This window comes from Cervus elaphus, chromosome 25 (genome assembly GCF_910594005.1).
Source record: "Cervus elaphus chromosome 25, mCerEla1.1, whole genome shotgun sequence".
Lineage (NCBI taxonomy): Eukaryota > Metazoa > Chordata > Mammalia > Artiodactyla > Cervidae > Cervus > Cervus elaphus.
Window position 1 is genome coordinate 26,164,810 of NC_057839.1, and position 110,823 is coordinate 26,275,632.

Sequence of the window (110,823 nt, forward strand, 5' to 3'; positions counted from 1 at the left end):
GTGTTGGGTTGGCCAAAAAGTTCATTTGGGTTTTTCATCCAGTATTGCGGAAAAACAAACATTTTGACCAACCCAATATTAAGTATACTAAACTGGGGGGCTGGAAGCCAGCTAAATTACTAATTAAGTGACTTAATATAATAAATATATATGGAGATCTTACTACATGTCAAGCATAGTACTACAAACTTGAAATTATCTCAATCTTCACAACAATTCTATGAAATCAGCAATATTTTTCCTCTCATCTTATAGATAACGATACAGAGGCCAGAAAGAGATACTTGTCCAAATCAAGTAGTAGAGCCAGGAACTGAACCAAGACAGCCTGACTCTCAGTATCCTATAAATCAAAGGTTAAATCTGATGGTTTCTGGGATCACTTTAGGCATTACAATTTTATCTTTTTGTAATTGACAAAATCATAAAGTCTACGGAACTGTCTATGGAAAAAATGATGCAAAAGGAAAGAAACCTAAGCTTTAAAACAAGATATGCTCTCCAGCTGAATATGTTTTTTTATTTAGTAATTTTTAAAAACTGATTAGTTATTCGTTTATGGCTGTGCTGGCTCTTTGTTGCTGCATGGGCGTTCTCCAGTTGTGATGAGAAGGGGCTAGTCCTTCTGGCAGGGTGCAGTCTTCTTACTGCAGTGGCTTCTCTTATTGCAGAGCAAAGGCGCTTGGGCTTCAGTAGCTGAAGCATGCAGGCTCAGGAGTTGCAGCTTATGGGCTAAGTTGCTCTGAGGTATGTGGAATCTTTCTGGATCATAGATCAAACCCATGTCCCTTGCATTGGCAGTGTTCCTATCCACTGTGCCACCAGGGACGTCCCCATATAGGTCTTAATTTATTTCCCATCTTCCTTAGTCAATGTTCTACTAAGTAGGAAAGTTTAGCAGAAGTAAGGAGGAGAAAGTTTTTTTTTTTTTACCTAGTAAACTATGAGGTACTAAAAAAAATACCATTATAATGTACTATCTAGGACAGGTACATTTTTGCACAAAAATAGCAGTTCTTTAATTTATTCAGCAAATACTTAGTAAACTTATTATACATATAACACCTGACTAATGATGTTATACAATAAAATTCTGGCTCCATGGTTGATTGGATATATACATTTCTCTCTGCTCTATCAGATAACTCCATGAAAATTACGGTAAAGGTAGAGGAAAGCTACAAAGTCACACAAAACAAAACAAATGGGAGAAGAGACAACAAAACACGGCAATAAGAGAGGTCAAAAAGCTTTGGAGTATGAGAAGTGAGTCAAGCGGCAGCGGGATTAAGAAACATGAGAAAGTTGAAACCTAAAAACACCTAAAAAGGCCACCAAGAAGCAAGATTTGTGCCATGAATCTCATAATTTCAGAAGATGAGATACTACGGGGGCACAATCCATCCTCATTATCCATAGATTCATATTTGCAAATTCACCAACTCTCTAAAATTCACTGTGTCCCCAAAATCAGTCCTTGAGCTGTGTCATGGTCATTCACAGACATAAGCAGTGGCAAGAAGCATGCATTCCATGCTGAGGTTGAATAAGTAAAACTGCTCTTGTACTGTACAAACTTTCTTTTCATGATCTGTTCAGTGCCACAGTTTTCGGATTTTTGTGTGCTTTTTGATGGTGATTTTGCCATTTAAAATGGCCCTCAAGCATAGTGCTGAAGAGCTGTCTAGCGGTCCTAAGGAGAAGCTTGTGATGTGCTTGACAGGACATACGTGTGTTAGACAAGCTTTGTTCAGGTGTGAGTTATACTGCTGTTGGCTGTGACTTCAAGGTTGATGCACCAACAATATACATTGAACAGCTGCTCCTGCTGCTGCTGCTGCTAAGGAACTTCAGTCGTGTCCGACTCTGTGCGACCCCATAGACAGCAGCCCACCAGGCTCCCCCGTCCTTGGGATTCTCCAGGCAAGAACACTGGAGTGGGTTGCCATTTCCTTCTCCAGTGCATGAAAGTGAAAAGTGAAAGGGAAGTGGCTCAGTCGTGTCCAACTCTTTGTGACCCCATGGACTGCAGCCTACCAGGCTCCTCTGCCCATGGGATTTTCCAGGCAAGAGTACTGGAGTGGGTTGCCATTGCCTTCTCCAATACATTAAACTAGGTGCCTTTAAATGGAGACACATATACAACAAGGTTATGTGCTGAGTATCTGACACGAATGTCGTGACCAGAGGTTCACAGGAACTGAACCCTGTGTTTCCACGAGGGAGAAGTGTTCAATATTCGCTAACTCAGAGTCCACAGTGCCTTTATAAAACATGATTACCACAAATAACACAGGCAATAGAGAAGATAAATGTCAACTAAAGGAGGAAAGCAACTTGGACTTTTAGGGACCATTGAAGCTATGGCAGGAGTTTACTGATGGGGCTAAAGTCAATCTGAGCATATGACAGAAAGCATGGGACAGAGCACAATAGGAGACAGTGCTGGCTAGAATGGCTAATCAATACACTTGAAGAAAGTAACATTGAGTTTGGAGGAGGAGAGATGAAATCCACGCATTCCAGCCTTTCAACTCAACTCCACAAACATAAGTCAATGTCAGATCTTATGCTTGAGATTGTGGAAACAAAGTTGAGGAAAGCAGAGGTCCCAACTAGTAAAAATTCACAACTTCGGTAGGAAAACAGACTCATAAACAAAGCTGCTGGGTGCTGTGCTGAGCTAAGCCGCTTCTGTCGTGTTTGGCTCTGTGCGACCCTGTGGACTGTAGCCCACCAGGCTCCTCTGTCCATGTGATGCTCCAGGCAAGAATAAACAAGGCACTATAAAACAAAGTGGCAAGTGCTGTTAAAGGTGTGTATAAAGTGCTACAGGAAATGGGAAAGAGGAGCCATTAATTGTGCCCTAAGGGAAATGGATCCCAGAAAGTAAGAGAAATGAACATTTTAGCAGTACATTGAAAGTAAATGGAAAAATTATAAAAATAACATATTTCTGGTAGAGATGTGTAATAGCCTGACATGGCAACTGGCTAAAGCCTTATCGATTCTTATCAATTCTGTTTTTCATTTCTTCAAAAAACAGTTCATGCCTTCATCTATCTTTTCTATTGATTTTTTCTCCAGGGGGGCTCTATTTCATTTCCTGATTGATCTTTACTATTTCCTTCCTTCCACTGACTTCAGGCTTTGTTCTTCTTTTTCTAATTCCTATAGATAGTAGGTCAGGTTGTTTGAGACTTTTCATGTCTCCTGAGGTTGGCCTGCATTGCTATAAGCTTCTCTTCTGGGCCTGTTTTTGCTGTGTCCCATAGATTTTGTGCTTCTCTGGTGACTCAGGCGGTAAAGAATCTGCCTGCAATGCAAGAGACCTGGCTTCGGTCCCTGGGTTGGGAAGATCCCTTCAGAAGGGAATGGTTACCCACTCCAGTATTCTTGCTTGGAGAATTGTAGGGACAGAGGAGCCTGGTGGGCTACAGTCCATGTGGGGCTGCAAAGAGTGGGATGTGACTGAGCGACTAACACTTTCGCTTTCATAGATTTTGGAAAGTTGTATTTTTGTCTTGAGGTATTTTCTGATTTCCTTTTTTATTTCTTTGTTGTCTCACTGGCTTTTTAGTAGCTTATTGTTTACTCTCTATGTGTTTGGTTTTTTCCCCATTTTTCTGAATGTAGTTGTTTTCTAGTTTTATACTATTGTGGTCAGAAAATAATGCTTGATATAGTTTCTATCCTCTTAAATTTGTTGAAACTTGTGGCCTAGCATATGATCTACCCTAGAGAATGTTCTATGTACACTTGAAAAGAATGTGTATTCTGCTGGTTTTGGATGAAATGTCCTATACATATCTATTCAACACAACTGATCTAATGTATCATTTACTACTACTGTTTCCTTATCTTCTGTCTGGATGATCTGCCCACCAGTGTAAATGGGGGTGTTAAAGTCACCTATTATCAATGTCAACTTCTCCCTTTATGTCTGTTAATATTTGCTTTATATATTTAGATGCTCCTATATAAGGTGCACACACGTTAACAGATGTTATATCCTCTTATTGTATTGATCCTTTTATTATTATATAATGGCCTTGTCTTTTGTTACAGTCTTCGTTTTAAAGCCTATTTTGTTTTATATGAATATTGCTACCCCAGTTTTCTTGCTATTTTTATTTTCAGGAAATATTCTTTTCCATCACCTCACTTTCATTCCATGTGTGTCTTTAGCTCTGAAGTGAGTCTCCTGCAAGCACTATATAGAGGGGTCTTATTTTTTATCCAATTAGACACTCTATGTCTTTCGATTGGACCATTTGGTCTATTGACATTTAAATACACTTATTGCCACTTTGTTACTTGTTTTCTGGTTGTTTTTGCAGTTCTTCTGTTTTCTTCTTCCTTTAGACTCTTCTCTCATGGTTTGATTGCTTCAGCGGTATGCTTAAGTCCTTTTCTCTCTAGTTTTTGCGTATCTATTGTAGGTTTTTGATTTGTAGTCACCATGGGGTTCACATATGTTGGCCTGTATCTATTGTTTTAAACTGGTAGTCATTAAGTTCATACACATTCTAAAAGATTTACATTTTTTTACTCCTCTCCCCTGCAGTTTTGTATTTCTGATGTCATATTTTACATCTTCATGTTTATCCCTTAACTGTTTATCATAGTTATGGTTGATTTTAGAATTTTTGTTTTTTAATCTTTACACAAGTTTACTTAAGTCATTGATTCACAATCTTTACTATATATTTGCCTTTACTAATTGGATTTTTCCTTGCCTATAAGCTCTTCTTCTTGCAGCCTTTTCTTTCCACCTATAGAAAATCCTTTAACATTTCTTTTAGGGTTGGTGTAGTATTGATGAATTCTTTTCACTTTTACTTGTCTGAGAAGTTCTTTATTTCTCCTCCAACTCTGAATTATACTCTTGCTGGGCAGATTATCCTAAATTGTAGGTTTTTCCCCTTTCAATACCTTAAATAAACCATGCCACTTCATTTTGGCTTGCAAAGTTTCTGCAGGAGAATCAGCTGATGACCTTATGGGAATTCCCTTTTATATGAGTCTGTTCTTACTGCCTTTAAAATTCTAAATTTTGCTGTTTTAATTATATCTTGGAATGGGTCTGAGTTCATAAATTTTAGGGAACTCACTGTGCCTCTCATACCTAGATATCTGTTTCCTTCTTCAGATTCAGACATTTTTAAGCCACAATTTAATCAAATTACATTTTCAACACATATTTCTCTCTCTTCTTCTGGGACACCTATAATGTGAATATTAGTATACCTGCTGTTTTCCAACAGGTACCCTAAATTGTTCCCTTTTTTTTCTTTTTCCTGTTCTGATTGGGTGATTTCCCTTATGCTGTCTTCCAGATCACTTGTGTTCTTCTGTTTCCTTGTGTGTGTGTGTTTGTTGTTCAGTCGTGCCCGACTCTGTGCAACCCCATGGACTGTAGCCCTCCAGGCTCCTCTGTCTGTGGAATTCTTCAGGCAAGAATACTGGAGTGGGTTGCCATTTCCTTCCCCAGGGATCTTCCCGACCCAGGGATCAAACCTGAGTCTCCTGCACTGCAGGTGGACTCTTCACCACCGGAGCCACCTTTTTCCTGTTCCGAATGCATAATTTCCCTTATTCTGTCTTCTGTATCACTGTGTTCTTCTATATCCTTAGTCTGCTGTTTATTCCTTCAAGTGTGTTTTGCATTTGCTACTGTATTCTCCAGTTCTGACTGGTTCTTTTATTCATTTTCTAGTTCCTTATTAAAATTGTGTTCATCTATTCTTTTCCTTAGTTCAGTTAGCATTCTTATTACTAATGCTCTGGATTCTTTATCTGGTGCTTGGATGCTTGGCATGGACTGAGGCATGCACTGGGGTGGTTGAGGGAAAGCAGACTAAGTTCTAGGCAGCTTCAATCTGCATCCTCTGCCTTGTTTCAGCAGTAAGCAAGCATGTGCATGCTCTTCATGAATGAAGTCTAGGTTCCTAACAGTTGTTAGTTTCACTGATTTTCATACCAACTAAAGGGACTTGTCTTTTCAGGGTCAGACCCCAGGGTTGACACCCAATATATGGTTCAAACCGTTTACTCATCAGGGAGGCTCTCCAAGCCCACATAATCTTGCTCCTCTTCTGTGCTTTCTCCCAGAGGGCAAAGGTCCTGATCTGACCACTTCTCATCCCTTCCTACGCAACTCAGTGTGGATCTTTCTTACAGCCTTAGTTATATGTCTGCCAGTCTCCAGTTTTTCTGTGAGAATTGCTTCACATGTAGATGTATTTTTATGTGTTCATCAGGGGAGGTGAGCTCCACATTCTCCTACTTGGCTTTCTTGCTCTCCATCTGCTAGTACTTTTATTTTTTACTTGGAAGAAAACTGCTCTACAATGTTGTGCTGGTTTCTGCCAAACGACGATGTGAAAAGGTCATAATTACATACACACACACATAAATATATATGGGCTTCCCTGGTGGCTCAGTCGACAAAGAATCTGCCTGCAATGCAGGAGACCACCTGCAACACAGGAAACCCAGGTTCGATCCCTAGGTTGGGAAGACTCCCTGGAGAAGAAAATGGCAACCCATTCCAGTATTCTTGCCTGAAAACTCCCATGGACAGAGGAGCCTGGTGGGCTACAGTCCATGGGGTCCCAAGAGTCAGGCACGACTTAGTGACTAAACCACATACACACACCATACACATACACACACACACACACACACACACACACACACACACACATATTTCCCGCTCTTCCCCCCATCTCACTCTAGGTCATCAGAGCCCCAGGCTGGGCTCTCTGTGCTATATAGTAACTTCTATATGATAGTGTATACATGTCAACACTACTTTCTTAATTCATCCCACTCTTACCTTCCCCATGTCCACAAGTCCATTCTCTAGACCTGTGTCTCCATTCCTTCCCTGCAAATAGGTTCATCAGTGCCTTTTTTCTAGATTCCATGAATTAATAAATGACATTTATTTTTCTCCTTATGAATTCACTCTAATTTCACCCACCTCACTACAACTGACCCAAATTCATTCCTTTTTAGGGCTGAGTATGCTGGTACTTCCTTGATTTTTATCCCAAAGCATCAATTAAATCACAACTGTTATCTGGATGACATCAATTATAAAATACATCCTGATTTCAAAGATATTAAAATGTTGGGAAATGTCTACCCTGGAACAGGTAAGGGTAGTTTGAGGTCCTGAGTACAGATTTCATACATAAGGAGCCCATGTCCCAGCCAAAAAAACACTGATTTTTTTAGGCCGACCATAAGCAATTACAAAGACTTTCCTTGGTGGGCTTCATATCAAAGGTGTCCTCCTCATATCAGATTTAATACAAAATCAACACACAATGCCTTACCATCTCTGAAAGTTGTTGCAGACACGGATTCAGGTCCCCCTGGATGGCGGTGCTGCTAAACACATCTGCATTTCTGGCCCAGGCACCTCTATCTGGAAGTCTTCTTATGGGAAAAAACTAGAAGACAATTTTCTAGACCCTGACTCAGTACTTTTCCATTCCTAGTCTTTCCTTCTTCCTTTTCCCAGCCTCTGGGTCCATAAGTCTGCAGGTGCCTTTTGTTCAGGGCTCCCGAAACAAAGAGACAACCCCCAACATCTGTGCTGATCCGTCCGACCCTCGACAAGTAGGCCATTCCACAGGAAGAAGTGGATCAGAGGAAGCCTTTGAGTTCAGACCTTTGTCTATACAAATGCTGTAAGCGGTTAAAACCTTGACTCACTTTCATTTTGACCTGTTTAATGCAGTACTCCAACACTTGGCAGTTAGCTCTCCAGCTCAGCTGAACTATTCTCACTACTCAAGTCAAGAAGAATGCAGTAAAGCAATTTGAACTCAAAGCACGAGAACAGTCAGAGGTTCTTAAGAAGTCTGTCAGTCAGGATTTCCATGTGTCATTTTTTTTGTGTACTCAAGCACATGTTGAGCAACTGTACTTGTTAAATACTGAGACGACGGAGTTGAGATGGCTAGACATGACATGACATGAGTCAAATGAGAAACAATCCACAACACTGTAGATATATATTTGGATAACAAAATATTTGAGTCTGTATATTTTTGAGATTAATCCTTTGTCTGTTTCTTCATTTGCTATTATTTTCTCCCAATCTGAGGGCTGTCTTTTCACCTTACTTATAGTTTCCTTTGTAGTGCAAAAGCTTTTAAGTTTCATTAGGTCCCATTTGTTTAGTTTTGCTTTTATTTCCAATATTCTGGGAGGTGGGTCATAGAGGATCTTGCTGTGATTTATGTCGGAGAGTGTTTTGCCTATGTTCTCCTCTAGGAGTTTTATAGTTTCTGGTCTTACATTTAGATCTTTAATCCATTTTGAGTTTATTTTTGTGTATGGTGTTAGAAAGTGTTCTAGTTTCATTCTTTTACAAGTGGTTGACCAGTTTTCCCAGCACCACTTGTTAAAGAGGTTGTCTTTTTTCCATCGTATATCCTTGCCTCCTTTGTCAAAGATAAGGTGTCCATAGGTTCGTGGATTTATCTCTGGGCTTTCTATTCTGTTCCATTGATCTATATTTCTGTCTTTGTGCCAGTACCATACTGTCTTGATGACTGTGGCTTTGTAGAATAGTCTGAAGTCAGGCAGGTTGATTTCTCCAGTTCCATTCTTCTTTCTCAAGATTACTTTGGCTATTCGAGGTTTTTTGTATTTCCATACAAATTGTGAAATTCTTTGGTCTAGTTCTGTGAAAAATACCATTGGTAGCTTGATAGGGATTGCATTGAATCTATAGACTGCTTTGGGTAGAATAGCCATTTTGACAATATTGATTCTTCCAATCCATGAACATATCAAAAATATACAAGCAACTCCTGCAGCTCAATTCCAGAAAAACAAATGACCCAATCAAAAAATGGGCCAAAGAACTAAACAGACATTTCTCCAAAGAAGACATACAGATGGCTAACAAACACATGAAAAGATGCTCAACATCACTCATTATTAGAGAAATGCAAATCAAAACCACAATGAGGTACCATTACACACCAGTCAGGATGGCTGCTATCCAAAAGTCTACAAGCAATAAATGCTGGAGAGGGTGTGGAGAAAAGGGAACCCTCTTACACTGTTGGTGGGAATGCAAACTAGTACAGCCGCTATGGAAAACAGTGTGGAGATTTCTTTAAAAACTGGAAATAGAACTGCCATATGACCCAGCAATCCCACTTCTGGGCATACACACTGAGGAAACCAGATCTGAAAGAGACACGTGCACCCCAATGTTCATCGCAGCACTGTTTATAATAGCCAGGACATGGAAGCAACCTAGATGCCCATCAGCAGATGAATGGATAAGGAAGCTGTGGTACATATACACCATGGAATATTACTCAGCCATTAAAGAGAATTCATTTGAACCAGTCCTAATGAGATGGATGAAGCTGGAGCCCATTATACAGAGTGAAGTAAGCCAGAAAGATAAAGAACATTACAGCATACTAACACATATATATGGAATTTAGAAAGGTGTTAACGATAACCCTATATGCAAAACAGAAAAAGAGACACAGAAATACAGAACAGACTTTTGAACTCTGTGGGAGAATGTGAGGGTGGGATATTTCAAAAGAACAGCATGTATACTATCTATAGTGAAACAGATCACCAGCCCAGGTGGGATGCATGAGACAAGTGCTCTGGCCTGGTGCACTGGGAAGACCCAGAGGAATCGGGTGGAGAGGGAGGTGGGAGGGGGGATCCGGATTGGGAATACATGTAAATCCATGGCTGATTCATATCAATGTATGACAAAACCCACTGGAAAGAAAAAAAAAAATATTTGAGTCTATGAGTTCCAGGATGGGAGGAAGCACTGCGAAGTACAGTAACCAAGAAAGACTTTGCAAAAGAATTGTGACTTGAGTAGAGCACTGCACTAGTAAAGTCTGGGTAATTAGTGGGAAAAACATAAGAACATTAATATATAAAACTCCCATTCTCAAAGAATATAGTTCTTTTTTCATGTTTTTTTCAAAAAGCATTTTTTGTTGTTGTTGTTAAATTACATGTGTATGCCTCTGTAACACAACAAAATAGTTTCCTCTGCAGAGCAACATGAAATAGGATGTATGATTATTTTTCAGAATTTGAACCGTAATTGTTTTAACTTCATTTTCCTTTAGTTTCTATTCCCCAAATTCAAACCAATGAACTGCAGAAAAACCAACTTTGAACATTTTCCTCCATAGTTGTTTAGCTAATCCACTATGTGGTGATTAATATGCAATTTGACAGGAGTTGCCAGCCACTTGAGTGGAAAAAGACATCTTCCAAAAATGTATAGCCATTATAGCCTAAATCACTGCATGTATAAATGCTGTATTTAATAATAATAAATGCTATATATAAATGCTATATTTATATATAATATATAATTAAAATATATGCTATATAATATATAAAATAAATAATATATATTTAAAAACATACATATTATATAATGAATATATAAATAAAAATAAATGCTATAATTATATATAATAAGCATACACTAAATGCTTATTAAGAATAATTAAATTTTTGAGACAAAAACTTGGCTTTGGAAGCCTGGCTTCCTCCCAACTATTCAATTAAATTATTTATTAAACCTCACTTTCAACTCTTACCAACTTCAGAATAGGATGACATTATTTTCAAACCACAAATATTTCTTGAGCACTTTCTCAGTTCCAGGCAGAAGTCCCTGCCTTCCTAGAGCTTACAGTCTGAATTTAGTCTAGACTTTAGAATTGCACTGTTGCTAAAAAGAGTCTTAGCCACTAACCACATGTGGCTACTGAGCACTTGAAACACAGCTAGTACAACTGAGAAATTGAATTTTTAAAATTTTATTTTACTTAATCTAAAGCTTGAGACTTGCTTTGGCTACTGGGAAACTTAAGTATATCTTAAACAACTTGAGTATGTGAATCTATATTGGGTATTAAATCACAATTTACTATATTCAGTATAGTTTATAAAATCTAAATACTAAATATTTCCAATGAAAGCTTCCAAATTGAGATATGAGGTAATTATAAAATATATACTGGATTTCAAAGATTCAGTACAAAAATGTAAAATACCTTAATTTTTATACTGATTATATACTGAAATGATATTTGGGATGTATTGATCACATATATCTCTCCCGTACCAGCAAGGCAGCGGTAAAGAATCCACCTGCAAATGCAGGAGACTCAAGAGACGTGGGACTGATCCCTGGGTTAGGAAGACCCCCTGAAGCAGAAAACGGCACCCCACTCCAGTATTCTTGCCTGGAAAATTCCATGGACAGAAGAACCTGGTGGGCTACAGTCCATGGGGTCACAGAGTCAGACACGACTGAACAACTGCGCATACACACAGCAGCTGGAGATGCGCTAGACTGGAGCAGCAAACAGACTTCTGAGCCAGAATATCTGGGTTCAAAGCCCCCCTCTGCCACTTGCTAGCCTCCCTTACAGTTAGATGTGATTAAGTTCTCAACAGTGGAATAGCAAAAGAGATCTATATGCCATTTCTTTGTCTAATTCATAAACATCTTCCTCTTGTCCACCTCTGCCCTCCCCTGGCCCCACTCTTTCCCTTTTCCTGGCTTGATGAAGAGAAGCATAAAGTCCTTGGAAACCATGTACCAAAGATAGTAGAGGCACATGACAGAAGAAGCCTGGAGTCCTAAATAACCATTTGAAAGGCTGCCTACCTTGCAGGAATACCCTCCTTGGACAGTTAGGTGAGCAAAAACCTACCTCCATCTTGTTAAGTCACTGAAGTTCTGGGGATTTCTAAAAAGCAGCTAGTGTCATCCTAGTAGATAAAATCAGTGACTCAAAAGACTAACAATAAACCAGTTCACAACTCTTGGTGTCATCATGAAGCAGTAAGATAACACCCCATCCCTTGATTCCATCTCTTCTCCACCCCCTTACATGACTCCCAGGTGTATTGTTGCCAAGACTGTGATTGGTAGACATGTAAACAGATGAAGAAACAATGAAATAAATGACCAACAGACACATGAAAAGGTGCTCAACATCACTAACCATCAGGTAAACATAAATTAAAACCACAGTAAATGGCTAAAATTTTAAAGCTGGCAATAACAAATAATGGTGAGGATGTGAAGCAAATGGAACAATCTTCCTACAACGCTGGTAGCTATAATAATAATAATTCAACTACTTTGGAAAACTCTTTTGTTGTTACTAAGAAAGCTAAACACATACCTACCCTATGACCCAGCAATTTCACTCCTAGGTACACACCTGTGAGAACTGAGAGCTGTGTTCACCAAAGACTTACAGAATATACTTAGGAGCTTTATTTACAATAGTAAAAAATGGGGAACAACTCAAATGCCCATCAATAAGAAATTAGAAAAACAATTTATAGTATATTCATATGACAGACCACACAATAAAAGAGAACTGATACACACAACATGGAGAAATCTCACCAATACTATGTTGAAAAAAACCAACAAAAAAGAGAGTTTATTATTCCATTTATATAGAGTTCAGGAACAAACATAATTTATGATTATAAAAATCGGAATAGTGGTTACCTCTGGGCAAAAGAGTTGAATGCAAAGGGGCAAAAGAAATGTTACCCATTTTGATTTATGTAATTGTTTTAAGTATATATAAATAAAAATTTAAGCCATACACTAAATGTTTGTGCATTTTAAAATATGTAAATCATATTTCCAATAAAATGATCAAAAAGTTAACTTGCCCCAAAGCACACAAATACAAGATGTTGAGCTCAGGTTCAAACTTAGGTTAATCTTAGTCTTCTGATTTGAGTAGGGTTCACTTTTCCATCCAATCCATTGAGAAATGAGAAAACTACAAGAAGACTGTCGTTACTTAGCTTAAATACGTCAGTAGCATCACTCTTGCTACATAATTTATCCATAGCATCTATATTATGATAAACTGTACTGATTTTTCAACAGTACATGAACCTTGAACTTCCAGATGTTCAAGCTGGATTTAGAAAAGGCAGAGGAACCAGAGATCAAATTGTCAACATCCGTTGGATTATCAAAAAACCAAGAGAGTTTCAGAAAACAACTACTTCTGCTTTACTGACTATGCCAAAGTCTTTGACTGTGTGTACCACAACAAACTATGGAAAATTCTTTAAGAAATAGGAATACCAGACCACCTGACCTACCTCCTGAGAAATCTGTATGCAGGTCAAGAAGCAACATTTAGAACCAGACATGGAACAACAGACTGGTTCCAAATAGGGAAAGGAATATGTCAAGGATGTAGTTTGTCACCCTGCTTATTTAACTTATATGCAGAGTACATCATGCGAAACGCTGGGGTGGATGAAGCACAAGGTGAAATCAAGACTGCCAGGAGAAATATCAATAACCTTAGATATGCAGATGACACCACCCTTATGGCAGAAAGTGAAGAACTAAAGAACCTTTTGATGAAAGTGAAAGAGAAGAGTGGAAAAGTTGGCTTAAAGCTCAACATTCAGAAAACTAAGATCATGGCATCTGGGACCCATCCTTTCACGGCAAATAGATGGGGAAACAATGGAAACAGTGAGACTTTATTTTCTTGAGCTCCAAAATCACTGCAGATGGCAACTGCAGCCATGAAATTAAGACGCTTGCTCCTTGGAAGAAAAGCTTTAATCAACCTAGACAGCATATTAAAAAGCAGAGACGTTACTTTGCCAACGAAAGTCCACCTAGTCAAAGCTATGGTTTTTCTGGTAGTCATGTATGGATGTGAGAGTTGGACCTAAAGAAAGCTGAGTGCCGAAGAAGTGATGCTTTCGAACTGTAGTGTTGGAGAAAGCTCTTGAGAGTCTCCTGGACTGCAAGGAGAGCAAACCAGTCAACCCTAAAGGAAATCAGTCCTGAATATTCATTGGAAGGACAGATGCTGAAGCTGAAACTCCAATACTTTGACCACCTGACTCGAAGAACTGACTCATTTGAAAAGACCCTGATGCCGGTAAAGATAGAAGGCAGGAGGAGAAGGGGATGACAGAGGATGAGATGGCTGGATGAAATCACTGACTCAGTGAACATGAGTTTGATTAAGCTCTGGGAGGCGGTGATGGACATGGAAGCCTGGCATGCTGCAGTCCATGAGGTCACAAAGAGTCAGACACAACTGAGCGACTGAACTGAACTGATTTTGGCACCAAAACATTCTATAGTTCAAATGATGGTTTTAATTTGTAGTACTACAGCAATAACAATTCTGTCTATAGAACTGAAATAAATTATTGAAATCAAACTTTCCATCATCCCATACAACTGGTAACAGGAAGATAATCCACTTGAAGAACAAACATGGTAAGATAAAACTGTCAGAACCCGCCATTTATAACTAGCACAAATATATTAGTTGATTAGCATCTGTAGATTATCATGAAAAATCTCAAGTGGTAGAACATCCTAAGACTGATGAAACAATTAATAGATGAAGATACAGTGAGATGATAAATGGTCAATTAACAAGTGTCACTCATATCCCTGTGATATTTGTAAGCAACTCAAACACTATAGTTGCAAATGTGATCCCTACCTGTTTCTCAGGAAACAACTATTTATTGATCATTGATGTATCAGCTAATTCAGTACAGTATGTTCCCTAATACAAACCTTCAAATTGCTAACTCTGAAGGATGCAAACATGAGTCCCATCAACATCAGGCATGAGTGAAACTGGGGCTTGCCCTCTGTTTCCTATTGCTGACGATCCTTCAGGTCTATCATTTCCCATCTCCTTTCTTTCCCTCCTCCAGTCAGTAACTCTTCTTGCCTGTTCACTCAATGCCAGCTCCTGTATGTTATTTCTGTACTGTACTACTATACTCTTCAAGGCACTGTAAGACTAAAAGTGTTTTAATTTTTTTTAATGTATTATTTGTGTGATAAGTATTATAAACCAATACAGTACAGCCCTGTGTAGCCGATTGTTCTGCTTGGGTACCCAGTTTAACTCTGTTGGATTTACAAGCAAACCAGATTTATGAATGTGCTCTTGGAATAGAATTTCTTTGTATGTAGGGGATTTTTTGTATTAGAATAAAATGAACATTAAAATATAAGGGCACTAGCATATGGCTATGATACTCTGCATTCTTACACAGGGCTGCCTCTTTTAAAAGTATTTTATTGTAACTGCATGCACTGACTGTGTAGCATCTTCACTGGATGCACACTGGATGAAGAAAACTCCAGTTATTGTGTTTCTTTTATGTAAAAGCAGACTGAAGGATAACCAGATCATTGATAGTGCTAGGTACCACCCAAGTCATCGAATAAGGCCAATGTTAAGGCTGCTCCAACTAGTTAATACGAAGCTTCATACCCACCTTGTGATACAGGAGTGTCTCTTCCTACACATAAAAGTTTATGAGTATTTTAAACTGTTTTTGTACCTGTTGCGAATATATCCCTCACATGGTGAACCTCTGCCAAAACCAAGGAGAAAATCAGGTTAAATAGAAACAGCCAAGACTTCGGGACAATAAATTCATATACACAGGAAAGAAAAAATTGGGCTTTGTTCCTGAATGCTGAAAAAGAATTCTACAAAAACACGATTCCAAATCCAGAAAACACTGATAAAGGAAAAAAAAGAAAAGAAAAAAAAAAACCTTTCCCAAGGAATTCTTACATGCAAAATCCCCCACAGAGAAGTAGATTTCAATGCCCTACTGTAATTTGGCAATCTCCTAAATTATAGCAAAACAATTAATGAAGCACTTAAAGGATTAACCTGAATTGCCAGACCCCAAACTCTAGGACAAATCATTTGCTCATTTCAATTTCAAGCATCCTTAGTGTTCCAGCACACTCATCTTATTGTCCTCCCCCCAGAACTCTCTCCTCACAAGAAATTCCTCAGGGAACCACCAACTGTCTCTAAAGCAGGAGTCATTTAATCTTTGGTTCCCTGACCTTTTTGCTGTGTCTATGGATGGATTTTACATAGGTAGATAAACCTAAGCACATGACTAAGCACAGCACAGATAAATCCCCTGAAAATTCAAGTAAAACTTGAGTTGAAAAACCAACGTGATCTAAAGTGATTAGGAACCGAGATTCTAAAGGGAGAACCCAAGGAGTACAGCAGCGCCAGCCCACCACGCAGGCACGCCCCACACTCACTTGGATGCGATCAGCGCCAAGTTCTCAGCGGCAGGGACGCCCTCCTATCTGCTTATCCCTGTCGCTGGGATCCCAGGAAGCCAACCTCCAGCTCCGCCCCAGGGGGAAGTTTCCCGCCGCCCCCACGCCCTCAGTAGCTGTCGTTCCCGGCAGCGGGCAGAGCAAAGCACTGCCCTGCTTCGGGAAAGGGCAGGACCACCAGCACAGAGCTGCCTCGGTGACCAAGCCGGGGTGCAGGCAAAGCTGCTTCCCAGCGCCAGCTGCTTCAAGGTGACCACAGCCACACACGCTGTCTGATCGCTCACATCTGTCTGACCCCGAGGCTGAGCTCTCTGCTGGTCGGATAGTAAAAGAGCACTTTTCCTCCCACTAGCATCGTGGGACATAATACGAGTCCATTCTGGGCTTTTCCTAAGGAGGTACTAGGTTCCTGGTTCTGCGTGGGGCATGGCGGGGAAATCTAAAGCCCACACCGAACGTTAAGCGCCGACTACAGCATCATGCACACTGGCGTGTGGCTGAAATTTTTAACATGGCCATTTTAAACATAGTTTAAAATCTATAATGAGCACACAAAACAAAATCAAAAGCTCTCTTCTCCCCAGTTAAGGGACCAATAAAGAGACTATAGGAACAGCACAAAATGTAAAGCCAGGGGTGTAAAGGAGGTTAAAGTGTAAAGAAGGGGTGAACTTCTGTCCAATGCTGCTGCCCTATGTTATCAATGCTGAAAACTTAAATCATAAAATAATCACTACTCTACCCAAGACCCTAACGGACAGATGGGTTGGATGGGTCATGTACCCAGTATGAAATCAGGACCACTCTTCATCTTTCCTCTCTACTAACATCACCATTATTCCCAAATCTTCATTTGTACACCTGATGCCTGACATTCTACATTTTGAGCTTCTTTACTTTGGGCCAGAACCTTTGACTCTGCAAAGTTTTAAAATGCAAAGAATTCAAGGGAAGAAAATCTAAGCTTTATTATTCACATCTTAACCTATGCCTTTTCAGGTGGCGCTCGGGGTTAACAATCCACCTCTCAATGCAAGAGACTGGAAAGACACAGATTCAATTCCAGTTGGGAAGATCCCCAGAGTAGGAAATGGCAACCCACTCCAGTATTCTTGCCCGAAAAATTACCTGGACAGAAGAGCCTGACAGGCTATACAGTCCATGGCGATGCAGAGAGTTGGACACTACTGACAAAAGTGACTAGGCACTCACCTGAGAGGAGGCCTCAATAAACAGATAGAGGAGGAGAGGTCACTAGACCCTAGTGGTTGGCAGGAAAGGCACAAAAACGAACAGATTACTGAATTTGCCTAAAGCCAGCATTCTATATACCATAACAAAAGATTTCTGATATCAAGCAGCAGGAAAACAAATGCATAATTTAAAAAAAAAGATTTCTCAGGTTAAATTTCAGGGATTAAACAAGCATTAGTGAAGTAGAAAATTCACTATTAAGCAACACTTGGAAAAACAAAATTAGATAGCTATTGAAAATAAAATATAATTGCTAAGAAAATATATAAGAAGACTTAAAGATAGTATTCTACCAGAACATAAGCAAAAAGATGAAAAAACATGAAAGACAGAAGACTTAGAGATGAATTGGTAGTTCTAGCATCTGATTGGAGAAGGCAATGGCAACCCACTCCAGTACTCTTGCCTGGAAAATCCCATGGACGGAGGAGCCTGGTAGGCTACAGTCCATGGGGTCGCGAAGAGTCCGACAGGACTAAGCGACTTCACTTTCATGCACTGCAGCAGGAAATGGCAACATGCTCCAGTATTCTTGCCTGGAGAATCCCAGGGACGGGAGCCTGGTGGGCTGCCGTCTATGGGGTCGCACAGAGTCGAACACGACTGATGTGACTTAGCAGCAACAGCAGCAGCATCTGATTAATATCAACAGGAGTTCCATAAAGAACAAAAAAAATCTAGGAAAAATTATCAAAGAAATACAACACACTCCCAGAGTCAGAAAAGTATGATCTGCAAAGCACACCAAATACTCTAGAATTGAAAGGTCCACTCATTATTAAATTTAAGAACATTAACATCTTTGGGAATCTAGCTTCCAGACACTAACTTTGAACACAGAAAATATTATGATGAAAAGCACATATTTCTTCTCCCAAAAAGAGAAAGACAATAGAAACAGGTAAGCAAACTGCTCTAAGAGTTTATTCAAAATTAAAGTAAATTGGTCTGTGAAATATTTATAGTAATTGTCCCTAGAAACACAGAGGTGACAAAACTGGATAAATAGTAAAGGAAAGATAATCACACTATGTTAACTGGCCCATGCAGAGAACAAATTATATAATGTAAACCCTATTGATTTTCAGTTTTAGAACCAACTTGTAGATATAACAGGAGAGCTTTGTTACAGAATGCAGATGTTAACTTTGGAAATGTAAATGTACAGTTCACAGATGTTGCAGTGTAAAAACAGAAGTAGGGTGTCTTTATCATCTCACAAAGTATACTTCTAAGTAAAGTTACCAATTTTTTTCTTCTTTTCTCTTTTTATCTACTATAAGATGATGGATGCTAACTAAACTTATTGCAGTAATCATTTCACAACACAGTATAAGCAAAACCATATGCTATATGCCCTAACTTACACAGTGGTATATATTAACTGCATCTCAATAAAATTGGAAGAAAGCTACCAAAAAGTTACCAAAGTTACCAAAAAGTTACCAAAGTTACCAAAAGTTACCAAAGTTACCAGAGAAGGGAGAATGAGGTGAGTGGTCTTTACCATGCACAGTCAGTAAACTGTGGGATATGGAATAGCAATTTAGAAAGGGAGAGGGAGCAAGATATTGCTCTATTATAATCCTTCTATAGAATTTTATTTTCTAGTCATATTTGTATCTGTTACTTTGATATTTTTTAAAGAAAATTTTCAAATCTATACTCAGAAATAAGGAAAGTAAATGAAACTTGGATATTTATAGTTGGTTTGTTATGATGGTAGGATTATGTGTGACTTTCTCTTTACATTTGTTTCAGTAAAGCTCTGATGGTAAATTAGATAAATCAAGCATGACTCAAGATAGTTTTAAGGCAATCAGGCTATGACCAAGAAGCTATTTGAGGAAATAAAAACAGAAATGACCTATAAATTCTCTTTGTAAACAAAACTGGAAGAGACAATTAAGACACACAGACAAAACAACTAACGGTGTGAACACTTTCATTTAGCCTTTCCCAGAAGTGAGATTTACAGTATTAAGTTAAATATATCCTGTTTATTAGTTTGCTTGCAGGATCTTAGTTCCCCCAATCAGGGATCAAACCCAGGTCCTTGGCAGTGAAAGCACGGAATCCTAACCACTGAATTCCCAGGGAATTTCTGTCGCATATTCTTTTTAACTAAACTTCTCATTTTGAGTTGTCTGTTCTATGTGTATTTGTCTAATGGTATTCCTACAGACCCACATATATAAATAACTATACACTGATAATCCACTGTAGTCATAGTGATATTTTTCCTTTTCTGTTTACCGTTTTTATATAAGCAACTAATTCTGTTGTGATCAAATCTATTCATTGTTTCCTTCATGATTTCTGTCCTCTGAGCTTAATGTCAACTCTCATTCCCAAGTCAAAGGTTTAATATTTAACTGTATTTTTTAGTAGTTGTAATTTTTACATGTCACACAGGGCTGATTTTTAATACGGCATGGGGGTAGGCATCTAGTTACCCCAGAAGAATCTGCTGAATGTTCCATTCCTCTTTTAACTTGTGATGCCTCATTTACTAACCAAAATTCCTATAACAAGACAATCATGTTCAAGAAATGCTGCTTTGGATATTTTAAGTGAACAACAACATACACTTGAAACGTTATTTTTGTCCCCCTGTATTTATGTCTCACTTGTTTTATGTTAATATTTTGGTTCATTTATTTAATGATTTAGTAAGAAATTCTTACAATCTAGACACAGAAAGTTTTTTTTTGCCCTTCTTCCCCCTTTTTTAAAATTATTCTTAATTTGAGACTAATTACAACATTGTGGTGGTTTTTGCCATACATTCACATGAATCAGCCATGCATGTACATGTGTTCCCCATCCTGACCCTCCCTCCCACCTCCCTCCCCATCCCATCCCTCAGGGTCATCCCAGTGCACCAGCCCTGAGCACCCTGTCTCATGCATCAAACCTGGACTGGCGATCAATTTCACATATGATAATATACATGTTTCAATGCTACTCTCTCAAATCATCCCACCCTTGCCTTCTCCCACAGAGTCCAAAAGTCTGTTCTGTACATCTGTGTCTCTCTTCCTGTCTCGCATATAAGGTCATCGTTATCATCTTTCTAAATTCCATATATATGCGTTAATATACTGTATTGGTGTTTTTCTTTCTGGCTTACTTCACTCTGTATAATAGGCTCCAGTTTCATCCACCTCATTAGAACTGATTCAAATGCATTCTTTTTAATAGCTGAGTAATATTCCACTGTGTATATGTACCACAGCTTTCTTATCCACTCATCTGCCGATGGACATCTAGGTTGCTTCCGTGTCCTGGCTATTGTAAACAGTGCTGCGATGAACATTGGGGTACATGTAGACACAGTAAGTTTAAGATACGTAATGGTAAGTGAAAAAGTTTTCACCCTCAATATTAAAATATCAAAAAATTAATTATGGCAAGAGTGAACAACACTGTTTCTGTTGATATAGTTTGAGCTCAAAGAATGATTTTCATTACTGCATCTGTGTATTTATGTATATTATACATATTCAATTTATATAAGACTTTTCACTTCATTGGTTTCACAAGACTCAAAATTTCAAAATACAAGAGTTGAGAACCATAATCTGTAACAAGAAAAATTAAAAGGGCGGCTGGAAAACTTAGGGGGGAAAGAGTTTCATCCTTTATTTTTAAGAAGTCTGTATATTAAAAATACAAACAGTTGTATCATTGAGTACAGAGTTCACGTTGCAAACATTCAACCATGTTCATCGCATATCTGATGATATAAAATCAAAATTGCTTTTAAAAGCTTGTCTTTCACTGTTTCTATCATGAAAATCATGTCATTACATTTCAGTGACACACTATTGTTTCAAGGCTCCTTTTAAGCAAAAATAGAACCCAATAATTTTTAACCAAAAGTGTATCCTATAATCCTGTTTGCTCTAGGATCAATAAACACTATACTAAGACATGGCATTTAGACATGAAATATGTCTAAAACCCTTGAAGAATACAATAGAAATAGGTAAGACATTTAGAATGCTTTAATCTTTCTGGTTAACACCATTTGCATTAGTAACTGCAACGTTGTAACTTTTAGCATTTCACGTTAACTAGTCAGTAGGATTTTTTTTTTTTTAGGGTGGGAGTACAAACAGAAGGATAGGAGATGCAAGGTTTCATACTTCTGTTTAAAAAAATCAAAAATCAAAACTACTTTCTTCTCTGCATCAAAACTGTACCACAAATTTGCAGGTTGTTTTCGTTTTAATCCCATGACTCATCATCTACTGGATTAGGAGCTTGTGATGAAGAAAAGCTCTTGCCACGGTAATTCTTAAAAAAGAAAGAAAGAAACAAACATTTAATTTTATGTAGTGTTAAAGTTATACTACCTAGACTGATAGCAAGGACTCAAGCTTTCTACCGTTTCTTCCCCAAACAAAAAATTTCATTCTCACTGAATCCAATTCATTTGAAAAAAGTTCCATATCAATCTAGGAAGTTTAAATTGCAGAGTATTTCAAGAAAAAATGTAAGCCAATAGTTTTGGCAAACGGAAAAACAAAGCTCTTCACTTTAATGAATAAGCATAAATACTTAATGACTAGTATGCCCATTATTTCTGTATAAAAACTATGTTGCCTAGACTGACACAATAGAAAAGATATGTAACCACACTGCTATTATTTTATCATAATTAATAATGTGGTCAGAATTCAAAAAATAAAGAATTACTACGAAAATCTCAGAAGATCCTAAATTAGAATTTAAAATGGGAAAGGAAGGTGTTTGAGCATAAATCTTAAATTCCTCCCCTTTAAGACCAAAACTATATATGTATATACAATTTTTAGAGAAACATTAATCTTCTACACATGAAAATAATGGCTTAAGTTGTTGTTACAGTTACTTCACAATATTAAGCACAACATTTACAAAGAGTAAATAACTAAAAGCCAATTTCTAAATTTTCCCCCTCAACTAACCTTTCTAGTATCAACTGATGCAAACACATTTCCTCTTGTACTACCACTGAAGCCAGGACCATATGTACTAAAGGCAATTTCTTCTAACCAGGCAGGAACATCTTGTTGAGCCTTAAAAAAAAATTAACTTCATAAACAACATGCATAAAGTCTCAAAAGATTCACATGTTTACTTTTCCTTCGAAAAAGCAATAGAGTTCCAGAAAAACATCTTCTGCTTTATTGACTACACCAAAGACTTTGTGTGGATCACAACAAACTGTGGAAAATTCTTAAAGAGATGGGAATACCAGCCCACCTGACCTGCCTCCTGAGAAATCTGTATGCAGGTCAAGAAGCAACAGTTAGAACTGAATATGGAACAACAGACTGGTTCCAAATAGGAAAAGAAGTATGTCAAGGCTGTATATCATCACCCTGCTTATTTAACTTATATGCAGAGTACATCATGAGAAACACTGGGCTGGATGAAGCACAAGGTAGAATCAAGATTGCCCAGAGAAATATCAATAACCTCAGACATGCAGATGACACCACCCTTACAGCAGGAAGCAAAGAAGAAATAAAGAGCCTCTTGATGAAAGTGAAGAGGAGAGTGAAAAAGTTGGCTTAAAGCTCAACATTCAGAAAACTAAGATCATGGCATCCGGTCCCATCAATTCATGGCAAACAGAGGGGAAACAATGGAAACAGTGAGAGACTTTATTTTTTGGGCTCCAAAATCACTGCAGATGGTGACTACAGCCATGAAATTAAAAGATGCTTGCTCCTTCGAAGAAAAGCTATGACCAACCTAGACAGCATATTAAAAAGCAGAGACATTACTTTGCCAACAAGGGTCTGTCTAGTCAAAGCTATGGTTTCTTCAGTAGTCATGTAAGGATATGAGAGTTGGACTTTAATGAAAACTGAGTGCCGAAGAATTGATGCTTTTGAACTGTGCTGTTGAAGCAGACTCTTGAGAGTCTCTTGGACTGCAAGGAGATAAAACCAGTCAACCCTGAAGGAAATCAGTCCTGGGTGTTCATTGGAAGGACAGATGCTGAAGCTGAAGCTCCAATACTTTGGCCACCTGATGTGAAGAACTGACTCATTGGAAAAGACCCTGATGCTGGCAAAGATTGGAAGGCAGGAGGAGAAGGGTATGACAGAGGATGAGATGGTTGGATGGCATCACCACCTCGATGGACATGAGTCTGAGTAAGCTCTGGGAGGTGGTGATGGACAAGGAAGCCTGGCATACTGCAGTCCATGGAGTCGCAAAGAGTCAGACATGACTGAGCAACTGAACTGAAAATCCATACATATAAAATGTCCACTTTCAATGACAAGGTAAGAACACTATCCATTCAGTTTTAAAAATTAAAAACTTACATCTGATAGCACTTTCACTAGAGGCTGTGCTAAATGGCTATCTGATTCCAGATCAAAAAAGGAAATAGCTCTGCCAGTATTTCCACAACGACCAGTACGCCCAATTCGATGAACATATTCATCAATGGTAGAAGGAAGATCAAAATTAATAACATGCTGAACATTTTCAATATCCAGCCCTCGTGCAGCTACTGAAGTAGCAACAAGAACGGGGCACTTTCCACAGCGGAAATCTCCAAGAGCTTGCTCTCTTTCTCTCTGTTCACGATCACTTGAAAGAAAACAAAGCATGTATTAGAACAGTCCTTAACAAAATTATTAAAGAGAACCATTAAAGTTCAATGGATAGATTTTTTTTTAATAACAGTAAAAAAAAACAGCAACATTTAACATTAATGTCTACTTCTTACATACAAAGTATTATACTCATTTAAGTCATCATTTAATTTTCATAGTAACACTTTGAGGTTAGGACGATTAACCCCATTTGCAGATGAAGTAAGGTGACAGCTAATACCTACAGCCAAAATATAGACTCAAATATGACAAACATCAAATCTTACCCACTAATAAACTCTTTCTAGTTTTGACAAAAGATAAACAACTACTTGATCAAATGATTTCTCAAAAATTACTCATTAAAGTATAATCTCTGAATTCTACATATTCACTGATTAATATTTTAGATCTCCTAGTAAAGTGCCAATGAAATTGTGTTAATATGACATTTTTGAGGACTCCAATGAAAAAAATATCAAGCACTGAATAGATTTAGCTGAATAACCTAGATCTAAGGATCAGAGAGACTTAAGTGAGATCGCTTGACAATCATGATGAGGAACTTAAGATACTTTTAACTCACCCATCCCTGCCACTTGGTTCTTATAAAAACTTAAAAGATGAATAATAATAGTTAGATCTTGAGATTCTAATTCCAGGATTTTTTACTAGTTAAATATACCAACATTTCTTAACAAATGACAAATAGAAGTTACCTCCTTACTAGGAAATCATAATAACCTACTCACCCATGAATACTTGTTGTTGATATTTTTTCTTGACAAAGAAAAGTGGCAATAAAATCTGCTTTTTTCTTAGTTTCAACAAAGACCATAGTTCTTTCATCACCTACAAGACAATGAAACATTCAAATTACAAAATCAGGAAAAGAAAAAAATGCACAGGGTGAGTAGGAAACTGTCTTATCCACCACTATATTCCCAGCACCTAAACTCAGGCCTGATAGGTAAGAGCAATTCAAATATTTCCTGAGTAGATGAATGTCAAAGATAGAGAGACAAGGATTTTTTTCTACTTTATGACTAAAAAAAAAAAAAACAAGAAAAACAACCACTTGCCCTTTGCCTTCATAGGCCAACCAATAAGTAGAGACTTCAGTTCAGTTCAGTTCAGTCGCTCAGTCATGTCCGACTCTTTGCAACCCCATGAACCGCAGCATGCCAGGCCTCCCTGTCCATCATCAACTCCCGGAGTTTACTCAAACTCATGCCCATCGAGTCGGTGATGCCATCCAGCCATCTCATCCTCTGTCGTCCCCTTCTCCTCCTGCCTCCAAGCCCTCCCAGCAACAGGGCTTTTCCAATGAGTCAACTCTTTACATGACATGGCCAAGGACTGGGGTTTCAGCTTCAGCATCAGCCCTTCCAATGAACACCCAGGACTGATCTCCTTTAGGAATAGACTGGTTGGATCTCCTTGCAGTCCAAAGGACTCTCAAGAGTCTTCTCCAACACCACAGTTCAAAAGCATCATTTATCGGAGCTCAGCTTTCTTCACAGTCCAACTCTCACATCCATACATGACCACTGGAAAAACCATAGCCTTGACCAGATGGACCTTTGTTGGCAAAGTAATGGCTCTGCTTTTTAATATGCTATCAAGGTTGGTCATAACTTTCCTTTCAAGGAGTAAGCATCTTTTAATTTCATGGCTGCAGTCACCATCCGCAGTGATTTTGGAGCCCAAAAAAATAAAGTCTGACACTATTTTCACTGTCTCCCCATCTATTTCCCATGAGGTGATGGGACCAGATGCCATGATCTTAGTTTTCTGAATGTTAAGCTTTAAGCCAATTTTTCACTCTCCTCTTTCACTTTCATCAAGAGGCTTTTCAGTTCCTCTTCACTCTCTGCCATAAGGGTGGTGTCATCTGCATATCTGAGGTTATTGATATTTCTCCCAGAAATCTTGATTCCAGCTTGTGCTTCTTCCAGCCCAGCGTTTCTCAAGATGTACTCTGCATATAAGTTAAATAAGCAGGGTGCCAGTATACAGTCATGACATACTCCTTTTCCTATTTGGAACCAGTCTGTTATTCCATGTCCAGTTCTAACTGTTGCTTCCTGACCTGCATACAGGTTTTTCAAGAGGCAGGTCAGGTGGTCTGGTATTCCCCTCTCTTTCAGAATTTTCCATAGTTTATTGTGATCCACACAGTCAAAGGCTTTGGCATAGTCAATAGCAGAAATAGATGTTTTTCTGGAACTCTCTTGCTTTTTCGATGTTCCAGCAGATATTGGCAATTTGATCTCTGGTTCCTCTGCCTTTTCTAAAACCAGCTTGAATATCTGGAAGTTCTTGGTTCATGTACTGCTGAAGCCTGGCTTGGAGAATTTTGAGCATTATTTTACTAGCATGTGAGATGAGTCCAATTGTGCAGTAGTTTGACCATTCTTTGGCATTGCCTTTCTTTGGGATTGGAATGAAAACTGACCTCTTCCAGTCCTGTGGCCACTGCTGAGTTTTCCAAATGTGCTGGCATATTGAGTGTAGCACTTTCACAGCATCATCTTTCAGGATTTGAAATAGCTCAACTGGAATTCCATCTCATCCACTAGCTTTGTTTGTAGTGATGCTTCCTAAGGCCCACTTGACTTCACATTCCAGGATGTCTGGCTCTAGGTGAGTGATCACACCATTGTGATTATCTGGCTCGTGAAGATCTTTTTTGTACAGTTCTTGTGTGTATTCTTACCACCTCTTCATACTATCTTGTGCTTCTGTTAGGTCCATACCATTTCTGTCCTTTATCGAACCCAACTTTGCCTGAAATGTTCTCTTGATATCTCTAATTTTCTTGAAGAGATCTCTGGTCTTTCCCATTCTATTGTTTTCCTCTATTTCTTTGCAGTGATCGCTGAGGAAGGCTTTCTTATCTCTCCTGGCTATTCTTTGTAACTCTGCATTCAAATGGGAATATCTTTCCTTTTCTCCTTTGCTTTTCGCTTCTCTTCTTTTCACAGCTATTTGTAAGGCCTCCTCAGACAACCATTTTGCCATTTTGCATTTCTTTTCTATGGGGATGGGTCTTGATCCCTGTCTCCTGTACAATGTCACAAACCTCTGTCCATAGTTCATCAGGCTCTCTGTCTATCAGGTCTAGTCCCTTAAATCTATTTCTCACTTCCACTGTATAGTTATAAGGGATTTGATTTAGGTCATACCTGAATGGTCTAGTGGTTTTTCCTACTTTCTTCAGTTTAAGTCTGAATTTGGCAATAATTTGGCTCATGATCTGAGCCACAGTCAGCTCCTGGTCTTGTTTTTGCTGACTGTATAGAGCTTCTCCATCTTTGGCTGCAAAGAATATAATCAATCTGATTTTGGTGTTGACCATCTGGTGATGTCCATGTGTAGAGTCTTCTCTTGTGTTGTTGGAAGAGGGTGTTTGCTATGACCAGTGTGTTCTCTTGGCAAAGGAAAGATAAATGATATCTACCTGCCAACTCTTAGCAGTTCCAAATTTGACTCAGGCTCTTTACTTCCCTCTCTATAAATAAATGCCTTTGTTCTTCCCATGGTCATAGAATCTTTTATTCTACCTTGACTGCCAGAGGCATTCATAATAATTGCATTCAACCCAGGGCTAACAAACTCTACAATATTCTATGTTTCAGCATTATCTCAATTCAAACCCCTTAATCCCCAAAGTATCTTATATATCTATATAGATATATAAGATATTATCCCAGGGTCTTAACACATTAAAGAATATTTACTTGTTAGCTTACAGTAGTTAATTGGTTTAAATTCAAGCATGAGCCAGAGACGTTTCCACACAAAGAAATTTTCTATAAAATGTTAGAGAGGAAAGATAATCATTTACAGCCTGAATAGAAGTAACAAGGTGTTACTTTTCATAATCCCACTCCCCCATGTCCCTATTAGCTGGCTCCATTTATTCAACAAACATTTAGCATCCAGTAGATGCCAGTATCTATTCTAGATAATGAAAACACAGCAAATAAAACCAAGTACCTACACTCATTGTGGACAGGTAAATAACAAATATGATGCATTAAGTCTAAAAAAGAAAAAAATTTAGCAGAATAAAGGGCCAAATGGGTTTATGCACTCTCTCCAATTAGATGACATGTGAGGACAGATATTACTATACAAGTGAACTATTCAGATATCTGAGGAAACAGCATTATAAGTCAGAGGTAAGAACAAATATAAAGATTCTAAGGTATAGATGTTCTTTATGTGCTCAAAAAAAAAGAAAAGAGGTCCCCATCTGGTTTTTACATTCTAGGCAGAGGGAGTATCAAGAACAAAGGTAATGAGGTAGAACCATGTCTGGTACGTGTGGGTAATAGTAATGAGCAAAATGCAGCTAGAATAGGGTGAGCAATGGAGAGCAGTAGGATTTGGAGAGGGATAATGGAAGCCATTTCATGAAGTGCCCTGAAATCCACCAAAAGATCTTTACTTTGAGGAGGGAAGCCATTGGGTTTGGAGAAAAGTAGTAAACCTGATCTTTAACTTAGCTGCTGATGGATTCGAATATAGTTTGATGCTAGACAGAAACAAGAGGACTCTGCTAACAGATCAGATATGTACACTGGAAAGAAATCAAAGATGCCTCATATTTTTGTGTCTGAACAACTGGAGTAAGTCTTAGTCGCTCAGCTGTGTCCAATTGATTCCTTGTGACCCCATGGACTATAGCCCACCAGGCTCTTCTGTCCTTGGAATTCTCCAGGCAAGATACTGAATGGAATTTCCTAAGTGAGATAGTAGGATTGCAAGAAAGGAAGGTTTTAAAGGTGATATTTAATCTCAGATATCAGACAACCAGGTGGGAAATCAAGAGAATAACTGATTCTTACAGTAATAAATGAGCTATATCCTTGAGACATAGTCATTTTATTAATCAGTAATGATTTTGTTTTATCAAAAATTACCTTTCAACAGTTTTGGAGATAATCCATCAAGATGCCCAATGCCAAAACTGATTCATTTGATATAGTCAGGTACATAATACTACTATGCAGCTTAAAGCCCTGATCTCATCTTTTCCTGGTTCCCCAGTGTGAATCCCAAAATGGTAATAAAAATTTAACTCTGCTGACACTTTCTCTGTTTTTTCCTCTACTAAAAATTTTGGATTTTTTTCTAGTTCAGGTAATAAGCTATATCCCTTCAGTGGCAGAGATAATGAAAATTTAGTTTTATGATCAGATCATTTTGTGATCTTTGTAGATGGATTAATGAATTATAACCACTTATTCTGTGAGGTGAAAAATAATACAGAATTGTTAGTCCATTATAAACTATTAAGAATCTAAAAAGAATACTAGCTCTGGTAGCCAAATTGCAATTTTTTATATTTCTGTGTACATTCTTGACCTATGGCTTAAGTGACAGAACTGAAGCTATCATCTCTTTATGTATCTATAATTCAGAAAGAGGTTTATCTACCACTGTACATAATCATTATGTTAATACTCTAGGGACAAGTATTAACAAACATAAAGCCTCTTAAAGGAGCTCAATTCTGACTGGTTTACACAGAAAAATTAGAGAATTTATAGAAATCCATAATTCTAAAAACTATGATTCTAAAAATTCCAGAAATCTAAAATTCCCAGAAAATAGAGAAATTGATTCATAATACTCTAACTATTGGAGAAGGAAATGGCAACCCACTCCAGTATTCTTGCCTGGGGAATCCCATGGACAGAGGAGCCTGGCAGGCCATGGTTCATAGGGTCACAGAGAGTGGGACATGACTGAAGCAACTAAGCACCCACTGTATATCAAATTAAAAACTCTTCCTATAGCAACTAAGCAGAAATATTTTAAGATTCCAAGTTCTCATAAATAAGTGAAACTTCTGATATACAAGACTAACTTAATAACTCTGGTTTTAAAAATATGCATGTCCTTTCTCCAGTTTATCAGTGTTAAGTAGAAAACAAACATATCTTACTTTACTTGGGTTTTTCTTAATGTATGAAGATTTGCCAATCAAATTAATATTCTCCATAATGTTTAAATGTATGAAAATGTAAATCTGTGTTCAACTAAACAGACTATTCAACATTGTCTACTGTTTTGCATACTGTCACCTGAAGATAATTTCCAAGATCTTTAGCTTTAGGTTAACTTAAAATAGTAGACTATACTGAGTTAATTAAATTGATAATCACTGAATATTTAGGATGGAATTTGCTTGTTATTTTTCATATATCACATATAGGCAATATCTTTGAGTCATAATAAGGAAGATACTCAATTTTGCTACTTTAAGTGTAAAAGGATATGTGTGGTGTAGAAAGTAGTATAGAAAGTTCGAGTTCTGGTAGTCAGCCTCAATGTCCCTGTATGGTATCTCTCAACTGTCCATCCCTGCCTCTAGTTTTCTCTATGAAACAGAAGTGAACTTTGGTTAAAAGTAATAATTAACATAAGTGGTCAAGACTATCCTAGGAGTAATATTGACCAAGAAACATAAACTATTTTTGCATTTATTTTTCAAGGAAAGAAAAAGTAAAATTTCCCTAAAGTTGCAGCTCTCAAAATTTTGGTCTATGACTCTTTTAAACTCAGAAAATTATCAACAATTCCAAAGAGTTTTAGCTACATGGTTGTAACAACTAACACTTACCACCCTGAAAACTAAAACCAAAAAATTTTTAAAATATTTACTGGAACATTCTGCATGTTAAAATAATTTTAGTATAATTACGAAGATTGTTTTTACCTCACAGACTCCTTGAGAGCATCTCAGGGAACCTGAGAAGGATTCATTTTGTCCTAAAGTGTCAGTTTGCTCCAGAATATGAAAAATGCACAATGAAAGATAAAACTTGGAAACTGAATTTTATACCAGTTTATAATATGTGACTATTTAAAAAAAAAGCTACGTGCTTGTCTTAAGTCACTTCAGTGGTGTCTGACTCTTTCCGACACCATGGACTGTAGCCCACCAGGCTCCTCTGTCCATGGGATTCTCCAGGCAAGAATACTGGAGTGGGCTGCCATGTCCTCCTCCAGGGGGCATCTACGTGACCTAGGGATTAAACCCGTCTCCTGCGTATCCTACACTGCAGGCTGATTCTTTACCACTGAGCCACCAGGAAAGCCCCCCAAAAAAAGAAAAAAAAAAAAAAAGGATGAAATATGTTAAAATGTTAACAAATTCAATCAATTTGCATGGAACTATTTCCTGATTTACTGTTTAATGCCTTTACTTACAATATGAAAGGTTCTTCTTTCTTCTTTCTCTTCCTTATAATCAGCCTATATAGCAGAGATTCTTCTGACTTTATTATGTCTTTGGTTGTTTAAAGAGAAAAAGACCTTTATGAAAGAGCTATTAAAACAATGTTATCTTCTACTCTTAATTTTAAATGCTTTGTCACTTCAATTAAATTACTGCCTAAGAACTAAGTAATCTTACACTAGTAAAATGTTCAACTCTCTTCTGAGAACTTTTGATTTTGTCTTTTTTAAGATCAGACTATAAAGTCAGACCTAACAGAAGCAAAAGATATTAAGAAGAGGTGGCAAGAATACTCAAAAGAACTGTACAAAAAAGATCTTCACGACCCAGATAATCACGATAGTGTGATCACTCACCTAGAGCCAGACATCCTGGAATGTGAAGTCAAGTGGGCCTTAGGAAGCATCACTACAAACAAAGCTAGTGGATGAGATGGAATTCCAGTTGAGCTATTTCAAATCCTGAAAGATGATGCTGTGAAAGTGCTACACTCAATATGCCAGTAAATTTGGAAAACTCAGCAGTAGCCACAGGACTGGAAGAGGTCAGTTTTCATTCCAATCCCAAAGAAAGGCAATGCCAAAGAATGGTCAAACTACCGCACAATTGGACTCATCTCACATGCTAGTAAAATAATGCTCAAAATTCTCCAAGCCAGGCTTCAGCAATACGTGAACCGTGATCTTCCAGATGTTCAAGCTGGTCTTAGAAAAGGCAGAGGAACCAGAGATCAAATTGCCAATATCTGCTGGAACATTGAAAAAGCAAGAGAGTTCCAGAAAAACATCTATTTCTGCTATTGACTATGCCAAAGCCTTTGACTGTGTAGATCACAATAAACTGTGGAAAATTCTTAAAGAGATGGGAATACCAGACCACCTGACCTGCCTCTTGAGAAATCTGTATGCAGGTCAGGAAGCAACAGTTAGAACTGGACATGGAACAACAGACTGGTTCCAAATAGGAAAAGGAGTATGTCATGACTGTATACTGGCGCCCTGCTTATTTAACTTATATGCAGTGTACATCATGAGAAACACTGGGCTGGAAGAAGCACAAGCTGGAATCAAGGTTGCCAGGAGAAATATCAATAACCTCAGATATGCAGATGACACCACCCTTATGGCAGAAAATGAAGAACTAAACAGCCTCTTGATGAAAGTGAAAGAGGAGAGTGAAAAATTGGCTTAAAGCTCAACATTCAGAAAACTAAGATCATGGCATCCAGTCCCATCACTTCATGGCAAATAGATGGGGAAACAGTGAAAACAGTGGCTGCTGACTTTATTTTTCTGGGCTCCAAAATCACTGCAGATGGTGATTACAGCCATGAAATTAAAAGACACTTACTCCTTGGAAGGAAAGTTATGACCAACCTAGACAGCATATTAAAAAGCAGAGACATTACTTTGTCAACAAAGGTCCGTCTAGTCAAGACTATGGTTTTTCCAGTGGTCACGTATGGATGTGAGAGTTGGACTGTGAAGAAAGCTGAGTGCCGAAGAATTGATGCTTTTGAACTGTGGTGTTGGGAAGACTCTTGAGAGTCCCTTGGACAGCAAGGAGATCCAACAGTCCATCCTAAAGGAGATCAGTCCTGGGTGTTCACTGGTAGGACTGATGTTGAAGCTGAAAATCCATTACTTTGTCACCTGATGTGAAGAGCTTACTCATTTGAAAAGACCCTGATGCTGGGAGGGGTTGAGGGCAGGAGGAGAAGGGGACGACAAGAGGATGAGATGGTTGGATGGCATCACTGAGTCGATGGACATGAGTTTGAGTGGACTCCGGGAGTTGATGATGGACAGTGAGGCCTGGCATGCTGCGGTTCATGGGGTCACAAAGAGTCGGACATGACTGAACAACTGAACTGAACTGATAAATTTAGAAGAAGAAATCTGCCTAAAGTACTTCTGAAATTTCTCTGAGAACCCCAGGGAAAAGACAGGCTTTTTATTTTACCATATAAAATAAAAGAGAAGCTAAAAAATAATTAAGCTTGCATAGCACGTTATTACTTTTAAAGAGTTGTGTGGTAAGAACTGTTGTATCAGAAGACATTAAGCTTTCCCTAGGTTGAAGCGCATAGGTAAAATGTTATTCACACATTTCAAAACTGTTTACTTCATGAGAAGTCCCTAGAATTATGTAAATTCCCTTGCTGTTCATAATATTTTTTATTTTATTTTTTTAAATTAATTTATTTATTTTTTCAGTGGGTTTTGTCATACATTGACATGAATCAGCAATAGATTTACACGTATTCCCCATCCCGATCCCCCCTCCCACCTCCCTCTCCACCCGATTCCTCTGGGTCTTACCAGTGCACCAGGCCCGAACACTTGTCTCATGCATCCCACCTGGGCTGGTGACCTGTTTCACCATAGATAATACACATGCTGTTCTCTCGAAACATCCCAACCTCACCTTCTCCCACAGAGTTCAAAAGTCTGTTCTGTACTTCTGTGTCTCTTTTTCTGCTTTGCATATAGGGTTGTCATTACATAATATTTTAAAAATTTTTTTTCCATTTATTTTTATTAGTTGGAGGCTAATTACTTTACAATATTGTAGTGGTTTTTGCCATACATCGACATGAATCAGCCATGGATTTACATGTATTTCCCATCCCAATCCCCCCTCCTGCCTCCCTCCCCACCCCATCCCTCTGGATCTTCCCAGTGCAGCAGCCCCGAGCACTTGTCTCATGCATCCAACCTGGGCTGGTGATCTGTTTCACCCTTGATAATATACATAATATTTTTTTTAAAGTTCAAGAGAAACACTGACCAAGACACTTATGAAACAACTCTAAATAGGCTTTCTGTATATTTCAGAGGTACACTGCCCCATACAACCAAATTTCTTTGTTTGTAGCATTATTCTTATTTTCAGCCTTCATCAGATCTTCTGTATTTAACAATGATCACTAGTAACTTAACCACAATCATTCTCTGTCAACTACAGACAGTTTCTGTTTTGTTTTGATGCTTGTCCAAAGACTTTCTATAAACCAGAGAGTTTCTATCATCAATGAAGAAGAACAGACTTCAAGTCTTCTGGGAAAGGACTGTTTCAGGCACTTCAAACTACTGATACCTCAAAGTAAGAAGTCTTTAAACTGACATTCTGACAACTTGCAAAGATCACTTATTGAGGATAATTTCTAGAACTGTTTATAGTCTAAAAGTAGATGGAATCTGATGACAGATTCAATGAAACAAGAATCAATTACATTAAAAATCTGGGGAAATTTAGAAGAGAGGAATTCACTTAAATTTCTAGCTTCTGCAAATGGTATATGAAAAGTATCTTAGACTTAGCTTCCTATTCTTCAGAGACCTTTACAACTTCAATCTCAGATTTCTTATGAAACCTATCTAAAAGTTAATTTTGTGACTTTCATAGTTGTTCAATATTATACGGTTCTAGATTTGCGAAGCAAACTTGAAGAGGCCTTTGTTATGAAACAGTCTTGTTGCACCTATGAAAACAGGCCAAACATAATGAGACCAGCCTTTCTTGTGATCAAGAATAATCTGAGATTATTGTGACTATGTGGGAATACAGGTTGTCAGAAAAAACTGTTGAAGACTCTGAAACAAGCAAAGCTGATACTGCAGCATACCCTTCAAGGTTGTCTGTACCTTTTACTACCTTTGTTTTATACCTCTACTGCAACTGAGAGCAATGCAAATGATTCTTATCGATAAAAATACAAATGAAAATCTTCCCTCAAATTTAACAGATTATTAAACTTTGTGGATATTGATCAATTTTATATCTATTTATAAATTCATCTTAGTCTTCCTGATATCCTACACATAAATGTGTTCTTTGAATTCTCCTCTGAACTGGCTATAACATCTTACTAGTTCCCTTTGTAATTAATGAGCTCAATAAAATCTTTGACACCTGTTCATTTAAAATTATGAAAAAGGCAGTTGGTAACCTAGATAGCATATTAAAAAGCAGAGACATTACATTGCCAACAAAGGTCCATCTAGTCAAGGCTATGGTTTTTCCAATGGTCATGTATGGATGTGAGAGTGGACTATAAAGAAAACTGAGTGCCGAAGAATTGATGCTTTTGAACTGTGGTGTTGGGAAGACTCTTGAGAGTCCCTTGGACAGCAAGGAGATCCAACCAGTCCATCCTAAAGGAGATCAGTCCTGGGTGTTCATTGGAAGGACTGATGCTGAAGCTGAAACTCCAATACTTTGGCCACCTCATGTGAAGAGTTGACTCACTGGAAAAGACCCTGATGCTAGGAGGGATTGGAGGCAGGAGGAGAAGGGACGACAGAGGATGAGATGGTTGGATGGCATCACCGAGTCGATGGACATGAGTTTGAGTAAACTCTGGGAGTTTGTGATGGACAGGGAGGCCTGGCGTGCTGCGGTTCATGGGGTCACAAAGATTTGGACATGACTGAGCAACTGAACTGAACTGAAGTGATACTACTATGAAATAATGAAACCTATACATTTTAAAAACAGAAGAGGAAAGCTACCAGATTTAAGTTAATGATTAGAAAAAGAGATAAATTTATATGAACAAAAATATATAAAATATGATATACAGCATAACATTTCTATGCAAAGTAAAAAGAAACCAAGAATAATAAATTATGAACTATAAAATATTTACCCTTTCAAATAATATAGAAGCATACCAATAGTGCTTACATACTGACCTCAAAGGTTTCGCAAAGGGAAACCAGCACTTTTGAAACACTATCTTCAGCTGAATTATTCTCAAACTTCATTCCATAAAATCATATATAAAAAAAAGTCTTAAGATAATTATACTACAAATGTGCTCTAACTTCAGCAAAACCATGTATTACTTATCTCCTGTTGCATTTGGAACTTCAATTTATACTGGGCAAGTTATCTGACATCTCTGTATTTCAGTGCCCACAACTTAAAATGAGGATAACAAACCCCACCCTCAGAAGGTTGTTTTGTGAATCAAATGAGTGAACACATGTAAAACAATCAGAATAATATATAGCCCACAGCAAATATTATTTTGCATGCAACAGTACATGCTATGAAACATATCATGAAGTAAAACTAATAACATTTCTCAAACTCAAGATGAATATTTGGTTTTTAAAAGTTTTTTTTTATATAAAACTAGAAAAAACTGAAGACGAGAAGCCTTTTAAAAGCATTTCTAAATCAACTTTTTCTTATTTGGAAGTTAGACAGCTTCTTGCCTTTTTATTCCCCATTCCTAACACTGACTTCAAACTGAAACAGACACTTAAAATGGAGGATGAGGAGATAGGATCCATATCATACATTTAGCCATAATATTTTAATAAAAATATTAAAATGGCCATATTATAAAATTTTATTTCTAGGCACAAACTAAAGCTATCTCAATCAAACAAAGAAATACAACTTTCCATAAAAACTGGCTTTTTTGAAGGGAGGGACAGAGTTTCTCATTAACATTGTAAGGAACAGAATTAGACCTTTAAAGTCCCTTCTAGCTCCAAAATTCTTTGAATGTATGAATACAGGAAGCCTTAGAGAGCAAAAACTGGGAATTAGAAATACAACAAAGATATTACTTTTAGTGGAGTAAATAGAGCTTGATGTAAAGGTACGTTACTAATCCTCTCTATTTTCTAAAACAAGAACATATATATTTCTGCTGGAATAGTTTTTGGTCAAGCACTGTTAAAGTCTCAAACTCCTCCTATTTTTTTTTAACATTTATAGAGGAGAAAGGACTATACTGCTATATAATTTACCAGAAAATCAAATCAAAATAAAAAGAACTTCAGAGGAAGAAGAAACAGTGAAAACTTACTTAACTCATGCCAAATAATCTTAAAGTCATTTCTAAAAGTAATTTTTGTAAAAACCAAAATCATGACAAAAGATAATCAACGTAAGATATACCTATGTTTTGTAGAATTTCAACAAGTTTTTCCCTTTTTGAGTACTGGCCAACTTGAAGAATGGTCTGCTGAACATCTCTACATGCTCCACCCACTTGTCCAACAGCAACAAACAAATAATTCGACTTTAAAAACTCCCCAGCCAACCTAGAAAGACAAAAAGTATTCCTTAACTTATTCTCTTCCATTAATACTAATAATATTCACTGAATTCCTGCAAGTGTTACTTCAACATTTATAAACCATATTATAACATTTATAAGTCAGATTATAACAGTCATAATAAGAGATGGTACATATTACATGATCCAAGTATTACTCTCAAATATCATTGTAAAATCTTAGCATTTTGCAAAACATCTATTAAAATGAAAAAACCTGTGTCAAATGATGGGTAAGTAATTTCAACTGGAAGCCCTGACCACACGAAACTATATAAAATGTGTATATAACAATAATAAAAAGTATGCTAAACTATTAGACTACAACAAGCAGGCATCTTTTAATTAAAGATTAAAATGCAAACCTACAGCAAAAATTCTGTTCTTCATTCATCACCTTCATATATGTTATTTAAAAGTTGTTCCCTGAAAATATGAGCTGTTAAATTAGTATACTCCAAATGAACTATAATATTCTGAGCAAACCAGATCTTAAGTCAATGCTTTTCACATCACGACAAACATAGAAAATGGTATGCACCTGTAGAGCATAACTGGTGAAAAAAATGAGACCAGGTGAACAGACTAGGGGTAGGCCACACCAAGCTGCAGATGCTCTCCCCAAAGTCTGAGGGTATCAGCATCCTGACACACACACAACTCATGGATAATATATAATGAAGAAGCCCTGCTTTAGATCACAGAAACATGGGGTGAGGAGAAGCAGAACTGCCAATTACAGAGCAAGGTTGGGAGGAAAAAAGAGGAGGTCATGGGGCTGTCCTCCTCTCTCCTACATAGCAATCTCTTACTTTCTAGTCATCTCCTAGCATATCAAGAAAATAGTTCAAACTCTGCATATAAATAAATCTTAATAAATCACTGCTGCTTCTTTTTCATCTGCTGTCTTACCATAAAAGAAAAACTTCTTGTTCATACACTACTTCTAGAGTCAAGAACCCTTTCATCCAGGCACAAACCTTGACATTATCTGAAATTCTTAATTATCAATCATCCTTCACACTCATTAAAATATATACTGAGTGCCTCATGTGACGCATACGTGGTATAAGGTACTGTGTGTATAAAGATGAATATGATGGTCTCTGCCTGTGTTGCTCATATCAAACAGCATAAACATAGCTATATAAAAGCAATTACTATAATTTAAACATATTTTATTGTTTAATATTTACATATTTTAATTATTCAACGCTTTACTACAGTAAGTTAGTGCTACAATAGTTAACATCGATTGAACCTTACTATATTACAAGAAAACTGCAAAGTGTTTTAAATAGTTTCTTTCAAAAGATAGAGGGTTCTTTTACAAGATGGGCAGGAAATGGATGAAATGATGTCTATTAAGAGTCTTCAAGTTTAAAGCTTGATCTAAGGAAGCAGCAAGCAAGAACATGAAATAGGGATGACTAAGGAAAAGCACTCTATGCAGAAGAAGAAATAAGGATAAATAATGAAGAGGAAGAGAATTTGGCTTGCATAGCCAACAGGAAATACTCTAAATAAACCAGAAAAATATCATTCCAAGGAATAAAGTGGCAAATGAGGCAAAAACTGTCATATATAAAAGCATTTAAAAGTTGGTTAGTCTGTGGAAATGGAAAGACATGGGAGAATTTATTTTAAATAAATGGCGATAAAGATCAGACTTAGTTTTGCAATTTTAACAGCCCAAAAGTCAAACTACAGACATATTAGAAAGCTACTATCAACGAGCAGAGAGGAACTGAAAAGGACCTAAAATAAGGTGGTAAATAGAGAAGAAACTAACAAATTTGCAATATTTTAGAGATAACTGCCAAGTTGAATACTTTTGAAGGGCAGAGTTAAAGGAATATGAAGGAGGAATCAACATGCTTCAAATGACTTTGGTTTCGAAAGACCTCGAAGCCAACAAGGACAACTGGAAAGATAAAAAGAGGGAGTTGCAGAAGAGGTTCAATTTTGTACCTGATGAACATGAGTTACTGGTAATTCATCAAAGAGGAAAAATAATCCTGAAGAGTTAAATCTAAAAGTCTGAAGCTGAGGAGAGAGATTAAGCATACAGGTAATAATCAGGCTGGTTTTTTTTTTTTCATATTAACTTAATACATTAACTTATACAAGTTCTTCATGTATTTTGAATATTAATCCCTCATTGAACATATTGTTTACAAATATCTTCTCCCAATCAGTACACTGTCTTTGGGTTTCTTCATGATTTCTTTCATAGTGTAAGACGAACAACCCAATTTTTTTAAATGGGCAGAGGTCCTGAATAGACATTTTCCCTAATAAGACATACAGATGGCCAATAGGCACATTAAAAGATGCTCAATAACACTAATCATCAGGGAAATACAAATCAAAACTACAATGAGATATCACTGCACACCTGTAAGAATGACTATTATCAAAAAGACAAGAAATAATGAGGGTTGGCAAGATTGGAGAAAAGAGAATCCACACGCACTGATGGTGGGAGTGTAAACTGGTACAGCCACTACAGAAAACAGAATGGGCATTTTTCAAAAAATTCAAAATAAAACTACCATAGGAAGCAATTCCACTACTGAGTAGATATCTGAAGAAAATGAAATCACTAAAATGAAAAGATATATGTTTCCCAATGTTTATAGCAGCATTATTTACAATAGACAAGATATGAAAACAACCTAAGTGTCCATCAACAGATGAATGGATAAAGAAGATGTGGTACACACACACAATGGAATATTACTCAGCCATAGAAAATAATGAAAATTTTGCCATCTTCAATAACATGGATGAATCTGGAGGTTAATTATACTTAGTAAAATAAGTCAGAAAAAAGCAAATACCATATGTTTTCACTTATAAGTGGAATCTAAAAAATAAAATGAAGGAACAAACATAACAAAACAAACAGACTCAGATATTGAGAAGAAACCAATGGTCACCAAAAGAGAGGGGGCCAGGAGAGTAGTAAGAGAGGTGAAAAGGATTGAGTTACAAACTACGAGGTATAAAATAAGTTACAAAGACAGAATGTACAGCATAAGGAACATCCTTAACATTTTATAACTTTGTATGGAATATATTCTATAAAATATTAAATTACTAAGTTGTACACTTGAAACTAATATAATATTGTAAGTCAACTATACTTCAATCAAAAAATTACAGGTAATAAGTTTGGGAGTGCATACAGGTAGAAATGCAAGCCAAGGATATGGATGCTACAATGGTTCAGGGAATATGCAGAATGCGAAAAATGGACTTCAGATGGAATAATAGGCAATTTGTAACATTTAAACACAGATAGTAAAGCATTCAGTAGGAACCAAAGATCTTTATGGAGTATATGGGTCTGGGAACCAAGGGATACAAGCTAGAGTGGCCCATTTACCATCACTCCCAGTGACCCACATGGGAAATTGTGCTTACTGCACCAACTATAAGTACTGGAGGTCTTGGTTCCCAAAGAGAGAACAGTTCCAGCAGAGAAAACAGGAGTTTTACTGAACTGTATAAGCTAGACCTGCTGTATGGGTACTTCAGGTTCCCTGTTGCTAAGGGATTAGCAGGCAGAAAGAAGAGTCACCATTCTAGCAGGAATATGTCACGCTAACCTCAGAACTCACAGACCACACAGTGTATATATGATACTCAAATATCTGTCAACAATTAGTACATAAATTTTCTAACACAACTGCAATTCCCCCAAACTCTATAATTTGGGGTCAAAGAGGGGGCACCACCATAAAAGTAATTTCATTTAGTAAGCACTTACTAAATCCTAGCGAGGTGCTACGTGCTCTCATTTTCTCACTCACACAACCACATACACTCTAATAAAATGCGATGCTAATGCAAAGCCAGGAATTAAGGTAAAAAACAATGAAAAATACAGTAAACCTTTTAGAAATACTTTTACTTTTAAACTATCCATGTTATAATCTCTCAAGAATAAGATACTCACATTGTTTCTCCTGCTATAAAAGCATTTTAGTACATAGCAGCTACTTCTAAGAAGAAAAAATTTACCTTTGAATTTCTTCTGGAAAAGTTGCACTGAACATAAGGGTCTGACGCTGTTCCTTTGACGGCATTCCTGGGCAGGAAATTAACTTTTTCATCTCTGGTCCAAAACCCATATCCAGCATGCGATCAGCTTCATCCAAAACTAAGTATTTGACTTGTCTGAGACCAATCTTTTAGGATATTTTCAAGGGTTAGAGCAGAGAATGCATACTAGTTAGTATAGTAGTTGATATATTATATGAAAATATTCTCATCAAGTCTAACTATTAATATATTCTCAAAGATGAAGATTAGAAATCAGTGCATACAATGATGAGACCACTGTTATGGTTAGCTAATCGTATTAGTGTTCATTTCATTTCTCAATTTTTTCTTATGTTATAAAACATTTCATAAAACTCAAAGAAACCAAAAAATTTATATAAGTATTACACAATAGACCTTTCTGTAATTACTTAAATATTCTATATCTTCAGTATTAGCCAGTAGCCATATGCAGCTATTAAGCACTTGAAATGTAGTTAGTGTGCCTGAAGAACAAACTTTTAATTTTATATCAGTTAAAATGTAAATATCCACATGTAGCTAGTGACTACTGTATTGGACAGCACATATCTAGACTATATTATCTGATAAAGTCAGGCTATTTAATGTAAGAAATAAAATTTCTTAATAGCATGACATTATCAAATGGCCTATAACTGACAAATTCATTTCTAACTCCTTTAAACCCTTAATAAATCCCCGATTCTCTAACCACTCAGCAACAAATGGAAAACTTTTCTTACCTATCAGGAATATTTAGTGCTAAAAACAGAAGCACATATTTGCAAAAAGAAAACAAGTTATTTTGTTACCCTATGGAAGATGGGAAACAAGGTGGGAAATCAAGGTGAATTTCTCTGGATACTCTTAATAAGTACCATAAGAAAAATTCCTTTCTGCAGAAAGAGCATATTTTTAATAATCCCTTTAAAGAACAGTCTTAAGAAAGCAAAGCAGGGTCATGAAAGTGAACTGAAAATACTGATAAAGAGATGTAATAATGTGGTATATGAATACTGAAAATAAATAGCCCTAAAATCGCTCTCCAAAGACAGAAACTTAGCAATCCTGGATAATATCACTCTCACACTTAAAACAGGAGACAAAATAACTGATACCACAAAGGTTTTCTTCCAGGAAAAAAAAAATTATTTCCTCAAGACATATGTGAAACTAGAAAAAAAGCATTGATTTCATTTTTCTCTCAGTGTAGTGGGTCTAGGATATGTATTCTGGAATCAGATCCAGATTCTAACCCTATCACTTACTAGAGCTAACTTAGAGATTAAAATAAATTACATAATCTCACTAGAAGTTTGTTTTCCCAAGTATAAAATGGAAAATACTATTTACCTATTTGTATTAAGATTTATATAAGAAAGCATTCAAGGAATCAGATGGGAGCCTAATATACAAATGGTGCTGTAACGAACATACATGTCTTTACACAAGTTTCTCTCTTTCCCAAACAAAACAATTACTAGTCAAATCACAACTCTGTTATCCCTCTAGAGCCTACCTTTTCTTTGCCTATGATATCCATCAGTCTCCCAGGAGTAGCACATAACACATTACAGCCTTGTACTATTTGTCGAATTGAATGCCCCAACTGGGTTCCCCCATATGTGACAACTGCTCTTACGCAAGTCCTATTGACAATAAAAATAAATGTCATTTGTTTTTAATGAGATGCAAAATGAAACCCATAAAGAAAAAGCTAATACATTCAACATTCTTTTACAATTCTTCCCAGAAAGTTGAAAAGCTGAGGGAAAAAAATATTTGCAACCTGCCTGATAGAGCTCTTCAAAAACAATGATAAACACAACCAACACCCATACAACAGGCCAACAACATGAACAAATGTTCATTAAAAATACAGATGGTTTTTAAACACTTTAAGTTCAATATTACTTTTAAAAGCAAAAAAGCAAAACAAATGAAGTCTAACAAAATTTTCCCTCAAGTGTGATAATGCCATGTTAGCCAGTGTAGGGAAACTGGCACTCAGGGGGATAAACTGATACAATCTCTTTCACAATTTTAGTCTCTATTAAAATTTTAAAACTTATTTTTCCCAATAAATTCACATACAGGAATTTTCCCTTCAGATATATCCCCACAAAGGGGTAAAGACGACTGTGTAATATATTCAATGCTAACATGATTTTTAGTATTGAAAGACTGAAAATTATCTAACAATAAAAAACAGAATTATAGGCCTTCCGTACAAAAGAACACTGAGCATCTATAAAGAGGAATACAGTTCTATAGTAAGTGTTAGCTCCAACATATACCTTTTTTTTCCCAAAGGATGGAAACCAAGCTTAGTATGCTAAGATTTGTTGAGAGGAGAATTAAAGTGCATATATGTGCACCAGCTCTTTCTATACTATTTCACATAAAACCGTAATAGTGTAAACTTTGAAGAGAAGGATTAAAGATAGACAGTTAGACACTTCTCATTTTTTTGCCAAAAAATGTTCCAACAAATATCCACATACTAATACACATTTTGTGCATACATATTATCTGAAATATCATTATTGGTTTTTTTTTCTTCAAGAAAACTTTTACTTGATTTAAAAGCTTGAAGAGCAACACAGTACATGGGGGTCAGTAAGAAACAAACACTGGTATAAGCAATGTACATCTACTTCTTACAAAAGATCTGTCAAGCTTGACATTAAAAGAATTTTAATAATTTTAGTTTTTTCTCCTCTAATTTCAAATAAACTGATTTATACAAAATAAAAGGTGAAGGTTCTAGATAGAAAGCTCTAAAGAACTGTACAGAAAAACACTAATATACCAACAGATAAATGGGTAGACAACAAATGGATAATTCACAGGGAAAATGTACAAAGCATTCAAAAAGTAGTTCAACCTCTCAATAACCAAATAAATGAAAACATGAAAATAGCTGTAGTGATTTTAAAATATGTACACAAAAAATAAATAAATAAATAAAATATGTACACAAATTCTTCAATACACCTTCCTTTAAATATAGATCCTAACTCCCTCCAAAGATGTGTGCAAGGCTGGCTTCATAGGTATATAACCTGTGCAGTAATACAGAGTCCTATGCTTAAAAAAGACCTAAGCTTGGTTTAATATTCTATTTGCTGCTTTAAAATTCATCATAATTTTTTAACAAAGGACCTTGTACTTTCATTTTGGGCTAGTTCTCGCAAATTACATAGCCAGTCCTGAGTATGAGCTAGACTTAGTGACCTGCTTAGTAACGAAGAGAATACAACAAAAGTGACTGCAACTGTCTTACAAAAGTCACAGAAACCTCCTCCTTGCTCTTTCTCACTGACCCTTCAATCTATGTGAAGCCAGCTGTCATTTCCTAGAGACAACCATTCTTACAGAGAGATCCAATAAAGCCAGATGACTGTAATTCTGGATGACATCTTATCTGCAACCTCATGAGATGCCAAGCCAGAAACACCCAGCTAAACTGTTCCTCAATTCCAAACCCTCAGAAACTGTAAAATAATATGTATTGTTTTGAGCAACTAGGTTTTAAGGTAAGCAGCAACAGATAACTAATCTAATACCAAATAGTGGCAAAGTGTATAGTGGAAGTTGGCATTTTCAAATACTGCTGGTAAAATGCAAGCTTTAAAATAACTTCATATTCTTTAACATTAAATCTATAAAAATCTACTCTAATAAAATACTTAAAACATAAAAGTAGAAAAAGTTTATAAGCAAGTTGTTCATTAAAGCAAGAATTGCTTTTATTTATAGTAGCCCCAAATTAGAAACAACTTAAATCTTCCAAATAGAGAAATAAAATACAAACACATAGACAATCTTACAGTCATTAAAAATTAGGTCTGATTGTTAAATAAGCAGTTATCCATTTTATGAAGTTACGTGTTAAAGGACAGAAAGTTATTAGGAACACCATAAACTCATTTTTAAACATATACTTAAAAACTACCAGAAAACACATGAATATGTACGTCTTATCGTTCTACTTCTATCACCATCTAATTTTTAAAAACAGATTCTATAAACAAGACTATGAAAAAGTCAACTTCAGTCAAGTAACACCAAATTAAATTATATGACTGCATTCTTATTCATGTACTGAGATCTTCCCAAAATAAATACAATAATTCTCTAAAGAAAAACTTGTTTGTGAGTTGCATTCCAGATGTACTTACCCAAAAGAAAATTTTCTGGCTTCCAAATAGATCTGATTGATCAACTCTCGAGTTGGTGCTACAATAATACACTCTGGTTCCTGCAGTTCTTTAAAACGACTGGCAGTTATTCCATCACGCATCATATGAGCCAAAATTGGCAAGAGAAAAGCTGCCTAGAAGTTAAATTGCATAACTTACAAATTTACAGGGCATCATCCTTTTCCCTATGGCAACCTATTCCTCATGTCTTTATATCCTTTAGCTTCTTCTTTCATCTTTTTGATAAATTTAAAGTGAGAAAGGGAAATAATTTTTATTTCAATGAGTTTCTAACATTTTGGTCGTTATGCTCATATTATACAATATAAAATGTTTGATAAAGTTAATCTATCTGATGAAACTATCTTTTGTGCTTTTTTAAAAACAAACACAACCAAAGATTCTACATAAACAAACATTAACTTATTTTGAGAGGTAAATGAGGAATGCAGCATTTATTATAAGTGATTCCTTTTGAGGTAGAAATAAAATCAGAATGCATGACAAAAGTGGTCCACAAAACAGAGCAAAAATTGGGAAAGCATTCATTTGAATTACTAAACATATCACCCTCATAAAAGTTACATATGGCAAGAGAAACTTTGTGCTACAGTTTTCTTATTAAATAAGACACTAAAATCTACCTCCAAAACCACATTTAAGTCACACATTAGCTCCTATATTGTACAACTTATTTTCACTTATTTTCCTTTCAACTCTACTATGGAGGATTTTTAAGACTAATATAGTATGAAGCAAGACTATGATCCTGGAAATGACAGTCTTTAATGCTCATCTCATGGAATCCTATTTAATTCACAAATCTCACAGTTTAGTCCTAAGACCAACTTGGTCCCATCAGAGTTCTTTTAGCATTAGCATAACCAGAGGTCACTTCATACTAAGGACCAGGTACAGTACATAGACAACAACAGTACATACAGCTATTTCTCCTCCAAAACTGTATCAGCTATTACACTGTTGTTGTTAATTGCTAAGTCGTGTCCAACTCTTTTTCACCCCATAGACTGCAGTACGTCAGGCTGCTTTACTATCGCTTGGAGTTTGCTCAAACTCATGTCCATTGAGTTGGTGATGCCATCCAACCATCTCATCCTCTGTCGCCCCCTTCTCTTCCTGCCTTAATCTTTCCCAGCATCAGGGTCTTTTCCAATGAGGTGGCTCTTCACATCAGGTAGCCAAAGTATTGGCGCTTCAGCATCAGTCCTTGCAGTGAATATTCAGGGCTAATTTCTTTTAGGATCGATTGCTTTGATCTCCGTGCTGTCCAAGGGACTCTCAAGAGCCCCCTCCAGCACCACAGTTTGAAAGCATCAATTCTCTGGCTTTCAGCCTTCTTTAAGGCTCTCACATCCATACATGACTATTGGAAAAACCTTAGCTTTGACTGTAAGGACCTTTGTAAGCAAAGTGGTAAATTTCTGCTTTTTAATATGCTGTCTAGGTTTGTCATTGCTTTTCTTCCAAGGAGGAAGTGTCTTTTAATTTCGTGGTGGTAGTCACCGTCCACAGTGATTTTGGAGCCCAAGAAAATAAAATCTGTCACTGTTTCCACTTTTTGTTTTCCATCTATTTGCCATGAAATGATTGGAAAAACTTTACATTACATAAATTATTTTTCCCTTGCTCTTATAATCAAAGGTCTTATAACCTTTGGTGCTTTGACTCTCAGTTATTTTGTTTTAAATATTATGTCCCACAGAAGGAGCTGAATACACTTATAGACTAAACATCTATGAACTACAAAACACTACTCTAGAAATAGTTCAAAATTCTTTCTTCAAAAGTATACAAACTTCAATAAAACCAGAAATCAGAGGCAAAAACATGAGTATTTATGAGAGTTCACTAAAATCATCAATCAAAGTTCAAAAAAGTGACAGTTTGAATACTGGGCAAAATATATGTAGGGAAGTGACTTACAGTCTTTCCAGAGCCTGTCTGAGCACAAGCCATCAAATCTCGTCCTCCTAGTATAATAGGAATACTGTATTTTTGCACAGGAGTAAGCTTAGTATAACCAGCTTTAGCAATGTTGTTATTCAGTGTCTGACAAAGATTAGCTTCTTCAAAAGTCTAAAAAAATCAGGGGGCAGTGGTTAAATTCCATGTATCATACACTAGTCATTCCATAAACATATTCCATTTGAATTGGTTTCAAGTTGTTAATTCTACTTTATATAATACATATGCCCCCATTCAAAAGTAACATCTAGAACCTCTATGTGACTACTTGATAGAATTAAGGAATATTCCATATAGACAACGGCTCTAAAAACTTTTTCAGCCCCCTTAAAACCTGTGAGATACAAATAACTCTGATCAATAAAAACGGTTCATTATCAACAGGGAACTCTGGGCTCCCCGACTCCTTAGAAAATCACTCCCCTAAGATGCACTTTCTCACATACGTAGAAAGCAGAAATATTGAATCTTTAGGAAAAGTATCCTTTTTAATAAATTTAAATCAAGTTTCCATCCTAGTTTGAGGAGGTGGGGAGGAAATATAGTACCCTCCCTTTCAACACAGCAATTAATTCTAATGTAGATGTTAAGATACAATTCTAAATTTCCAACCTAAGACATTAAATATTAAAGATGAAATTTTTGTATTCTTTAATATCAACTTAAAGAAATGTTCCAAATTTTTAAAAAACAAAGTTTGTCTCACAGTCATTACAGAAACAATTATTACACTGACCAGAATTGCTGGTGGTGGATCATGTCCAGATACTTCTACAAGAATAGTATCATATTTGTCAAAATTTATGCCTGTCTGATAATGTGCAAAGATGGACTCCTCATCTTCAGGTGGAGGAGGTGGTATGTAGGTCACTTTTGGTCCTTAGAATTTAAAAGAAAATTTACATTATAAGGATTAGAATAAAAATAAAAGAGAAAACAGACAAAACCCAACAAACTCAAATTCAAAACAACATGCAAATTCCTGGGCTTCGCTGGTGGCTCACTGGTAAAGAATCCACCTGCCAATGCAGGAAACACGAGTTCAATTCCTGCCCCGGAAAATCTCACATGCCACAGAGCAACTAAGCCCATGCGCAGCCTGTGCTCTAGAGCCCAGGAGCTGCAACTACTGAGCCTACGTATCACAACTACTGAGGCCCGTGCACCTCAGAGCCCATGCTCTGCATCAAGAAAAGCCACCACAATGAGAAGACCACAGCTAGAGAGGAGCCCTCAGTCTCCGCAACTAGAGAAAAGCCTGTGCAGCAACGAAGACCCAGCACAGCCAAGAGTAAGTAAATAAAATTACCAAAAAAGGTCCCAAGGTTTACCATTAAAGTTTTTACTTCAAACTTTTTAAAGTTATCTCTTTAAATATTCTGCATTTGTATTAAAATGTAATATACATTTATGTGGATCACACAAAAATTAATATACCCTGAGTGTCACCACTTTCTCCTCCTTCAGCTTCTGACTTCCAAGAATCTTAAAAGGAATCAAACAAAAACAAGACAAATGTTTTTTAAAATCGAGGGGTAAAACAATACTCACTATAAAAATCAAATACCTTATCTAAAGTAAAACTTACTCTTTCCAGAGCCTGTAATTACTTCTTCATTTAAACCTTTGTAACCACCTATTAAAGAAATACACAGTGACAGTCAGTCAATATACAAGACTGTGTATATCTTTATTTTTGTTGCTTGTCTTCAAAGAGAAAAAGTTCTAAACATGGATGGTCCCTTCGAACAAATAGTATTTGAGACAATTAAGATAAATAGAAGCCTGAATATTTTAAGTTCCCTTAGCATTCACAATGCTGACTTTATGCAGGTTACAATGTTATAACATATTAGTATCTTCTTGTTTAAGCTGTTATGTCTCTTTCCTATTCCTATATTCCTCAACAAAGGAATATATTTTCTAAGAGGAACTAAAAGTCCATCTCTTTTTAGATGTCCCCACTATAACCTATAGGTTCTATGATTTGCTAGGACTCAGAATACAGTCAAAACTATGGCTGTGACTTATTACATAGAAAAGATATGGAGCAAAATGAGCAAAGGAAAAAAGGGTATGGAGAAACGCCAGAGAAGACTAGGCGCAAGCTTTTAAGAGTCACTCCCACTGGGGTCATACAGGACGAGTTGTGACAACATGCAGAAAATGTTTACCAGAGCAATTAATTAGATATTCAATATCCAGGGTTCTTATGAGGGGCTGATAAAGCAGGCAGGCACCTTCTGCCTGGCATGTACCAAATTTCCCAACTCCCAGAAGAAAAATGGGTATTCGTCATAAACCACATTATTTTACAAACCATTTAGGTACAGTGGACCACTCACACTGGTTAAGGGTGTTGAGACCCCTCCCAAAATCCAAGTTCCCAGAAGTCAGGGAAGGGTCTTGTAAGAAGGACTTTCCAAGAAGAGCAGTCAGGCCTATCATGTTAACTCTTTTCCACACACCACCTTCCTGGTTTCTAGACAAGGAGTCATTGACTGTGCCACTTTCAGGTACTATCACAAAAAGAATAAGGACTGCATTAGCTTTGAAAGGCTAACACATAGCACTTTAATATGTGCACTCTCTAATTTTTTTGTCCTGTATGTCCACAGGTCTTCAAACCCCTTTTCAAACAAGATCTAAGAATTTGTATAAAACATGGTTTAGCCATTAATAATCTTTTTCTACACTGAAGAAACCAAGAATCTGAAAGAGTGAAGCAGGGAAAAGTGGTTCAAGGGAACTGCCACTCTGAATGCTCTCAGACTAATAATGATCACAGAATTTTTCAGATATTAAACAAGCTTTATTGTTTTACTAGTCTGGAAAATATTTTAACTTTTATATGAAATTTAAGCATTTTTAACTCTGAGATTTTTTTAATAGTATAAAATTATCTATACTGAACTTTCTTTATGCCCTACACCAAGCTATCTATCTCATAAGAAAGATTATTTTAATATAAGAATCTGTAAACACAGATTACATTTCAGTCTTTAACATTTGCATGGTAACTCCCATTTTATGGTTATGTTATTTATTAAGCAGTTATTTATTGATGAATTTTAGGTGATTTTCAGTTTTCACATATGAAGCTTAAGTGAACATCCTTTTACATGTATTGAGCATATATACCTACAGTATATAACGGAACTGCTGGATTAAAGAGTAGTACTAAACAACTTGCTTCCCCTGGAGTAGGAAATGACAACCCACTCCAGTATTCTTGCCTGGAAAATCCCATGGACAGATGAGCCTGGTGGGCTATAGTCCACAGGGTTGCAGGAGTCAGACACAACACAGCAACTAAACAACAAAAGTAAACAACTTCTCCAAACTGGCCGTGCAAATGTATACTCCTCAAAGTGTGTATAAAAGCAGCAACAGTTACCTTTAACTTCAAAAATTAAACTTGGATTACAGTCATTTTAACCACTTACAGGTAAACCAAATAAGAACTCACCTCGCCCACTTCCACTACCACTTCTGCTTTGGAAAGTGTCACCATTACCTGTAAGGCATTGTTTTACAGAAATATTCAGAGGAAACACAGCTCCTCTTCAAGCACATAAAACATATAGCTATTTCTTTACAAATACTGAGTAATTTCTCAGGATTCCTAGACCCTTAACCCACCCATCTCCTAATTCTATATTTAACTAAAAACTTTTTCTCATCTGAACATTTTGCTTAAACACTTCATTTTTTAAGGCAATTTCAGGTTCACAGAAACATTAAGGGGAAAATGCAGAGACTTCCCAAATACTTCCAGTCCTCACACCTGCATACTCCACACCCCCCCGACATAATCAACACTCCCCACAAGAAAGGTATTTTGTTACAGTTGATAAACCTATACTGGCACATCATAATCACCCAAAGTCCATGGTTTACATTACAGCTCATTCATGGTACTGTACAGAGTTTTTTATGTTTGCAAAAATGCATCATGGCATGTCTCCATCATTATAGTATCATACACAGTAACTTCACTACCCTAAAAATTCTCAATGCTCTGTCTGTTCATCCCTTCCCTGAATCCCTAGCAACCATGCAATTTTTTTCACCCCTCTTCTTACAGTTTTGCCTTTTACAGAATGTCATACAGAGTTGGAATCGTACAGTATACTGTCTTTTCAGACTGGCTTCTTTCACTCAGTAGCACATATTTAGAGCTTCCCCAGTGGCTCAGCAGTAAAGAATCTGCCTGCAATGCAGGAGTCACAGGAGACGCAGGTTCAATCCCTGGGTTGGCAAGATCCCCTGGAGGAGGGCATGGCAACCCACTATAATATTCCTGCCTAGAGAATCCCATGGACAGAGGAGCCTGGTGAGCTATAGTCCATGGGGTTGCAAAGAATCTGACACAACTGAAGTGACTTAGCATGCATGCAGTACGCATTTAAGGCTCCTCCATGTCTTTTCAGGCTTGATATAGCTCATTTCTTTTTAATACCACAGTTCATTTAACTACTTTTAAACATTTCATCAACAGGATGCTTTTTTTTTTTCCCACTTTCTCCTCAAATTCCCTCAGAATCCTTTCTTTGAAACCAAAGGAAACCTCATTTTCCTTCTTCTAATTAAAAGTATAATTTATATCTCAAATTAACTGGTAGATAAGAAAGAAGGAATAATTCACAGAGCACAAAATACTTAAAAATATATATTAGGTTCAATAATCCTAGAGCTAAAAGCAAATGTGAATGATTAATATTCAGTAATAAATTCTATTTCTCACCTGCACCACTTAATGCTGATCTTCTAGAACCAAAAATGCCACCAGAGCGCTGGATCCCCTCATCTTGTTCATATCCGCTATCTAAATTTACAGATAAAAAATTTAGATTATGTTACTTTTAAAAACTTTTAAGTCATGCAGTAAACAGAAAAAAATCAATTTATGGTGCCATAAGTTAAAAAGATTCAGGATAAAATAATTAAATTTAACAGGAATCATACTGTTTTTGAAGTATCACACAGAAGGATTTTTCCATAAATTATTTCCTTCAATTATAAATTACTTTCTCAAAATTTTATTAAAATTATCTTATAAAAGTAGTCAGAGCTAATACTAGACCAAAATATGATATAAGCAAGTTAAATTACCTTTGAAAAACAGTACTGTTGCTGCCCCTCAAAATTTCACATTACATAATCTTACTGCTTATTCTCCAGAATAGCATCCCTTGGTACCCACTGCACTCAAATCAAACTTTATCAGTCTTAAATAGCAACCATGTGGATCGCTTCACTTTTAAAAAGTGACAATTCACTAATCTGCTACACACCTATTAAATCATTTTATCAATTTACGTTTTTAGTTTCACTACTCTGTTCTCCTCTGTTAAGAGAGACATGCATTCCAAAAGTGACTTCAGGAGACAGTATCTTAGCACCAAGGAAAGATGACTGGAAAAATTTAGGTAGAAAGCCACACTGATATAAGAAGGTATAATGGGAGGCTGAATCATGAGAATGCCACTTATTTGTAAGGTCAGCCATCTTTATCAAAGCTCTAAAACGCTTCACAGCATGTAATATTAAAGAACTGCATCACACAAACTTAGATTCACATATTCTCATTTAATCTATAAGGAATTATATATGTCTACAAAATAATATTTTACATAGCATAAGTGATTATGTACCAGCCATTACACTAAACCATTCTCATATAGTCATAACAAACTTATATGTGATAGGTGTTATTTTTAATAATTTCTTTAATAAATGAAGCACAGTATTTGCAATCCACTACTAACTTGGACTTCCTAGACCAAATCCTCCACGGCAACCTCGGAAACTACCTCTTCCACCTCTTCTGGACGATCCTGAAGCTTCTGAATCATTGCCGTCTTGATAACCTATAATATTAAAACACAAACACACAAACAACACAAAAACCAACAAAGAAATCTTGGGGACATGGTGGCGAAGTTAATTTAAGTCTTGCATAATTCAATGACTTTAATATTTTAAGTCATCAACAGATAATTACTAAAGAGAAATGCTGTATTTGACCTATAAATGTTCAACTTTACCAGTAAATAAATAAAAGCTATGATCTTTTTTAAAAAATCCACTATTTGCTTTGCAAACAAAACCTATAAATGACTAAAAAGAAAAAGTGACACCTATAAACACTGTGGTATTGGAGAAGACTCTTCAGAGTCCCTTGGACTGCAAGGACATCAAACCAGTCAATCCTAAAGCAAATAACTCCTGATTATTCATTGGAAAGACTGATGCTGAAGCTGAAACTCCAATATTTTGGCCACCTGATGCGAAGAATGGACTCATTGGAAAAGACCCTCATGCTGGGAAAGATTGAAAATGGGAGGAGAAGGGAACAACAGAGGATGAGATGGTTGGATGGCATCACCAACTCAATGGACATGAGTTTGAACAAGCTATGGATGTTGGTGATGGACAGGGAAGCCTGGTGTGCTGAGTCCACAGGGTCACAGACAGCCTGAGTGACTGAACTGAACTGAATGTCCTGAAAATATCAATTAAGTCTAACTGTCCTAATACATCATCTAGGATCTCTGTTGCCTTATTGATTTTCTGTCTGGAAGATTTGTCCACTAATGTCAGTGAGGTGTTAAAGTATCCTCTATTATTGTATTCCCATCCATTTCTTCCTTTAGGTCTGTTAGTATTTGTTTTCTATATTGCAGTTCAGTTCAGTTGCGCAGTCTTGTCTGACTCTTTGTGACCCCACTGGACTTCAGCATGCCAGGCATCCCCGTCCATCACCAACTCCTGGAGTTTACTCCAACTCATGTCCATCAGATCGGTTATGTCATCCAACCATCTTATCCTCTGTCGTCCCCTTCTCCTCCCACCTTCAATCTTTCCCAGCATCAGGGTCTTTTCAAATGAGTCAGTTCTTCGCATCAGGTGGCCAAAGGAATGGAGCCTCAGCTTCAGCATCAGCCCTTCCAATGAATAGTCAGGAGGTACTTGCTTTAGGATTGACTGGCTGGATCTCCTTGAAGTCCAAGGGGCTCTCAAGAGTCTTCTCCAACACCACAGTTCAAAAGCATCAATTCTTCAGCACTCAGCTTTCTTTATAGTCCAACTCTTACATCCATACATGACTACTGGAAAGACCTAGCCTTGACTAGATGGACCTTTGTTGGCAAAGTCTCTGCTTTTTAATACGCTGTCTACGTTGGTCATAGCTTTCCTTCCAAGGAGCAAGTGCCCTTTAATTTCATGGCTGTAGTCACCATCTGCAGTGATTTTGGAGCCCAGAAAAATAAAGTCAGCCACTGTTTCCACTGTTTCCCCATCTATTTGCCATGAAGTGATGGGACTGGATGCCATGATCTTAGTTTTCTGAATGTTGAGCTTTAAGCCAACTTTTTCACTCTCCTCTTTCACTTTCATCAAGAGGCTCGTTAGTTCTTCTTCACTTTCTGCCATAAGGGCGGCATCATCTGCATGTCTGAGGTTACTGATATTTCTCCTGGCAATCTTGATTCCAGCTTGTACTTCTTCCAGCCTAGCATTTCTCATGATGTACTCTGCATGTAAGTTAAATAAGCAGGGTGACAATATATAGCCTTGACGTACTCCTTTTCCTATTTGGAACAAGTCTGTTGTTCCATGTCCAGTTCTAATTGTTGCTTCCTGACCTGCATACAGATTTCTCAAGAGGCAGGTCAACTGGTCTGGTATTCCCACCTCTCAGAATTTTCCACAGTTTATTGTGATCCACACAGTCAAAAGCTTGGGCATAGTCAATAAGGCAGAAATAGATATTTTTCTGGAACTCGCGTGTTTTTTTGATGATCCAGCAGATATTGGCAATTTGATCTCTGGTTCCTCTGCCTTTTCTAAAACCAGCTTGAATATCTGGAAGTTCACAGTTCACGTATTGCTGAAGCCTGGCTTGGAGAATTTTGAGCATTATTTTACTAGCATGTGAGATGAGTCCAATTGTGTGGTAGGTTTGAGCATCCTTGGGTATTTGCCTTTCTTTGGGATCGGAATGAAAACTGACCTTTTCCAGTCCTGTGGCCACTGAGTTTTCCAAATTTGCTGGCATATTGAGTGCAGCACTTTCACAGAATCATCTTCCAGGATTTGAAACAGCTCAACTGGAATTCCATCACCTCCACCAGCTTTGCTCATAGTGGTGCTTCCTAAGGCCCACTTGACTTTGCCTTCCAGGACGTCTGGCTCTACACTATTCTGATTATCCGGGTTGTGAAGATCTTTTTTGTACCGTTCTTCTGTATATTCTTGCCACCTCTTCTTAATATCTTCTGCTTCTGTTAGGTCCATACCATTTCTGTCCTTTATTGAGCCCATCTTTGCATGAAATGTTCCCTTGGTATCTCTAATTTTCTTGAAGAGATGTCTAGTCTTTCCCATTCTATTGTTTTCCTCTATTTCTTTGCACTGATCACTGAGGAAGGCTTTCTTTCTCTCTTTGCTATTCTGTGGAACTTGAATTCTTTGGAATACTTTATTCTTACTCTATTTTATCTTATTTTATGACAGATAGGATATCTGCCATACATCTACTAATTGAACTGCATGGAAAGCTGTTAATTTCTGTATGCTGATTTCACAATCTAACACATTATGATATTATTTTCAGTGGTTGATGAACTATGTATTCTTTTGTATTTTAGAAATATATAATCAAATCATATGCTGTGCTTTCTTGTCAAGGTCCTACATCTTCAATAACATTTTTCCGATTGCACTGGCCTTCCACACAACATTAGGCAGAAACGGAGGTGGTGGAGTAGCAGGCAATGATGATGCCCCTCCTGGACTCCTTCACTGGGCCAGTGCACTGTCGCCAGCCCCAGTATGCAACTGGATCATATCTGCATACTTATTTTGAAGAACTGCCGTCGACCAATGGGAGTAGCCTCCATTGGATGCCTGGGAAGTGGTGCCCACCCCATGGAGCAGCCCACAGCCATGTAACCCCATACATTTTTATATGGTCTGTTTTTATAGTCATTCCATTCTAAATATTTCATCATTTCCACATAAATTACTATTCATAAACTGAGAAATGCAGTTCCCAATCCACAAGGGTCAGGCATCTGTTATTGATTTCTACTTTTAATGTATTTTAACAAGTACAATATGTACCTTAATAATTACAATATGGTCTATGATATAAATTCTATGATATATCTTGGGCCTTTCTTTTAGCCTTAGTAGATTTTCAAATTGTGTGTATTTTCTATATGCTGGAAAAGGATCTGTAATTTGTAATTTGGGAATGTATCACTTCAAACAAAACTATTAAATCAAGCTTAATAACTGATATTCAAATCTTATATTCAAATCTTCTGTAGTCTTACTCATTTCTAGTCTGCTCAGTCTATCAGTTTTTGAAAAATAAAATAGTTTAAAATCCTAATGGTGATTAACTGTTTAACTAGGGTTTGCACATTTTCCTTATTTCAATTTTTGCCCTATATATTTTAAGACTATGTTGTTAGATTCAAAGCATGTTCAGAACTATATCTGCCTTAGAGTCTATTTTGTCTATTTCTACATCAGCTTTGTTTAATAAGGTACTGATATTTTTTCTCTTTATTCTCAACTCTGCATTGAAAAGCTTACATAAAATTACTGATACATGTTATTTTTACTCCTATCATCTTATTTTGTGTTTTCTCTTCACTGAGCTCTTTCAATGCTTCCTGTTTTCCTTTCTGGCCTTCTATTAGATATCCCCAAAGGCTGTATTTTATTTAATGATTTTACTGACATCCTTCAATGTCACCATGGATATTGAAGCTATTATTAAAATTATTTTCAACCTAATCTCCTTCCTACAAAGTCCTCTCCTCTTTCTACTGTATTTCCTCCACTAGTAAGTTATTTTATTCTTTTTCTGATTACCCCAACATTTTACCATATTTAAGATACCTTTAATTTCAATCTATTCTCATTTTTACTAGTAAGAACTGACATAGAACTGTCTTTTCATTTGTTAAAATTTTAGTTCTTTTTTATTTCTAAATAACCCTAAAATAATCGTTATTACTAGCTCATGCAGTCAGTATGCTTTCAATTATACCAATATGCTTACGAATTTTGAAATTTTATTTATTTTTGCTCATCATTGCTTCCTACTTTCTTCCAAAGCTCAGTTTCCTTTTTACTAATATGATTTAATAGTTCTTTCCTCAATCGCCTAAAAGTATTAAACATCATCTTTACCCAAAATATTATTTCTAACACCCAAATTATCTGAAAACAGCAGCTTGGGTTCGGAGGTATTCTCCCTTAGTATTCTGAATTCTACCTTATTCTGACCTCTGTCTGCCCTTACTGAAAAAATTTATGCTGTTGACCTACTGTTCTTTTATCAGTTCAGTACAGTCTTTCAGTTATGCCTGACTCTTTGTGACCTGATGGACTGCAGCACACCAGGCTTCCCTGTCCATCACCAACTCCTGAAGCTTACTCAAACTCATGTCCATCGAGTCAGGTGACACCATCCAAACATCTCATCCTCTGTTGTCCCCTTCTCTCCCACCTTCAATCTTTCCCAGCATCAGGGTCTTTTCCAATGAGTCAGTTCTTCGCATCAGGTGGCCAAAGTACTGGAGTTTCAGCTTCAGCATCAGTCCTTCCAATGAATATTTAGGACTGATTCCCTTTAGGATTGACTGGTTTGATCTCCATGTAGTCCAAGGGACTGTCAAGATCTTCTCCAACACTACAGTTCAAAAGCATCAATTCTTCTGAGCTCACTTTTCTTTATAGTCCAACTCTCACATCCATACATGACTCCTGGAAAAACCGTACCTTTGACTAGGTGGACTTTTGTTGGCAAGGTAATGTCTCTGCTTTTTAATATGCTGTCTAGGTCATAGCTATTCTTCCAAGGAGCAACCATCTTTTAATTTCATGGCTGCAGTCACCATCTGCAGTGATTCTAGAACCCAAGAAAATAAAAGTCTGCCACTGTTTTCCCATCTATTTGCCATGCAGTGATGGGACCAGATGCCATAATCTTAGTTTTCTGAATGTTGAGCCTGAAGACAACTCTTTCACTCTCCTCTTTCACTTTCATCAAGAGGCTCTTTAGTTCCTCTTCACTTTCTGCCATAAGGGTGGTGTCATCTGTTTATCTGAGGTTATTGATATTTCCACCAGAAATCTTGATTCCAGCTTATGCTTCATCCAGCCCAGCATTTCTCATGATGTACTCTGCCTATTAGTTAAATAAGCAGGGTGACAACATACAGCTTTAAAGTACTCCTTTCCCAATTTGGAACCAATCTGTTGTTCCATGTCTGGTTCTAACTGTTGCTTCTTGACCTGCAAACAGATTTCTCAGGAGTAAGGTGGTCTGATATTCCCAGCTCTTTAAGAATTTTCCACAGTTTGTTGAGATCCACACAGTCAAGGGCTTTGGGTTTCCCTTGTGGCTCAGCTGGTAAAGAATCTGCCTTCAGTGAAGGAGACCTGGGTTCAATCCCTGGGTTGGGAAGATCCCCTGGAGAAGGGAAAGGCTACCCACTCCAGTATTCTTGCCTGGATAGGTGGATCTTTTCCCTCTGGTAGTTTTTCAAAAATTTTTTAATCTCTATAGTATTTTTTAAGGGTGTAAATTTGCTTTTATTTACCTTGCTTAAGACTCTTACACCTCATTCACTCTGGAAAACTCTCACCTATTATCTTTGAACAGTCTCCTCTCCTTCTGTTCCTATTCTATCCTCAGGAGATATTTACATATATGCCAGAATAACAGGGCTGCTTAATCTGTTTTTCATATCTGTTAATGGCTTTCATGCTGTACATTTCTGAATTTAGAGAACTTCTACAAATCTACCTTTGGATTCATTTATTCTATTCATCTGTGTTTAATCTTATTAAATTCAACATGTTTTTAACCACTGGAATCTTTTCTATAAATTCAGTTTCATTCCTTTCCAAATCTACCTTCACTGGTGGACCATTAACATAATGCATCAGTACCTCTGGTAGCTATAGCTTAATGATTCTACACAAAAATGTCACTTTTCATAATATAACATCAATATGCTTTTAAAAGTAACCTAAGTCCTTCCCATGAACTACATCCTGCATTTTGTAAGGGAGAACTGACAGTTTTGAGCAGCTCTTAAAGATGTCTGGTAACAATCTTTAGAAAAGAATGAATTTATAAATCAATTAAACTTTGATAAAAGAACATGAAAAATTTTGTTTTTTAAAAATTACTTATAAGTTTAGTGATGTTACTGAAGCTTCAATATACAAAGGTTAATTGTATTTCTTTATACTAACAAACAAAATAAAATTATTAAATAATGTGTATCACTAATAATCAGTAAAAAGAGCAAAGTAAAGGTCTCCAAATGCTGCTCCACTAAAGAACAAAATAAATTGTCAAATTAATACTTTCCAAACTGAAAATTAATCCAGGACTTGCATAAACTCAAAGAACATTAAAAAAAAAACAAAAAACAACATTAAATGCACTGGTCATAGCAAACACCATCTTCCAACATCACAAGAGATGACTCAACACATGGACATCACTAGATAGTCAACACCGAAATCAGATTGATTATATTCTTTGTAGCTGAAGATGGAGAAGCTCTATACAGTCAACAAAAACAAGACTGGGAGTTGACTATGGCTCAGACTGAACTCTTTACTGCAAAATTCAGACTTAAATGGAGGAAAGTAGAGAAAACCACTAAGTCATTCAGTATAACCTACATCAAATCCCTTACCATTATACAATAGAAGTGACAAATAGATTCAAGGGATTAGATCTGACAGACAGAGTGCCAGAAGAACTACAGACAAGGTTCACAACATTGTACAGAAAGAAGTGATCAAAACCACCCCTGAGAAAAAGAAATGCAAAAAGGCAAAATGGTTGTCTGAAGAGTCCTTACAAACAGCTGAGAAAAGAAGTAAAAGGAAACGGAGAAAAGGAAAGATATACCCATCTGAACACAGAGTTCCAAAGAACAGCGTGGAGAGATAAGAAAGACTTCCTAAGTGAATAATACAAAGAAACAGAGGAAAACAACAGAATGGGAAAAACTAGAGATCTCTTCAAGAAAATGAGAGAAACCAAGGGAACATTTCATGCAAAGATGGGCACAATAAAGGACAGAAATGATATAGACATAACAGAAGCAGAAGACATTAAGAAGAGGTGGCATGAATACACAGAAGAACACAAAAAACATCGTAATGACCGGATAACCACAATGGTGTGATCACTCACCTAGAGCCAGACATCCTGGAATGTGAAGTCAAGTGGGCCTTAGGAAGCATCACAACAAACAAAGCTAGTGGAAGTGACAGGATTCCAGCTGAGCTATTTCAAATCCTAAAGGATGATGCTGTGAAAGTGCTGCACTCAACACGCCAGCAAATTTGGAAAACTCAGCAGTGGCCACAGGATTGGAAAAGGTCAGTTTTCATTCCAATCCCAAAGAAGGGCAATGCCAAAGAATGTTCACACTACCATACAATTGCACTCATTTCACGTGCTAGCTAGGTCATGATCAAAATCCTCCAAGCATCTATTGAGATAATCATACGGTTTTTATCTTTCAGTTTGTTAATGTGGTGTATTACATTGATTGATATGTGGATATTAATGAATCCTTGCATTCCTGGGATAAAGCCCACCTGGTCATGATGTATGATTTTTTTAATATGCTGTTGGATTCTGTTTGCTAGAATTTTGTTAAGGATTTTTGCATCTATGTTCATCCGTGATATTGGCCTGTAGTTTTCTTTTTTTGTGGCATCTTTGTCTGGTTTTGGAATTAGGGTGATGGTGGCCTTATAGAATGAGTTTGGAAGTTTACCTTCTTCTGCAATTTTCTGGAAGAGTTTGAGTAAGATAGGTGTTAGCTCTTCTCTAAATTTAGGAGTATATCTTTGCTAAGAAACAAAAGACCTATACATAGAAAACTATAAAACACTGATGAAAGAAATCAAAGAGGAAACAAATAGATGGAGAAATACACTGTGTTCATGGATTGGAAGAATCAATATTGTCAAAATAAGTATACTACCCAAAGCAATCTATAGATTCAATGCAATCCCTATCAAGCTACCAACGGTATTTTTCACAGAACTAGAACAAATAATTTCACAATTTGTATGGAAAAACAAAAAACCTCGAATAGCCAAAGTAATCTTGAGAAAGAAGAATGGAAATGGAGGAATCAACCTGCCTGACTTCAGACTATTCTACAAAGCCACAGTCATCAAGACAGTATGGTACTGGCACAAAGACAGAAATATAGATCAATGGAACAGAATAGAAAGCCCAGAGATAAATCCACGAACCTATGGACACCTTATCTTTGACAAAGGAGGCAAGGATATACAATGGAAAAAAGACAACCTCTTTAACAAGTGGTGCTGGGAAAACTGGTCAACCACTTGTAAAAGAATGAAACTAGAACACTTTCTAACACCATACACAAAAATAAACTCAAAATGGATTAAAGATCTAAATGTAAGAACAGAAACTATAAAACTCCTAGAGGAGAACATAGGCAAAACACTCTCCGACATAAATCACAGCAAGATCCTCTATGACCCACCTCCCAGAATATTGGAAATAAAAGCAAAACTAAACAAATGGGATCTAATGAAACTTAAAAGCTTTTGCACTACAAAAGAAACTATAAGTAAGGTGAAAAGACAGCCGTCAGATTGGGAGAAAATAATAGCAAATGAAGAAACAGACAAAGGATTAATCTCAAAAATATACAAGCAACTCCTGCAGCTCAATTCCAGAAAAATAAATGACCCAATCAACAAGTGGGCCAAAGAACTAAACAGACATTTCTCCAAAGAAGACATACAGATGGCTAACAAACACATGAAAAGATGCTCAACATCACTCATTATTAGAGAAATGCAAATCAAAACCACAATGAGGTACCATTACACACCAGTCAGGATGGCTGCTATCCAAAAGTCTACAAGCAATAAATGCTGGAGAGGCTGTGGAGAAAAGGGAACCCTCTTACACTGTTGGTGGGAATGCAAACTAGTACAGCCACTATGGAAAACAGTGTGGAGATTCCTTAAAAAACTGGAAATAGAACTGCCATATGACCCAGCAATCCCACTTCTGGGCATACACACTGAGGAAACCAGATCTGAAAGAGACACGTGCACCCCAATGTTCATCGCAGCACTGTTTATAATAGCCAGGACATGGAAGCAACCTAGATGCCCATCAGCAGATGAATGGATAAGGAAGCTGTGGTACATATACACCATGGAATATTACTCAGCCGTCAAAAAGAATTCATTTGAACCAGTCCTAATGAGATGGATGAAACTGGAGCCCCTTATACAGAGTGAAGTAAGCCAGAAAGATAAAGAACATTACAGCATACTAACACATATATATGGAATTTAGAAAGATGGTAACGATAACCCTATATGCAAAACAGAAAAAGAGACACAGAAATACAGAACAGACTTTTGGACTCTGTGGGAGAAGGTGAGGGTGGGATGTTTCAAAAGAACAGCATGTATACTATCTATGGTGAAACAGATCACCAGCCCAGGTGGGATGCATGAGACAAGTGCTCGGGCCTGGTACACTGGGAAGACCCAGAGGAATCGGGTGGAGAGGGAGGTGGGAGGGGGGATCGGGATGGGGAATAAGTGTAAATCTATGGCTGATTCATATCAATGTATGACAAAACCCACTGAAATGTTGTGAAGTAATTAGCCTCCAACTAATAAAAAAATTAAAAAAAAATAAAAAAAATAAAAATAAAAAAAAAAAACAAAAAACAAAATTTAAAACTTTTGTGCTTCAAAGGATACCATCAAGACAGTTTAAAAAAACAACCACAGAAAGGGAGAAAATACTTGCAAATCATGTTTCTGTTAGCCCTTGTATCAAGAATATATAAAGAATTCTTAAAACAAAAAGATAAATAACCCTGATTTTTTTTAAATAGGCAAAGGAGAGCTGCTTAACATCACAGTCATCAGGAAATGCAAATCAAAATCACAATGATACAAGGATATGTTGTGCAACACAGGGGATACAGCCAACGTTTCATAATAACTATAAATGGAGTATAACCTTTAAAAGGTATGAATCACTATGTTTTGATACCTGTAATTTACATAATATTATACATCAACTATATGTCAATCATAAAAAATCATGAGATACCACTTTATATCCATTAGAATGACTATAGTCAAAAAGACCAACACTAACAAGTGTCACCAAAAGAAATGTACTTGAATGTTCAGAGGAGCAGTTTCAGAACAGTCCAAAACTGTTCATATTTACAAATTCCAAGTACCCATCATTAGCAGAACAGAACAAAAGAACACTATACAGCAATAATGATCTTCAACTGCAACCAACAATAAGACAATCTCACAACTACATTAAGAGGAAGATAGACACAAAAAGATTACATACTATGTGATTCCATTTATATTAAGTACAAAATTTTTAAAGATTTATGCTGCTAGAAGTCGGAATAGAGATTAACCAGAAGGGCAGTGCTAATGACTAAAAATAGCATGAAAGGGGTTTTTGAGGACCTAGTAATTTCTACTCCTGATCTGGGTGCTTGGGAAAACACAGAACCTAGGTGTTTTCAGTTACTGAAAAATCACTGAGCTGTATACATTTATGACATATGCACCTACCTGTTCCTGTATGACATCATACTTCAACATAAACTTAGATACAGTTCTATTTACACACACCTCTGTATTTACTGAGTGACCACTGTGTCACACACAAATTTTCTACCTTCAAATGTATACATCTAAAGAAAATGGCAATCAGGGACACCCTACTAGTCAACAAGCCAGGATCAAGCACAAAGAGCTACAACTGGCTTTTCACTGCTTCACTTAAATATGAATTAAAATGATTTAAAGAAAACTAAATAGTAAGATAGTCACTGTTCTGCATAAAATCAAAAATTTTAAATAAGAGCTATGTTTTAGGAACATTAGTGTCAAAACTGCTTGCTAAAGGGGGAAGGAGAGCAATGTTCAGAGGAGTCTGTTTCTTAGCTGAATGTCTGCCCCATCATTGCAGGACCCCCTGCAATTGCCATTAAAGACTCAACTTATGAGATAAATAAGCCATCCCTCCTTCACCACCAAATTCCTACCCCCCTCACAACTCAACCAAGGCTACACTGAAATCCACAGCAAGTCTCAGCTTCACTAGGAAGGCCTGCTATTCAATGATCTATTCAATGAGCCAATCATCTAGTAGGCAAGGGAAAAGGATATCCCCAAGTTGCAGCAAAAACTATGATGTATCTAGTGATAGAACTAAAGTTCTATCATGTTTGCACACTTATAGCAATTTTATAAGTTCACTGTGGTTTTTCGTGGGTATTGTTGCTATTTTAACATGTCTGCCTATCGATAATCCAGAACTGAGCATGATAATTTTTATACCATCTCACCTAAAGTAGAGGCAGGATTAGCAAGTATGGTAATTAATCTACAATTTCTCCATTCCCCCATATCTCCAATGTTCCTACTCAGAGACAAAGACATCCCAGTTTATCTATACCATGACTGACCAAGATTCACACAGTCCCACCTTTTGTACTTCATAGAACACTCTAGAGGTCTTAGGAAAAGACAAATCCAGTGACAGGAGAGACACCTACTGAATATTAACTCAAATATTAACAGCATAAAGGATATGCCAAAGTATTTTTCTTGAAACGTTTTCACCACCAGAATTTTTCTTTCAGCTCTTCCAAAATCAATTTTTCAGTTTAACTTCTGTCTTAAGTACAAGTTGTTCCAAAACATGGTCCTTACCGCCTCTCTTGGAAAACCCTCTGTTCCGTGTTTGATTATCTTCACAGTCATTACTAGACTCTTGAATAAAAATTTAACATGTGAATAGCATCTAAATAATTACTACAGTATTTATATTATTGTAGTATCTAAATAGTACTGTCACAAGAGAAATAACCAAGAAAAAATAAAGATATTCATAAGTTAACATATGAACAAAATTTTAAATTTTCAAATAACAACAAAATACAAACATTATTCAGTCAGTTCTTTTTAAAAATCACCTAATATACCTAAATACTAAATGTTAAGCATGTATCTGCCATGTTCTAAGCACAGCCAAAAAATATGAATTTCATAAATGTCATGAAACAGTTTCAGAAATATCTGAACAGTTGAGTAGTCAATCGAATCTCAGAAATGCATAACTATTATATTTATAATGTCATCATTACTTCCGTAAATTGCCTTTCTTAATAAACCTGAGACATTAGTGTTTTTTTAATATATGCAAAGTTTCCCCCATCCATCCTAATGGAAGCATTTGGGGATATCCTGGCTTTCTGTTCTTAGTGACATTATTAAGTAACATTACCAGTTTCTACATAGTAGTATGAGTAAAAATTACCAGGAAAGTTGGTTAAAAATAAATTATCAGAACCCACCCTAGAGATATTTATTTTGAATGTGCAGAGCGACATCAAGGAATGAATAGTTTTTCTAAATTAAAAAATTATACATTATTGATATAACTTTCAGTAATAACTTAAAGCTTTCTAGAAGATTCCAATAAAGCCATATTTGGAAAATACCAAGATGGTTTCAAGGAATGTTTGTACATATCACTAACATTTAGTATTGGGGAACTTTAGATCCCAGTGATGACACATGTGGCTAACCAGATTAAAAGTTATCAGTTGTTTATGTACAAAAGTACTAATCTACTCAATTAATATTGATTTATAATAAACAATGACCCACAGCTCTTGTTGCAGGCTCCTATTTGAGATGACATCAACAACTGACAATACTCCTGAAGAGTCATTTAACATCAAGACAACCTTCTCAGAAGCAAGTTTTCGTACAAGGGAGTTGAAGAGGAAAGAAAGAATTCTGGAAAGATTCTTAGAATAACCTGGAATAATGGAATTATTATTTGATGATATAATAATTCATCACCATCTGGAATAATGATGATGGTAGCTAACATTTATTGTCATATATGAAAGAAAACCTATGAATTAATTTGGGACCTGACAAGGAGAAAGACACCTCACATAAACTTTGGCCAACTGTTCTCCTAAAACAAACTTACAGTTATTTTGACCACATTGGGAATTAAAGTAGGCTAATGACATTAGGAGAAGTTGGGTGAGGAGTACAATTACATTAAAGGCAAGCTGAAGGAAATCTGTACTATTTCTGAAACTTCTTGAGTCAAACGACTTCAAAATAAAAAGTTATTTAAAAAGAAATTATCTCTGTAGAGTTAAAAATAAAGCTAAGCACAAACAAAAATGAGATAATGATCCCAAGATTAGTTATAATCTATTAATTATAGAAAAATAATGTAATAATAACACATAAAACTTAGTATCTGTCACTCTTCTAAATGAATTCTACTTTAACTTTTAAAATCTTCACAAAAACCTTAGGAGGTGGGTATTATCCTCAATTATAAACAGAGAAAAAGAAATACAAAGTTAAACATGTTTTTTTAAGATAATACAATTGACAGGAAGAGAAGGATCTGGGTCTCAAACCCCAGGTGTCTGATTCCAAAATCTGGGCTCCTTATTGCTATACTGTACCAGCTAAGGGACAGAAGATACAGGAAAAATAACCACAAAATACACTATATATCTGTGTGCAGAGGAAAAAAGCTTCTATCATGATAGCAAAACCTGCTTTTTAAGTTATAAAGACTCCATAGATCAGTGGTTACCAAATGAAAGAGGCATCAGAGTCATCACGGAGGCTTTTAAATACAGGATCCAGGGCCTCACTCAAAACTCCTCAATCAGGTTCTCTTGGGAAAGTATTATTAATTATTTAAGTCTATCTTCTGCTAGCAATACTCTATTCTCACCATTTTCTGTATTCCTCCAAACCAGAGTGTCAGTACCTTTACATAAATGTCTTTGATTTCAGCAATGATCCAATCTCATGAATCCTTTTCCACTGGAAATACTTATTTGAGTCTGAATAAGGACCTACATGCCCCAAATTGTATTTATGTACGAAAGTGAAATTTTGCTTCCTGACTTGCTCTACTATCCTCTTTTTCTTAAGGTAACACAGCATTCAAAAGTTGTACTTCATAGATTAGTTAAGATAGATGACAAAAGCCCAGATTAGGAAGGCTGAATTCTTGGTTAAGGCTCTGCCTATACTACTTTGGTCACAAAGAGTCAGACCAACTGAGAGACTGAACTCATACTGCTTTGGGGCTTCCATGGTGGCTCAACTGGTAAAGAATTCGCCTGCAATGTGGGAGACCTGGGTTGGGAAGATCCTCTGGAGAAGGGAACAGCTAACCACTCCAGTATTATGGCCAAGAGAATTCATGGATGCACAAGCTGGAATCAAGGCAGCTGGGAGAAGTATCAATAATATCAGATATGCAGATGACACCACCCTTATGGCAGAAAGCCAAGAGGAACTAAAGAGCCTCTTGATGAAAGTGAAAGAGAGTGAAAAACTTGGCTTAAAACTCAATATTCAAAAAACGAAGATCATGGTATCTGGTCCCATCACTTCATGGCAAATAGATAGGGAAACAATGGAAACAGTGGCTGACTTTATTTTCTTGGGCTCCAAAATCACTGCACAGGGTGACTGCAGCCATGAAATTAAAAGACGCTTGCTCCTTGGAAGAAAAGCTATGACCAACCTAGACAGCACATTAAAAAGCAGACATATCACCTTGCCGACAAAGGTCCATCTAGTCAAAGCTATGGTTTTCCCACTAGTCAGGTATGAATGTGAGTTGGACCATAAAGAAAGCTGAGCGCCAAAGATGCTTTCAAGCTGTGGTATTGCAGAAGACTCTTGAGAGTCCCTTAGACTGCACGGAGACCAAACTAGTCAATCCTAAAGGAAGTCAGTCCTGAATATTCATTGGAAGGACTGATGCTGAAGCTGAAGCTCCAATACTTTGGCCACCTGAGGCCAAAGAATTGACTCATTAGAAAAGACCCTGATGCTGAGAAAGGTTGAAGGCAGGAGGAGAAGGGGACGACAGAGGATGAGACAGTTGGATAGCATCACCGACTGGATGGCAATGAGTTTGAGCAAGCTCTGGGAGTTGGTAATGGACAGGAAAGCCCAGCGTGCTGCAGTTCATGGGGTCGCAAAGAGTCGGACACAGCTGAGCGACTGAACTGACTGATAGCTGCTTTATAAAACAGTGTTTAAATAAATTAGAGCTGGAACAGACTAAAATAATTTTATTTTCTCCTTAGCATGTGTTCTAGACACTAAATTCTTAAGTGACTACGAAAAACAGTGAACTTACCTCTCCAGAAACCAGAGCTATCACCTTCTTCAAACTTGTTATTTGAAAAACCTACACGAAACATAAAATTAAACTTGTAAATTTCTGAAAACAACTACCTAAATCAAATGACCAAAAACCAATTTCTTCTGCAGAAGAAACAGAGAAGAAAGAGGAACACCTTACAGGGACTGCTAGTTATGATGTCCCTTTAAAACTGTATAAATTGCATACAACTATATATATAAATAGTGAATGAGAATGCATATGCATTGTATGACAACTTCTGCCTTGTGTCAGTTTATTAAGATTAAAATACCAGCCAATCTTATATTATCTGAAATGTTACATATTCCTCCATATGTACATGAGTGAAACATGGATATGTGTGTGTGTATCTCACTATAACCACTATGTACTTTCTATTCAAAATATCAAATTTTTATGAATTTTATAAATTATACTTTCATCTGCTGGAGGACAACTAAATTACAATCCAATATCATATCATTTTTCCTTTCTCAGTATCGAGGAAATCCTACCAACTTCTATTTATAAAATTTTAAAAACAATCTTTCACCAAACTCTGCTTTCAAATTTCTCATTTAATAAAACCTTGTGTCTAAATCTATGTATCTCTGGAACATATAGATGTAGCTCTAAAATTCACTTTAAAAGCATCCATCAGTAATATTTCATACATTTTAAAAAATATGAGTTTTAATAAAATGATGTTTTAGGTACCTGAGTAACTACAAGTTACTCAGATAATGTAACTTAAAATTAAATGTCAATATGCAATATCTCTCAATCATGATCTAATTTAAATAATAAAATATATTAAATTACAGCTTCAATAGTACAGAGACCAATCAATTACTGTTTGAGAGACATTAAATTTATATGCAAAGTGTCTACATATCAAGTCATTTAACATCTCAGGCTCAACAAAATCTCATGTCCCAGCATTAAACTCCAGAGACATTTAATACACAATTAGCATATTAAAAAGTAAGTATCAGGCCACATATGGCCTCTATATATGAATGGATAACACTTTTTCCTTAAGCAGATATATAATTTCAAAATAAAGACAGTCCCTACAAAAAAAAGTGTATATAAGAAAACAGATTTTTTGGTTATTTTATTCATTTAAATACTTGCAACTTTTGAAGCTGGTTCAGAAAAGGATTACACTCTACTGCCCTCTACAATTGCCCCTTCCCCTCCATACACCTTTCCCAGAAAAGTCAAATGCTGAGTCTCCAAAATGCTTGAGAAGTCTTCCATCTATGTACTATTGGTTTTGATCTTAAACTCTACATAAATTCTACTTTATAGTTTTTAAATGTTTTTAGACACAAAATGCAAATTCAAAACTTCTACTGGTTCTTTTGTAGAAGGAAATGGCAACCCATTCCAGTATTCTTGCCTGGAGGATCCCATGGACAGAGGAGCCTGGCAGGCTACAGTCCACAGGGTCGCAAAAGTCAGACACAACTTAGCAACTAAACCACCACCACTGGTTCTTTGTTCAAGTAAAGATGGAAACTCAGATTCACCCCTGGAAGTTAAAGATAGATCTCTTGCTGCAGGAGCAGGGCAAGGAAGTCATGAGTACAGGAGAAAAGACATGGGGTTCACCTGTGGGGTAAATCAGTTTGACGAGATGCTGCAACAAGTAGCATGGCTATTAAAAAGGAAAACAAGAAAACTAAATAGAATAGCAGACACATCCAAAGCAGCATAAAGTGTTGCTCTGAACTATGATTAGGAAAGTGAAAGCACTCCCTTGTGATCTCCATAAACTCTTGGGAAAGGCACACACTTCCTATGTATGTTAAAAGGAAACAGTTCTTTGGCCCATTTTTTGATTGGGTCATTTATTTTTCTGGAATTGAGCTGCAGGAGTTGCTTGTATATTTTTGAGATTAATCCTTTGTTGCTTCGTTTGCTGTTATTTTCTCCCAATCTGAGGGCTGTCTTTTCACCTTGCTTACAGTTTCCTTTGTTGTGCAAAAGCTTTTAAGTTTAATTAGGTCCCATTTGTTTAGTTTTGCTTTTATTTCCAGTATTCTGGGAGGTGGGTCATAGGGGATCCTGCTGTGATTTATGTCAGAGAGTGTTTTGCCTGTGTTCTCCTCTAGGAGTTTTATAGTTTCTGGTCTTACATTTAGATCTTTAATCCCTTTTGAGTTTATTTTTGTGTATGGTGTTAGAAAGTGTTCTAGTTTCATTCTTTTACAAGTGGTTGACCAGTTTTCCCAGAACTCCAAAGAAGACATATAGATGGCTAACAAACACATGAAAAGATGCTCCACATCACTCATTATCAGAGAAATGCAAATCAAAACCACAATGAGGTACCATTACACGCCAATCGGGATGGCTGCTATCCAAAAGTCTACAAGCAATAAATGCTGGAGAGGGTGTGGAGAAAAGGGAACCCTCTTACATTGTTGGTGGGAATGCAAACTAGTACAGCCACTATGGAAAACAGTGTGCAGATTTCTTAAAAAACTGGGAATAGAACTGCCATGTGACCCAGCAATCCCACTTCTGGGCATACACACCGAGGAAACCAGATCTGAAAGAGACACGTGTACCCCAATGTTCATCACAGCACTGTTTATAATAGCCAGGACATGGAAGCAACCTAGATGTCCATCAGCAGACGAATGGATAAGGAAGCTGTGGTACATATACACCATGGAATATTACTCAGCCATTAAAAAGAATTCATTTGAATCAGTTCTAATGAGATGAATGAAACTGGAGCCCATTATACAGAGTGAAGTAAGCCAGAAAGATAAAGACCAATACAGTATACTAATGCATACATATGGAATTTAGAAAGATGGTAACGATAACCCTGTATGCAAAACAGAAAAAGAGACACAGATGTACAGAACAGACTTTTGGACTCTGTGGGAGAAGGCGAGGGTGGGACGTTTCAAGAGAACAGCATCGAAACGTGTATATTATCAAGGGTGAAACAGATCACCAGCCCAGGTTGTATGCATGAGACAAGTGCTTGGGGCTGGTGCACTGGGAAGACCCAGAGGGATCGGGTGGAGAGGGAGGTGGGAGGGGGGATCGGGATGGGGAATACATGTAAATCCATGGCTGATTCATGTCAATGTACGGCAAAAACCACTACAATATTGTAAAGTAATTAGCCTCCAACTAATAAAAATAAATGGAAAAAAAAAGAGAAACAAATTAAGATATAAGACCATGAAATTTTCAAAGATGGAAAACTTGTAAATCAACTATATTTCAGTAAAAAGTAAAAACAAAGATGGAAATTACATTTTTTATGTCCTACTCAGTGTGGACATTCACACATTGTATCATGATTATATCAACGTATTTGATTACTGCATGCTACTTCAGACCTTGTGGTGCTAATTATATAATATTCTGTTCATGTACTGTGGGCTTTAGATATGGGCCTATGTAAGTTTTTTTTTGTTTTTTGTTTTAAACAGACTTTAAGATAAGAATTGTTAGACATGGAATCCATCAGGGCAAAGGATTAAAGGAAAGATTCTCAGGAAGATGAAGCAATTCCAAATGAATAACATAACCTCCAAGTATACAAAAAACAAATTAAGATGAATTACATGAATATATATATGGAAGTCTTTATACATCTCCATTGGTTCTTGATAGGTCAAAAAGGAAAAAAAAAAAATTCTACAGATATAGCAAACTTCAACCACAGAGTCAACAAGCTTAAACCGAAGGACAAATATGGAATCCTGCAGAGACGTTAATTAGCTATTGTAAGACTTTAAACAATCTGAAATTGTTCCTGGAATCATCTATCAGGTGGAGAGACTGGTCAAATGACCTCTAGGATCCTAACTAAGTCTGGGATTGTTTAGTCTAGTTTCAATAAATATTTTGCTCAAAGGTTTAAAAAAAAAAAAAAAGGAAACAGAACTCAAAGACTATAAGGTATCACTTAAGTTTCAATTGAAAGACATCATAAGCAGATTCCCTCTGTTTCCAAAACTCTTTCCAACTCCAAAACCACCCACTGTGGATGTATTCTCTCTTTTATTAGACTCACCAGGATCTGAAAAGGTTCAGATACAATTAAAACTTTTTGAAATATAAAATCAAGTGCGTCATCAATAACTAGGAATTAAATGAATCTGTGTGGTAAGGGATGAGGAGAGAGTATTACAGGGACTTATGAAATTAAAATATACCTACAACTTCTTTTTTAAAAATTCTTACATTATACCAAAGTAAAAACGTAAATATACTACTGCTGAAATACAGCTCTCAACTAGTTGCTATTTTACTAGAGAACTTTAACCAAGAAATTCAATTCTACAATTGAACTCTATTCAACTCTCATTTTCTATATATTGAAACCTCACCCTGACAGATCCAGCCATTTACATTATACCTCTATGTAAAAGTCACTGCTAATGAAAATTCTATACTCTTGTCCTATAATTATTTATTCATTTAAAAAATATTTATTATTTATTTGGCTGCACAGGTCTTAGCTGCATCATGAGAACTTTTAGCTGCAGCATGTGGGATCTAATTCCCTGACCAAGGATCAAACCAGGGCCCCTGGTATTGGCAGCATAAGAGTCTTAAGTCACTGGACCACCAGGGAAGTCCCTATTTATTTTTCTAGTACTTAAATCACTCTCAATCAACTTTTTAAACTTAGAATTAAGAAGGAGCTATATAATAATGAAAAAATGCTAAGAATACCACTTGCCTTTATCTCCCACTCCTCCATAGTATTTCCCCATATCAACCTTCTTAGTTTTATATTCCACTGTACAACTCTGACCACCCAACATTTTAATTCATAAAACAACTTTCCATACTCCACACTGTTAACTTCTAATATCTTCTATTTCCTACATGCTATTCCTTCAGCATGACATTCCTTGCTTTCCTATTTTTCCTAGCAAAATTCTTTTCACTCTTCAAAAGCCTGATTCAAACCCACCTCTTCTGTGAAGTCCTCCTTCAGTCCTCCAACTGTAATCAATTCATCAATCACATTCCCACAGCATACTATGTGTATCTCTTTTTAAGCAATATTTCTTTCCATGTGCTTCTCTACCACTAAATTAAGAATTTTGAGGGCAGGGTTTCTATGTCAAGCAGCACAGTTATTTAAAACATAAACTTAAGCACCCAAAACATCATAAATAGCCACTTTAAACTATCATTGGGATAATTATCATAATCTTGTGATTTTCACAAATTGTCTTCCCTACATCTATAATATCCTAATACAGAGGAGCTAAGAGATCTGTGAAACTCCTAATGCCACATGCAAAACTGTGTATATGCTATCAGTATTTCTATCAGATTCTAAAAAAGCATGTGATTTGGGAAGTTAAGGCTTTTTAGGCCATACTTCACAGAAGATAAAAAGCGAATCAATATATATTTTAGGTAATTAAAAGTCAATTTTAAAACCATGTTACTAGATATATCCAAGTTGTGAGAAAAAAAAAGATTGAAACAAACTAGAATGTTAAACTGAATCATTTGGGAAAGGTGTGGTTCTTCTATAAATTTCCAGGATTATATGCAGTATTAAAGATAACTTTTTCTTAAATATTATCGGAGTATAGCTAATTTACAATTTTGTATTAGTTTCAGGTATACAAAGTGATTCAGTTTACATATACATATATTCATTCTTTTTCAGATTTTTTCAAAGAAAACTTTTTAAAGTATCAATATTCACAGTTTCGATCAGAAATTTAATGTATTTAAATCTACAACATATTGAATTAACAATTCATAGTAAAATCTCAGTGATGGTTTTCTCATTTTAAAAGGCTCTATTCAACAATGTTTAGAAGTCTGCATCAAAAAATATCATTCTAAATTAGGATTTTAAAATATATCCAAATAAGTAGTTCCCTGAGTGTCATATTAAGGTATTTGTTACTTCTTAGTAGTAGCAAACAAAATACACACTTGAATCTCTAAGCACAACTACATGGTCCAAAACATTAATGCCTCTTACTTAATACGCAGGCTTAAAAATAAAAAAATATATATGCATCTTCAACAAATTTCATTAGTAGAAGAAATATGTCAAAACATAAAATTCACACTTATGTTAACTGTATCTTAAAAAATTAAGTTTTCCAAGTAGCAAATGAAATACCATATACCAACTTTCAGTTTCCAATGGATAAAAATATATACAAATACCAAAATTTTCAAAAACTAACATTTAATAAATTCAAGAGTAAGTGTCATGTATATTTAAAACTATTAACCCTAGCTTATGGCCCCATAAGAGAAATTTATTTAAAAATCCATATGACCATTTGAGGTTCTAATAGTATTTTGTTGCACTGTAATAAAACACAGTGCAGAATATTTTCAGCATTTTAATAACAAATCTAAAAATGGAATTGAGGAAAGTATTTTGCCATGTCATTATCTGTCAAATCTAGTGCTGGTTGTTCTGAAAGTGACAATAAAAATTTTCAATTTGGGGAAAACAACCTCTTAATACTAGTGAGCTAACAGAAGTGTTTCACATACTGCCTCTTCTTGAGAAACATAAAACTTAAGAAAGAGGTCCTTCACACTCTATAGTCTCTGGAGTTTCTCCCATTCCTCCCATGCCAATGGGAACAATAACCATCAACACATCAAGAAACAGCTCTGGGAAGCAACTCTCTTTAACCAATCTACCCATCTCATCAATTCAACTATTTCCTACTATCTTAAAATGTAAAACAGTGAAAAGAATACTGGTATTAAAAAAAATTTCATCATCCCAACAAAGTCTACTGTACACCAAGTTATATCAGATTTAACCTTGCACTAAACAGCCATAAAAGCCTCTATTCATTCCACTATTCACCTATTATAACAGATGATTAAACAAAGATACTTACCTCTGTTTCCCAAACTCCTCCCAGAGGCAAATCCACTTCTCATGAAATGATCTCTTTGAGACGATCCATCACCCATTTCTAAAGTAAATAACATTTGAATAAGTCAAAATAACAAAAAAGTATCCTGGTGGTAAGTAAGCTTTAAACCATCTAAATGTGCCATCCACACAGCATAGGAGGAATTTTACATAGCAGTAAGAAAGATGAGTAGCCTAGTAGAAAAATGGACTATGAATAAGAATAGGTAGTCCTCCAAAAGAAAAAAATGCTGACTAACTCTCACTCATAATTAAGGACACTGAAAATCAAAAGAAGAATATAACTTTTCCCAACCATGACTGACTGGAAAACAGTTTGCTAATATGAATCTAGTAGAAGACCTAAATGGGCTTTCCTCATAGCTAAGTCAGTAAAGAATCTACCTGCAATGCACAAGACCCAGGTTAGATCTCTGGGTTGGGAAGATCCTCTGAAGAAAGAAATAGCAAGCTATTCCAGTATTCTTGCCTGGAGAATACCATGGACAGAAGAGACTGGCAGGCTACAGCCCATGGGGTTGCAAGAGTTGGACATGACTCGGACATGACTTAGTGACTAAACCACCACCAGAAGACCAGACATTTCTCCAAAGAAGACATACAGATGACCAACAAACACATGAAAAGATGCTCAAAATCACTAATTATTAGAGAGATGCTAATCAAAACTACAATGAGTTATCACCCCACACAAGTCAGGATGGCCAACATCAAAAAGTGTACAAACAACAAATGCTGGAGACAGTGTGGAGAAAAGAGATCCTCTTACACTGTTGGAGAGAAGGTTAATTGATACAGCCACAATGGAGAACAATATGGAGGTTCCTAAAACATACTACAAATAGAAGGACCGTATGACCCAGCAATCCCAACACTGGGCATGTACCCAGAGAAAAACGTAATTCAAAATGACACATGCAATCCAATGTTCACTGCAGCACTATTTACAAAAGCCAGCACAGGGAAGCAAGCAAAATTTCCATCAACAGAGGAAATGAATAAAGAAGATGTGGTACACACAGACAATGGAATATTACTTGGCCATAAAAAGGAATTAAATTGGGTCACCTGTAGAGACATGGATATACCTAGAGACTGTCATACAGAATGAAGAAAGTCATAAAAACAAATATCATATATTAATGCATAAATGTGGAATCTAGAAAAATGCTACAGATGAACCTATCTGCAAAGCAGAAACAGAGACACAAACATAGAGAACAAATATATGGATACCAAGAGGCAGGGGGTTGGGGGAAGGATGAACAGGGAGATTGTGATTCACGTATATACACTATTGATGCTATGTGTAAAATGGATAACTAATGAAAATCCTACCGTATAGCACAGGGAACTTTATTGATTGCTCTATGGAAGGAAATCTAAACAAGTAGAAATATATATATAACTGATTCACTTCGCTGTACAATAGAAACTAACACAACATTGTAAAGCAACTATATTCCAATAAATATTTTTTTTTAATACCAAGGCTAGTCAAGGACATAGGGAAACAAGCACGAATCAAATACAACATTGAAACTATAAACTAGATCCATCTTGATCCTAATTTTAAAGGAAAATACTTTTTGAAAGTATACTAGTATACTTTTTCCTGTGGATATACTCACATGGTAACAAAGATACACATAAAAATGTTTTGATAAGCACTGTAACAGCCAAGAAAAACAGTCAAAGGAGAAGAGATAAATTACAATCATCCACAGAACACTGTAAACATTCACAGAACTAAAAACATTAAACTGGTGACTTTCTTCAACAATAGAATATTCATAAAAACTGACCACATGGAAGGCCAAAATGTAAATTCAACAATTTCAAAATCAGTAATCATATACACAAAACTCTCTAATTGCAATGCAATCAAATTAAAAATTACTAGAAGACAAATACTGTATATTTTTGCTTATATATGGAATCCAAAAAATAAAACAAGTCAACAAATACACAAAAACAGAAAAGATGAACAGATATAGAAAACAAACTAGTGATTTGCCAAATGGGAGAAGGGTGAGGGAGGTATGAAATAGGTGAAGGGGAGGTAAGAGGTACAAACTACTAGCTATAAAATAAATTAGCTACAGGGATGTAATATACAGCACAAGGAATATAGTCAATATTTTACACTAACTTTGTATGGTGTATAATCTATAAAAATAGCAAATCACTATTATACACTGACAATGACAGAGTAACTCAATTATACAATTTTAAAATTCTCTTACATTTGGAAATATATTTTTAAAACACTTCTATACAAAACAGTTCAAAGAAAAAAATTACAATGGAACTTTAGAAATACTTAGAATTGTATGATAAAATGACATATATCAGAAATTAAATTTTTATACAATAAGAACTGAAAATTAATGAGGTAAACATCCATCTCAACTATTAAGAACATTAGAAAAACAGCAAAATAAATCACAGAAAAGTAAAGGAGAAAAAAGGTGGTAAAAACAGGCCTCCCTGGTGACTCAGTGGTAAAGAATCCACCAATGCAGGAGACACAGGTTCAATCTATAGTTCAGGAAGATCCCACATGCGGTGGACAACTAAGCCTGTGTGCCACAACTACTGAACCAGCGTTCTAGAGTCCATGAGTTGCAACTACTGAAGCCCATGCACATAGAGCCCATGGTCCACAACAAGAGAAACCAGTGGAATGAGAAGCCCATGCACTGCAACTAGAGAGTAGCCCCCAGTCACCACAAGTGAAGGCCTGTGCAGAGCAATTATGACCCAGTACAGCCGTAAATAAATACAAGTAAATAAATCTTTAAAGAAAAAATGTTAACAACAAAAAATAATGAAATAGGAAACAAAAATATAATAGTGGCTCAATAAAGCCAAAACCTAGTTCTTTAAGAAACCAATGACCCACTCCAGGACAAAGGACTGAAAGTGAGGAGATGGAAAAAGGTATTTCATGCAAATGAAAATGACAATAAAGTGGGGGATGCAACACTCATATAAAAAAACAGACTCCCAAACTAAAGCCATAAAAAGGCCAAAGAAAGACACTATATAATGATAAAAGAATCAATACAAGAAGAGGATATTACCCTCAATGACACATACACACTCAATATAGGAGCATCTAAATGTATATAAATATTTATATATTTTTATACTAAAAATTATATTAAAATATTTAAATACTTATATATAAATATAAAAACATATAGGTATATAAAAATATCATATTCTTTGCAGAGAAACATGGAGAACTCTATACAGTCAGCAAAAACAAGAACGAGAGCTGACTGTGGCTCAGATCATAAACTCCTTATTGCCAAATTCAGACTGAAACTGAAGAAAGCAGGGAAGATCACTAGATCCTTCAGGTATGACCTAAATCAAATCCCTTACGATTATACAGTGGAAGTGAGAAACAGATTCAAGAGATTAGATCTGATAGAGTGCCTGAAGAACTATGGATGGAGGTTTGTGACATAGTACAGAGGGCAGTGATCAAGACCATCCCCAAAAAAGAAATGCAAAAAGGCAAAATGGTTGTTTTAGGAGGCCTTACAAATAGCTGAGAAAAGAAGTGAAGTGGAAGGAAAAGGAGAAAAGGAAAGATATACCATGTGAATGCAGAGTTCCAAAGAACAGCAAGGAGAGATAAGAAAACCTTCCTCAGTGATCAGTGCAAAGAAATAAGAACAAAACAACAGAATGGGAAAGACTAGAGATCTCTTCAAGAAAATGAGTGATACTGAGGGAACATTTCATGCAAAGATGGGCACAATTAAGGACAGAAATGGTATGGACCTAACAGAAGAAGAAGATGTTAAGAAGAGGTGGCAAATACACAGAACTATACAAAAAAGATCTTCATGACCCAGATAACCATGATGGTGTGATCACTCACCTAGAGGCAGACATCCTGGAATGTGAAGTCAAATGGGCCTTAGGGAGCATCACTACAAACAAAGCTAGTGGAGGAGATGGAATTCCAATTGAGCTATTTGAAATCCTAAAAGATGATGCTGTGGAAGTGCTGCACTCAACATGCCAGCAAATTTGGAAGACTCAGCCAGTGGCCACAGGACTGGAAGAGGTCAGTTTTCATTCCAATCCCAAAGAAAGGCAATGCCAAAGAATGTTCAAACTACCCCACAATTGCACTCATCTCACATGCTAGCAAAGTAACCTTCAAAATTCTCCAAGCCATGCTTCAACAGTACATGAACCGTGAACTTACAGATGTTCAAGCTGGATTTAGAAAAGGCAGAGGAACCAAAGATCAAATTGCCAATATTCATTGGATCATTGAAAAATCATGTATTCCAGAAAAACATCTACTTCTGCTTTATTGACTACACCAAAGCCGTTGACTGTGTAGATCTCAACAAACTATGGAAAATTCTTAATGAGATGGGAATACCAAACCACCTGACCTATCTCCTGAAACATCTGTATGCAGGTCAGGAAGCAACAGTTAGAACTGGACATGGAACAAAAGACTGGTTCCAAATAGGAAAAGGAGTACGTCAAGGCTGTATACTGTCACCCTGCTTATTGAACTTATATGCAGAGTACATCATGCGAAATGCTGGGCTGGAGGAATCACAAGCTAGAATCAAGATTTCCAGGAGAAATATCAATAATCTCAGATACGCAGATGACATCACACTTATGGCAGGAGGCAAAGAAGAACTAAAGAGCCTCTTGATGAGAGTCAAAGAGGAGAGTGAAAAAGTGGTCTTAAAATTCAACATTCAGAAAATGAAGATCATTGCATCCAGTCCCATCACTTCATGGCAAATAGATGGGGAAATAATGGAAACACTAAGAGACTTTATTTTGGGGGGCTCCAAAATCATGGCAGATGGTGACTGCAGCCATGAAATTAAAAGATGCTTACTCCTTGGAAGAAAAGCCATGACCAGCCTCGACAGCATATTAAAAAGCAGAGACATTACTTTGCTAACAAAAGTCCATCTAGTCAAAGCTATGGTTTTTCCAGCAGTCATGTACGGATGTGAGAGTTGGGCTATAAAGAAAGCTGTGTGCCGAAGAAGTAACGCTTTTGAGCTATGGTGTTGGAGAAGACTCTTGAGAGTCCCTTGGACTGCAAGGAGATCCAACCAGTTAATCCTAATGGAAATCATTCCTGAATATTCACTGAAGGACTGATGCTGAAGCGGAAACTCAATACTTTGGCCACCTGATGTGAAGAACTAACATTTGAAAAGATCCTGATGCTGGGAAAGATTGAAGACGGGAGGAGAAGGGGACGACAGAGGATGAGATGGTTGGATGGCATCACCGATCAAGGGACATGAGTTTGGGTAAGCTCTGGAGTTGGTGATAGACAGGGAAGTCTGGGGTGCTGCAGTCCATGGGGTCGCAAAGAGTCAGACATGCCTCAGCAACTGAACTGAACTGAAATATAGAAAACAAATACTAACAGACCTAAAGGGAGAAATGGATGGGAATACAATAACAGAGGAGACTTTAAGAGCTCACTGAAATCAGTGGACAAATCTTCCAGACAGAAAATCAATAAGGCAACAGAGACCCTAAATGACGTATTAGAACAGTTAGACTTAATTGATATTTTCAGGACGAATATTCAGTTCAGTTGCTCAGACTCTTTGTGAACCCGTGGACTGCAGCACACCAGGCTTCCCCATCCATCACCAATTCCCGGAGCTTACGCAAATGCATGTTTATCAAGTCGGTGATGTCATCCAACCATCTTATCCTCTGTCATCCCCTTCTTCTCTGACCTTCAATCTTTCCCAGCATCAGGGTTTTTTCAAAAAAGTCAGTTCTTCGCGTCAGGTGGCCAAAGTATTGGAGCTTCCACTTCAGCATCAGTCCTTCCAATTAATATTCAGGACTGATTTCCTTTAGGATGGACTGGTTGGATCTCCTTGCAGTCCAAGGGACTCTCAAGAGTTCTCCAACACCACAGTTTAAAAGCATTAATTCTTCAGTGCTAAGCTTTCTTTATGGTCCAACTCTCACATCCATACATGACTACTGGAAAAACCATAGCTTTGACTAGACGGACCTTTGCTGGCCAAGTAATGTCTCTGCTTTTTAATATGCTGTTTAGGTTGACCATAGCTTTTCTTCCAAGGAGCAAGCATCTTTTAATTTCTTGGCTTCAGTCACCATCAGCAGTGAGTTTGGAGCCCCCCAAACTAACGTCTCTCACTGTTTCCATTATTTTCCCATCTATTTCCCATGAAGTGATGGGACCAGATGCCATGATCTTAGTTTTCTGAATGTTGAGCTTTAAGCCCACTTTTTCACCCTCCTCTTTCACTTTCATCAAGAGGCTCTTTAGTTCTTCGCTTTCTGCCATAAGGGTGGTATCATCTGCATATCTGAGGTTATTGATATTTCTCCCAGCAATCTTGATTCCAGCTTGTGCTTCATCCAGCCTGGCATTTCACATGATGTACTCTGCATATAAGTTAAATAAGCAGGGTGACAATATACAGCCTTGACGTATTCCTTTCCTGATTTGGAACCAGTCACATTACATCCCAAAAAAACCTATACTACACATTCTTTTCAATTACACGTAAATCATTCTCTAGGTTAGACTCATACTAGGATACAAAACAAGCCTCAACAAATTTTAGAGGACAGAAATTATTTTAAGTATCTTCTCCGACTACAATGGCATGAAGTTAGAAATCAATCACAGAGAAACAAGGGAAAAAGTGATTATACAGAGACTAAACAACATGCTACTTAAAAAAAAAAAATGGATCAATGAGATCAAAGAGGAAATTTTAAAAATACCTTGAGACAAATGACAATGAAAGTATAACCATACACAAAATCTATGTGATGCAGCAAAAGCAGTCCTTTGAGGGAAGTTTATAGTGATACAGGCCTTCCTCAAAAAACAAGAAAAACTCTCAAACAAGTAACCTAACCTATTACCTAAAGAATTAGAAACAGAAGAACAAACAAAAACTAGAGTCAGAAGGAAGAGGGATTTAATAAAGATCAAAGAGGAAATAAATTAAAATAGAGATTAAAAAATAGAAAAAAAAAGCAAAAATACCAAAACATGGTTTTTCGAAATGACAAACAAAATCCACAATCTTGGCCAGGCTAACCAAGAAAAAGAGAGAGAGGACAGAAATAAAACAAGAAATGAAAGGGGATAAATACCAACCAATACTGCAGAAATACAAAAACCCATAAGAGAATACTATGGACAATTATATGCCAATAAATTAAACAACCCAGAAGAAATGTACAAGTTTTTAGAAACATGCAGCCTACCAAAACTGAAGCAAGAAGAAATAGGTAATCTGAACAGACTGATCTCTAGAAGTAAAATAGAAACTGTAATTTAAAAACTCCCTGCAATAAAAAGGAATGCATTTGAGCCAATTCTAATGAGGTGGATGAACCTAGAGCCCATCATACAGAGTGAAGTAAGTCAGACAGAGAAAAACAAATATTTTATATTAATGCATATATATGGAATCTATAAAGATGGCACTGATGAAATTATGTGCAGGGCAGCAATGGAGACACAGACACAGAGAACAGATTTATGGACGTGGATATGGTGAGGAAGGAGAGGGTGGGATGTATGGAGAGAGTAACATGGAAACTTATATCACCATTCTGTAAAATAGACAGTCAACAGGAATTTGCTGTATGACTCAGGGAACTCAAACTGGGGCTCTGTAACAACCCAGAGGGATGGGACTGGGTGGAAGCTGGGAGGGAGGCTCACGAGGGAGGGGACATATGTATACCTATGGCTGATTCATGTTGATGTTGGGCAGAAATGAACACAATTCTATAAAGTAATTAACCTTCAATTAAAAAATAAATTTAAAATTTAAAAAAATATAGGGACCAAGATATTACTAAAAGAAAAAAAGAAAGAAAAGTTCCCTACAAACACATGTCCAGAACTGGATGGCTTAAATGGAAAATTCTACCAAACACACAAAGAAAAACATGAACCAATCCTTCTCAAACTGTTCCTTAAGACTGAGAAGGAACACGGCCAAAGTGATTCTATGACATCACCATCACCCTGATACCAGGCAAAGACATTAACCAAAAAAGAAAATTACAGGCCAGTACCTCTGGTGAATATAGATGCAAAAATTCTCAAGAAATATTAGCAAATCAAATCCGACAACACATAAAAAGTCATACACCATGATCAAGCTGGATTCATCACAGGGTCAAAAGAATGGTTCAACATATACACCATACTGACAAAAGACAAAAACCACATGATCATCTCAACAGATGCAGGAAAAACATTTGATAAAATTCAACACCCATTCATGATAAAAATTCTTACCAAAGTGGGTATGGAAGGAACATACCTAAGCCTAATAAAAGCTATTTATGACAAACCACAGCCAACGTAGTACTCAAAACCAAAAAGCTGAAAGCCTTCCTACTAAAATCTGCAACAATATGCCCACTCTCACCATTTCCATTCAACATAGTATTGGAAGTGCTAGCCACAGCAATGAGATAAGAAAAATAAAAGACGTCCAAACTGGAAAGGAAGAGGTAATACTGTCATTATATGCAGATGGCATGATAATATATACAGAAAACCCTAAAAACTCCACACAAAAACTACTAGAACTGATAAAATCAGCAAGGTAGCAGGATACAAGATTACCATACAGAAATGTGTTGCATTTTTTAACACTTACAATGAAATATCAGAAAGGGAAAATTAATGAAAACCCTTTTTAAAATCACATTAAAAACTCCTAAAAGAGAAGAAAGGCAAAACATTCTCTCAAATAAATCTTACCCAATGTTCTCCTAGGTTACTCTCCCAAGGCAATAGAGATAAAAACAAAAATAAGCAAATGGAACCTAATCAAACTTATAGGCTTTTGCACAGCAAAGGAAACAAACAAACAAAAAAAAAATTAAAAGACACACTACAAAATGAGAGAAAGTATCTGCCAATGATAGGACCGACAATGGATTAATCTGAAAAATGTACAAACAGTTCATACAAACAGCTCAATAACAAAAAACACAAACAGCCCAATTACAAAATGGGCTGAACACCTAAACCAACATTTCTACAAAGTAGACATACAGATAGCCAACAGGCACATGAAAAGATGCTCAACACCGCTAACTATCAGAGAAATGCAAATCAAAACTACAATGAGGCATAACCTCATATCAGTCAGAATGGCTATCACTAAAAGGTCCTGAAAATAAACCACTATGTTGGCTGTGGGTTTGTCATAAAATAATAAACCCTGAAGAAAGTGTGGAGAAAAAGGAACCTTCCTGCACTGTTGGTGGGAATGTAAACTGGTGCAGCCACTATGGAAAACCTCCATACATTATGGAGGTTCCTTAAAAAAGTAAGTTACCATATGATCCAGCAATCTCACTCCTAGGCATATATCTGGAGAAAACTCTAATTTGGAAAGATACATACATCCCCATGCACCCCAATGTTAATAACAGCACTATTTATAATAATCAAGACATGGAAGAAATCTAAATGCCCATCAACAGAGGAAAGGATAAAGAATACACACACACACACACACAATGGAATACTGCTCAGTCATTTAAAAAAAGACAAATAATGCCATCTGAAGCAACATGGACAAAGCCAGAGAATAACATGCTAAGTGAAGCACGTCAGAAAAATGAAGACAAACATCATATAATATCACTTACATCTGAAATCTAAAAAAAGACATAGAACAAAGTTCTGATTCGCCAAAACTGACTCAAGAAAATAAAAACAAACAAAACTGTCCTACAGAAAGTGAACCAATACTCAAATCTCTGTATCATACCTATTTAAATGTAGTTTCACAGGTGAGTTCTACCAAACTCTCAAAGAACAAATCATTCCATTATACAATTCTACCAGAAAACAGAAAGAGGAATTATTCCCCAAATTCATTCCACAAGGCCATAGTAATTATGATATGACAAGACAGAAGAAAATTATAAACCTCTTTCACTCATGAGTGGATATAAAATCTCAAAAATACATATTAGCAAATCAATCCCAATAGTAAACTGAATAGGTAGAAAAGTACGACCAAGTTGAGTTTATTCCAGTATGCAAGGGTGTTTAACATCAGAACATCTAAAAAGGTAATTAATGAACAACATTAACAGATTAAAAAACTAATTATCTCCACAGATTGAAGTACATAATATAGTTCAATACCATTCATGACCTAAAACATATATTTAGCAAACAACGGACAATAAGAGATGTTCATGGCAGCTTTGCTTGTAACAACAACAAAGGAAGCAACTCAAATGTGCATTAAAAAAAGAATTCAAATATGTGGTACAGTCACACAAGAGTTTTACATATATTGTGTTCTGTACTGTATTACAAAGTATTAAATATATGGTATATTCACACAACAGAGTATAATTATAAATTAACTACAACAATTGGCAATACAGATAAACCTGGTAGTCTGGTATTTTGTGTGGCAAAAACCACCACAATATTGTAAAGTAATTAGATTCTAATTAAAATAAATTAATTAAAAAAAAAAAGAATCTGCCTTCCAATGGAAGGGACACAGGTTCAATCCCTGGTTGGGGAACTAAGATCCCACATGCCTCAGGGCAACTAAGCTACTGAGCCTACATGCCTCAACTAGAGAGAAGCTCACACGCTGCAACAGAGCAGACTCAGACAAATAAGTAAATATGTATTTTTTTTAAAAGAAAGAAATCTAAAATACCAGAGTCAACAGACTTAAACAAAACAGAGTTTAACAAAAGCAGTTAAACCTGGGAGTCAAGATTTCAGATTATTTTCTCTTTTCACCACTACATTAAGTTTTTAAATTTTGTTGGTTTTTTGCAGTAAGAGTATTTAGATAGTAACTTAGGATCGCATTCATTGCTCTGATATGTACTTCTGTAATAAGAAAATCTGTTCTCATGAAAAAAAACAATTAAAAAAGAGATACCAAAGTACTTGTTATTCAGAAGGTAAACAGGCAAGCTATATTTTTCATTATTGATTTTACTTCATTAGTCTGAACACTCAAAATCTAATGCCAAGAAAAGTCCACATTTTTAGCTGGTGGCCATTTCAATCTAGCTTATTGATGACTTCACTACAAAGTAATGTTACACCTTAATATACTATAGATTCAAACTTTCATTCCTTTATGACAGTTATCTCTGACACCTCACAGAAGATGGTTTCTTTTGATTACACAATGATCTATGCATATAGATATGTTAAGTATAGAATACTTTCACCCAATTTTCTTCTTTGAATACTTCAAGTATATACACATACACATGGTTATTAGCCTTTTGCTGGGGTTTCAGCAGGCAAAAATTGCATAAACTTTTGAGAATCAGGATATTCTATATTAAACTGCTGCATTTAAAAGTTTACAAAAGATAAGTGTATCTTGACAATAACAAAAGCATTTCTTCTAAACTTGACTTCCTTCTATCAAGAGGATTACTCTGAACTTTAGGTGAACATGGGAATTAAATTTGCTTTAACCTGATGAACTCTCTCAACCCCTCTTCACATTTTATAAACTACCTCTCCACAGGTATTTTAACATTAGGACAGGCTTCAGTGAGCCAGTAGCTCCCTTAACTACAAAATGTTTTACTTCATTCATAAATTTTTTTTTTTTTAATTTTTTTATTAGTTGGAGGCTAATTGCTTCACAACATTTCAGTGGGTTTTGTCATACATTGATATGAATCAGCCATAGATTTACACTCATTCATAAATTTTTGATGAGCAAAATGAAACCACCTGGTGTCACCAGGCCCTCTCTCTTGCATTAGTTCTTGTTTTAGTCACAAAGTCGTGTCCGACTCTTTTGCAACTCCATGGGCTGTGTAGCCCACCAGGCTCCTCTGGTCCATGGGATTCCCCTGGCAAGAATTCTGGAGTGGGTTGCCATTTCCTTCTCCAGAGGATTTTCCTGACTGGGGATCAAACAAACATCTCCTGCATTGGCAGGTGGATTCTGTACCACTGAGCCACCAAGAAAGCCCCTCTCCTGCATTAGAGTAAGACTTAAAAGAAGTAGTTACTCAAGGTCACAGAGACTCATAAAAAATTCATAGTAACTTAAATTCATAGAAAGTAAACAATGGTTGCCAAGAGCTGAGGAGAAGGAGGGATTGTTGAGTTATTGTTTAACGGGTATGAAATTTCAGTTTGGGAAGGTGAAAAAGTTTCAGAGGTAGACGGTGATCATGGTTGCACAGCAACATGAAGGTACTTAATATCACTGCATAGTACATTTAAAAATGGTTAATACAGTAAATTTTGTTGTTATATGTATTTAATTGAAAAAATACTACAAGTAGCATATTAGCCTGCTGTGAACTTCAACAAAATCAAAGACTACTGTCATGAGATTAATTTTCTAGCCCAGGTCCTACCACTTCCACCTATCTTCTCAACTTTATAAAAAATGTAGGCGAACAAGATGGAGACAAGTGATGGGGGAAAACAACAGCTCCCTTATCTTTATTTGTTTCTCTTATTTGCCAAGGACCTCCCTAAGTTAGTTTTCAGATCCCAAAGAAGCTCATATTATCTTTTTTTTAATTAAATATTTTACTTTTTTAATTAATTGATTTAATTGGAGATTAATTACAATATTGTGGTGGGTTTTGCCATACATTGACATGAATCAGCCACGGGTGTACACAGCTGTACCGTGTAGAGCCACAGGTGTTCCTTGTTTGGAACAAGGCTGTTCCAAACCGTCCTCCCACCTACCTCCCCATCCCATCCCTCTGGATTGTCCCAGTGCACCAGCTTTGAGTGCCCTGTTTCAAGCATCGAACTTGGACTGGTCATCTATTTCACATATGGTAATATATATGTTTCAATGCTATTCTCTAAAATCATCCCATCCTCGCCTTCTCCCAAAGAGTCCAAAAGCCTGTACTTTATATCTGTGTCTCTTTTGCCATCTCACAGAGGGTCACTGTTACCATCTTTCTAAATTCCACCATATATATGTGCTAATATACTGTTATTGGTGTTTTTCTTTCTGACTTACTTCACTACGTATAATAGGTTCATTTCATCCACCTCATTAGAACTAACTCAAAAATGTTCTTTTTTATAGCTGAGTAATATTCCATTGTGTATATGTAACACAACTTTCTTATCCATTCATCTGCGGACAGACATCTAGGTTGCTTCCATGTCCTAGCTACTGTAAACAGTGCAGCAATGAACATTGGGGTACACGTGTCTCTTTCAGATCTGGTTTCCTCAGTGTGTGTGCCCAGCAGTGGGACTGCTGGGTCATATGGCAATTCTATTTCCAGTTTTTTAAGGAATCTCCACACTGTTCGCCATAGTGGCTGTACTAGTTTGCATTCTCACCAACAGGGTAAGAGGGTTCCCTTTTTGCCACACCTTCTCCAGCATTTATTGTTTGTAGACATTCTGATAGCAGCCATTCTAACCAGCGTGAGATGGTACCTCATTGTGGTTTTGATTTGCATTTCTCTGATGATAAGTGATGTTGAGCATCTTTTCATGTGTTTGTTAGCCATCTGTATGTCTTCTTTGAAGAAGTGTCTGTTTAGTTCTTTGGCCCATTTTTTGACTGGGTCATTTATTTTTCTGGTATTGAGCTGCATGAGCTGCTTGTGTATTTTTGAGATTGTCAGTTGCTTTGTTTGCTATTATTTTCTCCCATTCTGAAAGCTGTCTTTTCAACTTGCTTATAGTTTCCTTCGTTGTGCAAAAGTTTTTAAGTTTAATTAGGTCCCATTTGGTTTTTTTGCTTTTATTTCCATTACTCTGGGAGGTGGGTCATAGAGGATCCTGTTGTGATTTATGTCAGAGAGTGTTCTGCCTATGTTTTCCTCTAGGAGTTTTATAATTTCTGGTTTTACATTTAGATCTTTAATTTGAGCTTATTTTTGTGTATGGTGTTAAAAAGTGTTCTAGTTTCATTCTTTTACAGGTGGTTGACCAATTTTCCCAGCACCACCTGTTAATGAGATTGTCTTTTCTCCGTTGCATATTTTTGCCTCCTTTGCCAAAAATAAGGTGTTCACAGGTGCATGGATTTATCTCCGGGCTTTCTATCTTGTTCCATTGATCTATATTTCTGTTTTTGTGCCAGTACCATACTGTCTTGATGACTGTAGCTTTATAGTATAGTCTGAAGTCAAGCAGGTTGATTCCTCCAGTTCCATTCTTCGTTCTCAAGATGCTTTGGCTATTCGAGGTTTTTTGTGCTTCCATACAAATTGTGGAATTATTTGTTCCAGTTCTGTGAAAAATGTTATTGGTAGCTTGATAGGGATTGCACTGAATCTATCGATTGCTTTGTGTAGTATATCATTTCCACTATCTTCCAATCCATGAACATGGTATATTTCTCCATCTATTTGTGTCATCTTTTGATTTCTTTCATCACTGTTTTAGTTTTCTAAATATAGGTCTTTTGTTTCTTGAGGTAAATTTATTCCTAAGTATTTTATTCTTTTTGACGTAATGGTGAATAGGGTTGTTTCCTTAATTCCTATATCTATTTTCTTATTGTTAGTGTACAGGAATGCCAGGGATTTATGTGTATTAATTTGATATGAGTTTGGTTTAAATAGTTGCTATCCTGACAGGTCACCATCATTGTAACCTGCTTCAACACCTGAGTCTACTCTCCTACTGCCTTATATCGGGAATCCTGACAATTCCCATAGCAGCCTGAAAGCCAAACATGCAACTTGGAGGCTGGGCAAAGGTTTTACAGCAAACCCACTAAATCGAAGGACACACTCTAACACTACACTCTCTTTTCTCTCCCTTTCTTTAATTATAAGAGGCTCCCAACCCAAAATATTCAAGCCATAACGTCTCACTAGAAAATTTAAAAAACATCCTTGACAAGGTATCTATTAGTCTGCTTCTCATCCAGTGGATGAAGCCCTTAACCTAAAAACAGTTCTGCATTTTTGCCTTAACACATACCTGATGATGAAGGCGGAGTCCTGTTAAAAGTGTCTCCATTTGCTCCAGAAGAATACCTATCCTGTAAGAAAAAAGAAAAGATTAGTTTTCTACTTTGAATAATAAAAATGAGTAATCTATCTCATAAATACTAGAAAGTTTTAACAACTGGATTTTGTCCATAACAAAACAATTAAAGAATGTAAGACTTCCTGGGTCATTGCATGTTCCTTTACTGCTACTCTAAAACACCTTCACTTTAAAATTGTATATATAGCATACTAATATATCACTTAAAACAATGGTCAGCAAACTATAGCCACAAGCCAAATTGGGTGGGCTATCAGTTTTTATAAATAAAGTTTTATTGGAAAAAAGCCTTCCTTAATTCATCTAGGTATGTAACAGGCTGTTTCCTCTCAAACAAGTTTCCAATACTAAAGGCAAAACTTTTGAACAGAGCTCTGAAATTCTTCAAAATCAAATTCAATAATTTAAGCATAAAAAGTGACCTAAAGTTTACAGATAACACTTCAATTAACTGACTGAATTAGAAAAATCACAATATTTTTGCCAAATAAGTTTCTTTAAATAAACCTAAAGCTGGAGGGAGTGCACCAAGGTAGGTATTAACATTGTCAGGTAATACTTTTGCTCCAAAATTTCTTTCACAAAAGACACTGACTTTAAAAACTACCTTTATAAAGCTCAAAAGACATTCAATTATTTTTCTAACTTACTAAATACATACGATAAAATCTTTGAAATGGCTTGGGATTTTGATAACTGCTACAGTAAAAAGTTCCAATTTATGATTACCATAGACGATAAGACAAACAAGAAAAGTAATCCAGCTTTCCCGATTTAAAGTGAAACACTGAAGACTTTTTTTCTCTTTTCTAGTATCCAAAATACTACAGGACGAATAGAGCCCCCAAAGAGGCTAGTTTTCTAAGTGTTATAACATTCAGCTTCATATAACTGATAAAAAGTAATGAAACACTCTGACACCAAACAACTGGAAAATTATTATTACTAAACAATCTTCAGAAGATGGAATTTAACATCCCACACACATTCTAAGGAAAATTTTGAAAAAAAAATTTTTTTCAATAGAATTCATCTTTCATCATAAAATCCTTAACATTTTTCATTACCTTAAAAATATAGTAACTTCATACTCCCTTCCAGCTACTCTATCATTTCTCTGCTCCATTATAAGCAAAAAAATTTATCTACATTTGCTGCCTCTGTTTTCTCACATTCCGTATTTCCTTCAAGCTACTCTTGCTAGCCTCCATCCTCACCTCTGCACTGAAAAAGCTTATAGTAAGCATATTATGTAATAAAATTACTACTTTTAAGCTTCATCCTGCCAGAGCTCTCGGCAGCATTTGAAACAACAGACTATCTACTTCCTTCTCTGGCTTAGGGAACACATCCTTCCCAGGTTTTCCTCTTGCCCCATGGCCACTCCCTCCACAGTCTCCTTTGCCAGCTCCCCAGCTAATGTACCTTTAAAATCAAAGTGCCCCACAGTTCATGGCAGAGCCCTCTAAGTCTGTTTTATTCAATCCAACTTTACCCACTCCACTCTCACAGATTTAAATCCTATGAAAATAGATAAATTTCAAATTTGTACCTACAGCTCTGATCCCTCTCCTAAGCAACAACTAATGACTAGTATCCTTACTTACATCTTTTCTTAGGCATCTGAAATTCAACACTGCAAATACAGAATTCTTGATTTTTCTCCCTCCCAAATTGGTTCCCCTTCCACATATTTCCCGTTTCAGTAATGAGCACCATCATCCATCACTTGCTTCAATATAAAAACTTAGCATCACTCTCTCTTGCGTTCCCCATATCCAGGCCATCTAGTTCTATCAACTATATGTCCACTTCTATCTTGAGGGCCCTCTCCCTCTCTTCCTTTTCTTTTCCTTCTCAGATTTCATTTTCTACAAATCTTGCCTTATCTTACTATAGTTTAGCCATACTAGAAATTTGTTGTTGCTCACTCAGTCATGTCCGACTCTTTGCGACCCATGGACTGCAACACGCCAGGCATCCCTGTCCTTTACCATCTCCCAGAGGTTGTTCAGAGTCATGTCCATTGAGTCACATGATGCCATCCAACCATCTCATCCTCTGTTATCCCCTTCTCCTCCTGCCATCAAGTCTTTCCAAGCATCAGGGTATTTTCTAATGAGTCAGCTCTTTGAATCAGGTAGTCAAAGTATTGGAGCTTCAGTAACAGTTCTTCCAATGAATATTCAGGACTGATTTCCTTTAGGATTGACAGGTTTGATCTCCTAGCTGTCCAAGGAACTCTCAAGAGTCTTCTCCAACATCTCAGTTCAAAAGGATCAATCCTTGGCACTCAGCCTTCTTTACGGTCCAACTCTCACATCATTACATGACTATTCAAAAAACCATAGCTTTGTCTAGGTGGCCCTTTGTTGACAAAGTAATGTCTCCACTTTTTAATATGCTATCTAGGTTGGTCATAGCTTTTCTTCCAAGGAGCAAGCATCTTTTAATTTCATGGCTGCAGTCACCATCTGCAGTGATTTTGGAACCCCCAAAAACTAAAGTCAGCCACTGCTTCCACTCTTTCCCCATCTATTTGCCATAAAGTGATGAGACCAGATGCCATGAACTTCATTTTTTGAATGTTGAATTTTAAGCCACCTTTTTTACTCTCCTCATTCACTTTCATCAAGAGGCTCTTTAGCTCCTCTTCGCTTTTGGCCATAGGGCTGGTACCATCTGCATAATCTGAGGTTATTGGTATCTCTCCCAGGAATTTCGATTCCAGCTTGTGCTACATTCATCCCGGCATTTCACATGATGTACTCTACATATAAGTTATATAAGCAGAGTGACAATATACAGCCTTGACGTACTCCTTTCCCAATTTGGAACCAACCCATTGTTTCATGTTCAGTTCTAACTGTTGCTTCTGGCTTTGCATACAGGTTTCTCAGGAGGCAGGTCAGGTGGTCTGGTATTCCCATCTCTTTAAGAATTTAACACAGTTTATAGCGATCCACACAGTCAAAATCTTTAGCGTAGTCAATGAAGCAGAAGTAGGTGTTTTTTTGGAATTCTCTTGCTTTTGCTATGATCCAACAGATGCTGACAATTTGATCTCTGGTTCCTCTGCCTTTTCTAAAACCAGCCTGAACATCTGGAAGTTCTCGGTTCATGTTGAAGCCTAGCTTTGAGAATTCTGAGCATTACTCTGCTAGAGCATGAGATGAGTGCAACTGTGTGGTAGTTAGAAAATTCTTTGGCATTGCCTTTCTTTGGGAATGAAATGAAAACTGACCTTTTCCAGTCCTATGGTCACTGCTGAGTTTTCCAAATTTGCTGGCATATTGAGTGCAGCACTTTCACAGCATCATCTTTTAGGATTTGAAATAGCTCCATACTAGCTATAGTAGCAGAGAAGGCAATGGAACCCACTCCAGTACTCTTGCCTGGAAAATCCCATGGACAGAGGAGCCTGGTAGGCTGCAGTCCATGGGGTCGCTAGGAGCCAGACACAACTGAGCGACTTCACTTTCACTTTTCACTTTCACATACTGGAGAAGGAAATGGCAACCCACTCCAGTATTCTTGCCTGGAGAATCCCAGGGACAGGGGAGCCTGGTGGGCTGCCGTCCATGGGGTCACACAAAGTTGGACATGACTGAAGCAACTTAGCAGCAGCAGCAGCTATAGTAGATTGAATAACGTCCACTCAATGATATCAAACCCTAATTTCTGAAAAGTATGTTATATTATTTGAAAAAAAAGTAGTTCTGGCCGATATAACTAAGAATTTTGAAATCAGGAGATTACCCCGGACTATCTGCTGCTGCTGCTGCTAAGTCACTTCAGTCGTGTCCGACTCTGTGTGATCCCATAGACGGCAGCCCACCAGGCTCCCCCATCCCTGGGATTCTCCAGACAAGAACAATGGAGTATCTAAGTGGGCCCTAAATGTCATCACAAGTGTCCTTATGAAAGGCCAAGGGTATTAACACAAACACAGAGAAGGCCCAATGAAGACAACAGAAAGAGATGCAGCCACAAGTCAAAGCTGCCTATAACCACTAGAAGTTAGAAGAAGCATGGATTCTCTCCAAGAGCCTACTGAAGGAAAACAACACTGCTGAGACCATGGTTTCTAACTTCTGGCCTCCAAAACTATGAGAGAAATTTTTCTGTTACTGTAAGCCATCTAGTTTGTGATAATTTGTTACAGCATCTATAGGAAACTAACACATTATACTTCTTCCTGTTGTCTTGATACCCTAAGTTTGTTCTCTCTTCAGATCTCTGCACATCATGTGTTACTGGGACTCTTTCAGGTCTCCAGCTCATGAGTCACAGTCTCAAGGAATATTTTCCTCTCCATATGATCTAAATCTACCCATACCAATCTTCTTCTCCCTCACAGAGAGTTTCCTGATTATTTTATTACTATTACTGTTTAATAATTTTCACTATTAGTATATGATTTTTAATGTGCTTATTCTGTCTCCTCCAGTAAAATACAACATCCATGCCAGCAAGCCCCTTATCTATCATGTCTACCACTAGCTCCAGGATCTAATAAGGCACAAAAAAACTTGTTGAATGAGTCTTAGGTCTTAACATTACCTATTTTTAGAACACTTAGCTATAAAACATTTATAACCTCTTTACTCATCCAAGTGAACCAATTTAGAAATTTTAAAACTTAACATTTCAAATATTATAAATTTCAAAATAATAATTGTGGATGGACTAATTATCTTAAGCAGTTTCCACTTTAATCACAAGAGTATATATGCCTTCTGAAATACGCCAGAAAAAAAGCAAAAAGATCAGACAGAAGAGATGAGTGTGTAGACTCATCGGTCAGTTAATAAGAAATATTACAACTAGCAAGCAAACCCAGTATCCTGTTACAGTCATCACGCTCATCCATTTCATCTCTCACCCCAACAAGTGTGCGCACAATATGCAAATCCCTAACCATTTCTGGACTACTGTAACTTCTAGATTACCAAATATTTCTCAACCTCACATTTTTTATTATTCTATCCCCACATGGTACACTCACTTCAAAAACTAGCATTAGGAAGTTCTAACTGCTGCTGCTGCTACTGCTAAGTCACTTCAGTCATGTCCGACTCTGTGTGACCCCATCCCTGGGATTCTCCTGGCAAGAACACTGAAGTAGGTTCTAAAAACTACCAGAAAAGTAACCTGTTAGTTCAAAATTATATAAGCCTGTGTTAATACTAAATCTCCAAAGAAGGATCCTTAGAAGCATTCAGAAAAGGCTTACCACATAATAAGAACCTCCTGCATAGCACAGGGAATTCTATTCAATACTTTGTAAAGACCTATATAATAGTAGAAGATAAAAAAGAATGAATATATGTATAACTGACCTATTTTGCTGTACAGCAGAAACACAACATTGTAAATCAACTATACTCCCAATTTTTTAAATTAAGAAAAGGCTGATTAGATATTATTACCAATCCAAGATTATCTCAGAGCCAATACAAATTGAACAAAAGGGAAGCCCAGTTGCTTCCTGGAACAGAAATCCAATTAGAACAACCAATCAAATGGTGCCTTTAAAAGGAAACAGGCTGAAGACCTCAGATTTCTCCTACATAAAAATGTCATGTGTTCATCCTTAGCTTCTACACATCTTATTCAATGAAGACAAGCAAACAAAGCCACTGAATGCATCATGTTCCTTCAAGTCAACAAGTCAAGTAGGTCAAATTACTAACTGCACACCTAGCACCAGGTGTTAAGTTTGTGGACAAATGCAAAAAGTTTACTACAAATTGGCCCCACACAGATATGTACTAAGAATTGTAAGGTAGAAATATTAACATAATTAATATTCAATCAGTATGACCAACATCAAGAAACAAAGTATGTTACTGAATAGCACAAAGACTCCCAAAAGGTAAATCTGGAAGCCTGACAGTTGATGATCCTCAATTTCAGACACCCTTTGCAATAACCATGCACAACATTCTACAGTGCAGTATACCATTTGAATAATACTTAGTTAAGACAAAATCTCATTGTAAGAAAAAGTAAGAATTGGACAAGTCCAAGTGGAAGAACATCTGTACCTATGAGTTAAACTGTGTATTACAACAAATCTACCAAGAACCTGGGGAAAAAAGAACCATAGAAAATTATTTGACCAAGTAATTCCATTTTTGAAAAAAATACTCCCAAAATAAACAATAAACTGTAGCTATTCATGACAATACTGCAGTGCAAAGATAACACTTTAATTTCTACCAAAAGAAAATCAATTATGTTGTAGTAGTTCTAGTCCATTAAATACTACATACCCATAGGAAATTATTTTTAGGAAGTTAGTAATATGGAATAGCTAGTGCTTTAGAGTGAAAAAGCTGAAATCAAAAATTACTATTACGTACAATCATTAGAATCCATGTAAAAATATGTTTGGGAAATATAGAAGAAAATTTACTAAAACCTGAACAGAGCATTTGTGCTAGTGAGCGAGACTGTAGGTAATGTTTCTCCTCTTCTGGTCTTACAATATTCTTACGATATTGTTTAACATAAAGAAGACTATAAAAAGATAATATGCAAAGAAGTTATTTCTAAAATAAGTCCCAAAGCAAGAAACATGATAAATTCAGATTAACATCTTAGGTATTTTATTTTTTTTGTTTTGTTTTGTTTTGAAGAAGTTCAATTTATTGATTTTTTATAATAACAACAAAAAAAACCAATGTGATTAAAAAACAAGCAGAAGACCTGAATAGATACTTTTGCCAAGAAAACACCATGCTGGCCAACAGTCACACAAAAAGATCCTCAATGCCACTAATCATCAGGTACATGCAAATCAAAACCACAGTGAGATATCACCACCTCACACCTGAAAAGCTATTATCAAAAACACAACAAATAACAAGTGTTGGCAAGGATACAGAGAAAAGGGAACCTTCACACACTTCATACACAAAGTAGACTTTTAAGTCAAAATCTGTCGTAAGAAACAGAGAAGGACATTATATAATGATAAAAAGGTTAATTCACCAAGAAGATAAAACATTTATAAACATATATGTACCAAACATCAGAGCTCCTAATGTGTGAAGCAATAATTTCTTATTGGCAAAATTAAAGGGAGAAATACATTTATAAAGATAGAAGAAAACTTCAAAACCCCCTTTCAATAATGGATAGAACAGCAAGATAGAAGATCAATAAGGAAATGGAGGCCTTGAATAACAATAGAGTCCAATTAGACCTAGCAGACATATACAGAAATGTGTTACCAAACAGTAGCTCTCAAGCGCATATGGAATATTCTCTGGGGTGGATGATAGGTAAGGCTGCCACAAACAAGTCCTAATAAACTTTAAAGACTGAAACCATACAAAGCATCTATTCTAATCATAATGGATAAAACTAAAGAAATCAATAGCAAGAAGAAAACTGGAAGCTCCACAAGTATGAGGAATTTACACAGTACATCCTTAAACAACCAATGGGTCAAAGAAATCACATGCAAAGTTAGAAAATACCTTGAGATAAATGAAAATGAAAACACAACATACGGAAACTTATGAGACTCAGCAAAAGTAATGCTAAGAGATAAATTTATAGTTGTAAATTTTTAATTAAAAAACATTAAGTCAGTAACCTAACTTTACACCTTAAAAAACTAGAAAAAGAATAACAAACTAAACCCAGAGCAAAAGCAATAATGAAGACTAGAGCAGAGATAAAATTTAGAATAGAAAAAAAAAAAGAAAAAAACAGCAAAACAAAGAGTTGGTTCACTGAAAAGATCAACAAAATGAACTTTAGTTAGACTGACTAAAAAAAAAAGACTCTAAGTAAAATCAGAATCAAGAAGGGGTATTACTAATAACTTTACAGAAATATAAAGAATTATGAGGGAGTACTATGAACTGTATGTCAAAACAGGATAAACTAGATAAAAATGGACAAATTCCTAGAAACACAATGGGCCAAAATAGAAATATGAAAAAACAGAAATATGAATAGACCTGTAATTAGTAAAGAGATTGAAATGGTAATTTTAAAAAAACACCCAACAAAGAAAAGCCCATGACAAGATGGCTTCACCGGTGGATTCTATCAAACATGAAAACAATTAACATGACTCTTCCTCAAATGATTCCAATGTAAACTGAAGAGGAGGGAACACTTCCAAACTCCAGATTCTGAGGCCAGCATTATCTTGATGCCAAAAACAGAGAAAGATTGTACAGGACAAGAAAAACTACAGACCAATATGCTTAAAGTATACAGATTCAAAAATTCTCAACAAACAAGGGGTGGGCTATGGGTGAAGTGAAGGTGAAGTCGCTCAGTCGTGTCCAACTCTTTGTGACCCCATGGACTGTAGCCCACCAGGCTCCTCCGTCCATGGGATTTTCCAGGCATGGGTACTGGAGTGGGTTGCCATTTCCTTCTCCACATCTTAGGTATTTTAATCTAAAGTTTATATGCAAACAGGCCAAATTCAAGAAAGACGAAGAATTAAATTTTATGTTTTGGGGTAAATTAAGAATTTCTATTAAGACATCACTTGAAATATAAAGTGTCAGAATTGACTAACAAACTGGAAATCCTAAAAGGAAAACAAATTGACTTTAGAAGACATTTTCAAGTAAATAAAACTTATGTAAAAGCAATCCATTAAATACACTGTCTTCCAAAGTAGACTCCGTTCACCATCTTAAAGTCAAAACTAAAATCCAAAAACCCACTCCATAATCCCCTCATGTAAATTTCAGTGTAACTCTTCAAAAGCTATTAAGGAAAAAGATCTGCAGATTTGTACATCTGAAGATCAAACTGATGTTACCATCTGAACCAACCTAATGTTTTCATCTTGAGAGCCCTGCTTGTATAAAACCAAATTTCAGAATTCAAACTGCCACCCAAAAACGATTTTTATTTTTCCATTTTCTATACAACTGTATCTTAGAGACATTCAACCACATTAACACAAGCTTGCTTTCACCCACAGTAAGTTCTAAATCACTGAGATTTGAATTAAGTTGCTAATAATATTATACCCCTTTTAAGTTTTAATTATTAAATTATGTCAGACTGTTTTCCTCTATTGGGCTTAACATGCTTCATCATTCCCTATAATACAGTTAATAACAATCACATGAAGAAGCATAGCATGCTTCTCACCACAGATGAACTTTCTCACCACAGAGATTTTCAACTCTGATAAAATCTGTAGCATTCAATAACTACAAACTTTAAATTTTATTACCTTCTCAAATACAGGAACATAGGAAGACATATGAGGGTTGATTATTTCTGCTTCCCAATCTTCATCTCCCATGGCGGCTTCCAGTTCAGTTTTTATAAAAATACAAACATGCACATTTAGGCTCAGTCAGAATCAGAGATCAGAATTGTACCTTTAAAAGCATAAATCATCATTTCACACATATACCTCCAAACTACACAATTAACTGTTGATCCTCCCCAAAAGTTTTTGCAAAAAGGGCAATTAAGTTTTGTTTCTTACCGACAGATACCGTTTATATTCATCCTTTTGGCTCAGACGGTAAAGAATCCGCCTGCAACGCGGGAAGACGTGGATTTGACCCCTGGGTTGGGAAGATCCCCTGGAGAAGGGAATGGCTACCCAACTCCAGTATTCTGGCCTGAAGAATTCCATGGACTGTACAGTCCATGGCGTCGCAAAGAGTCGGACACGACTGAGCGACTTTCAATTTTTTTATCTTTAAAAATTAGTTGAACCACTTATCTAATCACTCTAGCAATCACCATGTCCCGGTGAAGTTCAGGCTTTTCCCCAAAATCTGTTGACAGAATTTAGTTTCTCACCGAAGGGTTCCCAATGCGTCTTAGTGAATATTAAGGGGGAGGGGAAATTTTTCAAATACTACTCCAGGTTTCTCCCTTCAAGAGTGGGTACGACGTTTCGCATGGGGTTTATTTAGTTTCTTTGCGGGGGGAAGGGGGAAGTGACCAGGGAACAAGGCCTTGAAGTTTGGCAGGGAAGAAAGGGTAATTAGGTGGCCTAAATATCTCCCACAAACAACTAGTTTCGCCAAAGCGGGTGTATACACTAAGTTCTACAACCATCCGTGTTTAGAGAGTCTTTTTCTCTGAACACGGATGGTGTAGTACTATGTGGTAAAAAATGCTCCTTCGCCTTTCCTGCAGGCCTCAACCCCAGACTTCGGACACGCACAGTGCTACTGGACCCTCCGGCAGGAAGCAGAAAGACCCCAAAGGGCGGCTTCAAACCCCTGCCCACCCCAACCGTTCTTCACTTGGCCCGAAGTGCAGCTACTACTAGGAAGCCCAGAGCGTTGGGATGAAACCCGTACTGGGAAAAGAGCCGGCGGCCCACTCACCTCTCCGCTGCTTGCTCTCCCGGAGTCCTCACAGGCGCTGACGCGACTTAAACGGCTGCACGTGCAGGACGCAGAGTGCGTCTGGTGCGCTGATCCAACAACAAATGGCACCAGGCGACGAGCTCCATCAGCCAATCAGCGTCAGGCAGCCATGTCGTCCCGCCCCCATCTCCTGCCTCTCCTACCCTACGTGTTCGCGTTCGAGGCCGCAATCAGCTGACCCATTACGTTCCGGACGGAGTGGCCCGTTAGGCCTGGGGGTACAAGGCTGACCGAGGGTCACTTTCTCTGTATTTTTCTGGGGGGTCTTCAATCTGGAGAGGCTATAGAATTTTCCTATGTGAGCACTGCAAGTCAAAGCTAAAAATAGAAGAGGAATTAAACGTCCTCCTACCTACCTCTTTAAACTTTCTCTCCTTTTTTGCCTACTGCAGTCCCTGGCAGTTGGCCTCTATTTCTGAGGCGCTTGCTTCACATCCAGGGGGTTCCCAGGTACCTCGAAGTATGGCTGAGGCTGGGGGTGGTGGGGGATTTCTTTTTCTTCCCAGACCGAAGGATGAGACTGTCACGCCGACACCTAGGAGGCTGTGAAGTCAGTAACTTGTCTTACAGAGCTAGAGGTCGAATTTTTGGGAAGGAGACACCCTCTGATCCAGAAGGAAGAAGTAAATTGTGCTGGGGGAAGGTCGTTCGTTAGATTTGTGACCCACCTGTTTATATCCCTACTTACTGGCCAAACCTAAGGGTGTCCGAAGGTCATTTCGGTACTTACACTCATCAACCAGTTAGTGTTTGTTCTGTCTCACAAAAAGTCGGGGAAATCTTTCCATATTTTCCCATCCCTCCAAAAGGCATAACAACAGACCACTTGAAAAATACCATTTTTATTTTTCGCTTTATTTTCATCATTTCCCATGCTCTGAATCTTTTAATAAATCCCTGAATAGTTCAGAAATGTAAGTGCCAACACAGTCTGACACTCAGGCATAGAGGCTGAGGTACTTTATGGAACACTTTACACTTTCCAGCTCTAGAACCATCATTATTGATCTCTTTAATCAAAAATACTTATTTTCTTTGAATCCTTAAAAAATATTTAGTTAGCATTAAACTTTGCCAGACCATTATCAAGGTGAATTATCTTCAAAAGATTACATTTAACAAAAGTGAAACCAGAATATTTTTTAATTTTATTTTTTCATTTTTAATAATTTCTATTTTTAAACAAAATTTTTACATCATACTCTTGAGGCATCTTATACTTTCAATCGTATATCTGTGGGGGAGAGCTACCAACACTCTTTCTGATGCTCTGAATTTGTACACAGGGTCCTCTGACGTACTTTTACTCACTTTGAATTGAATGTTCTTTCAAAAATTTTTATGTTGTGGGAAAATATGTATTAGGTGAAAATAACAAGATATGAAATTGTGTAGATAGAATGATAACTAGATTTTTTTATTTTAGGAATGGAAAGCTTGGAAATATTTTCTAAAATGAGCATATTTTTAAAAAACATTTGGCAAACATTCTCTATTAACTCTAGGAGAGAAGAAATTTTTGTGCTTTCAGGTACTGCAATGAAATAGTTCTTTATGAAACACTCAATATAATCCTTGAGAGTTCCTGGTTAAGAAAAAGTGCATTCTGATGAGAACTAAAGTTCAGTACTGAGTAAAGGATAAACAATGGATAAAATTCATGCAATTCAAAAATTGAACATAAACAGTGAAAAAGAAAAGCCCACGGTTTAGTAAACACTTGCTCCTTAATGGGTGTCCCAAGAAAATGAAGCCAGTATATTCTATTTTCTTGTTCTCACTAACAGATCCTAAGTTACTGGTGGTAATAAATCACAATGAATGGAAAAGGCAAGGATTCATTCATTAGTTAAATAGGCTTTAAATGAGCACCTACTGTATGCCAGGTATTATGCTAAATGTTCCAGGTAAAATTAGCTTCTCAAGGAACATTCTAGTGACAAGAATGGCAGTGACCAATGGAATTTAAACCTTAACATTCTTATCTCAAAAGATTCCCTGGAAAGCTTATATAATGTTTCTCCAAATTTCCTAAATCCTTCTTTAATAAGGTAGGACAAGAGTTTCCTCAAAGCTGTCTCTCAATTTGGAATCAATGTAGTTAGTTCAAAGTAATGCATATAAAGATGACTGATATTTTAGATTTTATGTTCTAGCATTCTCTCCACATTATTCAAGTAATGATTTTTTAATTGATGTGTACTGTGCCTTGCACCATGTCAAGGCTATTAAAAATTCTTTTAATCTACCAGTAGTACATGGGGCTTCCCTGGAGGTTCAGTGGTAAAGAACCTGCTTCCCAATGCAGGAGACATGGGTTCAATCCCTGGGTCCAAAGACTTCCTGGAGAAGGAAATGGCAACCCACTCCAGTACTCTTGCCTGGGAAATCCCATGGACAGAGGAGCCTGGTGGGCTACAGTCTGTGGGGTCACAAGAGTCAGACACAACTTACTGACTGAACAACAAACAGTATAAAAATGGATTACCTCACATGGGGGAGAATTAGATGTTCATCTTTAAGGATTATAAATACTTGATAATCTTTTATTATGCACATAACCATACAACAGGCTAAAAAAATTAAATACTGCAGGTTGGAGCCCTGTAAATCAACACAAAAATGAGGTGGAATGGGTTATAATGTCTCAGACAGCACATCTTGTACTAGTGCAACATCTAAGGAAGAAAGCAACTTGGACAGGGGTTTTCAGCATACCAAGTAGGGTTCAGAGAGGCCAAAATATCTGTATTTTTCAAGTAATGGCTAAGGCAGTGTTTATGAATGTGTGGTACTCATACCACTGATTTAGGCAACTCAGACAATTTTCATTTTGATAGTCATTTTAGTGTTTTTATTTAATATCTTAGTATATATTAGACACATTCATCAGTGCATATGTTGATAATGAACTCTTGTTAGGGAAGCTTCGAGGTAACAGACACCCTCTTACATCACTGTTGGGGATGTTCCATGGCCTAAACCTAGAGGGAAGGGAATTTGACAACATCTAGCAAAATCACATGTGCATTTATCCTTGGATCCTGTAATCCTACTTCTAGAATTTATTTCAAAGATACACTAACAAAAATATAAAAGGACAACTCTGTTGTTCAGTTGCTCAATTGTGTCCAACTCTGCAACCCCATGGACTGCTGCACGCCAGGCTTCCCTGTCCTTCACCATCTTCTGGAGCTTGCTCAAACTCATGTCCATTGAATCAATGATGCCATCCAACCATCACATCCTCTGCCATCCCCTTTTCCTCTTGCCTTCCATCTTTCCCAGCATCAGGGTTTTTTCTAATGAGTCAGCTCTTCATGTCAGGGGGCCAAAGTATTGGAGCCTCAGTTCAGCATTAGTCCTTCTAATGAATATTCAGAACTGATTTCATTTAGGATTGACTGGTTTGATCTCCTTGAAGCCCAAGGGACTCTCAAAAGTCTTCTCCAACACCACAATTCAAAAGCATCTATTCTTTGGCATTCAGCTTCTCTATAGTCCAACTCTCACATCCATACATGACTACTGGAAAAACCATAGCTTTGACTAGACAGACTTTTATCAGCAAAGTAATGTCTCTGCTTTTTAATACACTGTCTAGGTTTGTCATAATTTTTCTTCCAAGGAGCAAGTGTCTTTTAATTTTATGGCTGCATTCACCATCTTAGGTGATCTTGGAGCCCCCCAAAATAAAGTCTGTCACTGTGTCCACAAAGTTATTAACTGCAGAACTAAAAGTTAATGAGAAATAAGTCAAAAATCCCTCAATTGCAGACTGAAACATCCACCCATGTAGTTGAAGGGGCAGAAAAATTTTCCCTTCTTCCTTTGTAGGCTTTTGGGCTGTTCCAATAATTAAACTGACATTAAACAAAAGGAGAAAAACAATTTTAATTTCATAAATACAGGAGTCACATAAAAATATGAGACTCAAAGAAGTGACCAGGGTTTTCTTGGTGGCTCAGTATCAATATAATGTCCTTCCAGTGCATATTCAGGGTTTAACTTTAGGATTGACTGGTTTGATCTCTTTGCAGTCCAAGGGACTCTCATAGTCTCTTCTAGCACCACAATTTGAAAGCATCAATCCTTCAGTGCTCAGCTTTCTTTACGGTCCAACTCTCACATCCCTACATGATTACTGGAAAAACCATAGTTTTTGACTATGTGGACCTTTGTTGGCAAAGTAATGTCTCTGCTTTTTTTAATATGCTATCTAGGTTGGTCACAGCCTTTCTTCCAAGGAGTAAGTGTCTTTTGATTTCATGGCTGCAGCCACTATCTGCAGTGATTTTGGAGCCCAAGAAAAGAAAATCTGGCACTGTTTCCACTTTTTCCCCATCTATTTGCCATGAAGTGATGGGAACAGATGCCGTGATCTTTGTTCTTTGAATGTTGCATCTCAAGCCAGCCTTCTCACACTCTTCTTTCACCCTCCTCAAGAAGTTCTTTAGTTCCTCTTCACTTTTTGCTATTAGAGTGGTACCATCTGTGTATCTGAGGTTGTCGATATTTCTCCAGGCAATCTTGGTTCCAGTTTATGAGTCATCCAAGCTGGCATTCCACATGATGTACTCTGCACAGAAGTTAAATAAGCAGGATGACAATATACATCCTTGACATTGACATACTCAATTTTGAACCAGTCTGTTGTTCCATGTCCAGTTCTAACTGTTGCTTCTTGTCCTGCATATAAGTTTCTCAGGAGACAGGTAAGGTGGTCTGGTATTCCCATCTCTTTAAGAATTTTCCAGTTTGTTGTGATCCACACAGTCAAAGGCTTTAGTGTAGTCAAGTATGTTAGGTCAAGTATGCTGCTGGCTTATATCTAAAGAGATATATCTGCTTATATTTTTTTTAATGGAAGGATAAGCCAAAAATTATAAAATGACTAAAAGAGAATAGATTGAGAAGGATGAGAATGTGTGTCAGACTTCTCTGAATGAGTGGATTTGATTGTGAAACCATGTGATTGTTATACAAAATTATAAAACTAAATCAAATCAAAATTTAAAAGGCAATCTTTAAAGTTAAAGCAAAAAAAAATGCACTTAAATAAATGTGTATTTAGTTAGTGGCTTAACCACACAAATTTATTTCAAATGCTTTAAAATACAGTAATTTGACCATATGTCCCTAGTGAGAGATATCATAAGGCAAAAAATACTGCATAAAATCCACCAATTCTGTAGTCATATTGTCAGTAATAAACTGGTACATAATTAAGTTACTATTGTTTAAGAAGTAAGATTTTTCAGTGTGAGAGAAAAGAAATTGAAAAAGAAAATCAGAGGTTAAGAAATAACCCTATCCTCTTAAATTTGAACTAGAAATATCAGTATGAACTCATTATATATTATCTTTAAAAAAATAAAAATAAAAAATTTACAACACAAAGACGTCCTTAACTCTGCCCACTGAAAAAACTTAGCAACAACGATAAACCCATCAGCAGTACACATGCTAGCACATAAGACTAATGTTGACTTGAAACAAAAACACTACTAAATATTTCTCCAGCAAAGATTTGTTTATTCAGGATCAGAAGAGAACTGCAGTGTGGGGTCGGTGGCCATCCCGAACCACAGGCAAGTCCTGGCATGCCAAAGGAAGGAGAACAAGGCTGCCCAGTAAGATGGGTCCCTCATGGCTCCAGAGGAGAGCCCCAGGGAGGGGTAACCACTTCTAAAAAGACTTTAGCCACAGAAGAGGTAGTCTGTCTTCAAGGAAAGTCTTCAGTCCAGTGCACAAACATACAGATCATGACTAAAACAGAGAGCTCATGGCTTTTCACTGAATCCTTGTCAGGAAAGGAGTCTTTCCTCTTGTTGTTGGATTCTATTATCATCACAGGTTACGAGAGCTCCCCCTTCTGGTCTCCCAATTCTATTTAACTGAGGTTTCTGTTCATTTTTCACATCTTCCCCTTTTGATCAAGCATTGCTGATCAAGAGTCAGCGTTTCTAGTTTTAACAGCTTTCTGTCCCTCAGTGTCACAAAGGACCATTACTGGGCACAGTGTCTCACATTAGATTGGAAACCCATTAAGGTCACATTTGAGTAACAAAGAGGGGAAGGAGGGAAGACTGTCAAGCACTTTTTATCTGAAGTCCTGTTATCAAAATCATAGACATTGGAGATCTTCTGAAGCATTATGCCATCATCAAAGGTTTGGCAACAGACTTCCATCAGGCCTGGTCTACATATCTAGGGAACGTTGTCTCATCAGATGTCATCTGCTTCAATTCTGGAAAATCTTCATTTTCGTGTCACCAGACGATATGCAGTTTCAGTCAGGGTTTGGTGCTTTCTTTAGGTGTAGCTCAGGAATCCAACGGAGAAGGCAATGGCAACCCACTCCAGTACTCTTGCCTGGAAAATCCCATGGACGGAGGAGCCTGGTAGGCTGCATTTCATGGGGTTGTACAGAGTCGGACATGACTGAAGCGACTTAGCAGCAGCAGCAGCAGCAGCAGAAGTCCAAGAGTCTATTCTTTGGAGTCTGGAGGCACAAGGGTTGTTTGGAGTACTCAATAAAGGACTTTCCAGCACGACTGAAGAGAGTTCTTCTGGATGTATCTTTTCTAATAGACGAAATCTCCAAGTTGCAAGTTGTGACACTTAAGGTCTTTGTCCCCCAAGGGTTCCATTTGAAAAGACTGATCTACCAAAACATGGTTATTTTTAATAGAAGCTATTGCTGCTGCTAAGTCGCTTCAGTCATGTCCGACTCTATGCGACCCCATGGACTGCAGCCTACCAGGCTCCTCCACCCAAGGGATTTTCCAGGCAAGAGTACTGGAGTGGGTTGCCATTGCCTTCTCCAATAGAAGCCATTAGGCATTTGCAATATTGGAGTTGCTTTCCTTTTATCAGTTGTGGATCAAAAGAAGCAGGAGTCAAGTTCATTGGATATACTGTGACTATCTCTAAGAGTTTATAAATTCCAAAAGGAATGGACGTGAGATTTAAAGCAATCAGAGCAAAGCTTTAGGCCTCTCTGAATTTTGCCAATTGAATCTTAACACACTTCATGCATTAGACTAAACCAGAGGACTAAGGATGGTAAGCACAGTGAAAGTGATATAAAGTTAGCCAAAGAGAACAGACTTGTCAAAGCACCTGGCCAGTAAGATGGGCTCCTCATAGTTCTAGAAGAGTTCCCCAGGTAGGGGTGATCTTTTTCAAAAGGACTTTAGCCACAGAAGAAGTAGTAGTCTGTCTCCAAAGAAAGGCTTCATTCAGTCCAGTGTGAAAATATATAGACCATGTCTAAAACATACTTATATGCATTAGATGGAGGAACTTGTATGAAATCCACTTGCCAGACCTCAGTTGTCCATGATGCAGTTTAAATTGTCCAGGATGCAATACAAACCAGCTTCCCAGGTTTGTACTTTGGACAGTGAGACAAGTGTGGTAGGCACTTTCTGCAGTCTTGTTAATGTTTCCCCACCAGTATTGATTCACGAAGGCTATTATTTTGTCAGTATACTAATTGTTTAATTCATATACAGTAATGAAGTGGGAATTTTAGAGTCTTCAGCAGGACTGGATTATTATTTGGTCCAAAACACAGTTTTTAAAAAACCAACACTTAAAATTTTATTTCCACTGGAAGAAGGAAGCCATGTTGCTTCCACATTCTGAAATCATGAACTACTTCAAAAGCACGTCTACTAACGGTATAAATATTGGCAGTTTTGTCCTTGCCTAAAGTACAAGCCCATGAAAGAGCATATAATTTAGTGTATTGGGCTGAAGTAGTCATGGATAAAGATGCTGCCTCAACAGCATCAAAAAGAGTTGTTATAGCATACCCAACACAATATTTTCCATTGTCACCTTTCAAATAAGAACCATCAGTGAATCATGAGAAAGAAATATTACACAATGGAATTTCCTTTAGATCCTTATAAGAATTCAGGAGGTGACCCATCAGCATTAAGCAGTCATGAGGTACTTGATTAGTGACAGAGGGAAGAGAAATAATCAGGCTAAGGTTATTACAAGGTAAAAGACTTATGTGAAGGACAGTTAACCAAAATACTTCATTGGAATTGAGGCAGCTGTCTAAGGAATGCTGCGTGTGATGGGAACTATGCTGTGTGTGTGTGCTTAGTCATGTTCAACTCTTTGTAGCCCCATGGACTATAATCCCCCCAGGCTCCTGTGTCCCTGAAACTTTCGACACAAGAATACTGGAGTGGTGGTCACTTCCTACTTTAGCGGATCTTCCCGACCTAGAGATTGAACCTCCATCTCTTGCATCTCCTGCACTGGCAAGCAGATTCTTTACAACTAATGCTGCCTGGAAGCCCTGAGCTTCTGCTGCCTGAGAGGATGTGCATAATTTTGTAACAATCCAGACACTAAAAGACTATGGTGTGAAAGTGCTACACTCAATATGCCAGCAAATTTGGAAAACTCAGCAGTGGCCACAGGACTGGAAAAGGTCAGCTTTCATTCCAATCCCTAAGAAAGGCAATGCCAAAGAATGCTCAAACTACCGCCCAATTGCACTCATCTCACACACTAGCAAAGTAATGCTCAAAATTCTCCAAGCCAGGCTTCAACAGTATGTGAACTGTGAACTTCCATATGTTCAAGCTGGTTTTAGAAAAGGCAGAGGAACCAGAGATCAAATTGCCAACATCTGCTGGGTCATCAAAAAAGCAAGAGAGTTCCAGAAAAACATCTATTTCTGCTTTATTGACTATGCCAAAGCCTTTGACTGTGTGGATCACAATAAACTGTGGAAAATTCTGAAAGAGATGGGAATACAAGATCACCTGACCTGCCTCTTGAGAAATCTGTATGCAGGTCAGGAAGCAACAATTAGAACTGGACATGGAACAACAGACTGGTTCCAAATAGGAAAAGGAGTACGTCAAGGCTGTATGTTGTCACCCTGCTTATTTAACTTATATGCAGAGTACATCATGAGAAACGCTGGGCTGGATGAAGCACAAGCTGGAATCAAGATTGCCAGGAGAAATATCAATAACCTCAGATATGCAGTGGTGTCATCTGACACCACCCTTATGGCAGAAAGTGAAGAAGAACTAACGAGCCTCTTGATGAAAGTGAAAGAGGAGAGTGAAAAAGTTGGCTTAAAGCTCAACCTTCAAAAAACTAAGATCATGGCATCTGGTCGCATCACTTCACGGCAAATAGATTGGAAAATAGTGGAAACAGTGCCTGACTTTATTTTTCTGGGCTCCAAAATCACTGCAGATGGTGATTGCAGCCATGAAATTAAAAGACACTTACTCCTTAGAAGGAAAGCTATGGCCAACCTAGACAACATATTAAAAAGCAGAGACATTACTTTGCCAACAAAGTTTCATCTAGTCAAGGCTATGGTTTTTCCAGTAGTCGTGTACGGATGTGAGAGTTGTACTATAAAGAAAGCTGAGCGCTGAAGAATTGATGCTTTTGAACTGTGGTGTTGGAGAAGACTCTTGAAAGTCCCTTGGACTGCAA

General features: G+C 36.9%; 1 protein-coding gene across 3 annotated transcripts; it reads right to left on the reverse strand.

Moving 5' to 3' along the window:
- Nucleotides 1–21,061: 21,061 nt before the first annotated feature.
- Nucleotides 21,062–101,465, reverse strand: DDX4 (DEAD-box helicase 4). 3 transcript variants are annotated; one of them, XM_043887412.1, is made up of 21 exons: nt 101,293–101,465; nt 100,173–100,249; nt 90,878–90,938; nt 75,851–75,928; nt 68,958–69,008; nt 65,462–65,521; nt 53,404–53,505; nt 52,380–52,460; nt 51,102–51,149; nt 49,221–49,268; nt 49,070–49,117; nt 48,369–48,511; nt 47,591–47,743; nt 45,626–45,780; nt 42,961–43,090; nt 41,400–41,566; nt 37,211–37,356; nt 24,789–24,888; nt 23,761–24,031; nt 22,387–22,497; nt 21,062–21,733 (listed from the first exon to the last, which is right to left on the reverse strand). In XM_043887412.1, the coding sequence occupies exons 2-21, from the start codon at nt 100,242–100,244 to the stop codon at nt 21,665–21,667; spliced, it is 2,094 nt and encodes a 697-aa protein (XP_043743347.1). In that variant the 5' UTR covers nt 100,245–100,249; nt 101,293–101,465; the 3' UTR covers nt 21,062–21,664. The 3 variants fall into 3 exon arrangements, with proteins under 3 accessions (XP_043743347.1, XP_043743348.1, XP_043743349.1); XM_043887413.1 differs by having other exon boundaries at nt 100,173–100,323; XM_043887414.1 differs by lacking the exon at nt 65,462–65,521 and having other exon boundaries at nt 101,293–101,464.
- Nucleotides 101,466–110,823: the final 9,358 nt, after the last annotated feature.

What these genes read in the sequence shown, in the direction of transcription:
- DDX4 (XM_043887412.1), bottom strand. Translation starts at nt 100,244, where the DNA reads ATGGGAGATGAAGATTGGGAAGCAGAAATAATCAACCCTCATATGTCT. An exon ending in GAGGAGTTTGGGAAACAGAG is followed by an intron (nt 69,009 to 75,850) that starts GTAAGTATCTTT and finishes TGTTTCGTGTAG; the next exon opens with GTTTTTCAAATAACAAGTTT. An exon ending in TGGTAGTGGAAGTGGGCGAG is followed by an intron (nt 49,269 to 51,101) that starts GTGAGTTCTTAT and finishes TTTCTTTAATAG; the next exon opens with GTGGTTACAAAGGTTTAAAT.